This window comes from Hibiscus syriacus, unplaced genomic scaffold (genome assembly GCF_006381635.1).
Source record: "Hibiscus syriacus cultivar Baekdansim isolate YM2019G1 unplaced genomic scaffold, ASM638163v2 tig00110556_pilon, whole genome shotgun sequence".
NCBI lineage: Eukaryota > Viridiplantae > Streptophyta > Magnoliopsida > Malvales > Malvaceae > Hibiscus > Hibiscus syriacus.
The window spans coordinates 417,557-544,827 of NW_024062779.1; the positions used below are offsets into that span (position 1 = coordinate 417,557).

At 35.2% G+C, this 127,271-nt stretch overlaps 8 protein-coding genes and 6 pseudogenes across 12 annotated transcripts; 6 read left to right on the forward strand and 8 right to left on the reverse strand.

Annotated features, from left to right (window-relative positions):
* Positions 1–9,640: 9,640 nt before the first annotated feature.
* Positions 9,641–13,277, reverse strand: LOC120131500 (tobamovirus multiplication protein 1-like). Of its 2 annotated transcripts, XM_039148482.1 has the most exons (11): positions 13,058–13,275; positions 12,578–12,668; positions 12,417–12,469; positions 11,813–11,905; positions 11,588–11,659; positions 11,368–11,440; positions 11,187–11,232; positions 11,035–11,098; positions 10,803–10,856; positions 9,978–10,055; positions 9,641–9,888 (listed from the first exon to the last, which is right to left on the reverse strand). In XM_039148482.1, the coding sequence occupies exons 1-8, from the start codon at positions 13,208–13,210 to the stop codon at positions 11,047–11,049; spliced, it is 633 nt and encodes a 210-aa protein (XP_039004413.1). In that variant the 5' UTR covers positions 13,211–13,275; the 3' UTR covers positions 9,641–9,888; positions 9,978–10,055; positions 10,803–10,856; positions 11,035–11,046. The 2 variants fall into 2 exon arrangements, with proteins under 2 accessions (XP_039004413.1, XP_039004412.1); XM_039148481.1 differs by having other exon boundaries at positions 11,187–11,440; positions 13,058–13,277.
* A 2,096-nt stretch (positions 13,278–15,373) lies between these two features.
* Positions 15,374–17,687, reverse strand: LOC120131501 (CRIB domain-containing protein RIC10-like). 4 transcript variants are annotated; one of them, XM_039148484.1, is made up of 5 exons: positions 17,165–17,687; positions 16,745–16,866; positions 16,473–16,570; positions 16,311–16,395; positions 15,374–15,839 (listed from the first exon to the last, which is right to left on the reverse strand). In XM_039148484.1, the coding sequence occupies exons 2-5, from the start codon at positions 16,800–16,802 to the stop codon at positions 15,715–15,717; spliced, it is 366 nt and encodes a 121-aa protein (XP_039004415.1). In that variant the 5' UTR covers positions 16,803–16,866; positions 17,165–17,687; the 3' UTR covers positions 15,374–15,714. The 4 variants fall into 4 exon arrangements, with proteins under 4 accessions (XP_039004415.1, XP_039004414.1, XP_039004417.1 ...); XM_039148483.1 differs by having other exon boundaries at positions 16,745–16,986; XM_039148486.1 differs by lacking the exon at positions 16,745–16,866.
* Positions 17,688–23,424: 5,737 nt separating this feature from the next.
* LOC120131783 lies at positions 23,425–23,868 on the forward strand. Its single transcript, XM_039148697.1, has one exon. The coding sequence runs from the start codon at positions 23,425–23,427 to the stop codon at positions 23,866–23,868; it is 444 nt and encodes a 147-aa protein (XP_039004628.1).
* A 555-nt stretch (positions 23,869–24,423) lies between these two features.
* LOC120131784 lies at positions 24,424–26,377 on the reverse strand (annotated as a pseudogene).
* A 603-nt stretch (positions 26,378–26,980) lies between these two features.
* LOC120131483 (nuclear transport factor 2B-like) lies at positions 26,981–27,516 on the reverse strand. The gene is made up of 2 exons (XM_039148470.1): positions 27,168–27,516; positions 26,981–27,071 (listed from the first exon to the last, which is right to left on the reverse strand). Exons 1-2 carry the CDS (start codon positions 27,468–27,470, stop codon positions 26,997–26,999), a joined length of 378 nt encoding a protein of 125 aa, XP_039004401.1. The 5' UTR covers positions 27,471–27,516; the 3' UTR covers positions 26,981–26,996.
* A 1,539-nt stretch (positions 27,517–29,055) lies between these two features.
* Positions 29,056–31,106, reverse strand: LOC120131603 (pentatricopeptide repeat-containing protein At4g21170-like). Its single transcript, XM_039148558.1, has one exon. The coding sequence runs from the start codon at positions 31,051–31,053 to the stop codon at positions 29,320–29,322; it is 1,734 nt and encodes a 577-aa protein (XP_039004489.1). The 5' UTR covers positions 31,054–31,106; the 3' UTR covers positions 29,056–29,319.
* A 5,659-nt stretch (positions 31,107–36,765) lies between these two features.
* On the forward strand, positions 36,766–51,160 carry LOC120131785 (gibberellin 2-beta-dioxygenase 8-like). The gene is made up of 3 exons (XM_039148698.1): positions 36,766–37,197; positions 50,535–50,856; positions 50,930–51,160. Exons 1-3 carry the CDS (start codon positions 36,785–36,787, stop codon positions 51,158–51,160), a joined length of 966 nt encoding a protein of 321 aa, XP_039004629.1. The 5' UTR covers positions 36,766–36,784.
* A 197-nt stretch (positions 51,161–51,357) lies between these two features.
* LOC120131564 lies at positions 51,358–56,618 on the reverse strand (annotated as a pseudogene).
* A 4,073-nt stretch (positions 56,619–60,691) lies between these two features.
* On the forward strand, positions 60,692–63,606 carry LOC120131635 (annotated as a pseudogene).
* Positions 63,607–64,572: 966 nt separating this feature from the next.
* Positions 64,573–65,109, forward strand: LOC120131787 (annotated as a pseudogene).
* Positions 65,110–74,379: 9,270 nt separating this feature from the next.
* Positions 74,380–100,483, reverse strand: LOC120131396 (annotated as a pseudogene).
* Positions 100,484–102,183: 1,700 nt separating this feature from the next.
* Positions 102,184–104,028, forward strand: LOC120131627 (anthocyanidin reductase ((2S)-flavan-3-ol-forming)-like). The gene is made up of 6 exons (XM_039148577.1): positions 102,184–102,365; positions 102,643–102,809; positions 102,885–103,085; positions 103,166–103,325; positions 103,429–103,642; positions 103,734–104,028. Exons 1-6 carry the CDS (start codon positions 102,239–102,241, stop codon positions 103,873–103,875), a joined length of 1,011 nt encoding a protein of 336 aa, XP_039004508.1. The 5' UTR covers positions 102,184–102,238; the 3' UTR covers positions 103,876–104,028.
* Positions 104,029–109,350: 5,322 nt separating this feature from the next.
* LOC120131685 lies at positions 109,351–112,063 on the forward strand (annotated as a pseudogene).
* Positions 112,064–115,742: 3,679 nt separating this feature from the next.
* LOC120131788 (secreted RxLR effector protein 161-like) lies at positions 115,743–116,234 on the reverse strand. Its single transcript, XM_039148699.1, has one exon. The coding sequence runs from the start codon at positions 116,232–116,234 to the stop codon at positions 115,743–115,745; it is 492 nt and encodes a 163-aa protein (XP_039004630.1).
* Positions 116,235–127,271: the final 11,037 nt, after the last annotated feature.

The following is a 127,271-nucleotide window of genomic DNA, read 5'->3' on the forward strand; positions in this document are numbered from 1 at the left end:
TGATTCTGACTGTCGCAACACTGAATTTCAAATTCGCAATAGGTTTTAGTTTCGCAACACAAATGTTTTGGGTATATAACTACGCAGCAGAAGCAACTCATAACCTAAATCCCTAAATCGCAACTCGTTCCATCTCCATCTGTCACTCTCTCCGGTGACATCCGTTCCTATATCCAACGACATCCTTCCCCATCCGGCAACAGGTTTTAGTTTCGCAGCTCGTTTTAGTAAATTAATTTACAATAATGAAATCATCTAATTTTGATCATGTTTGGATAGATTTGTGTTTTGGAGGGTCATGAGAGAATGTTCATGGTGTTTTACAATATATGCCTTTACCCATGAATCTTCAACTAAAACTGTCATTAAAAAAGTTAACTTATGAAACTCTAATGTTACGTGTTGCAAATAAATTGAATTTAGAGCCCTTAAGTGGATTTAGGCTATCTTATCAGAGAAAATGTAAAGTTTATTTGTTAACCGACAATGAAGATGTTGAACGATTCATTGATTACATTAGTGTTTCGCAAGATGATGTTACATTGTATGTTGTTGAACCTAGAAGTAGTGAAGTTGGGTCAGTAGCGGGTAGTAATGAACTAAGTTTTTCAACCCCAGTTTATGGTGCTCAAAATTTAATGGTTCCACCAAAATTTCATCACCAAGCAAATTTTGTTTCACCACATTTCCAATACCAAACACAATCTCAAAACCCACAACCTTTCCCTAATTCAAATCCCAATCAACTTTCAGCACCAAATTCCAGTTTTCGTATTAACCAGTTAGACGATGATGAGCCAACAGAAAAATTGTGAGTACTAGTCGGTATTCGAAATTTGATCTTGGTCAATACCCGGACTTTGATCTTGGTCAATACTCGGATTTTGATGATGTTTCAGAATAAGAAACAGACCCTGCGTGTAATGATTTCGATATTGATCAATACCCGAATTTTGATGATGAAACAACCGCTGCCGAGGAAGATGTTGTTGATGATAATGAGGAGGAAGTTACGACTGTGAATGAACATGTTGAACATACATTCTGTAATTCATATAACCCTGAAGAAGAAAAAGAAGAAGAAGAAATCCCCGAAGAAAAGTCCCCGAAGAAAATACCACGGGAGTATAACTGGAATATGCCAGAATTACTTCAGATACCGGAAGAAGAGTTGGTAAAAATAGCAGTTGATTGTTACACAAAAATTATTAGTATCAAGAAAGATGATTGTTTTGATACAAAGGAAGACTTGAAGATAGCTTTGTATACGAAATGTGTGGAAGATGGCTATCAACTAAAAGTTAACAAATCAAGCAAATATTGTTTCGAAACAAGGTGTATGATTGACAAAAACTGTACGTGGCGTATGATTGCAAAGAGGATAAAAGATTGCGAAATGTTTCAAGTTAGGACTTTTATTGATAAACATACATGTTCAAGAACCCAAGCTTTTCCTCACCATAGACAGGCAAAAAAAAAAGGTGTTGGGTGGTTTTCTGGCTGAGTTAATGTTTTTGAATGGCATGGTATATCGGGGACATGAAATTATGACTGACATGAATACTCGGTTCAAGATTAGTATCTCATATTCTCAAGCTTGGAGAGCCAAATGTTATGCCTTGGAATTGTTGAGGGGGTCGCCAGAAGCATCGTTTGTCCAACTGCCGGCTTATTGTCACAATTTAAAGCTGAAAAATCCTGGGTCGGTAACTCATATCAAAACAGATAGAGATGAACGCTTTGAGTTGTTGTTTATCGCCATTGGTGCTGCGGTTAGTAAATCAATTTAATTTTGTTGACTCATTTTTGTTAGTTACATGCATTTCACATTTAAATGTTTATATTTCTTGTGTATATGATTTTGTAGATTCGTTCGTTTATTACTTGCATGCGCCCAGTTATTATAGTTGACGGAGCATATTTAAAAGGTCGATACCTTGGAGTAAACTTATAAGCAGTAGCCATGGATGCTAATAATTGGATACTGCCAATAGCTTACGGGGTTGGCAAATCTGAAACCTCTGATTCATGGACATGGTTTATGGGGTATCTTAGGGATTGCATAGGTCCTATTAGCAATCTGACAATCATATCCGATAGGGAAAACTCAATTGACAACGCTGTTAGAAGGTGTTTTTCATATGCTTTTCATGGACTTTGTGGTGTTCATTTATATAGAAATCTAAAATCAAGGTCTGCTGGTATAAAAAATCACAAATGGACATACTGGAAGGCTGTAAAACTTATCGGGAAGTTGATTTTAATAAGCATATAAATTGTTTAAGACGTGTTTTGCCTCAATGTGCTCAAACACTAGAAGATGTCGGGTTTGAAAGATGGTCAAGAGTACATCAACTTGGAGCAAGATGTGGTTTTATGACGTCTAATAGTGCAGAATCAATCAACGCTCTAAGTCGTCATTCCCAGAAATTACCCATTACTATGTTAATGGAGTTTTTTCGAGCCTCTATTCAACAGTGGTACTACAAGAAAAGAAACCATGCAGGTATTATTTCTTTAAATTCGTAACTTATCATATATTTTACTAAGTATTGTTTATTTAAATTTACAGGAACATTGGAACATCGTGTTACACCATGGACTGAAAAAAAGATAACGAAACGTGTTGTGAAGTCAACGTCATGGAGAGCTGAACCATGTTCAAACACTTATTTTGAAGTACTGGATAATAACTTAAATGGGCTTGTCGATCTAAATGCAAAGACGTGTAGTTGTATGAAATGGCAAACATTTGGTTATCCGTGTGGGCATGTTATAAAAGTTGCTCTTCATCTAAACCAAGATGATTCAAGCGCATACGCTATGGATTGCTACACTACAGAAGTATATCGACAGACTTATGCCGAGATTATCTACCCTATTCCACATCCTTCTGAGTGGGACATACCAGATGACTTACAAACAGTTTTGCCACCAGCCATGGACAGAAGGCTACCTGGCCGACCAAAAAGTCACGATCGTATACCGTCTAAGGGTGAAGAGAAGAAGAGATCGACATGTAGTCGGTGCAAGGAATGTGGTCATACAAGGTTGACATGTGGATCACCAGTGCCAACACAATCATCTTTTCCTCTACCAAAATATGGATCCTCATCAAAATCCAAAGCTCATATGGTGTCAAGAAAAAGGCAATCAAAATCGCAATCAAAATCAAAATCGCAATCACAACCGGCTTCACCTTTTGGGACTATTAACTTAGGTGATTTTTAAATGCAAACGTTGTATTATGTGTAAATTTTTAACATTTTCAGTTAGGCATGTATTAGTAACTTGAGTTTGAACATTGATATGATCTATTCAGTTGTTATCACTTATTACACATTCATTTGAATATCGCAACGCGAATTTGACTATTATGTGTATTTTATGTGTAAACTTTTAACATTTTCAGTTAGGCATGTATTAGTAACTTGAGTTTGAACATTGCTATGATATGTTCAGTTGTTATCACTTATTACACATTCATTTGAATATCGCAACGCGAATTTGACTATCGCAACGCGAATTTGAATATCGCAACTCAAAAATCGCAACGCGAATTTGACTATCGCAACACGAATATGACTATCACAACGCAAAAATCGTAACGCGAATTTGACTATCACAACGGCTATTTGACTATCGCAATGAGAAAATCGCAACGCGAATTTGAGTATCGCAACGCGAATTTGATTATCGCAACGAGAAAATCGCAAAGCGTATTAGACTATCGCAACGCGAATTGACTTTCGCGTTGCGATTTTGTATTTCGCATTGCGAAAGTGTACCTCCAACAGATCTTTTGCCTTCAATATGATGCAGATTGAAATCAACAAATCAACTTTTACATTTCAATCAATTAAACAAGCACAAATAAGAATTATTTACACATCAATATTAAACAAATCAACTTTTACAAATCAGTTTTTATAAATCAATTAAACAAGCAAAAAATGATAATAATTCTTATTTTCCTCATCAATTAAACAAATCAGACTTTTAAGAATCAATTAAACAATCAAAAAAAGTGTACCCCATACAGTTGTTTATGCACCCATACATCAATTTCACGCAGCTCACTTCAGGATTAACCTGCAGAAACCAAACATTTGCTCAAATAACACTTTCTACACATCTAAAACCAACAAACAACAAATTATTATTGAATTCTAGGTACTTAACAACACTTGCATTTGACTTACAAATTGTTTATGGACACTTTCATAACGCGGATGCATGTAGGCAGCGTCTAAAATATATCGCTCTAGCCATAAAATGCCGAAACCACAAGCCTACTGCAGCTCTATCTCTATCGGTGGGAGGTAGAAACTGTATACTTCCTGTCGTCAAACGCTCCAAGCACATGCATACGAGAGGACCACAATCCCCTCTGGCTTCCGGCGTTTGTTGTGGCGCGGTCTCATCTCTTATAACTGTAACATTGAACTTCTTTGGCTTCTTGTTTCCAGAATAAGTCCAATAATTAATCGCATCCAAGAATTTAGCCAAATGAGAGCTCTATCCCTTAATAATATCTCTCAAATCAGACAATGATATGTAATTTATCATACTGTCATATACTATTGTCTTCAGGGATGGGAGCTGAAGCTCGACGAGAAGCCAATGAGTACGTTCCAAAACAGGGATAAACACCTGCAATCATAAGTAATAATTCAAATTGCAAACTTATTTATGAACACCTTTAAAATATTTAAAAAAAATAAATACTAACCTTATCGACCTCCCACCATGCATGATAAAGTTTAGCTTGTCCATTAGCCAACACATATGATTCCTGTCGTTGATTCTTCAAGTGAACTACGTGAAAAGACGTCGGAATAATTGTATATCGCGTATTTTTTTATTTTTATTTTTCTTCAAAGCCCTTACTATTAGAAGACGTGACACCCATGCATCAATATGCTATTTTACAAAAAAAAGACATATTAGTGAATTACATAAATTTTAAAAAAAATTAATCAAAATGAAATATAAGAAGAAATATAAGACTTACCCCCCCATCGAAATAGCCATTGTCTTCAACCCCTAATAACACACCCCACCAAGACCGTTCAATCAACAAATGCATATCATCGTTGAGTTTGTATATGTCAGCGTAACACCCTTGGCTCCGCTCATGTAGATAAAAATCAATTGCGGTCTTAGCCCAAAGGGTATTATCCAGAATTGTTTCCGGTAGTTGTTTCCTCTCCACTTCATCTGCCGCAATGGTACTGGCCGGTAACTTATACGAAAGCCAACAGTCATCCATCATGTCCGGCATGTGAGGGGGTTTCTCAATAATTTGATATATTATGACGTGTGAATCGGGCTCTAGAATGTTGGGAGGGACCTCTTCAACGATGACAGTGGCCTCTTGAACGGTGGGAGGGGACTCTTGAGGGATGATAGGGGCCTCTTGAACGATAGGGGAGGCCTCTTGAATGATGACAGGTGAGTCGGGCTTTTTCTTATGGATTCTTCGCACTATTGGGGTGAACGGAGACTTAATGGCACGTGCACACCGTCTAATGCGTGAACTCTGTCTTGCAAGAAAAACCCGACGTAGAGCATCCTCCTTAGCGGGCCGCTAAAAATAAATTAATACATAAATTAGTAAATAAACAGACATGATATTAAATAGTGAAAACAAAGACAAATATATTTCAAACTTGCACGGTATTCACCCAAGTCATTATTCTATCATTGTTCACAAAATGCATCAGATAACATTCCAGAAGTAATCACTTATATAAACATTTAAAAGTACAACATATAGGTTTAGTGCAGGTTCAATGACAACATAAAGAGTAGTAGTTTATTTTTGAAACTTAAATTTTCAACACTGTGAAGTTAGTATTTGTCTTTGTCTTTTGGTTGAAGTAATGCAATTCATTCAAGTTTCAATTTACAGAAGAAGAATAGAATCTGAAACTTAAAATCGCAACATGAATGACTATCGCAACGCGAAAATGACTATCGCAACGAGAGAATCGCAATGTGAAATGAAAATCGCATTGCGATTCTTTCGTTGCAATAGTCAAATTCACGTTGCGATAGTTATTTTCGTGTTGCGATAGTCATTTTCGCGTTGCGAAAGTAAACTATTCTTCTTCTGCAAATTGAAACTTGAATGGATTGCATTACTTCAACCAAAAGACAACCAAAAACAAATACTAACTTCACAGGGTTAAAGAATAAACAGTTTAGCAGTATTGGCAGCAACCGAATGAATTTACTAAGCAATCTAAGTGAAATGATTAATCTAAGTGAAATTACGAGTAAATTTATCATCAAGTTAAATATGAAAAATATTAAACTTATCTCGTTGCGTAGAGTATAAACCTCATTCTGTAACGATACTACCATCTCACGTAGAGCGGCTACCTCACCACGTAAAGTAGATACCTCAACACACCATGCACCATTGTCATCGCGTAAAGTACCGACCTCCTCACGCAATGCATTGACCTCATCACGTAACTCCCCTAACTCATCCCGTGGAGGTGGATAACAGGGAGATAAACGTCGTGTCATCTTTGTCGGTCGCCTATCATGAGGTGATGGTGGAGAAGAGGCTCGATGATGTGACAAAATAGGTGATGGCTCTCGTTGTGGAGGTGTATAGTCGGGTCGATCAGGTGATGGCTCTGGGTGAGGTGATGACTCTCGAAGTGGAGGCTGCTCATCATCCGTGCCATCAAAAAAACGCTTACTAGCTTGCCACCAATCAGTGGCAAGCTCAGCTTCCATGGGTGTCATCCTCTGTAATGGAGTGTTGGACTCCTAACAATATAAAAACTCAAACAAAGTTAAACGTGTACTAGTAATAACTTGTTCATAAACATATAGTAGTATTTGTGTTAACTTACATTATTTATTGTCGTATACGGTAGTAAATCTTCCCATTGCTGCAAGGTCCGTTTCCTCTTCCAGGAAATAGCCCTAGGAATATCATTAGAAGTTTTTAATGCATATGTCTGCATGGCGGGAAAGGCCTCAAATATCCAAATCTACAAACAATATAATAACAAACATTAGTAATTGTTAAATAATAATTAATTATAATTTTAGAAACATTATATAAAAATTCTTACCTTAAAAGCCCAAATAAAGCCTGACAAAGTGTATTTGGAACCATCGCCACGCAAACTTTTTCGATCATTAAAGGCAGACGACAACTTATTCTATGTAGCTTTCCATAGATACGAATCCCACGGAAACATGTTCCATGCATTTAGGTCCTCTACCAATTTAATTAGATCATTAGGAATAGGTTGTCTGGCCTCTCTGCCTAAAAAGCCGGCATGCAAAAGTATTAGAAGGCATTCTCGGACAACATCGACGTCATCCATCCGAGTAAAATCATATTTCTTATTCAATAATCTCTTCAAGTCTTCCACGTGTAAATTTGACTTCTCCATTGACAGCTCAGGAAAAACCTGGGATAACCATGATAGGCGGGTAATATGTCTAGTGTACCGATCTACATCATCGTGTCCGAAGCGTAGACCGGTGATTAAGCAAAACTCCTCCCGCCCAAAACACGTATATGCCGGTGGAAAATCAAACCATATCTCTTCATCACGATGTTGTATAGTCTCTAGTAGATCGCTAGTCATGGTTTGAAGAAACAGATGGGTCAACATAGCATCTCCACCCGGATGTTGTACTTTCAGCCATGGCCTGAAGCAAGTATCCTCAAATATTTTTCTTTGTGCAGGTGAAAGCTTCGACGCAATTGTTTTGGCCATGCTTAATTTATTTCTTAAGGTCAATTGAGCCGAATAAAAGTTCTACAAAAACAATAAACATACCAAGTTAGATATACCAAAAACTACACTGCGAAGATATACCAAGAACAATAAACATAAAGAGTAGTAGTTTATTCTTCTAACTTAAATTTGCAACACTGTGAATTTAGTATTTGTCTTTTTTTTTGTTGAAGTAATGCAATTCATTCAAGTTTCAATTTGCAGAAAAAGAATGGTTTCTAAAACTTAAAATCGCAACACGAAAATGAAAACCGCAACACGAAAATGACTATCGCAACACGAAATGAAAATCGCAACGCGAAACTAAATCGCATTGCGATTCTGTCGTTGCAATTTTCATTTCGCGTTGCGATTCTCGGTTTCAAATACTAAAATTGAAACTTGAATAGATTGCATTACTTCAACCAAAAGACAAAACAAAGACAAATACTAAATTCACAGGGTTTAATGACTAAACAATTTAGCAGTATTGGCAGCAATCGAATAAATTTAATAAGCAATCTGAATGAAATGGTTAATCTATTATTGAAATTACCAGTAAACTTATTATTAATTTCAATATGAAAAACTTAATAATAATGCAAAAATTTCAAAATAAAAATAATTAAAAAAACTAACCCTCGGTGGTTGATTTGGTTGATTTTCCATTTCTGACCGTGAATGATTGTGAGGGTGGCTCTGAGAGATGGAGATAGACGGATTTCGTCGGAGATGGAGACAGATGTCGCCTTAGAGAGTGAGAGATGAAGATGAGACTGAGTTGTGATTTAGGGTTTTAGGTTATGAGTTGCGATTACGGGATATACTGTGGACGGTTCAGTGTTCCGATATATTAATATTCGTGTTTGGAATTTAAAAAAAAATACGCGTTGCGATAATAATGGCGCTTTGAAAATCGCATTGCGATAGTCAGCATCGCGTTGCGATAGTCAGAATCGCGTTGCGATAGTCAGAATCGCGTTGCGATAGTCATACTCGCATTGTAATTTACATATTCGCATTGCGATAGTCGGAAAATCGCAATGCGATAGTCGGAAAATCGCAATGCGTTAGTCAGAATCGCGTTGCGAATCTGGAAACTGATTTGCGATACCGGAGATCGCGTTGTGAATTATCGATCGCATTGCGATTTAGTTGGTCATTTTGGCAAATCAAAAAAAATTTGATTAAAATCGTATATTATAAGACATTTTTAATCACTGATGTTATTTTCTCTTCATAATATCCAAGTAAAAAAGATTGACTCCTATAAAAACATCACTGGTCAACTAATTAGACAAAATTTCAGTTAGTATAATCTATTAAAAAGAAATGTACTACTGCCTTTTAATATTTATTTTGATGCTTAATTATCTTAAGAAAGATAAATTTAACCATATTTAAAATATTATATACAAATTAATAATATTATTAAAAATCATGTTATATAAATTTTAGACTTCAATATAAATAGACGTCTAATGTATAAAATATAATATTCATTAGAATATAATATTTTTTGTCGTAAAACTAAAAGGAGTATGAAAATAATAATAAATATATATATACACACACAGAGACCTCATATTTGAACAGAAGAAACCAAGAATTATTCAGTTCTTTTGAGACTTCAAGTCATCAAATAGGATGCCAACACACATATACCACAAAGAAAGAGCTGTAGTTTCACAGATTGTAACAGAGAATGAAAATTTAGATTTTCAACTCTCCCTTAAACAAAGGCATGCATGTCCAAGACAAATCTTGACCGTGTTCATTTTCTAGTAAACAAACTGATGAAATAACTACTAAACGCGCAAAGCGTCAGATAAACCAACTCTTCCAATACATAATGAATGAAGAAATCAACAATGATCTCCCAAAAAGAAAGCTGCAAACAGCCATGTCACATACAAACTTTTTTTTTTGCATGCATCATGAACCATTCCAGTTCTACTTCTCGTTCTGCTTCCATCACTCAACTGGAAAAAGTAACTGACCCTCTGAAACATTCCAGAACCATCTGTGTACAGCATTTCACTTAACGGATTGGGTGATATTGAGCGGATACCCTCTTCGGAGGCAACTTACGCAAGATGTACAGCACTAGAGCTGAAGGTAGGATCTCAACCACCTGTAGTTTTACCAATAAAAATGCATGTTAAGGGGAATACAAGTGAGAGAAATAGTACAACACAAGTAAAATGGATTCGTTAAATATACCATGTAATAGATCAAGTTCAAAACTGGATGGTACAAAACATCAAGTGACACGGCCTCATCGAAGGCAGATAAAACCACCTGCATGCAGAGAAAGTATTTAAACAAAAGCATATAAAGCACAAGAAAAATGTTTTGCAACAAAATCAAGAAATCAGCAACTTAATGTTTCTAAAGGTTGATGGAAAGAATTTTATCGTTCAACAGTTGTCAAGCTGAAACAGTCTTGGTCAAAGACCGGCATCTGATGTAACTTGTTTTATGAGAACCACAAATTACTCGTAGCATTCAACTTGATCAATTTCTATTTCTCTATTGCTAGGAAAATCTATGTCAAAGGCTAGGAGGAGATTCAGCTATTCAGCCTGGATTATTTAGTGAAATGGGAACTATCTATATGTGTCTCGTATACTCGTCATTAGCAAGAAAGTAAAAGCTCCAGGAAAGCTTCAAGCTTCCTTTCAACTCAAAAGACAAATAAGTGGAATAAACTCATGGTGAAGTATGGAATTTTTCCTTGGAAAATATTGTTTAAAGTTTTTTACTTTTTTTTAAAAGGCCAAAAACTAAATCTATCAGAGGTTCCCTCTCAGGTGAAGGATGTAGCATGTCTAAATGCATGAATACTTGAGAGTTCATATTATTAGTTTGCCCCAATACATAAAATCAAATGGACTGTCATCCGTTGACAAAAGAGACTTCTGTATGAGTTACATGCAAGAGACATATCAAACAAGTAAGGGTTTAAAAAGCTACATTCTCCGCCAAGCAATAAATAATGTAGTTTGAAAACGTACCATCAAGTTTGGTCAAGAAAGAAAAACTTACCACGAAGCACCTAATAAGGAAGCACGTGAAACAAATGGCTGTAACAGATCCAACCTACAAACAGAAAAGACATCAAATAAACAATAGCAATGTTGAGAATATCCTATAAAAATGATGCCATCTTAAAGACCAAGTGACTAAAACAAAGAAATGTGGGTTAAACTTAACTTATGTCAGACTTTTACCAAAAATGAATTGTTACTTAACAGAAACAATATAGGAACGAAAATACCTCGTGAAGCTTCTACCTTCTTCCTTTTGATTCAATAGGGAATCGTGTTGGCATGAAAAACAATCTGGAAGGAGTTGGGTAGTAGGATTTGGTCATAATAGAAATTCAAACTCCAATTATCCATAAATATTGTGTTAACAAAACATAATTACCTTCCTCCATATAACAAGAATCCTAATGAAGCTACAAATGACACCACTGGAGAAAAGAATAGCGAAATAAGTGGCAGAGTAAAAAAAGACTTAAAATGCAAAAGATTTCCTTTAAGAAAAATGAGCAATACCCAGAGATAAACCTTGTGAACTTGTTTTGATGATTCACCGTAACACTTACCTGCAATAAATATTTTTCCAATAAATTCCACCACACTGTTGTCATCAATCCAGAGGTATACCCAGAGACAGACCTGAACTCAAAACTTCATTTTTAACTTTACTTGCAAATTCAAGTATGTGTTAGAGCTATGGTAGCAGGAAACTTTGAGAAAAGGATTGATATTAATGATTGCAATTTGCAAAGTAAACAGCACAAGAGAATGCAAGTTGGAGCGCACCTGTATAACGTAAATAACAGCATTGATTGACACATAAAAAATTCGTAGTTTATCCGTTAGTAAGCTTCTTGCCTGCTCATAATGGCGAGGTAAAATGTCACAGCCCCTCACAAGTACAAGAAAGAACCAAGTATACGAGTTTGTAACCCATTCTATTGATCAAGGAAAAACTAAATTTGGCACGTCATTTCACAAAATAAAAAACAATTAAGAATGTGTTCTTGCCTGATGGTAAATCTCTGCCCAAAACAAGACAAGTAATGTGTACGTGGAGAAAAATAGAAGGCCAGGAAGATCCAACAGTATAAGTGTAAGTACCTAGTTCAAGAAGTTACAGCTCACATTAGTATAAAACCCTTGTCTCAACTGGATCACAACAACTTGTTAGTTACTTACTCGTTCTCTCAAAATAGCATCCTCCTTTATTTCCTTTATGCAACCCAATAAACCTTAGTTTTATGAGAAACTCAAATAACAAAGACCTAGATTGTGAACATAAAGTGTGGAATGAATTTGCTATCATATCCAAATATGAAATGTAATCTTATATATCACATTTCAAACGTAATGTAAGCTTGGTTTCAGACAAGGAAATAGCATCCTCCTTTATTTCCTTTATGCAACCCAATAAACCTTAGTTTTATGAGAAACTCAAATAACAAAGACCTAGATTGTGAACATAAAGTGTGGAATGAATTTGTTATCATATCCAAATATGAAATGTAATCTTATATATCACATTTCAAACGTAATGTAAGCTTGGTTTCAGACAAGGAAAACTTTAGTATATGTACCATAAAACTAACCTTAAATCTTACAGCAAACTAACCTTGGGATGCAATACAAATACTTGTTTGTGAAATCCAAACACAATTGCACGCACTGCAGAAATAGCAGAGTTCCCAATCAAATAATCAAACTAAAACCCTAAATCCTAACAATAATATAATAGAAAACACTACAGAAGTTTTGACTACTTTGAAATATCACCTCCGTTAACAATGAAGTTCATGAGATGGAAAACTTTCTGTATCGTCCAACCATATTCGGGCACTCTCAGTTCAATCCTTATCAATTGTATCTGCACATTAGAAACACCTAATATTACAAACAAACTAATCCCGAATCCTAACATTGTGAACAAATTTCTTGAAACTGGAATCATTAACAATAAATCCTGGGGTGAATACAAATTAAAAGTTTTGATTGTATATAAGTATTTACTCCAGTCATTTAAGTAAAACAAACTAATAAAGAACTGTAGGAGCAAACAGAGAGTGCCTACTACTAATCACTAGGTAAACTAACTTAATCAGTTTGAATCCTAAAATATTGGAAAGTGTTAACATAAAATTAAAATAACAAATCTTCTACTCAGCACTGATTCAAGCAGAAAAAATCGAACAGTTCAGTGAACAACATAAAAGGTCATAAAAATTGTAAAAAGAAAAGGAGGAAGAGAGAGAGAACCAGAGCAACAGAGGAAACTAGGGCATAAGCGGCGCAGAGAGTATAGAAGATGCCATCCTGCCACTTAGTGGACTCATTGATCTCGTCCCACCAATCGGACTGCAGAGCTGGAAGCTCCATAGGCATCAGTGTCATTTTCGTCATTCTAACCATTTTCCTTTATTTCCCCGAGCTTTCTCGGGAAAGTCAAAATCCCCTCAGACAAACAGAAATGGAAGAAAAGCAAAAAGACAAAAAGAGATGAAACTTTTTGGAAAGCCGGGGACGCCAAAGAAAACAATACAACTTTATGCGACAAACACGAAGAGGGAGAAAATCTTTTTTCTCTTTTACATTTCTTACCACACGGTCCAAAACGACGGAGCTATTATCTAATTCGGTAAAGTATAAAAAATGATCTCTAAATTATAAGTACTGTTTTATTATTATGTTCATTTAATATTAAACGTTATAAAATGGTACTTCAATTATAGAGTGTTGCGTGGTTGAATAATCTGACTATTAAAAGTTACAGAATGGCCACTCGTTATCCGACTATTTATTGTGTTTCAAACTCATCTTTTTTCGTTAGAAAAATTACCGATATTATGAGCTAAACATTAACATATTGATTATCATATGATAAAATCTGATATCATAATCTCAAATGGTTATTTTATTTAAGTCATTATATTAACGTCTACCATAGATAACTTCTAATTTTTTAACGAAAATTGATGAGTTTGGAATATACTGAATAATTAGATGACTATTTGATAACTTTTAACGGTGAAGTAACTTAACAAAACAACATTTTATAACTAGATAATCATTTTATGATTTGTGATATTCAATGAACTGAATAAAATAATATTTTATAATCAAATAACCATTTATATATTTTACCTTACCTAATTTCAGCATTAAGAAACCCCTTTTATGCTTTTGTTTTCTTTTATGGGCCGCTCTCATCTCGTCTCTTCCCCTCTCGACTCTCACCTAAACATCCACGAGCCCGTGGTAGTTGAAATTTATAAATTTGCTTTTTCTTTTTACATTTTTGTTTGGGAAGAAAAGGGTATTGTACTAAACAAATGAAACTCATAAATATCTCCATAGTATATTCACCCATGTTTCAACGTTTCTGTTTTTTTGTTTGTTTGTTGATAAATCAACATATGTATTTGCCAATCCATACTAAACTATACATATTACTCGTTGAAACACTACATGCACCTGTCAAGGAGAGTAGTTCCATGAACCCTTTTGTTTCTTTCCTGCGATACCAAATATATAGGGACACCCCCAATCAATTCTCAAATAGCGGAAACTAGTTTTTCCCAATTTCATTTTTTTATCATCCATCCAAATGGTTCTGCGATTCAACTAATTCATCCAGAATACCACAGGCCTGAAACACTTGACACCACATTTGCTTGGAATAAGAACAAGTCCAAAAGTAAATGATCCGTTGACTCTTTCTCTGCCTTACGCAATCAACGAAAAGAATCAACCTGAATTCCTCATTCCAACAGTCTGCCCTTAATCTAGACTGTTGGGGTATTAGTCAGGTGGCTCATATACCTAGAACACCCTAAAAACATAGAACAAATTATCACCCTCCATCATTATACCAATAATATTCTTATACCTCTCCGCCACTTGAAGTTTACTACACCAAAGAGCTAGTCCACCACGTAAGTCTTCTGGTTCTACATAGCAACAACCAGATCGTCTCATCCTAATCTCTGTCCTTCCCCAAAAACACTCTTTATTCTTCGTTTCCATCAGAAAAACCATCTGTGGGCCATACCTCATCACCATTTCCTTTAGCATTTATTTTAACTCCGTTCCAAGATATGGACTGGATCTCTCTTTAGGGGGTGTTATAGCGTTTAATTACTGCATTTGCTAAAGTGTGTGATTATTCTACACCCTTTAGCTTAATTATTGTTCTTGAGAAAGTGCATTAATAAAGTTTATAAGAATGTTATTCTCCCAGTCTTCGGTAAGAATTCCCAACAACCAATAAAGTATTGTCTTTACGGAGTGCCGCGATTTTAGTTCCAGGATTTTGTCTCCCAACCCTTAAGAGGGTTCCGGGAGCATCTTGTCAAAATAGAATACAATCCCTGGATCGTTTATGATCAATGCTCACAAGATGCAGTTGGTATCAGAATTTCACTGCATCATCTTCCCAGGCCAAGAAGAAAATGCTCCTGCCCGAAGGTAATTACTTCCACACACAAGAAAACCTGTATTAAAATACATGCATGTGAAATAAACTAGGAAGTCGGCACATAAAATAAATAGTCATTTCATCCATAACATGAAGAAGTTAGATTCCTTTACAAACTTGTCGGAGCCAATAATCTGAATTACCAAAACTTTCCACTGACAACTCAATACAACTAAATTTAGCAGCACCATTACTCGCAGTAAACCAGAAACTTTCTTCTGCCATTAGGTAAGTCAGGTCTTTCGTTCCTTTTCGTTCAACACCTAATTTAATTTAACCTTTTGTAAATTAAATAGGATTTTCAAATTTACACTAGCTTTTGGTTCAAATTCTGGCACTTCTTTCTAATCTTCATGAATATCTTGAATACTAAACGGGACTTCTACATTGATCACCGATGAGTGGAAATCAAAAACCACAATCTTATTACATAAATGTATCACTTGGGAGAGCAAGTTGTCTTCTTTTTTCTCTTATGTTTCCTAGGAATATTTGGGATATCCTTGCCAGACAGGTTCCTCATCATCTCTGTTGCAGGTTGGCATCCCATTGATTGCTCTAAATCTGTAATTGAACAATGAAAGACCTCATCAGAAGACATATCTCTACAGAATCGAGGCCATTAAAATTATTGCAAGGGACCACCAGAATGATTTTTTAGTAGCATATAAGTTTCCCTTGATATGGCAGTTTTTGTCCCGTGACAGAAGAGCCAAAGGGGCAAATAAACTAAAAGGCTTTCTCCGTGTCTTGGAAACTTGGCTTAAATAAAACTGAGATATATAATGCATTTCCCCTTGTCAATGAGACCCGTGAAATGGCCCTATTTTCGTTTGTCTTACTCTTATTTAAGAATTGTCCATATGCTAACTGAGACTGCTTAAGGGATACATGATTTTGTAGTATATGTAAATAAATAAATAAATCCTGCTTTTGCCTACTATTCTCTATATTGCTCATTCTATCTTATTTCATGTAAATCATGCATCAGAATATTCACCATATCAAGAAAAGGTAAATTGAGAGAAAACATGCCTTGAGAGGACCATGTAGGATTAGAATCTCTGGAGTTAGCAATTGATGTAGCTGTGAAATCAGGGTCTGTCTTTAATTCATTCATCTGCATAAGTTCAACAAGTAAGAGATGAACACAAGGGACTTCAATCAAAATATTGAATGGAGATAACAATAACATACCCAACTGGGTGCAGAGCCAGAAGAGCCATCCCAACCAATGTGAGCCACATGTTTGACATCTGTTGGATACCCAATTTCCATCTCTCGCTCCTTCACAACTACAACAACAATAATACCCTTTCCCACCTCAGTTCCACAGCAATCAAAATCCATAAAACAAGCACAAAAGTAACCCAGGAAACATGCTCAAATACATACATACATACGTACATACATACGTTATTCATACATTTATGGGATGTTATAAAGGAAGAGACAGAGAATGGCCTCACCAAAGATTTGAGAAATGAATTTGAAACCTTTGTATATCCCTTTCATCTTGGAAACCATGATGGTAGACTAGGAGCCCAATCGGGCAGCCGGTTCAAAGAATGATTGAATGTTGAAGGAACCTCTAGATAAAGGAGAAGAGATTGTACTTTTGGCCCCTGGAAAGTAATTGTACTTAAGAAGAGGTTTGTCGCTTTAACCTCCCCCTCCCCCCCTTTTTTTATATGTATAATCACCAAGAACTCTAAAAACATACAAAATGGCAAAAAGTTGCAGCGTATCAGAGGAGTAATTACATGTGATTGAGGAACTATATTACCCGTGAAACAAGGTTGGTATCTATCTTTGGAACTAAAGCAAATTATGATGATAAATAGATGAAAGCTAGATCTTTTAGGTGTAAAAAATAAACTTTATTGTACCTACAAAATTCCCGTCATCTCCTCCAAGCATTGATGCAAGGTTCGATGCTTCATCTTGTTTGCTATCACTTTTTCACAAATGGAGAAACATGGAAAATAAGAGTTTAAAAAGGAAAAACTCAACAGAGATTCAGCAACCCTTTTTAAAAGAAGTAAACAAGGAAGAGAAAAGGCAAAGAAAATGCAGATGGAGAAGAGAGAATGAAGATAAGAGGGTTCTAAAGGGAATGGAAGAGATGGTGGAGGAGAGCCCTGAAATGGAACTAATAAGAACCTCCCAAAGCCCAAGGGCGAGAAAACAACAAAGAATCGAGTCAGGACTCAGGACTCGGGACTCAGGACATAAGAAAAATGTTGGGTGGTGGCTTTGTTAGTTTGGTTGAGAAGCACAAGATTGAGACTAGAGACAATATTTGTTGTCGGGTGGTGTTGGCTTCTTTGTTGTTGAGAGTGAGTAAAGTGTGGAACTAAGGTACTTCATATGTATGTTTTTAAGGCTGCCCCGTGAAAGGAAATATACAGCACTCTTTCTTAAGTCGAGGTGGAAAAACTAGAAGAGGCCGGAGAAGGACAAAGATATATGCTTTTACTGTACATAATTTTTTTAATCTTCCCTTAAAAAAATTAAACTTGTCCCATGGTTTTCTACCTTATTACAACCATTCTAATTCTTCAAGGCTGGTTCACCGGGGGGGGGGGTGTAAATTAAATGTCAAACACCGAAGAATCATTCATTTTATTTGGTTCATAAACAGAAACGTATCTTTTCATAACTGCCAAGCAATTCTGATGGATATTTCGTGACGCCCACATGGATAGTCATATCTTAAAAATATTTCTGGCATTCAATCTGATTTTCAACGATGTCTTCCTCTCAATCTGCTAACAAATTTTCTTTTTCTGGGGGTGCCTATTATAATATTCAAACTGCTTGTGACCAACATCATCTTGGAATCTGATACAGCTAAATTTTCTAAGCGTGTCTTTGGAAATCACAATATCATTATAAATTTAATTGATTGTTGCAGCCACGTTAGGAGCAGTTCTCTTCGAATGAAACACGGCCTTTCTTCATGGTAAATGGTTTTCTGCATTTTTTGTACAGAAATTTTGCCCAGATGACTAGTACTCAGCAAATCTCTGAAGTTCAACGAAACTATAAGTGAAAGGTTACCATCCAGATTAGTTTAATGGACGAGTAAGACAGCAGCAATTTCTTATTACCCTTGCTTCAAAGCAATCGATTAATTAATGAACCAGGCCTTCATTGAACCTTAAACACGTGTTAATACATTGCCAGAATTATTACTGTCAAAGAGCTGATGCATAAATTTCATTTATTCAAAACAAAAAATGGCACCGTAAATTTTTACAGCCATTCTTTAAAAGCCACCCCTGTAGATTTCAACCAAGATCCTCCTTGAATAAGCTTAGCCACAGTGAATTTTTTGGCCTCTTCGGCACTAGTAATGACATGAAAACCTGGCCATTTCACTCGGTTGCTAGTGTCGGCCCTTGGTCCCTTGTTCATGTACTCCCCATAGTACAATGTCTTCAAGGCTAAATCCCCACTTCAAACTGACCACCCCGAAGGGTCAATATGGTTACCAATGTAGGATTGTATCACGACAGTTCATGAATACTCTTTCCAGGGCCGGACTAAATATGTCTTGATGGAGGCTTTAACGGGCTCAAGACCAGCACTTGCTATTATATTACAGTTTTGGATCGAAGTCCCAGTGTTTTGGTTTGGGCTATTCTGCCTTGACCAGTGATCTGTCACGATCGGGAGAGAAGAGAGAAGAAAACGAAGGACGCGAAGAAATTGGGGGAAATGAGAATCAAGGGTTAGGGATTGATAGTGAATTGGGGGAAAGAGTTACATGATTAATGAGCATGTGAGGAGCACGAGGAGATAATTCCATCAGGAGAGCTGAGTCCACGAGTAAAGCAGCAAGCCCAGTTGGTGGCCCAATATCTGAGATAACAACAAACGGTTATTTTAGAATCTACAACTGGCATTTAGTTAGAATTGAGGGTACCCTGCAAACAAATAAAACAAGTACTGTGTAAAGAACAATCAAGCATAATTTTGAATGAAATCTTATTTCTGTATCTCTATTCTACTCTTTTCTCTGCGCCTTCTTCTTCTCTAATTCCCTAAACTATCTCAATTCATCACAAATTGGTATCGAGAGCCTCGGTTTCTGGCAAGTTGGTGGCATACCCAAGAAAAAATCAGAATATGGCAGAAGACTTAGCTGGGTTGCAGAAACAGATGGAAGAATTGACAGCACTGGTGAAACAAGGAAAAGACGAGTCTAATCCTCCTAAATGGTGGAAGACTCAGGACAACAGGAATTTTGTACTGGAGTCTAGGATGGCTACGAATCACGGATATGTTGAGGAAATCTTGAAGATTCTGACAGGTAGGAAGGAGGACCAAGAACAATCTGCTGAGGATCAGGTACAGACCCTTGATTCATCTAATATGAGTAACAAACAACCTGTTAAGGTGACAGTAATTAATGACAAGACTCGGTTTACTTATAAACCGGATGAACCCGGTATTCTTAAGTCTAAACCAGATGATTTGCTTGTTCATCTATCTAGCTTCAAAAATGATAACCAAATGGGGGAGAACAGTGCTGCTAGAAATCAGTTAATTACTTTAGAGGTGGATAAAATAGGTACAAGGGGGTCTAGTATGGCAGGAATTAGACCTAAAATTGAGCTACCTTTTTTTAGGGAAGTAATCTAAGAGGTTGGCTACAAAAATGTCTAAAATATTTTTCCTTATGTAATATTGCTGATGAGCAACGAGTGGAAGTAGCTACAATGTATTTAACTGGTAAAGCAGAGATTTGGTTTAATGGTTATATTATGCAAAAACATCATGTGACATGGCATGAGTTTGAGGCAGATTTATCTCGTAGGTTCTGTGATAAAGCCTTTGTTGATATAGTGGAAGAGTTTACAAAATTGGTCCAGAAAGGGTCTGTAGAGGAGTATCTAGACAGATTTGAAGAACTACAACCTTACATGATTTTACAAAATCCTACTTTAGGTGAGGAATTTTTTGTCTCTTTGTTCATTAGTGGATTAAGGGAAGACATTAAATATAGAGTCAAAGCTCTAGACCCTAAAACATTGTCTGAGGCAAACAAGCAAGCTAAAATATATGAGTTATCTGTTGAATTTGAAAGCAAAAGATTGAGACCTTTTGCTAAAAATCCAGTTTATTTCAACCATCTACCTGGTTCTAAACCTAACCAGCTACCATTACCACAGAAGAATACAACCAATAATCCACAAAAACAGACCCTGATAGACTACAGAAGACAGGACAATTTTTGTTTTAAATGTGGTGAAAAATTTGTTCCAGGCCATCAGTGTAAAGTTAAACAGTTGAATATGATGATTGAAGATGACAATGCTATACCCTCAGAAATTTTACCTACTGATTTGGAACAGCAGAATCTACAGGAGGAGGAGAGCCTAGAAATATCAATGAATGTTATCACTGGGTGTATTGGTCATAACACATTAAGAATTTAGGGTACTATTCAAGGGAGACCATTGAATATTTTGATTGACAGTGGTAGTACCCACAGTTTCCTAACACCTCAGTGGGCTGATGCTGGTATTTTAGTGAATACACCTTATTCTTTGGCTATTACAGTGGCTAGTGGACAGCAACTTTATAGTTCAGCAAGGTGTAATAAGGTTGAATGGCAGATGCAAGGATATTCTTTTGTTCATGAATTTAGACTCCTAAAATTGGGTGGCAGTGATATGGTGTTGGGGGTGGATTGGATGAAGTTATTCAGTCCAATTTTGATGGAATTCAACAAATTGACTCTCAGTTTTGTCCACCAAGATGAAAATATTATTATACATGGCCAGCAGCCCTCAAATTGTTTATAATAAATTTTAGGGGCTACCCTGTTAAAAATGACAGCCTCTGATTATGCTATTTTGGGCCATGTGGTATTGTTCTCTATGACTGAAGATTCTAAGGATGTTCCTGCAGCTTTACAGCCTCTATTAGACAAATTTTAGTCTGTTTTTGCTGAACCTACAAGGAATCATGATCATGCAATTCCTCTAAAGCCTGAGACTGTTCCTATAAATTTAAGACCTTACAGATTTCCACATAATCAGAAAGAAGAAGTGGAAAAATAGATAGCTACCATGCTCTCCTCTTCTATTATTCAACCTAGCAAAGTCATTTTGCTTCTCCTTGTCTTCTTATAAAGAAGAATGATGAGACTTGGAGATTCTGTGTTGATTACAGAAAGTTAAATAGTATGATTGTGAAGGACAAGTTCCCTATTCCTGTGGTGGAGGATCTCTTAGATGAATTACATGGGGCAGTTTACTTTTCAAAAATTGATCTCAGGTCTGGTTATTGGCAAATCAGAATTAAGGCTGAGGATATTTACAAGACATCATTTCGAACTCATCAGGGTCATTATGAATTCAAGGTAATGCCTTTTGGGCTTACTAATGCCCCTGCTACATTTCAAGCTCTAATGAATGACTTGTTTAATGCATTTCTTAGAAAATTTGTCTTGGCATTTTTTGGTGATATCCTAGTCTACATCACCTCTATGAAGGATCATATTACTCATTTGGAACTGGTTTTAGAGATATTGCAAACTAACCAGTTATTTGCCAAGATGTCCAATTGTTTTTTTGGACAGACTCATGTAGAGTATTTGAGTCATATTATATCAGCTGTTGGAGTTTCAACTGATCCTACTAAGGTGGAGGCTATGAGTAATTGGCTTATTCCTAAATCTTTAAAGTCTTTGTGTGGATTTTTGGGATTGACAGGATATTACAGACGATTTATAAGGAATTATGGAACACTCAGTAAACCCTTGACACAAATGCTTAAGAAGGATAGTTTTAAATGGAACAGTGAAGCTTTACAAGCTTTTGAAGACTTGAAGCAAGCTATGTGTGTTGCTCCAGTTCTAGCTTTACTAGATTTTGGTAAGCATTTTTATTTGGAAATAGATGCCAGTTCAGGGGGTATTGGGGCAGTTTTAACTCAGGATGGCAGACCTATTGCTTACCTTAGTAAGGCTCTTAGCCCTAGACATGCTGCTCTCTCCATATATGAAAGAGAATACTTGGCTATTTTACTAGCAGTTTCTAAATGGAGGCATTATCTAGAGAGCACTCCTTTTATAATTAAAACAGATCATGAACCTCTTAAATATCTGTTGGAACAGAAGTTAACAAATGCTATTCAAAAGAGGGGGCTGACAAAATTATTGTGCTTGGATTATTCTATTCAATATAGAAAAGGTAAGTCCAACATAGTAGCTGATGCACTCTCTAGACAATGGGAAGATCAAGCTCACTGTTTTGCACTGGGTACTACCTTGGTTATTCCTAGTTGGGTTCAGCAGGTTGAGGAAAGCTATAAGGAGGATTCAGTAGCTACTGAATGGATTTCTATCTTAACTGTCAATCCTACTGCGGATTCTAGATGGAAATACTCTAGAGGTATCGTTCGATTTAAGGATAGAGTTTATATTGGAGCTGCTGGAGCTCTAAGATTACATATTCTTCAAACCCTACATGGTTCACCTCATGGGGTCATTCTGGAATTCAGGCTACTTATCAGAGGATTAGAGCTTGTTTCTACTGGCCCAAGTTGAAATCTATGGTGGCAACTTACATCAGGTCTTGTTCTATATGTCAACAGACTAAAGTAGAGAATATTCCTAAACCAGGACTTTTACAGCCACTACCTATTCATCAGCAGGCTTGGGAGGTAATCACTATGGACTTTATAGAGGGTTTACCTATATCCTTGAGAAAAAAATTGCATTCTGGTGGTAGTTGATAAATTTACCAAATATAGTCATTTTTTAGCATTATCACATCCTTATTCTGCATCTAATGTGGTTAAACTATATTTGGATAATGTCTACAAGCTTCATAGGCAGCCTAAATTAGCCATTTTTGACAGACACAAAACATTCAATAGTATCTTTTGGAGAGAACCAATGAAATAATTGGGGTCTAAAACCCCATTTAGTACTGCTTACCATCCAGAGACTGATGGTCAGATAGAACGTGTTAACCAATGCCTCGAGCAATACCTAAGGAGCATATGTTTTTTTCAACCAAAGCACTAGGCTAAATGGTTGCCTCATGCAAAATGGTGGTATAATACTACCTACCATTCTACCCTAAAGATTACACCCTTTCAAGCACTTTATGGGTACAAACCACCTACTATGGTTTGGTACACTGAAACTACAGTCCAGTTACTCAATGAACTAATGCGTAGCAGGGAAGATATCCTAATGTTAGTTAAAGAACAATTGGAGATTGCAAGTAACAGAATGAAACAAAAAGCAGACAAGCACAGATCTGAAAGAGTTTTTGAAGTTGGGGATTCTGTTTACCTAAAGCTGCAACCTTATCGCCAGACGACACTAGCACTGAGAAAGAATTTAAAATTAGCAACAAAATACTATGGGCCATACAAGATTACAGAGAGAATCGGGGAAGTTGCTTATCGTTTGAGCTTACCTGAGACATCGAGATTGCATCCTGTCTTTCATGTCAGTCTTTTGAAGAAACATGTTGGAGACTCTGTCGTTTCCTCTACGGATCCTCCTGCCATGGATATAGATGATCAGTTTCGAATAGAACCATACAAAGTTTTGGGAAGATGAATCATTAATCGCCAAAATAGACTTGTCACTCAGTTGTTGGTGCGATGGACAAATCTGGACGAGACACACGATACCTGGGAGGATTATACTGTCCTTCGAGGCCAGTTTCCAGAATTTGATCCTTGGGGACAAGGATCGTCTCCAGCGGCGGGTATTGTCACGATCAGGAGAGAAAAGAGAAGAAACGAAGGACGTGAAGAAATTGGGGGAAATGAGAATCAAGGGTTAGGGATATATAGTGAATTGGGGGAAAGAGTTACCTGATTAATGAGCATGTAAGGAGCACGAGGAGATAATTCCATCAGGAGAGCTGAGTCCACGAGTAAAGCAGCAAGCCCAGTTGGTGGCCCAATATCTGAGATAACAACAAACGGTTATTTTAGAATCTATAACTGGCATTTAGTTAGAATTGAGGGTACCCTGTAACCAAATAAAACAAGTATTGTGTAAAGAACAATCAAGCATATTTTTGAATGAAATCTTATTTCTGTATCTCTATTCTACTCTTTTCTCTACGCCTTCTTCTTCTCTAATTCCCTAAACTATCTCAATTCATCACATGATCATATTTGATTGAGAGTTCATCGGTTTTCGCACCAGGAGTTTGTAGTTCTGGAACACCATAGATGCGTTACCAAATATGAAGTCCACTGTGCCAGTGATGTAGGAATCTCTGTAGATTTGGCTGTTCGAGTGGGCATAAAGTGTGTCTTGGTAAGCATCGATCTTACAACGGTTTATAATTGATCAAACGGTCTCGACTCGGAAAGCCACTGCTTGGTGCTTTTGTGGCCCAGCTGTGTTTTGGAGCCATATGTCTTGTGCCATAAATCCATCACCAACGGCCGCTGCATTGTAGAAAGCAAAAACTGCCTTAGCTGCTCGGTATCAATGAAGGATAATAATTGTAATGTATATTCAAGTAGGAACAAATCTTTACCAATGGTGGCTGAATTAAAGGTTGTGGATCCATCGATGACATTTAAGCTACCGGTGATTATAGTCAAATTCAACCCGTCACCAACAATCATCAAATTCTTCTTGCGTTTTCTAATCTCAACGTGTTCTTTATAAGTACCCTTTTCACATAAATTATGTACCTGGTCTCGCTTTTATCTGGTGCAGGTGCCACGGCTTCTCCTAACGTCTTGTAGTTGCCACTTCCATCCTTGACCACCACAACATTGACCTTGATTTCATTAGGCAAAGCCTGTAAAAGCTTTCTATCGTTGCTTCCAACCCATGATGGAAATCAATCGACCAACGGGCCATCATTAAATTTTGTGTTCATAGGGGAAAATGAAACCAGAATGGCTAGGGAATTTCTTGCTCTCGATATAAGGTCATCGAGCACTGGTTCCATAAGGCTCTTCACTGACCCTTGTAGCCCATCCAAGCATGTGACATGGTTAGTCAACACGCTACCTAGCCATGCCTAGCCATGCCTGACCATTTGTATGCCAATTAACGTCTCTTCTTTCAACTTCAACGATAGAGTCCATGATCCTATCTCTGGATAACTCCATCAACTCCAGGCAATCGTCGAGACTCGCTTGCTCTCCGTGATTACTGATCCCATCGTTGAAGCTGTGGGCGAGGTTGATAGCACTTTGCATATCAGCAGCCGATCGCTCTAAGAAGGCATGTAGCAGATCGACATCCTTCATTCTCATGCTTTTGCTTGAGGCTACTTCGGAGAGCAATGATATACATGATCTCTGGTCAACAACTCTCTCGCAATAGTCATATGGTGGGTGATAATTAGTAACAAAGGAGCTAAATCTAACTAAACGAATGGCAACCAGAGCAGCTAAGCATATTAGAAGTACCAATGTGAAAATTAGGGGGAGAATCCTACTATAAGAAGCTCTTGATCTGCTTAACTGCGCTCGTAGGCTCTTTTGTCCTTCATAATCCTTAAATAAGCAAGGGGCTCTATAATGGGATTTTCCTTAATCAAATCATTAATAAGCAAATTAAGGGATAATTTATGAAATTATGACACGTAGATCGAAAGAAGGGTTATTTAATCAACGCCTTGAACGAAGATGGAAGTTATCATTAGCCCTGGATTTGAGATGATCTGATCTTTCCAGTGGATTTTGTCGACTTTGGAAAAGTGGGACATTGTCACATTAGTAAATATGTTTTGGCTTTTCCTTTTTCTTTGAATCCCGCAATGGCTAGGAGGCAATATTCAATCAAAGGCCAGCTCAGCTCAGGAACATGCCGGAACCTTTTGTTTCTTGGAATAAAGCTAAAACGTTCAAACCTCTTTCCTCACTAGCTTTAATTATTGACAAATTTGTTATAATTTAATCATGAATGATGGAATTTCTAGAGCCTCAGGGAAATCAAGGAATCACCATATGACAATGCCAGCCACTGTAGAAATCAAGTGGGGGATTTTATTTCCACTTAGAACGTGAGCCATCATGGAATTGCTGAAATTCACCATTAAAACAACAAACCCAATAGTAGCTTCGTTGATCTTCAGCATTATAGCCATAGATTCAATTTGTCTTCCATTCTTTCTTTTTGTTAGTATTTATTTTTTGTGTCGTGTTACATTTTTTCATATTTACCCTACAACTACAACTTTGTCTAGTTAACCTTTGAAAAAGAAATTTGGTCAGTAGGTAACCCGACATGGTTAATTGAAAAAACAACAGGATAGTAAGGCCAACTATTTTAAATTGTAGTGGTAAAAATGCTCTGTGTTGTACGTCAACTTGCACTAGTTTATGATCGTTCAACTTAAAAAGGACACGAGTCTCGCTTTACTTGAAAGGTACACAAAACTACAGTCAATTATTTTTTCTTTTTGGTGGGCTCTTGCTAGGTTACACGCATGTAAACTGAGAAAGTGAGAATAGAGAGAATTTTAGGGCTTTTTACTCTTAACACAGACGAACACAATCCAAATAGCCCAACCAGTTTTGAAAAGCCTTTTTAGTATCGTATAAGATCCACCAAGAAAGATCATAAAGCAATGACACGAGGAACAATTTGATCAGTGATTACAGAGTGATAGCATCCAATAATAGAATGAAGAAAAGATGAAAGATAAAGAGGAATGTGTTTCCTTCAAGTAAATGTATATCGCACCACACATGGGGAAAAACCATTCATCCATAGTTGAGGAGGAACATGTCATTCTGCACGAAGAAATTTCCTTCAAGTACTGGAACTAGATGAAACATCTGCAACACCATTAAAAATTGGACTAAAAAAATGAGAAATGGAAATGCTTATTAATTAAGAATGAGAACCAAGCTCTTGAGTACGAAATGACTAACCTGGCTGAACCGTAAATGGTGCTCCTCTCCGGGCAACTGCAGGCTGCCGCTGACAAAGACGACAATGCCACCAGCGAAAGTAGAAGGTTGTGAATCAATGGTGCTGATCACATGTTGGCATTGATCAAACGGCAAACTGGTAAGCTTAGCAGTGATGTCCTCAACACCAAGTATCTTTTGGCCCTCAAACGTCAACATGGAGGAAGGCCTGTAGAGAGAAGACAGAGCCGGCCGATCATTATCTAAAAGATGGTAGTAATGATCTATAAATGCCTTCCCGACCAAATCAATTTGTTCTTCCATTGGTTATTATCTCTCGAAAGGTTTCCCCCCTTCTCAAGTGTTACGATGCCATGGGAATATAAGGATAAATGAATATGCCATGAAGAGAATAACATGTGGGCTAAGCTAAGTAACCAAAAAGGGATTGTCTCCCTGGGTTGCCATCCAGATGATCATAGTGATTCATTTGCTTTTAGCTTAAAGGGCATGGATTTTTTATAGCAAAAATGAAGGGTGCAATTGTAATTGGAGGGCGAGGAATCGACACCGCTGCCTGCAGGTGTACGCAAAGTTGGATTGGATTGGAGGAAAATAGTAGGGATCAGATTTCAGAGCCTTTTTGCAGCCGTCCAAATGACTCATCGCCTACCTTTTTGTGCTATTTAAAATCCCTATGTGGTCGCGAGTGACTCGTCAGCAATCACATCCTAAAAGTGAAAATGAAGGAGGTGGACCGAAAGTCGGGAATATATCCTCTCTTTTCTTTTCCTTGACAAGGAATACTCTTTTAGATGGATTCCAATTTCCTAATGCTTGGAGAAGGTTTTATTAGATACTAAGGGCTTGTTTGTTTACTTCAGAATGATTAAGTGCTGAATGATTTAAATGATGAATGATTCAGAGACTCTAGATGAATTAGATCTGAATATGACATGTTGTTTGTTTACTGGCTCTGAATCATTCAGAATGTACTTTTGTACTGAGTCATTCAGCACTGTTTTACTGAATCAATCAACATTGAATTATTCAGAGGTACGAAACAAACGCGTTGAATGTTGAACGGTTCAACATTCAGCGTTAAATGATTCAGGTAAACAAACAACCCCTAAGTCTAAACTTAGCTAGTGGAACAAATCTCCATAATCAAGTAATGCCGTGAGATTTAGATCCCTATTGTAGGAGTGATACTACAATCTTAAGCAAATGGGACGGCTATACCGTTGTTACTACTTTTCTGCTTTTTGGTATGAAAAATATACAATGGTCACAGCGGGAGCAAGTTCCAGCAACAAAAACCCCATGGGCCAAACTTATTTTTCTTCTTACACTTATTTTGATGGCAGAATGGCTAACATAGTGTTCTTAGAGAAAAATAATTTCCAAAATTATCCACTGAGCATTATTTTCTGGATAAGGACGGTTGCTACGGTGCAAAGGAGAAAACCAATGAGAAGTTGAAATACATGGAAAGGTTGAAGACGCGTGACAATCTTGGAATCTTCAACTGAATACTCGTTGCACTCCTCGAGTCTTTTGAAGGCGAATGGAACACAACAAGTTTTCTCCTTTGCACTGTGATTATGGTGCTATTCTGGAAAATAATCCTCGAGCTGGATAATTTTGGTAATATTTTTTTCAAAGAAATTATTTCAACCATTTTACCTATTTTGATTGCTATTTTTTTTTAAAAATTAATTACCCGACTTTTGAATTGCTCCCACCTTAGTTACTTTGCCATTGATTAATAAATGGTGTTAGAATATGACAATTTATACCAGAATAATTTTTTTTTGAATCCCTAAATAGTGGCAACATAATTTCGAAAGGCAGCCTTAATAATCAGCATTTTCACATCGTATATCATTCTTCCATAATCCAGATAATAACAAAATGGATTGAGATGCATCGGTCATGTCACAACCTGCTTTCAATCTCATGTCGTAAAAGGGGGAAATGAAAATGTAAGCGTTGTACATCCTATTAATCTAGTTGTGCGAGAAATGCACAACAATGCCGTGACAGTATCTAAGCCAAATCTTAATTATCGTACTCCCATGTCGAATGACGCAAGCTAGAGACTGCCGCATTACCCAAAAAGTCGGTTATGCAAAGTGTAATTGCCATGTGATAAATGCATTAGCTATATCGATTACTTGAATCCAGAAATCAGCCGCTTATACGTACGCTTGTCAGGTTTAAGCCCCATTTTCAACATTTCATCATGAATTTTCATGGCTTTTCTCAGTTCCTTAGAGTGGCTGAGCTCACGGATCATGATAATAAAACTTGCACTATCAATCAAGTTCAACCCTATCATATAATCAAAAACCCGGGCCACTTCTTCTGCTTTCCTTCCCCCCCATAGCCCTTTAAGAATCATGTTGTATGTTGTTACATCTAAACTTCCCTTCACTTTCTCCATCTTATTATGCAATGCGACAACTTTATCCATCTCCCTGTTAAAGCAATAATACTCCATCACCAAACAACAAGGAACTGAATCAGGCAATAACCCTTTCTCTAGCATCACATCCAACAGTTCTTCAGCCTTTCTCCAATTGTTTCTTCTACACTGTGATGTTATATATTTGGACAATTGAGATGGACAAGGATTATGTCCTTGCTTCATGATATTCACCAACAATCCATATCCATCATCGAACCGATCTTCCTGGAAAAGAATATTTAAAAATGCACTATAGCAACTTTCTTTTACCTTAATTCCCCTTTTCAGCATCATTCGATACATGTTTGTCGCTTCATCTATTCTCCCAACCTGGGACATTGCCTTTAATAAAGATCCATAAGTATCATCCTGTAATCTAATGTTATTACCACAAGCCTTCTTAAACATCATTTCAGCTGCATGGGTCCTTTTCAAATCACAAAGCTTTTGGATGATCGAATCATTTCCTGAAACTTGGCGTCTCGGAAGCAGTTGCTTCTCTATCATCATACTCATTATCCTCTCAATCACATCTCTATTATCATATTTACAAGCCCCATCAAGTACTGAGCTATAGGTACAAAAACTAGTCTCAAGTTTTCTATCCTTCATCTCATTTAATTGATGAAATGCAGCTTCAAAATCCCCAGTTTTGCTATAAAAATCAACTACAAGATCATAAATTTCAGAATTATAAATGCCCTTATCTATCAATCTAACAACTTTATCAAATTTCCCACTTTTACAAAGAATCTGAGCAACCAATGACCACGAAGATGAATCAGGGTCAGCACCTCGAATCATGGCACCTAAAAAACACCAAGCTAGTTTCACCTCATTTCCTCTCTGTAAAGCATCAAGCAGCTCATTATAAGCACATATTGAAGGAGCAAATCCGCAGCTAGTCGTTTTTCTAAACACCACTAGTACTTCCATAAAAAGACCCTTTTTCGAATAACATTTGATCAACGAACTTAAAGCACTAGGATCAAAATTTTTACCTTTACAAGCCTGAATCATAGAATCTGCAACTACCGGTGCAGGGTGCGACTGAATCAGAGGGTCTAAAATTTGGTCCACGGGTGGGGAAAACTCCGAGCCGAGTGAAATTCGGATGATACGGCATTGGGAGCTGAGGTCTGGCTTAAAACCCAAATGGGTTTTGACCCAGTTGAAGAAAGCTAGAGAGATTTGAGGGTGATGTTGGGTTTTGCAGAGGATTTGGAGGAAGAGAGCCGGGGTTAGTTCGGAGGAGAGATTAAGAGTTTGAAGAAGTGGTGCCCAGTTACGTCTTTGTAAGAGAATGGACGAGACTTGCGAAACCAGCTGAGCTTGTTTGATTTGAGTTCTCCAATTAGAAGAAGAAGGGTGATTTGTTGCCGGGGTCAGATTTGAAAATGGTTTGATAAAACGGTGAGAGTAGCAGCGAAAGTTCATCTGAGTTCAGGTTAGAGTGTCTGTTGTCGATTGAGAAATTACTTTTTGTTAGGCAGATGTCTCAAGGCCGGCAAGAAAACTGTACATCTTTAAGGGACCAACGGGGTTCAAATAAATGGTCCAAGTCCAACTAGTTACCTATGTCAGCACTCGCGTCATCCCATTCATTATTTTTAATCAACATTTTGATCTAAACCAGTGTTTTTCTTATCATTTCCCTAAAACCAAACATCACTGAGAAACTATCAACCAAACCAATTAAATAAAAATGAAGAATAAGTCGGACGGCATTTGCCTGAAGATTAGGATCATCGGCTCTTTTTTCGATGACATGAAAATCGTTCCGGAGAAATTGGAAGAGAAGATGAAAATTTTCTTTCTTTTTCATTCGTTTACGTTTAATATATAGGATTAAATTTTCGGTATGATATGTATTTTATCAATGGTGAATAAAAAAAATTGAATAAATATTACTATTATAATCCCTCTAGATTATTCAAAATCAAATTAAAGATGATTTTGATTAAATTTTTTATGTAGTTTCTTTTGTACTGATTCCAACGATTATTGTTTGGGTACCCACGGGAAAGTATTGTTTGTTGTATTTTTTTATTAATATGAAATAAGTATAATACAATATTTGTTTATAGATAATTATTTATTATTTGATATTGAATTTACATATTTGGTATTTTCGATGCTTGAATTTAAAATCTTAAAAAATCTTTATTATTATTTTATTATCGATATCGTTTAGTTCGGGTTGGAGACTATTTTCATTTTACTCTGTTCTAGATGTATCAAATTTTTTATGATATAGCTCATGGACATTTGATTGGTACTTCATGATATATTCTGATTAGCTTCGCCATTTTTTACTGGAAAACAAATTGACATCCATGTGTGGATGTGCTTAGCAATTGCTTTACCGTTAGACCTTAGTGGACAGCTATCCATAAATCATGTAAACTCATCCAGATTATGCACGTGGAGCTCTAAAGAACCGCAAATCGACAGGACCATAATTGGAAAAAGTAAAAAAAAAATCACGGCTTTATGTGAAGGGGGATTCAATTTATTTTTATAAATGCTTTTATTTATCCTGAAAACGAATACAAACCACAAAACCAACCCCTTACAGCCAAACAAAAGAAACCCCCAACCCTCCTTCAAAAACAAAAAAAAAACCCAACCCTATACCAGATTCAACGCATTACAAAGTAAACTATTAGTATGCTTCATCCTATTTATAGGCAGCCCTATCAATTTACACTTAACAGTATCCACAATAAATCGAACTATAGTATCAGCCTATACACTCTTCTGAAATATACGAAATTTCCTTTCCCTCTACGCATAATAAATCAAAGAATTCCAAACAATTTCCATAACAGCTGTAAGAAGCGACTTTCCCTCGAGGTACCTTGCAGCCCACCTAAACTCCCAATTCCGATCTCGCACCACGCGCTGCAAGCGACAAACCTGCAGCACACCCTCCCACACTGACCAAAAAAGATCTGATCCTTTGACTCCAACTCATTCCCACAAAGAATGCAACCAGCATCCATAACCAGACTAAAAGAAATCAACCAGCATCAGTAACCAGACTAAAAGAAATCAACCTATCCCTTGTAAGCAGCTTCTTTAGAATGGTCATCCAAGAGATAACTGAATGCCTCGGAATATGAAACCGATGCCACACAATCTTCTCATTCCCGCAAAGAACGCAACCAGCATCCATAACCAAACCAAAAGAAATCAATCTATCCCTTGAGGCTTTCAACTTTTTCCCCCTTCTAATCAATGACAGTTTCAAACCTCAAACCACCTTGTAGAATGAATGACTCTCAGTTCAATACAATCGGAGTGAACCATCACGATCCACTAGATTCTGATCATTGCATCAACAATTGTATATGTCTTAACGTTAAGACAAACAATTATATATTTTTAATAAAAATGTGGTACAAATGTTGAATTTATACATAGACTTTGATATAACGTGTAATTTGATTCTTACATTTAATGCAATTATATACATAAAATTTTAATTGTGGTTTAAATATATACATAAAATTTTGATGTTGATTTAACTATACTCATTTTAAAAAATCTATTTACTTTTATATAAATATAATTATTTATGTACATAATATGTAAAAGTCAAATGGTGCTACGTCAACAACTATATTAATTTTGTGCAAAGATTTAATCAAATCGAAAGTTCATATACAACATTGTACTTTTATCAATGTTCATGTATAGTTTTTATTCCTAAAATAATTGACATATGATAAATATTTTTTGATTTCGTAAAAAAAATAAAAGCTTATATATATAATTATTCTCATTTAAAATAAAAAATTGATATATGATATCACACAATAATACTATATGGTGTTAATATGTGATGTCATATATAAGGACATAACCAGAATCAAATATTGAGGGGTAAAAAAATTACGTCAAAAGAATAAGTATCTATTAGGTATTTAAATCTAAAAATTGAGAGGAACAAATATCTTATTTAATTAATATTTAAACTAAAAAGTAAATAAAATATCATTATACCAAAAATTTTGGGTCCTAATATCTATGGACCTTGGTCTCACATTTCAATTTTGGTATTAGATGAAAGAATAATATTTTGACGCGTGAATTACTCTGTTGTTTTGACGTGTGATATTACTGTGTGATATTAATTATTTTTCGTTAAAAATTAATTAATTTAATATATTTTATCATTATATAATGTCATATCAATGTAATTGGAGAGACGTTACTTCTCAATATAAGTGTAGTTATTGAAATTCATATTTATAAAATTAGATATCAAATCAGAAAATCTATTATTATTAAGGACCATCCCAAACGAAAATTCACTGCAGTAGAAGAGGTAGACCATGAGAATCGCAGGTCGGCAAGGACTGCAACTGTGCTAAAAGGCTATGTCAACGTACCCACTGAATGCGAAATGGTTGGAACCAATAACTTGTACATATTAAAAATGAAAAGAGCGAATCTCTGGGGAGTCTTAATCATTGGATGGCCATCTAATGAATGCAATACAATTATCAATCAATATGAATAATGAGATTGGGACAAAAAAAGAGAAATTATATGGTCGGAAAAGGGGAGGGAAGCGACCAACAAACGACATGACCCACCATCATCACAGTCTTGACAGATTATTGATCCATTTCCTTCTTCTTTTTAACCACAATGACCACAATCGAGAATATTTCCATTTTGCTCCCACACTAATCGTCAAAGTGGGTGGATTGCTTGGCAATAATATAGGCAAATAACTGTTCAATTTTCTATCACATCTGTTTAATCATCTCGCGGATATTTGCATGTGTTGGTCCCTCAAAACACGAGAAGATAGAAGGAACCAAGGGACGACCCAAAGTTAATAAGAAATCGTCAAAAACAACTGCTGCAGTGATGCTTCCGCAACTGAACATGATGCACATGCGTTCTTAATTTGAATTTTGGACAATATCACACACATACATACACATCCCCACTTGATAGAAAAGGTATATATGTATTGACACAAGAAAAGTGAGCAACACTACAGGTAAGGTTCCAGAAGGGTAGCAGATGATCACTCACAGCCTCATCCTCCTATCCTCTCCCACTCCTGTCATCCATGTGACACTCTGCATGGCAGGATCATCCGTGCTTCCACACATGCCTTGTTTAGCTACATATTATAAACCTCTTCTCCACGCTCCTGAAATGAAACTCTAATGCTGCATGAACGCACCAGTATAAAGAACAAAGTGATGGCATTTCTTTCTTAAGTTTCGTAACTTCAAATAATAAAAATGCATATAAAATGAAATACACCTAAAGACATATCACGCAGACAGCTGATTAGTTTGATTGATTTATGGTAATAAAAATGGGGTAAAATCAAGAGTCCATAGCTGTTTTGTTGGAGACTGTTTTATAAACATGGCGTCTTGTAAATTTTGGTGGCCCTATGCCATAACAGTAAAATAGACATTTTAAAACTAAAATATTATATATATAAAGTTCACTAATATTTCAAAATTTATTATAACTATAAGAAAAAGTTAAATGGTGGTAAAAAATCTTCATATAATAAAGTGAAATACAAAGTAAACTATTCTCTAAATAATGTGGGCCTTGGACTTGAAAATTCTTGAGCCAAACATCCTAAATATATGTATATACGAAAGACTTAAAAAATTTAGAGGTCCTTACAAAAATTGGGCCCTGTGCGGTTGGGCAGCCCGCACAGGCCCAAAACCAGCCCTGTTTATAAATGATTTTGAATATGATCCAGGAATAGCTTAGCCGACATAGAAAATGGAAATAAACATTGAATGGGTCCATTTATTCCAATGGCCACCTGCTTTCATCGGCATTTACTATTTCTTTACTTTCCATTTTCAGATATTCGTACATGCTAAAATCCAATATATATTCAGATTTATTTCAAAAATTAAAATAATCATGTCAATTATATTTTTAATTATTAATAGCAGTTAATGTTACTAAATAAATAAAAGTTAATAAAATTATAATGCAAATAGGTTAAGGGGCAGTATTATTTATCGACGAAAACACGTATAAGTAAAATAGGTTAAGGGGCATGGATAGGGATAAGAATAAGAATAAGAGGCATGCAATTTCTATTCATGAGTTGCATCATAATTTCTTTTAAACAATATCAAATAGAAGTCGGGTCACCAAAAATCTAACATAAACATTATTATAAATAAAAAAATTGAACTTTTAATATTTATGACATTTTTAAACAAAACAACTAAAACACTAGTTAAAATCAAGTCTAATATCAATAACAATATTAATCAATCTATATGCAAATTATTTTCTACTTTTTTTAGAAAAAAAAGGAGGCAAAGACCGAAGTTTATTTATTACAAAGCGAGAGTAAGGGGGACCAACGGAGTCTCAATTGTGGAGAATAGAAGGAACATCAATGAAGGTAGATGTGGTGAAGTCAGGGTTACAAGGGAGCTTGGCCATAGCGTTGGCGAGGGCATTGCTTTCGCCGGGAATCCATATAAATTTAGTAGACTGGATTCGGTGGTAGGGAGTGGAGATGGCCTGAACTAAGAGAGGCGACATTTTACCAGCATCCACTTATCTTTTTTTCTAGTCCCGTGGACCAGGCTGGTTGTAATAGTCATTATTAAATTTATTATCACAAGTTAAATAACGTTGTAACATAACTAAGGTTGTTTGTGTTTTTCCTATTTAAAATAACTAAAATTTTGTAACTTTTCACTTCGAATATATCATTTGTCAAAAAAAAAATCACCCACCCTTTTTTCTGGTTCGCTCAAAATCTAATTTTACTGATATTTTCGACATATCTTTCAAGAATATGTGAATTGCTAATTTGTTTCTTAAAATTTAAAAATTGTATTGATTATAAATAAAATGTTTTTTCAATAGCAAAAAGGTGTGAGCTAACTTTCAAAGCCTATTATCTCAATGTGATATTGGATTGGGATATACATTTTGAAGGGTTGAAGGAAGAGAGTGAGACAAAAAGTGTAATAATTATTTAAAAAAAGTTTTAATAGTAAAAAAGAGAAAAATGTGTAGACAAAAAGACATGCAATGGAACTTAGTCTCCAAAGTCCAAAGTGAGAGGAAAAAGGAAAGGAAACCCCATTTTTAAAGTTTTCATCGAACCCAAACAACGAAAATCTTGTCTCCTCTCCACATGGATCCAGACCCCCCACTTCACGAGACCTACAAGCCCCTCTTCGCCAACACCAAATCAAACAACGACCGCCCCCATGTCACGGTGGAGGAACGCGACCTTCCATCGATTGATCTCAGCCGTTTAAGCCAGAACGAGGCGGAGAAAGAAAAGTGCAAAGAAGAGATTATTAGGGCAGCACATGAATGGGGCTTTTTCCAAGTCATAAACCATGGGATCTCGATGGAGTTATTGGAGAAGTTGAGAGAGGAGCAGGTGAGAGTGTTCAACCAACCTTTCCAAAACAAGTGCAGAGAAGACAAGTTCCTTAATTTCTCCGCTGGCAGTTACCGTTGGGGCACTCCAACTGCTACTTCGCTAAGCCAATTATCATGGTCTGAAGCTTTCCACATCCCGGTTACCGATATCTCAAGGTAGGTTTTTCAATTATTTTATGAAATATTTTTCCCTTCTTTTTTTTCTTTTTTTAAAAGATCTCTCTTTCTCTCCATCTCCTCTCTTCGTTTTGGCAAATTCGGTATAACAAATACTAGTAACCAAGAGCTGACGAGTTTACAAAATCAGTTGTTCGTATTATGCCTTCTCTCAGTTAAGACAGTTAAACCCTTTGTTTTTTCTATTAGTATAATTTGTATTGTGTATAACTGCTGATATTTCATGTCGGCATGTAATTTAAGCTTAGCTACACACATATTATGTTTTTTCTGGTTGGAAAGGAACCAACTAGTATAATGACGAGATAAGACAACAACAAACTCTTTTTCTGGTATTAACCTAATTGTGTCTAAGCTTAAGATTGTATTAAACCTAAGAAATGTTATTATTTTTTTCAAAATTTTCAGGTATAAAGATATAAAAAGAAGTTTTATACAGCTTTAGTATTAACAGAGATATAAAAGTTTAATTTTTAAGATTATAATGGAATTTTTTTCCTTTTTCTCAATAGTCATGGAACATATGAAGTACAAATATCATTTTAGTGATAAATTAATAATAAAGATATGATCTATTTATATAATATAAAATCAATAAACTTTATAATAATTGAATTAATAGGATTTATAATTGAAACATTATTTAATATTTTTCTTCTTTTTAATCCTTTGATTATATATACGTTTATGTTTTACTATAAATATAAGATAAAAGAGTAACTTTTGTCCCTATAGTAGACACAATTTATCATTTTCACCTCTATCGTATTTTTACATCAATTTAACCCTCGAAGTTACTCAATTGTATCATTTTATACTCTATCCCTAATTTAAATCCCTAAATTATAAACACTAAACCATAATCATATTACCTTAAACCATAAACACTAACTTAGAATTTATAGTTTAGGGTTTTAAGTTAGTAGAAGGGTATAAAGTGATGCAATTAAAAATTTGAGGGCTAAATTGATGTGAAAATATGATATAGACGAAAATAATAAATTGAGCTACTACATAGACAAAGGTGACCCTTAAACCTAAATATAATCTCAATTAGGGATGAACGCATAATTTTATGTTAGGGTAAATTTATAAATTTTATGAAGGGAAAAACTTATATTATTTTAGGGAGAAAAATATATTTTCGATGAAAAATAAAAAAATAACTAAAATATATAAGAATTTGAAATTTTAAGAGGGCAACTACCCCACCCGCCTCCTTCTAATCAATCTCTGTTTTTATGAAGATAAATTTTGATTAGAGCTAATATTTAAAAAATATTATGTAAATAAAAAATTCACTATAAGTTTCTTCATAGGGTTTATTTTTGCCCTCGAATAAATTGGTAGGAATTTGAAACTATAAAAGAAAGTTAAGAATCTAAAAATATGACTGCTATAAACTTTAAATTTTCGTGAATATATAAGAGGGGTTACAAAAATTTTGGTTATTCTCCAAAAGATTTTAGTTTCATATTTTTTTAAATATTAAATATAAAATTGTCGAAGTCGTCTTTCGGTTGGACCCCAGAATTGGGCTTCGACTTGAATTAATGTGGTTAGAGTCGCCACCGACCATTTTAAAAACGAATTTAGGTGGGCGACACCATCTTACCTGATATGCGTTTTACCAGAAACGTGTTGAGTTTGAGAGTCGGTTACGGTCAAGAAGGATTAGCACCCTTGAACCTCCCTTTCGGTACCAATTAATTTGTCGGTTGTCTTAGTTGCGTAAAGTTAAAATTTAAATTAAAATTTAAAACGTTCGATTTGAATTACTTACCTTTAATCGATTGAGTTCTTCTAAAAAAATAAAAAATGTTAGATAACAAATAGTAAATAAAAAAAAAAAACTAAACAAAAAAAGGAAGATGAATAAATAAAAATAGAAATAGAAGAAAAAATATTAAATAAAAAGGAAAAAGAAAAAGAAAAAAATAGATAAAAAAAAGTGAAGCTAGTAAAAAATATGATAAAAATAAAAAAATAAAAACATAAAAAATGAAGAAAATGAAGAAATAATAATAAATAAAAAAGTTAAATTTTGAAAGAAAAAAATAATTTAATAAAATAAAAAAATTAAATCACGTTAGTGACTAAAATATAAATATTGAAATATGCATGCTCCAAAATGAAAAAATTGGAACTTAATGAAGTGATTAAAATAAAAGGTTACAAACGGCCGGGGACTAGAACGTCATTTCCCCTAAAGTCTCAAAAACACAGGTGTATACAGGGCAAAACTGCGTCGTTTTGATTTCGTTATTTAAGGCCAAAATATGGCCTTCCTCCGCCTGTTTCCCCTCATTTGTTTCCTTGCACTCTCTCTCTAAGAGAGAGAGATCTCTGAACTCTCTCTAGAGAGTCCCCACCAGGGAGACGTCGTTCCACGGCCGACTACCGTTAGTCGTCACTGCCAAAAACACCCCCAAACTCTCTCTCAACATCCTCAACCCAAAACCGAAGTCCAAACACCCAAAAAATGCCCCCACCAGCGTAGATCTAAACCAAAAGTCTCGGCCTTTTACCTTTCGCTTCTGTTCTCGTCGTTTGGTCTTTGTGTTTCGTTGTTTTGCTTGTTCTCTCGGTTTTATTGTAGTGTTTAGTTGCTGGTATTTTTGTGTGTGTGGTTTCGATACTTTTGTAGTCTCTCGGTTATGTTTACTGCATATTGTTGATGGTTGTGTTTCGGTGACGTTGGCTCCTTATTTACTGTGGGTTCTGTTTATTGTGTTGGTGATGTCCTCGGTCTTACTGTTGGTCTATGTTGTTGTGTTGATGGTGTTTTGGGTACTGTGTGGTTTTGGATCTTGGTTCTCGATGATGGTTTTGGTCGTTGATGGTTTCTAGTATCGATTTTGGGTACCCCCGTTCTCGGTATTTATAGGTCTTCACCGCCGTTTGTCTATTCCAAAATATGGGGTTCTCGTGACCGTTTAGGTCGAACACCCCGGGATGGGTCAGTCCCGGGGATCTCGGCCGGCCGTTGACACTGTTGTGATATCGATGATTCTGTGTGGTTCTGGTTTACTGAATTGCGATGCTTGATTGAGATGAATTAGGGTTTCCAAACCCCAAACCTAACCAGGCTGGTTCAGGCCCAATCTGGACTATTACTGGACCTAATCTATGGACCTAAAACGAGATAAAAAATAATAAATAAATAAATAAATAACAAATAATAATAAATAAATAAAATATTTTTTAAAATTATATTTTATATATGATTTAAAAATGATTTTCAAAACCATATAATATAATATTTTCAAAAATATTTTAAAACTATATATTTTCAAACATGTTTTTTTAAAACTATATATATATAATTGTTTTCAAAATGTTTTTTAAACTATATATTATATAATTTTTAAAAATGTTTTAAAAACTATATATTATATAATTTTCAAAAAAATGTTTTAAAAACTATAATATATATATATATATATATATATATATATATATATATATATATGTATGTATGTATGTATGTATGTGTATGTATGTATGTATAAAAAAGTATAGACGAAAATTAGTATCTACAGCTGCCCCTCTTAGTCCTTTTTCGTAGAACGAAAAATAGGACAAAGATAAAAAGACACAAATTTTCATTCGGTGAAGTTGAAGGATAACTCCCTGTCAAATTGGGTTGTGGATGGCTCCTCCGTCGCGAAGTTGAGTCCATCTTGAAATGACATGAAGCCGTAGTCCGGAATTTGAATCGAAATGTGGCTTCTCGTTGTAGTCTGCCTCGGTCTTTTCCTCGGTTTAAAGACCTTGATTTGAAAATTCGACTGGAAAATATTTATTTGACTCCACCATGTGGTTAATAGGCCCTCGAGCTGAATGAAACCGAACTCGAAAGATCTTCGCTGACAGATAGCTTTTCTCGAACTAAGCCATGCTACCAAAAATGACTTATTGCCACTAAGGCACGGTTAACCCATGTCTTTTTCTCGACTTGAAAACCTCGATTGTAGCCGAACAGTAGTGTGATTGAGGTGTCATCGAGCTTAATGGAACCGAACTCGACGATTTTATTGACAGATAGCCCTTCTTGCCTTGAGTTATGCTGTAAATTTGGTTTGCCTCTGAGTTGAATGTAATTGAACTCGGAGGTCTTCGGTTGGCAGATATCCCTTCTCGACTGAAGCTATACTGCAAATAATGTGCCTTGGAGCTGAGCGTAGTCGAACTCGAAGATCTTTGGTAACATATAACCCTTCTAGCCTTGAGTTATGCTGTAAATGATGTGCCCTCGACGCTGAGTGTAATCGAACTCGAGGTCCTTTGGCAGATAGCCCTTCTCGACTTAAGCTATACTGTAGATGATGTGTCGTTGAGCTGAGCGTATTCGAACTCAAAGGTCTTTTGTTGGCAGACAACCCTTCTAGACTTAAGTTGTACTGCAAATGATATGCCTTGGAGCTGAGCGTAGTCGAATTCAAAGGTCTTTGGTGACAGATAACCCTTCTAGCCTTGAGTTATGCTGTAAATGATATGCCCTCGAAGCTGAGTGTGATCGAACTTGAGGGTCTTTGGCAGATATCCCTTCTCGACTTAAGCTATGCTACAAATGATGTGTCGTTGAGCTGAGCGTAGTAGAACTCAAAAGTCTTTTGTTGGCAGACAACCCTTCTAGACTTAAGTTGTGCTACAAATGATATGCCTTGGAGCAGAGCGTAGTCAAACTTGAAGGTCTTTTGGTGACAGATAACCCTTCTAGCCTTGAGTTATGCTATAAATGATGTGCCCTCGAAGCTGAGTGTAATAGAACTTGAGTGTCTTTGGCAGATAGCCCTTCTCGACTTAAGCTATTCTGCAAATGATATACCTTAGAGCTGAGCGTAGTCAAACTCGAAGGTCTTTGGTGACAGATAACCCTTCTAGCCTTGAGTTATGCTGTAAATAATTTCCCTCGAAGATGAGTGTAATCGAACTTAAGGGTCTTTGGCAGATAGCCCTTCTCGACTTAAGCTATTCTGCAAATGATATGCCTTGGAGCTGAGCGTAGTCGAACTCAAAGGTCTTTGTTGGCAGATAACCCTTCTAGCCTTGAGTTATGCTGCAAATGTTGTCTTTTAAAAAAATGGCTTCCCTTCACAGGTCTAAGTCGGTAATAGTTCTTCAGGTAGTTCCTCTGAGCGGGTCTAAACCAAGTGAGATGATCTTTGAATGATTCCCTTTTACAAGAAAGTCCAGTGATAACTTTTGATAGCCGGATATCTTCCGTTGTGGAATTGAAATCTGACTTGAAGACATTAACTGGAAATATACTGCTCATTGTTGAGTTAAGCTGACCTGAATTTGTTCTGAATTGGTTCTCGAACTTATCTGAAATTGACTTTGAGATCTCTAGATACGTCAAGTCAGTTGAGGTGTAGTTTCTCACTATTGAGTTAAGCAACCACCATCGTTCTTTAAAGGCGCTTGCGAATCAAGTATCCTTCATCCTGAAGTCGAAACTTGACTCTAAAAACTGCAAAAATCATGTATACTAAAATGATGAATGTGATCCACCTAAGTATGTCTAAGATGCATGTAACATGAATGAATTATGTGTTATTTCCTGGATTGAGTCTCGTGCTTTGTCTGCCATTCTGGTTCTTGGAATCGATCGTGCCCCATTATCTTTTTGAGTTTTAGCTTTACGGACCTTTCATATCTGAGACTGTTCTGTTTGAAAATATTTTTCTCTTTCTTCTTGTTTTAGGAGGGGAAAGGATAAAAATTATGTAAAATATTATTTGAAATTGAATCAAATTGTAAACATGAGTTCAAAGTATATCAAATGAATCAATCGCTCTTTTTAATGCTTTCAGAGTTATAGCTCTTTGACAAATGTTCAAATGGATGAGTTGACTTCAGGTTGACTTCCTTTCTAAGGTTTCGGTAACCCAAAATGTCATTTTTTGAAATACTGCAACATGCTTTTTCTTTGGTTTGGCATTTTAATTGGGTGCGGACAAAATGACGCAACTAGGATGATCAATTACTAGACCTTTTATTTCAGTCATCTGAAATATTCCATTTGTTAAAGTCTTGTAAGCTCTTCTAACAAAGGTAGTGCTGAAATATCGTCTAAAAATGAAATTCTTGAGTGCTCGTGTGAAATTGACTATAACAGGTGTTCCTTAACTCCCTTAGTCCATTTTACCGAAACTTCTTGCTTAGATAAATTTGATTTAATTTGATGTTATCTGGCTAGCTGAATCCATAAAGCTGGGGCGTTTAACCAATTGCTTTAGAGGGAAAGCTTAATATTATAATCACTTTTATCAGGTTAACTGAATGGTTCATCTCATCACAAAGTCTTCAGCCTGACAATAGCTGTGGAGCAAACACCGAGTTGCCAAGTGTCGAGCAATGTCATGGTTTGAACATAATCTATTCATAAAGCCAGGGCTTTCGAGTTTCCTCTATAATCAATTGCCTTAGCGGAATAACTCAGTTTTTACGGATTTAATTTCTTAAGATTTTCAAGAAGAACCTGTTATAGCCTAGGTGTTGTTAAAAGTCAAGAAATTTCATCTTTAGATTTCAATTTCCAAGCAACTGACCTAAACTAGATTTGCTTACTCGACTATTCCATCTGTGAAGATCATTATCATCACTGAACATCTTAAATAAAAAGTATAGTAATGTCATATACAAAATGATGCCCCATGTTGTTAGCACCTTATGAAAGGAAAAGGTTACAATAGTTAATTGTAAGAGCAGGGTACGGTGTTTAAGGGTATATTCTGGATAAGGTCAAAGTCTTGTTTTAAATCATGTTACTTCGTCAAAGATCTGTAACTTTGAACCATTTACAGAGTTTCTTAATTCAAATGATATTCAAAGAATTGCAAATTTGCAAATGTGATTCAATGCTTAACATCTTTAAAGTAACAAAAACTTATTCTTGAGAAAAAGTGAAAAAAAAAACAAGTTCAAACAAAATGCCTCAAATGATGAAATGATCTTCCTCACTTGGATGCCCCCTAGTTATTGAAGTCAATCCAGTTCTGGTTACGCATCTTCTGTATGACTTTTTTGAATACGTAACAGTTCTCAATTGTGTGCCCTGGGATACTGCCGTGATATTCAAAATGCGCATTCTCATCATACCACTTAGGGTATGGGGGCTTCATGGGTTCTATCGGGTATGGTGACACTACATGAGTGTCAAGAAGTTGATGGTAAAGCACTTTGTATGTCATGGGAAGAGGGTCGAAATGTTCCCTTTCCCTCATTGGTTCTCTGGAATCTTGTTTAGAAGTACCTGACGGTACAGCTGTAGTTGATTTCAGTTTGGAGATTGTAACACCTTTACTGACATGGTTGATGTTGTTAATCTCTCCATCCCGCTCTCGCATAGGAGGTTTTCTAATGGCCTCCCCATCCTTAATCTTGCCTTGCTTTATGGCCGACTCGATTATTTCTCCGGCCATCACCAAGTCTGAAAAGCTTCCTGATGTGATCGCAACCAGGTGTCTAAAGTATGGAGTCTTCAGGGTCTGTAAGAAAAGTTTTTGGGTTTCCTTTTTGTCCAACGGTGGATGAACTTGCACAGCCAAGTCCCTCCATTTTTGTGCGTATTACCTGAAACTCTCGTTATGCTTCTTTTCCATGCTTTGTATCATAACTCGATCTGGCCTTATGTCATTGACATGCTTGTATTGTTCCAGAAATGACTTGGCCAGGTCCTTTCAGGTCTTGATATTTGGTCGGCTTAACTGGTTGTACCACCGAATGGCTGAGCCCGACAGACTCTCCTGGAAACAGTGGATCAGGAGTGGTCGTTTCCTCCATATTCTGTCATCTTTCGGCAGAACGTGGTGATGTGAGCGGATGGAAAATTGTTCCCGTCAAACTTCTCGAATTCTGGGGACTTAAATTTCGGAGGAATAACCAAGCCCGGGACTAGACTGAGTTCTGCGACATCGATTTCATGGTAGTCATGGTCTCTTTTGACTACCTTAATTTTGGTCCTCCAATTGTTTAATTTTTTCCTCCATCTTCCTCGCTTTGTCCTCTTCGTCCAAATCTGGTACATAGTAATAACCCGAATTGTTCTCAGAGTTAAACATAGAGGCCGAGGGCTTCGCTTTTGCAGCAGATGAGTCCGCTCGAAGTTCTGGTAAGATTTCAGGTGAGATAACCACTTGCGGGGTAGGTTGTATAGTTACCCCTTCTGGTGAATCTGCCCCAGGCGCACTGGTCTGTTGTATGCCAACTAACTTGGCAATGTTCTGATCAACCAAGGACTCTTGGTTCTTTGTGATTGCTTCCAGAGTATTTCGACTGCTCTGGTTTATCTTGTCTTCTAGCTCTTTCTGTAGTTTCAACATATTCTCCTCGATTTGTGTAATTCTGGCTTTCATCCTCTTCTTTTTCAAATAGGTGTTATGTGGATGGGGTATGTCCAACGCTTGAGACGGTGTATCCAGTATTTTCTTCTTCGATGAGACATGTATATGTTAGTTAATGTGAATGCAAAGAAAATAACAAAATGCCAAAATGCATGATGTATGATGCATGAAATGTCCGAGGCATTGATCCAAAAAATGTGCCTGTTATTATGAGTAACCCTTATTGGTGGCAAAAGTGTTACGTCTGAAGAGACAGAAAACTTTTTGATGGTATAGATCCCACACAGCTTCTGACAAGTTGATTCGTCTTCCGCCTTTTTTTTCCCGGTTGAATATCCTGTCGAACCCTTCGGTTCCTTTGGCTAAACTTGTGCAGGTGATGAGCTGCTTGCCCCAAAAAAGGTCTCGAAGGACTGCATCTCCGGCTTTCACTCTATGTCGAGCTTGTTCCAAACGAAAGTGCCATCGGAGCCCTCCATCCGAAGCTTATCGACTCGTTTCTAGAATTTATCAATAATGGTCGCCAGCTTAGCTAGGGTTTCGCCATCTTGTTCTCGCAGTTTTCGAAATGACTCTCCGGGTCAGTAACATTTTCCTCGTCTTGCCCCTGCAACCTTTGCCTCTGAGTATTCTTTAACCACGGCTTCTGAGCTTTTTATCTCTTTGTATTATAACCTTTTGTCCATTAATGCAGATTATTCATGTTTAACAAACATGCTTTTGGTGGATCAACACCTCTTTTAAATGATGCAAGTAATGAAAATAAAATGAAAGAGAAAAAATAAAGAGAGTTAGTGAGGTAAAATAATAAAAAATAATCATGAAAAATAAAAGTCATGCCCCACATGATATCTACCCGAACATGCTTAGTATTCCTACCCGAACATGATTTCTATCCCGCATGCTAATTTCAAACAAATCCTAATCGCATATTTGTCTAGTTCGCATACTTTGAACAGAAAATAAAATAGGAAACAAAGCAGCCTAGGGTTTGGAATGAGGTCTTGGGGTGGGCTCTAATTCCTTATACTCTCCCGGTTTAGGTTCTAAAAAGATACTCGAGTTCTCTTTGCTGGTGCCCCCTTGGGCTTGCCAGACCCTTAGTCCTAAGCCCATTACAAGCTTGTGTGGACTAAGTTAAACTCGAGAGGAAACATTCCCTTATGCTCGCACGGTGAATAAATTCACACGAAGACATAAGGTATATGAATCCCGAAGGCTACTTGCTAGGCCCGCACGGTGAATAAATTCACACGAAGTTGTCACTTTCACCCCACTTAAATAGGGTTCAGAGCTCGGGTATAGAGCTAGAGATGGAAATTTTGAAAATTCTGAAATCATAAAAAAACGTTAGTACAACTATTTACTTGAAAAATAATCAAAGGTAAATAATTAGAATCGAATAAATAAATTAAAATTAAAATTTATAACTTTCGCTAAAAAAGAGAACTGAAAATTAATTTCGGCCTGACTCACTTACCTGTCCCCAGCAGAGTCGTCAAACTGTCGGAGCCGTCTTTCAGTTGGGCCCCGAAATTGGGTTTCAACTTGAATTAATGTGGTTAGAGTCACCACCGACCATTTTAAAAACGAATTTAGGTGGGTTGAACACCATCTTACCTGATCTGCGTTTAACCAGAAACGTGTCTAGTACGAGAGTCGGTTACGGTCAAGGAAGGATTAGCACCCTTGAACCGCCCTTTCGATACCAATTAATTTATCGGTTGTCTTAGTTGCGTAAAGTTAAAAATTAAAATTAAAATTTAAAACGTTCGATTGAATTACTTACCTTTGATCGATTGGAGTTCTTCTAAAAAAGTAAAAAATGTTATATAACAAATATTAAATAAAAATAAATAAAGTAAACAAAAAAAGAAGATGAATAAATAAAAATAGAAATAGAAGAAAAAATATTAAATAAAAAGGAAAAAGAAAAAGATAAAAAATAGATAAAAAAGTGAAGCTAGTAAAAAATATGATAAAAATAAAAACATAAAACATAAAAAATGAAGAAAAAAATAATAAATAAAAAAGTTAAATTTTGAAAGAAAAATAATAATTTAATAAAATAAAAAAAAATTAATTCACATTAGTGACTAAAATATAAATATTGAAATATGCATACTCCAAAATGAAATAAACTGGAACTTAATGAAGTGATTAAAATAAAAGGTTACAAACGGTCGGGGACTAGAACGCCATTTCCCCTAAAGTCTCAAAAACACGGGTGTATATGGGGCAAAAATGCGTCGTTTTGATTTCACTATTTAAGGCCAAAATATGGCATTCCTCCACCTGTTTCCCCTCATTTGTTTCCTTGCACTCTCTCTCTAAGAGAGAGATCTCTCTGAACTATCTAGACCAAAACTCCCTCTCAACGTCCTCAACCCAAAACCGAAGTCCAAACACACAAAAAATGCCCCCATTGGTGTAGATCTAAACCAAAAGTCTCGACCTTTTACCTTTCTGCTTATGTTCTCGCAGTTTGGTCTTTATGTTTCGTTGTTTTGCTTGTTCTCTCGGTTTTATTGTAGTGTTTGGTTGTTGGTATTTTTGTGTGTGTGGTTTCGATGCTTTTGTAGTCTCTCGGTTCTGTTTACTGCATATTGTTGATGGTTGTGTTTCGGTGACGTTGACTCCTTGTTTTACTGTGGGTTCTGTTTACTGTGATGGTGATGTCCTCGGTCTTACTGTTGGTCGATGTTGTTATGTTGATGGTGTTTTGGGTACTGTGTGGTTTTGGATCTTGGTTCTCGATGATGGTGTTGGTTGTTGATGGTTTCTAGTATCGATTTTGGGTACCCCGTTCTCGGTATTTATAGGTCTTAATCGGTCGTTTGTCTATTCCGAAATACGAGGCTCTCGTGGCCGTTAAGGCCGGACACCCCGGGATGGGTCAGTCCCGGGGATCTCGGTCGGCCGTTGACATTGTTGTGATATCGATGATTCCATGTGGTTCTGGTTTACTAACTTGCAGCGCTTGACTGAGATGAATTAGGGTTTTCAAACCCCAAACCTAACCGAGCTGGTTCAGCTCAATCTGGACTGTTACTGGACCTAATCTATGGACCTGAAACGAGATAAAAAATAATAAATAAATAACAAATAATAATAATAATAAATAAATAATATTTTTTAAAATTATATTTTATATATGATTTAAAAATGATTTTCAAAACCATATAATATAATATATTTTCAAAAAGTATTTTAAAACTATATATATTTTCAAACATGTTTTTTTTAAACTATATAATATATAATTGTTTTCAAAATGTTTTTAAAACTATATATTATATAATTTTTAAAATTGTTTTCAAAAACTATATATTATATAATTTTCTAAAATGTTTTAAAAACTATATATTATATAATTTTCAAAAAATGTTTTAAAAACTATATATTATATAATTTTCTAAAATGTTTTAAAAACTATATATTATATAATTTTCAAAAAATGTTTTAAAAACTATATATTATATAATTTCCAAAAACTATATATATATATATATATATATATATATATATATATATATATATATATATATATATAAGTATGGACGAAAATTAGTGTCTACAAAAATAAAATCAAAAGTCCTATATATGATTTGATTAATAATAACATATGTAATACTAAAATTAAAAACGTAGGGAAAGACTAAATTTTTATACATGTTTCATATGATATTTCATTAATATCTTATCAATGTTTTATCATATTGGATTTTAGCATGTGGGAAAAGTTAATTTTTTTAAAGAAAAAATAAGTTTAAATTTATATATTTGTGACTTATGTTTATGATCATTTAAGTTCAATTTATAAATTTATATTTAAATCATTTAATTCACAAATATATATATATATATATATATATATTAATAAAAAATTAAATTTTTAGAGAATTAGTGATTTTTAAAATATTTTGAAAGGACCAATTTAAAAAAAATCAAGAAGTCTATTGACAAATTTTTAAAATCTTGAAGGGATAAGGCCCCTCTAGCACTCCTTTAATTCCGCTATCGTATACCTTGTAGATAAGAAGTGTTATCCCTCCAAACACAGTAAAATTTAAAATTTTCATTGATAGTAAAACAATATAGATTTCCTCCATGTTATCCATATAGTTTTCTAGTTTGAAAAAATAAATCTAGATCCATATAGTTACACATACTATAGTGATCAACTGAAGACTGAAAGACAGACATTTCTTTTATATCCATCTTATTTTGATTTGATAACTTTCCCTTTTATGTCCTGATAATTAACAAATATGAGGTTGATATTAAACGCCCAATATGTAGTCACCAGATTTGGGAAATTGAATGTTTCATTTTGTTACAAGTGGTGAAAGGGTTAAACACACCGCCTTCTGAATTGCCTGGGTTGTGTACTTGGTTATCAAAAAAGTCTCGAGCTCTATATTTTTAAGTTTTCCATGGCCAAAGTCGGTGGTCCTGCTTATCTCTCTGCCAACTCGTACTGGGGACTAAGCTTCAGACTGAGTTATTATCACATGTAAACATCAGGAGCCACAGCTCCATGGTCAAATGTGTGAGGTGTCAGCCACCCTCTTTGTGGAATTAGCTGCTCAACGTTTCAGTAGCTTTTTCTGGCGGTCATAAGTGTCTGTAATCAACTTACACCACAGATACATTTTGCACCCTAAAGGGTATGAAAAATCAGAATCATCCATGTTCTCTTTTTTATCCATGGCCACGTACCTTCCAGACTTGAAGGTCACAACTTTATTTAGACGAGCTGGAAACTCATTCCAGTCTGACAACCTTGATGTGGCCTCAACAATACATGTATCACTGCAACCTTCAGAAAAAGAAATTTATAACGCTGCTACTCCCTACTGTGTGATTGGACCCACCTCCTCATAGTTGGGAGATTCTTTTTTTTTTTCTTTATTTCTTCAAACTATATGTATATAATGTTAACCATGTCATTGTGTTAACCAGCTCATCAATGGAAGCGTTTGCAACAAAAGTTGCCAGTCTTGCTCAGAAACTAGCTGGAATTTTGGCAGAGAAGTTAGGTCACAAATCGAGCTTTTTCCAGGAAAGTTGTTTGCCAAGCACTTGCTATCTCCGACTGAACAGATACCCACCCTGCCCCATTCCTTTAGGCATTTATGGTATCATGCCACACACCGACAGCGACTTCATCACCATACTGCACCAAGATCAGGTTGGGGGTTTACGATTAGCGAAAGATGGGAAATGGGTTTCTGTTAAACCCAACCCCGATGCTTTCTTCATCAACATTGGGGATTTATTTCAGGTTTCGCATAAAACTTGTTTATGGTTTCCACAGTGGTAAAGGAGCCGCTGAGTTGGATGTCTTGTTTGTGCAGGCTTGGAGCAATGGTTTTTATACAAGTGTTGAACATTGTGTGGTCACGCATCCAACAAAAGAGAGGCTTTCGGCTGCATACTTCCTTTGCCCATCTAATGAAACGGTGATAGAGAGTTGCAGCAAGCCCTCGGTTTACACCAAGTTTAGCTTTAGGGAATATAGGCAGAAAGTCCAGGAGGATGTTCGACTATATGGTTATAAAGTAGGGCTCCCCAGGTTTCTTCCATGAACATTATCACCAACCAAGTAAAACAAGTATCAGTTGCAATTTGCATCTTTTACCTAAGGTCATTGCTGTACAAATGTTAACGTTCTCTCCACTTTAAAGTTTAAATAGGGATATAAACAAGTTAGTGGAGTTGGACTCCATTTGAAAGTTAGTAAGTTTAAAATTATCAATTTCGACTTTAAACATTCTCATACTTAACTCAATTGAAGCTCGAATTTAAACATTGAGTACATAAAATCCTTACATTATATTTTTCTATAAAAACAATATAAATTTTTTCTCGGCAAAAGTATGATTTTATTAAAATTTAAAGACCGAGACAGGAGCCTCGTTAAAAACCTTTCTAACCCTAAGTGAAAGAAAAGAGTGCATCCTATGCAAGAGAACAACACAACTCGAGACAAATATCCCCACAACTCGAGATACGATAAACCTGCAACGAAGACCAACTGCAAACACTATCAGAATCTGTTAAACATCCTCAAGGCAAACACGCGAGCACGAGAACACCACCACAACTCCTAACAAAACATCCCTCGTTTATAAATGCTAGTAATATTATTAATAATTTAATTTTAAAATTAAAAATTAATATATTATTTTTTCAATCTACTACCTCATTTCGGCTCATCAAGAATTCAAGTAGAGTTCAAGCTCGAATCGACTCTATTCAAATCGAGTGTTGACTGAATCAAACTTAAGTAGTTCACAATCTGTCTCGTCTCATTTACACCCTATCCATGACGTTACCATCATTTTGACCGGATCAAATTTGCTTGATTTTAATAAAAGAAAAAACATGTCAAGTCCTATAGATTTTAGTTTAATCCCTAAAATTTTATTTAATCATAAACTAATTTATGTTTATCCCTAGATTTTATACTTCAATTTTGTATTTATTATTATTGATAATGATATATATTTAACTTTTAATATTAAATAAAAATAAAATAAAGATTGATGCCACTTACAGTAACTGAGAGCACACGAAAAAAAAAAGTGATGACCGAGGCAGCAATAGGAAAAACAATGATGTAATTGGAAAGTTTATAAAAAGGGAGAAGAAAATGGTGTCACCAGAACGTCAGGGAAATCCAAGTCCAAGACACGTATCTTAGTTCCAATATCACAAAAAACCTAAGCTCCACACGGTTACTAAGTGATGCATCTCTTATTAAATCAGTTGCATCATGTAAGCTCCATCCTTCACGTTTGTGGGAGGGATTTTGTTTTTACTCTCTAATTTTCGTAACGCCCTCCATCACTAACTCTCTGCTTTCCTGGGATTTGTTGGAGCTAAAGTTGCTTATTTGCTTAGAGAAAAGAGATGAATTCTACGGTCATACCAAAATGAGTTCTAAAACAAAAACAAAAAAGTTGCTTATTTGTGACATTAAGAACAAGTTGATCATGCCAAAATGAAGTCTACGACAAAAACAAAAAAGAAATACAAAATACCTCAAATAAGTTTGACCTAACCAACGGCAATTCTACGGTAATGGGTGCTCAGCATTATCAGGGAGTGGACTAGTGTTTAGAAGATCTGCTTTGGAAGTCTCATCCGCCCTCCCATTATTATCATCAACATCCAACACATCATCCATCATATCATCCTCCCCAACATTGATATCTTCCACATCTTCCTCATCTTCATTGTTGTTTCCACCAGGTATCTTTCTCTTCTTTGGACCATGCTCCAATCTGTGGCTATCCAATTCCTTGTCCATAGTTTCTTGTAGGTTCATTTCATTGTTTGCTTTCCAAGCTTTCCGGGCATTTTGCCACCTCTCCAACTCCTTCTCCACGTTTCCAACATACTCTTCTCCTATCTGTTTCTGATATTTAGATAATTCCTCCCTCCTACCTGCCTTCCACTCTAGAAACTCCTGTTATGCAAATGCAAATATATACATATCATTAACATTAGCATCACATATTAATAAAAGACTAACTAGCACAAGGAAAAAATGACACCCCTAGCTTCTGGAAGAAAATAAAACAAGGGAAGAAAGTTGGTTTTTCTTTATATGCTATAACTTTTCTCAGTATGCCTAAAGAAATAGGGGAGAGAACCTACTTGTTCCTTTTGCTGCTCACGTATGGCCGCATCTTCATTCAATGGTTTAGTTGGCAAATAATATATTGCAGGCTTGGTTTTGGTCCTGAAACACATTCCAAAAGCAATAAAATTAGTCCAAATTTATCCAAGAATTACTGCAATCTACCCAAATCCCAGAAAGCAGGAATTTGTTTTTGGATGCTTCAACACAAATATGCACTTGATCAGAAACTTATCTGTCTCAATAAAATTGTGAATATGGATACTACTGGACCAAAGTTAAAATTAACCTGCAACAGATGGGTATGCAGAGAGGATGTTAATGCTACTCATTCATTGCCAAAGCAATGTTAAAGCAGAAAAGATTTTATGCCCCAAAGGAGGTGAGACCATATATCACTAAAATTGATAATACATAAATACCTTATAAAATTGCTAAGCTTTTTGTGGTGCTCACTCCACTGAAGAAACAACAACTCCAGCTTCTTTTCTTCAGCCTTCGCAGCCACACGAGCCCTGAGAGTCTGAAAACAGAAGCAAAAAGCAATAAGAACCATTTACTTCCTTCTACATTGAACACTAACATCAATAATGGTCAATAACAACCAGATCTCTCCTCCTCTTTTCTGCAATCTGTTCACGCTCTTGTTGCCTCAGCTTCTCACTTTCTTCACGAGCTCTTTGCTCGGCCTACAAAGAGATCCAAAGATGTAGTGATCAGCAAATCCCCAAACTGTTCAATGATTATTTATTTGTACTTGAGAGACATAAAATTAGGAGTCTCATGGAAACCCCAATGTTTTTCCTAGCCAATTGATAATTGTTTTGTATTCCCTAAGAATCACTGATCTCATCATAAGAAATCAGAAATCACAGTGTGAAAAAGGCCAAGCTTACTCTTTGCAAAGAATTTGATCGTCTCATATATGCCTCTGTCCCCGAAAGTTGCTTATCTTCTCTCCTGAATCTCTGCAAAAATGCAAACAAAAGGAAGATATTATTATGAATCTACAAAAGCCAGCACATAGAAACAGGTTACACTAGAGTTAAGTACAAGGAAATGATAGGTTTTCCAAGTTGCAGTTCAAGAATCTATTGACATAAAAGCACCCAAACAGAAATGGGAGGCTGAAATTGATTATCTACAAAAAAGAACTCTATATTGCAATTGTTGTGCAACTTTGCAGCTCACAGCTTCTTGTTAAGCCATTTCTTTAGATCTTTGCTTTACTTAATAAAGTTTAGGCAGTCTGGTTTCAATCCAGAGAAGGAATTTCAACCATTATCAATTCCCTAAGACAGCAATTACAACTTAAATACCTCCAAAGTCCCTAAAAGTTGCCCCAACATCCTTCTATTCCTATTAATTAAGCCTGGGTCTTCATCCTTGGGAAGAATCCTTGGAACATGATCTGCAATTGGAACTTCAGAATCCTAACAAAAAAAAAGACAACAAAAAATATCATGCATTCATGGACCTAAATAATGTCACGGCTCTAAAAAATTTAAATTTAGAGTGCAGAAAAACCTTCTTCTGTCTTTGGTTTCCATCCCTAGACCAACCATCTTGCTGCAGAGTTGAATGTTTTTTCTCACTCTCATCTACTGGACCAGATCCTTCAACAGCCATGTCACTGACATCCTTTGCCACTTCGTCGTCAACAATCTCTCCATCTTCCACCTTCAATCCGAAATTAAGAAAGCCGTAATAGAATGTTTCAACCCCATAGAAAAAATGGTATAAAGGAAGGGCAAAGAAAATGTACGTAAATCCACAGTCTTGCTCAATCCAGCAAGAAAAGGTTTACCTTTACAACAGCTGACGACAATCGCTTCTTAGCCGGAGGTTGATGTTCTACATCTGTCCTATCCGCCTACAAGCATTAAGAAAAGAAAATGAAAAAAAAAATTACATAAGCCCTAGAAGGTGAAAAGGAGCATAAACAAGACTTAAAGAGAAATATAAACATACAGGTCGAAGAAAGCCATGTTGACGAGAACCATTGGATGCGAAGTTACGAGGACTGATGTCGACAACCCTCCCCTTCGGAGCCCTCTAGGATCCCTCAGCCTCTCCGTAATCTATATATATCATACACAGATTAATTAAAAATATGCATCTTAACAGTATACTGTAGAGTCACATTTAAGAGAAAAAAAACAAAGAGAAAAGAAACAGAAACCTCTCGTTGTTGGCGATGAAGCTCCTCGATCTCTTGCTGAAGCTCATCTGCTGTCTTCTCAACTGCGGTGGTACCCATTTGAATTTTTACTTCGATAATCTGTTAGAAAAGACAACCAATGTTAACTCGAGAACCCTTGAAAGAGGTTTTTTCTTTCTTTTTAAATAATAAAATATAAAGAGTTTGATTTTTTTATTAGCGAAAATAAAATGGTCGATAATTGGGCAGTTTCTGTTCAGGTTGAAATCCAAAACCCCACTTATATCACAACCCATTTATAAGCTTTTTTCATTTCCTAATGATTATCTTTTTTTTATCAAATCATATCCTACCATATAATATAATAAGGTATATCGTAAAAATATAAAGTTGAATTAATTTAAAATTCAAAGATAATAAGTAGGTTTCGCCAAATCCAATTTAGTCTTCTCAACAACTCTAGTATATATTTCTTATGGCTTTGAAGCATCAAGTCTCCAAATTTCTGAGCTTCAATACCAAGGAAATAACGGAGTTCACCCAAATCCTTTATTGAAAAGCTTTGCGCCCAAACAAGCCATCACTTCTTCTATTTCTTGTTTGATTGTCTAATGATAATAATATCATCAACCCAGACAAGTATATATGTGAAAACACCCTTGTTATTCCTTGCAAACAAGGACACGTATAAAGCCCATCTCAACTAGATATTCTGAGTTTGTATACCAATTTGAAAATTTTGGAACTAACAAATAATAAAACTTTCCTTGAAATCTGTAGAACAAGTAGATTCAAAGACATCTCAGTAGACATACAGAATATAGTTCATATTTCAAGCATACTGACACTTAGAAAGGTTGGCCTGCCTACGGTAAAGAATTGCAATATTTCCATAGGAGTAACTACCAACAAGCTCAGGGACGGCGGCGGCAGAAGGCACATCGACGTGCGACGGTGAGGGAAATATAAAATAACAAGAAAATAAAAGTCAGAGGCTTACCAGAGTATTTCACGGGACCACGGGAGCCTTTAAAAATCCCGAGAGGTTTTCTCTCGTTTCACCCAGTCAGCGGACGAAGGGAGAGTAAGGTTATCTGGGTTCTACTCGCGATCAAATGTTCAAGTAGTTGATAGCATCCGATGATGCTTAAGACGACGGGATGAAAATGGCCGAAACTTCGCCTGGAAATGGTCAAGGGAGAGAACAGAACGAAAAGTATAGAAAGGGCTAGATGAAATGACGGTTCCTCCTCCCAAACCCCAATAAAGAAAAGTTATATAACATAGGAAATGCGTAAATTTCAAGTCGTGACCTTGTAAGCACTAGGGTTTATAGAGAAAGTATCCTTTTTAAATATAATTCACTTTAGTACCTCTGTTCTAATTAGGCCACTAGGGAGTATCATTTATATAAATCTATAATTAAATTTAAATAAAAAATTTTTATTATTAAATATGAATTTAAGACTAATTAAATTCATAAAAATTATTTAAAATTTAACCATAGAAATTTTTGGTCGGATCTTACGTTTCTGTCTATATGCAGATATTTTTATGCAGGGATTACTTCCCATTACAGACGTGCATATGAGGACTGCATATGAAGATTGTTCAACTACGTATTTTATTTATTTATTTAAGCGTGCATTACATTTTATCTTTATTATTAATTTTTTGACTGGCCGGAGGTCTTCACGGAAGCTGCTCTCAACCTGGCGTTGGTGACAACCTACTACTCTACCTCCCCTTACCCCATTGCATATGGGAATAGGGTTTTGTTGTTGTTATTGTAGAAGAAGTTAAGACATTAGACTAATGCGCTATAGTTGCTTCCTTTATACAACTAAAACATATCCCATTATGTTGAAATGATCAGGCGAGGTGAACTTGATAAGACTATAAGCAATTTTATTCTAAGACCTTGAAGTCCATCGAAATTAAACCTCCCACGCACAACATTGGAGATTGATAATAGCTCTAACATGAGAGAGATGACTACATGTTCGGTTATTAGCCGTCACTAGATTGACAGTTTGAGAGCTATTGGATTGCGTAATGAATCTTCTTAGATCAGTGTTCCATGCGATAATGAGACCTTCGTATATACCCCAAAGTTCAGTACGAAGAATCGTACTCGCAACAATATTTTTGATAAAATCAAAAATTCAATCACCTTCAAGTTCCGAATAACTCTTCCAATCGAGTCATTCCCATTGGGAAGCCAGTAGAGACTTGAAAAGAATGTTGATTTTGTTTTGTCATAATTAGGGGAGTACATTTTTGGATATTGATTATTATTCGATCTGAAATTTCAGATATCAAAAATTTAAATCATTAATATCATGTCCAATTTTTGAAAAAAAAATTGAAACAAATATTCAAATTTAAATATAAATTTTAATTTAATATTTTATAACTTTATATAATATATTATATACTCGATTATATTATATTTATCAAAATATGATTTGAACAAAATCAAAACAAATCCTTAATATGTGATTTCAAAGCTTAAAAAGACATATAATTTAAAAGGTTAAAAAGGAAGAATACAGAACTCACTAGATTCATTATTTAATTTGCTAGCATGAAGGCAAGGTTGACGCCTGGCTAGGGCGTTGAACATTTTAATTTTCAGGTTGACTGAGTACTGGCTGAGGCTTCGGCCATTTTAAGTTTTAGGTTAGGGACGGACTGGTTGGCTATAATTACTGGGCCTGGGTAAATTTTTTAAAGGTCAATTTTATCGAGTTAATTACGTCTCTAAACAATAACATTCATTTTAAAAAAGGTTCTTAATTTTTTTAATATTCTAATTTTACCCCCAAACCATGACTCCCATTCTAGATTAATCCTTAAACTTTTGAATATTCTAATCCCTAACGAAACTGAGACCCTCTTTTTAATTTAGTCCCCAAACTTTTGAATATTTTTATTTCATCCCTAAATTCATCCAGATATGTAATTAGTTTCCAACCATAGTTTACCTAAATTGTTTTTCAAACATATAATATAACTTAGCCTTACGATTTTATTAACAAGAAATGTGATTAGTATATATGTATAGTTTGAGATGAAATTGGAACGTTTAAAAAGTTTGAGGACCATTATAGATTGAAGGTCATAGTTTGGGGATGAAATTCAAATGTTCAAAAGTTTGAGAACTAATTTAGTATGATAGTCATAGTTTAGGGGTGAAATTAGAATATTTAAACGTTTAGGGACCAATTTAAAATGAGAGTCATACTTTGAGTACATGTGATGCAATTAACTCTTTTATCTATATTTAGATAATCCGAAATTAAATTTTAGCCGATTAGTATCCGATCCGATTATCCAAATTTAGATATCCAATCCGAGCTATTCATAATAGCTAAATTTCTCATGCCTTCAAATGTTAATAACTAAAATTGATGTCTTTCAATAAGCACCCTTCTTTTCATTGTAGTTTATTAAAAACCCATCTTCATAATAATATTTTTAAAAAGGAAAAAGAGAGGAGAGAATACAATAAGAGTAGGGATAAATTAACAGCAGGAAACAAATGGTTGTTGAATAATATGCAGGAAAACACTAATAATCTGTTTTGTTTTTTACGAGATTGTATACAGAAATATTAATATAGTTAAACGCAATCATGATGCTTATATTAATTACAACATCAAGCTACGTGTTGGAAATAAAAAAGATATCATCCGGTACAGAGTAAAGGATCCAATTTTAAAACCTATTGTATGTAGTGTATCTAAAGTGAAAGATTAATAAAATAGCCAAAATAAATGAAATATTATGCCATTAAAATATCAAAGATAGCAAATATATTTGTTCTAAATACTCTCGATCATTTGATAATGAAAGTTCAATGCCCTATTACCGTCGTTGGTGTTCGAATCCGTGCTCTCCATTGTTCTTAAGCTTGCTTGGAATGCACATATTTATGTTATTTGGGAATAACGGAATCGAAGATTGTTTAAAGGTAAGTCTAGGGGCTGATGATATTCTTTTTGTAGTTAAAGAGGCGGTGTGTATTAAGCTGAAGGGTAAGAGTATTGTTATAGTTGACAGGGACCTTTTTAGTAGTTGGTGACTTGGTGTATTTCTTGTTGAGATAGTTTTGGTGTATTGAGTTTGTTGTAGCAGCTCTGTTGCTTTTTTTTCGGTAATAGAAAAGCAATTATCCAAAAAAAAAAATCAAAGACAAAGAAATCAAGATCCTTTAGAAGCATTGATGATTAAGTTTAACTGCATCTGTTTTGTTTGAACAATTAGACCACGGACATACATACTTTATGATCAATTAGTGAACATCAATCATACATACTATAAAAATATAAAAGGAACTTTTTTTAAAAAAAAAACAGCTCCCTCCTAGGTTCATTCATTACTAGGGTCATAAATGAATTGAGTGAGTTTGAATATTGAGGAATTTGACTCGAATCAAAAAGTTTGAAGTTGAGCTTCACTCGACTCAAAACCTCGCAAGCTTAAAATTATCAAATCCAACCTGAAATCGAAATAAAAAATTGAAGCTCAACTCGAGCTTCAAAAAAATAAATTCAAAACATTCTTAAACTTAACACGATTAAAACTCGAATCTAAACCTTTAGTGCATAAAAAAAAAAACCTTATATTGCATTTTCTTTCTCATCCTCCTCCTGTCCCTCGGTCCCTTTCAACTTTCCGTATAGGTTGCTGACAAAAGAAAATTTAAGTAAAAGATTGAATGACTATTTGTTGAAAGAAATCTGCATTGTACAATTCGTCTAAATAATCAAATGCTAGTCATTCACCCTATTTGTTTATTTTTAATGCCATTTAGAAGAGGAGGATATTGCCGGCTGCTGAATGTTATTTTTTATATGAATTTGAACCTCATTCCAGACGGAGAAGGTGAATTTGTTTGTAGGCTACCTTTGGACTTAGTTTACGAATTATGATGCATGCTATCATAAATAGTACTTATAAAAAATCAATTGCATCGCTGTACACGTTTTGCCTCTGTGAACTTTCCATATGGGTGGATTAAAAAGGTTGTCACCATTGCAGGCCTTGAAGAGATCAATTAACAACTCTCCCGCTGAAGTGAACCACCGGTCACTGTTATCAGCAGCGACAGACAATTATTCATTATGTATAATTTTTAAACCATTATTTGCACAAGGTGCCCTGGAAGCTGAACAAACAGAGACAATGTGTTTACCTAAACCAATCTACTTCTTTTGAAACATCACTTTCCTGTAATGGCTACCAGCGCCTAGAATCATACCAGTTATCTCATCCCACTTTTCCCATTACAAGCATGAAAAGACAATGGTTTTCCTTCACAAACCCAGATCCCTGCTTTTGTGCTTCATCACAATCTTCAAGCTTATTAGCTCCATCGCCTGCCAGTCGGCAACGTATAACAATCATGCTTGTCTAGGTCCAGGTAATGAATCGGCCACCACCGGTTATATATCTAACCTTACGGTTCTCCTGGATTCCATGTCCTCTAAAGCTTCCGACAACAGCTTCTACAACGACAGCTTGAACGGAATTTACAGTCTCTTCCTTTGCCGAGGTGATGTTTCTAGCGATGTTTGTCGGTTTGCGTATACAATGCTACTCAAAACACTTACACAGGTGTGCCCTTCTGATAAAAGTGCAATCATTTGGTACGATCAATGCTTGTTACAATATTCAGACATCGACTTCCTTGGCCAGCCATGGTTTTTTCCAAGGTTGTTAATGTGGAATACTCTGAATAGTACTTCACCTGAAGAGGGAAATATCGGTACCCTAGGTTTGTTTTATTCTCTAGTTGATCAGGCACCGTATGCGGAGAACATGTTCGGAACAAATGAAATGGTGGTCGGGAACGGACCGGGGCGTAGATATGGTCTGGTTCAGTGCAGCAGAGATCTTGATGTTAGCGGCTGTTCTTCTTGCTTGGGGCAATTGTTGAACCGGACGGAGGAATGCTGCATAAGGAGAAGAGGGTGGCGAATTTTATCTCCAAGTTGCTTTATAAGGTATGAAATGTACCCTTTCTACAATCAAACATCGTCGGACTCAACAGGACCACCACTGGAGGATGAAGGTGAGCAAAAAACAGGCTTGTTTAGTTATTTTATCATCCCCCGTCTTTGAAATCTTCGGGGTGCTTATTGATTCCCATGATCAAGTGATCTCATTATTTTGTGTCACTAGCAATGAAGAATGATCTTCTCCACTTACAGACTGTTGATGAAATTGTGATTTGTTTAAATAACACTACTATTTGGTGCAATGTAACTACTTCGAACAGGTAAGGTAGGGAAAAGCACAAGGAAGATCGTAGTAATCGACGTGTCATCAATAGCAGGCGTTTTTGCATCCGCTCTGGGGGCCGGTTTCTGGTATTATTCATCCTCAGTCAAGAAGAGAAAACAAACAGGTGTTTTAGAAATTTAATTTTTTCAGGCCATATGACAAATCTTATCATTTTTTCTTTGGCACGAAGTTTGACATTATCACTCAATGCTCGGTTGAAGGAACAAGTGAACGAATTTTATTAAGAGGTTCTCAAGGCTCAACGTCCGATCATTTGGTGGAGGAAGATACTTATCTATATCTATCAGACGAGGATCACAACAGGGAGATGTATCACTTAAATTTAGCTACCATACAGGCAGCAACAAACAACTTTTCCATAGAAAATAAGCTTGGAGAAGGTGGTTTTAGCCCTGTTTACAAGGTTGAAAGTAGTCCTTTCATCTACTGAGAATGCACATATTGCAACAAAAGATTGGATCATATTCATGTTAACATGCTTTGAACGTTTCACTCAATGATAGAAGTAACAGCTTCCGTTGGAGGACTAACTTTAAAATGCTTTCAGGGGAAAATGCCCAATGGGAAGGAAATAGCAGTCAAAAGGGTTTCGATGAATTCGAAACAGGGTCTGGAAGAATTCAAGAATGAAGTGAAGTTAATTTTCCAGCTTCAACACAAAAATCTTGAAAGGCTATTGGGAATTGGGATATTGCTTAGAGGAAGACGAAAAGCTTCTTGTCTATGAGTACATGGCTAACACCAGCTTGGATGCTTTTCTGCTCGGTTTGCTTTCACTCTTAATGTAGATGCTTCATGTTTGTTTCATGTCAGTTATGTATGAGATAAACTGCATATGCACAAGTTCGGTGCTTGCCGGTGTGTATGACATTTTAATAGCGTAGAACATCAGTTTACTCTTATGCTTTTCTGAAGGCAGATCCCAAAAAATTCAAAGTACTGGACTGGGAAAAACGTTTGAACATCATTACCGGAACAGAAAAAGGCCTTCAATATCTACACGAGGATTCCCGGCTTAAAATAATTCATAGAGATTTGAAGGCAATCAATGTGTTGTTAGATGATGATATGAACCCCAAGATATCAGACTTTGGCACGGCAAGAATATTTGAAGGCAATCAGGTTGAAGCCAACACTGTGAGAGTTATTGGCACATAGTAAGTACAACATTTAGTTCCTTCACACTATCATTGTAACTAAGCATCTGTTCCATGCCTCTCTAACTATATTTAATCAAATGTCAAATATGAGATGTGAAAAAAGGGCAAATAGATTTGAAATTCATAAGATAAACAATCACGAGAACATATGTAGGCATCCGGAGTTTACAGTGTTTTATTTGGTGTCTTACTTTAATTTGCAGTGGCTACATGGCACCGGAATACGCACTCGAAGGTTTGTTTTCAAACAAGTCCGATGTTTACAGTTTCGGAGTCCTGATGCTAGAAATATTAAGTGGTAAAAAGAACAGGGGTTTCTACCATCCAAGTGTGGTCAAAGCCTTCTAACATATGTAGGCATCCTCTCTTTGTTATCTCTTCCTCGTACCTAACCTTAAGGCTTCTTGTACCTAAACATATGGCCATGAGCAGGCATGGCTACTGTGGAATGAAGGCAAAAGACAGGAGTTGATTGATCCAAACATCGCTCGAAATCATCCGATTGATGAGATTCTGAAATACATACACGTTGCATTCTTGTGTGTTCAGGATAACCCTGCACTTAGGCCTGCAATGTCATCAGTTATTCTCATGCTTGGGAGCAAATCAGTTAATCTCCCCCAGCCTTCAACCTCTCCATGTTCTGCAGCAAGATTTTTACATACGATCAATCCTCAACCATCGGATCTTCCTAGTTCATTCTCCAGCAAGACTTCTACATATAATCAATCTTCAACCACCGGATCTTCCTAGCTCAGAGATTTAAGAATTTAAAGAGATAGACTTCATTGGGGACCTTACAGTTCTGGTTTATAATTGTTTTTTCAGAATCTGTTTGCTTTGAAAAATTAAAGAATTCATGAATAAAATGGAACTGTTGTGAAAATGTAAGCCAATAATCAATCCAAAACTCAGGAACATATTTGATTAGTCTAAGACAAATATGAATTGTCTTTGATTTCCCCAACCATTTGACATAAATCTTTGAGTTTCACATGATAAAAACAATGTTTATTTTCCCGTATGGACGTTAGCATTGAGATCAACTTGACAAAAGGAAATGGATATAACACTGCAAAACCCAACCCTAATTGGCCTAAAATGAAAGTAACCATTTTCTTGTTCCTTGTCATCCATATCCAAATCAACATCTATGCTTTGCTTTCGTTTTTTATGATACCTTTTCAACTATAATTCTACCTTTTATAACATTCAAGATTCCATGGCATGGATTCCATATCCAGCCTTAATAAATTAAACGACAAGCGGATAATCCTGCCACAGCAAAAACTGTTTCCCCCTTGTCTTGTTTCAGTTTCAGTTAAAAGTACATCAGAAGTTTCTGCCATTAAATTGTGTCCCACTCTTAATGGTAAGGGAAACTTCCTGTGCTTTTCTCTTGTTCTCCATGTAACCTGCATCGAACTTGCCTGTGGATAGACAAACAAAAATAAGATATTGAAGTTAATTTTTACATGATTAATTAATCATGTAATTCTTAATTAATTTACTTAATTAAATCCATGGAAAAGGAAGCCATTGGGACGGAGCTGACATCAATAAAGCTAACATTAAGTCATTAAATAATATTGTTTATTTCAAATCGACTGCCTTTTCGTTCTTTTCCCCACGAGCTGCCATGCAAATTCAATTCAGAATTATCATCCTTATATAAGGTTTCGTAGAACTATTCCACACCAACAGTCATCGGTAGAAAAAATGAAGAACCGAAGTTTGCTAAGATGGGTTTCTCTCACCCTGGCGATTTTCATCATCCTCATCAGCCAAAGCCAGTCCCATGCAGCAACACAAACGCTACCCATTTTAGATTATCTCACAATCGAGAGCTTCATCAACAGAACTCTCCAGTGGAGAGGAAGTTCTGATCATCCGTTAAAATCACATGGAAACTTGAAGCTATCAACCTCTTCAGTGGTAGCAGGCGTGTTGAGCTTCGTAGCTGCCTCCATATCCAGCGCTGGAGGTGTTGGAGGCGGGGGGTTGTTCATTCCCATTCTCACGATTGTGGGCTCCTTGGACGTCAAAACCGCCACGAGTTTCTAGGCTTTCATGGTCACAGGAGGGTCCATTGCGAATGTTATGTATAACTTGCAAGCCAAAAGTGCCAAGTTCGGAGGAATGACAATGATTGACTATGATATAGCACTTTTATCCGAGCCATGCATGCTGTTAGGCGTAAGCGTGGGAGTAGTTTGCAACCTTGTGTTACCAGAGTGGTTGATCACCATCATGTAGAAACAGTGTCGGGTTTTGGAAAATGGAATCAGATCGAAATCTAGGAGCTAGAAACGGGTATGAAAACTTGGAAACCGGTGGAAGTGGCGAGGTTAAGAGTGTAGAAGAACCGTTGGTGAGCATGGAAGGAAAAGGAACTCCAGGGCCGGTCCAATGAGTTTTGATGTCCTGGGCAAGATAATAATTTTATGCCCCTATATTTGTACCGTATAATAAACAAAACATAAATATTTTTTTTAAACAAAAATGTAATAGAAATTATAGTAAAACAATATCAATACTAATACAAACCAAAACCTACAAGGTTAGAAATATCACCTAAAACGATACCTTCGTGTATTTTTTAAAGCAAAAACTTCTATTATTTTACGATAATCAAGACTTTGTTAAAATTGACTTTCGATGCTTAGAATTGCTAATCCATTCAATCTATCTTGAGTCATCGTGCTTCGTAGATAGGATTTCAAGAGCTTCAATTTTGAAAAACTTCTTTCCGTGGAAGCAACCATAACCGGTACTGTAAACAAAATTTTATATGTTATTAAAACATTAGGGAGCATATTCATTCTTTTTGCAAACTCCATTATTTGAATAGATGTCCATAGACTTTCACCTTTGTGTGCTTCATTCGGCAATATTTTCTGCAAAATTTGTAACTCCATAAATAAATATTTTCCATCAATATCAAATTCTTCACCATTTGTCAAATTGGACTCAAGATTTAAACAACATTTTTTTAGTTCTTCATCAAGTAATGAAATTAACTTTGAACCATCAAACAAAAAACCAAATATAGACTCGAAATGTTGCATTTGTTCAAATCTATTTTTCAATTGAACAAGAGTCATATCTACAAGAATAATAAAGTAATCCTTTCGAAATGCTTCTTGACAAGATTTTTTTTATCTTTCGGTATTTGGAATTTCATCAAATTGTTTTTTTATAAGAAATACGTTTTTTTAGGAAATTGAGGTTCAACCCCAATATTATATGTTATTTCTTTAGCTTCATTAATAGCATTGTCAAACCCAATTTCCCTATATTCTTCAAAGTAATTAATTAACCCCTCTAAATTTTTAATCGCAACATCAAAAAGCATATATTTGGATTGTAATTTCTTACTGACCAAATTTCATGCCATATAACTAAACTTAAATAAATTAAAAACTAGAAAGTTCACTATTTACTAGTGATTTGGCATTTCTACACACTTTTTCATCATCACTAATTTCAGCTAATCTTATTAAAGCTTCTCTTATTTGAGAAAATTGAATTTTTATTGCTTTAACACTTTCAATATGACTTTCCCAACAAGTAGCGGATAATAATTTAAGTGTTAGTTCATTTATAAATTCAAGTAAAACACTCAATTTTTTTGTGGAAGTAGAAAAAATATTATAAATTGTTTGACATATACCAAAAAACGTTTTTACCTTGTGGCAAGAATTTGCCATATAACTAAATTTAAACTATGACACCCACAAGGCATATAAAAAGCTCTACGATTTATATTAAGCAACCTTTTTTGTACACCATTTTATTTTCCTTTCATATTAGCTCCATTATCATATCCTTGACCATGAACATAATTAATATCCAAATCAAGAGATTTTAGAACATCTTGTAAAATATTAAAAAGTTTTAGACCAGATGTTTCTTCTACAATTAAAAACTCTAGAACAAATCTTCTACTTTTATTGGAACACTTGTCACATCCACACATCTTATAATTAAAGTCATTTGAGTTTTCATAAAATTTTTCATTTGTGCCACGAAAAGACCCATGTAAAGACTTAGTCATTTTTTGTTCTTGTTTTTTTCGTTTTCTATTTTAGGCACCGCTGGTTGTTTTCGAGGTAACATATTTAAAAGTAATCAATAAAACAAATATAGTAGCAAGTAAACATTAAAACATATATATTAGCAAGGAAAGATACAACCTGACCGATGACCGAAGTTTATGTTATTGACGACTTGTTCTTTCTCACAATCAACTAATCTGGAAAATTAATAATGAAATCAAAATAATCAGAAGGAATCACTCTAAAAAATGTCTTGAACGAAAATATTTAGTCACTGTTTTTTTTTCATCAAACTAAATTTGCCACTACACAATCAAAATTCAAACAAGCCCATAAACTCAATATTTGGCCACTGTTTTTTTTTCATTAAACTAAGTTTGCCACTACACAATGAAAATTCAAACAAGCACATAAACTCAATATTTAACCACTGCTTTCATCAAACTAAGTTTGCCACTACACAATCAAACAAGTCCAGAAACTCAATATTTAGCCACTGTTTTTTTTCATGAAACTAAGTTTGCCACTACACAATCAAAATGCAAACAAGCCAATAAACTCAATATTTAGCCACTATTTTTCATCAAACTAAGTTTGTCACAGTGTGACAGTGAACGAAAATATTTCAATTAAAAATGATCCTAATCAAATGCTAAACATCAATATTTCAATTAAACTCGAAAAAACATAATTCCCAATCAGAATATGATTCAAACATTTGTTAGAATATGATTAAAATTGATCCTAATCAAAAGCTAATTCACAGAAACATTTTGTCAAACAGTTGGTGTGCGTACAGAAACATCAATATTTCAATTAAAACTGATCCTAATCATAGGCTAAATCAATGAATTTGATTCATTAAACTCGAAAAAAACATAATTCCCAATCAGAATATAAAGTAAAATAGATCAAACACTCAAATTTTGAACAAAATATTCAAGAACAGTAAACACATCAAGTGAAGTCATTTTCACTAAAAGAACACACATGAAAGTCAACATACCAGAGATAGATTGATGATTATCGATGAAGTCCTTTTCACGAAATAGATTGATGATTATCGCTGACCTAAAACTCCAATACCAATCAAGCACAAGGGATTAAGGCCGAAGTAGAGAGATGTCTTGAAGGTTAAGAACAAACAGGAAAATATGGTTCTTGTTATTGTCTCGTTGAAGGGAGAAGCTTGGATTTTCGAAGGGAGAAGCAGAAGACCATCGATTTCCATCAATCTATTTCCTGTTCGTTCTTGACCGTTAGGTTTTATTTGGATTTTCGAAGGGATAAGCAGAAGACCATCGATGATTATGCACCATCAGCACCGAGAAGACCATCCAACTTTCATTAATTTTTTTTGGATTTTCGAAGGGAAAATTGATTAAGCACCGTCTGGCGTCTTCATTTCCAAGGGAGAATTAATTTTTTTGGATCTTCGTCGCCTACCCTAAGCCTTCCATCGACTGATCAGTTGTTTTGGGCCAAATATAAATATATACACACTATAAGCACTAGAAAACTGATACCCCCTCAAACATGTTGCCCTGGGCTAAGGCCTGTCGAAAACCCTTATGTTTGTCAACGTATCCCCAAACCCGTCTTTCGTGGGTGAGTCTCTATGCTCCCTCCGTTTTGTTGCTAGAGTTAATGCTTGTGAAATTGAAGTTCCCCGTCGTCAGATGACATTGAGGGCAACTGATTATCGGTTGAGTTGTGGTTGAACTGAACTTATAATTATTATCACATTATTTTATAGTAGTGTTAACTACATTTTTGTAAGTGAAGGGTTTATGTATCATCTGTAGAGGGTTTCTTCTTGAGCTACTACTAATCATGTGTTCTTGGATTTATGATGCGTCTGATAAGGACTATTAACTGGAAAAAAAAAACCAATTTATTGCCCTGCTACAAAAGTAACTTTTTCATTGTTGTAAGGTGAGAGTTCATCATTTGATGAATACAGAAAGAAACAAATGAATGTTTTTATTAGAGTTCAGTTTTTGGCTTTTAGCCTTACTCCAGTAGAAAGATTTTCGAACACTGCCCCCGTAAAAAAGTGAGAAAACCAGAGTAGGGTATATTATATTTGTAAATGAAGCATATGTGTCTTTGGCTAGTAAAAGAACAAGTCGAGATTTGTTTTTGTTTTCTTCTAATGGAAAGGAGATATTTATTGAAGCATATTCAAAAGAGGATAGAAAGAATCATATATAAAAACAGAAATGGAATGATTGGTGTTAGGACAAAAGTAAATGATAAAAATACTACATTCATTTCAAGTTGAAGTTATAAAGAAAAAATGGTTTACCAGCGAAAAGTCTGTCTTTTCGTTCAGATTATTCTTACAAATTTTATTAAGATAATGTGGGCCTAGTTTTTCAGTTTTTATATCTTGTCATAGTCTAAAGGACATTTCTCTTGTTGCAACAAGCAAAACGTCAAAGAAAAGGAAGGAAAAGATTGAGAGAGAAGAAGAGCAACAAAACAAGTCTAGAGTTGTGAAGATAGACTTGGTTCAATCCTGGGACTTGTATTTTAACCAAGCTACAAATCAAGGCTACTCGGTAAGCTATTCAATTCTTCATGTTTAAAATTGTATAGTGGGTAACCTTTTGGCTTTTTCCTAGAAACGATCTCGACCAAGGATTTTATTGTGATTATTTCTCTCCATAATTGTCTGGAAGGAAAACCAGACCATAATCAAGATCACCAATTTATTCCATAGGAACCTGGGAGTTCCTCTGGCTCGGTCCAATACATGTGCCATATGGGCCTTAGCCCAGGGCAGTATGTTTGAGGGAGACATCAGTTTTCTAGCGCTTATAGTGTGTATATATATATATTTGGCCCAAAAAATAGCTCAAAACACCTTATCGGTCGATGGAAGGCTTAGGGTAGGCGACGAAGATCCAAAAAAAAAATCTCCCTTGGAAGTGCAGACGCCAGTCGGCATAATCAATTCTCCCTTCGAAAATCCAAAACAATTAATGGAAGTTAAATTGTCTTCTCTGTGCAGACGGTGCATAATCATCGATGGAAGATCGATGGTCTTCTGCTTCTCCCTTCGAAAACCCAAACAACACCCAACGGTCAAGAACAAACAGGAAATAAATTGATGAAAGATCGATGGTATTCTGCTTCTCCCTTTGAAAATCCAAACAACACCCAACAATCACTCAATCTTAACCTTCAAGATATCTCTTTGCTTCTCTCTTCAACGAGAAAACGACAAGACCAAGAACCACGTTTTCCTGTTCATTCTTAACCTTCAAGACATCTCTCTGTTTCGGCCTTAGTGCCTTGTGATTGATTGGTATTGGAATTTTAGGTAACCGATAATCATCAATATATTTCGTGAAAAGGACTTCACCGATAATCATCAATATATCTATGTTATGTTGGCTTTCCTATGTGTTTTTTAGTGAAAATGACTTCACTTGATGTGTTTACTGTTCTTTAATCTTTAGTTCAAAATTTGAGTGTTTGATCTATTTTGCTTCATATTATGATTGGGAATTATGTTTTTTCGAGTTTAATGAATCAAATTCATGGATTTAGCCTTTGATTGGGATTAGTTTTAATTGAAATATTGATGTTTATGTACGCATACCAACTGTTTGACAAAATGTTTCTATGAATTAGCTTTTGATTAGGATTAGTTTTAATCATATTCTAACAACTATTTGAATCATATTCTGATTGAAAATTTTGTTTTTTCGAGTTTAATTGAAAGATTGATGTTTAGCCTTTGATTAGGATCAGTTTTAATTGAAATCTTTTCGTTCACTGTCATAATGTGGCAAACTTAGTTTGATGAAAAAAAACAATGGCTAAATATTGAGTTTATGGGCTTGTTTGATTGTTTGAATTTTGATTGTGTAGTCGAAAACTTAGTTTGATGAAAAAAAAACAGTGGCTAAATATTGAGTTTTGAAATATTGATGTTTATGTACGCATACCAACTGTTTGACAAAATGTTTCTATGAATTAGCTTTTGATTAGGATTAGTTTTAATCATATTCTAACAACTATTTGAATCATATTCTGATTGAAAATTTTGTATTTTCGAGTTTAATTGAAAGATTGATGTTTAGCCTTTGATTAGGATCAGTTTTAATTGAAATCTTTTCGTTCACTGTCATACTGTGGCAAACTTAGTTTGATGAAAAAAACAATGGCTAAATATTGAGTTTATGGGCTTGTTTGAATTTTGATTGTGTAGTGGCAAACTTAGTTTGATGGGGAAAAACAGTGGCTAAATATTGAGTTTATGGGCTTGTTTGATTGTTTGAATTTTGATTGTGTAGTCGAAAACTTAGTTTGATGAAAAAAAACAGTGGTTAAATATTGAGTTTATGGGCTTGTTTGATTGTTTGAATTTTGATTGTGTACTGGCAAACTTAGTTTGATAGAGAAAAAACAGTGGTTAAATATTTTCGTTCAAGACATTTTTAGAGTGATTCCTTCTGATTATTTTGATTCCATCATTAATTTTCCAAATCAGTTGATTGTGAGAAAGAACAAGTCAACAACATAAACTTCAGTCACCGGTCAGGTTGTATCTTTCCTTGCCAATATATATGTTTTATTGTTTATTTGCTACTATATTTGTTTTATTGATTACTATATTTGTTTTGTTGATTACTTTTAAATATGTTACCTCGAAAACAACCATCGGGTATAGAAAACGAAAAAAACAAGAACAAGAAATGGCTAATTCTTTACATGGGTCTTTAGATAGATTTATTGTTAGACCGGTTAAACCTTCCAATAATCCGTTTGGAAATTCCAATGATTCACCTAATGATTCGGTTGATAATTCTAAAGATTGTGAGGATAATGAATATGTTGATAAAGATAAATCAAGTGATTTTAATATTTTTGATCCTAGAGTGTAGGATGATTTAGATTCAAAAATGAAAGATTTACTTATAGAAAAAGGGCATAATAGAGAAATTGAACCTAATACAATTTTCCCAAAAGATGCACATGGTAGACATTTTTCTTGTGATTTTTTTATTCGTAAATTAAGAAATGGTGATTCTTGTGATAGAAAATGGTTAGTGTATTCAAAAGAACTTGATAAAGTTTTTTTGTTTTTGTTGTAAGTTATTTAAAACATCTCGGACTAAAAGTAATTTGGCAATTGAAGGACTAAATGATTGAAGACATTTAGGTGAAACATTAAAACAACATGAAAATAGTTATGATCATATGATTAATTTAAGAACTTGGACCGAAACACGAATTAGGTTAAATAAACATGAAAACTCAAATGATAATTTTTTAGGTATACTTGAAATGATTGTTGAGTTTGATCATATGATGAAAGAACATTTTTGATTAATTCAATACAAAGAAACACATAATCATTATCTTAGTCATAAAATTCAAAATGAATTAATCAAAATGTTGGCATTGGATGTAAAAAGTGCAATTATTAAAAAAATTAAAGATGCAAAATATTTTTCTATAATTCTTGATTGTACTTCGAATACAAGTCAAAAAGAACAAATGACTTTAATTATAAGATGTATGAATGTGACAAGTGTTCCAATAAAAGTAGAAGGTTTTTTTGAAGTTTTTAATTGTAGAAGAAACATCTGGTTTAAAACTTTTTAATATTTTACAAGATGTTCTAAAATCTCTTGATTTGGATATTAATTATGTTCGTGGTCAAGGATATGATAATGGAGCTAATATGAAAGGAAAATAAAATGGTGTACAAAAAAGGTTGCTTAATATAAATCGTAGAGTTTTTTATATACCTTGTGGGTGTCATAGTTTAAATTTAGTTTTGTGTGATATGGCAAATTCTTGTCACAAGGCAAAAACTTTTTTTGGTATAGTCAAACAATTTATAATGTTTTTTATACTTCCACAAAATGATGGAGTATTTTACTTGAATTTATAAATGAACTAACACTTAAATCATTATCCGCTACTCGTTGGGAAAGTCATATTGAAAGTGTTAAAGCAATAAAAACTCAATTTTCTCAAACAAGAGAAGCTTTAATAAGATTAGCCGAAATTAGTGATGATGAAAAAGTGTGTCGAGATGCTAAATCACTAGTAAATGGTGAACTTTCTAGTTTTGAATTTATTTTAAGTTTAGTTATATGGCATGAAATTTTGTTTAGAATTAATTTGGTTAGTAAGAAATTACAATCCAAATATATGTTTCTTGTTGTTGCGGTTAAAAACTTATAGGGGTTAATTAATTACTTTGAAGAATATAGGAAAATTGGGTTTGACAACACTATTAATGAAGCTAAAGAAATAGCATATAATATTGGGGTTGAATCTCAATTTCCTAAAAAACGTATTTCTTATAGAAAAAAACAATTTGACGAAATTCCAAATACCGAAAGAGAACAAAAATCTTCTCAAGAAGCAGTTCGAAAGATTTACTTTATTATTCTTGTAGATATGACTCTTGTTCAATTGAAAAATAGATTTAAACAAATACAACATTTCGAGTCTATATTTGGTTTTTTGTTTGATGGTTCAAAGTTAATTTCATTACTTGATGACGAACTAAAAATATGTTGTTTAAATCTTGAGTCCAATTTGACAAATGGTTAAGAATTTGATATTGATGGAAAAGATTTATTTATGGAGTTACAAATTTTGCAAAAAATGTTGCCAGATGAAGCACACAAAGATGAAAGTCCATGGACATCTATTCAAATAATGGAGTTTGCAAGAAGAATGGATATGCTCCATAATGTTTTGATAGCATATAAAATTTTGTTGATGGTACCGATTACGGTTGCTTCTGCGGAAAGAAGTTTTTCAAAATTAAAGCTCTTGAAATCCTATCTTCGAAGCACGATGACTCAAGATAGATTGAACGGATTAGCAATTCTAAGCATCAAAAGTCAATTTTTACAGAGTTTTGATAATCATAAAATAATAGAGGTTTTTGCTTTTAAAAAATGCACGAAGAAATCGTTTTAGGTAATATTTATAGCCTTGTAGGTTTTGGTTTGTATTAGTATTAATATTGTTTGACTATAATTTCTAGTACATTTTTGTTTTAAAAAAATAATTTATGTTTTGTCTATTATACGGGACAAGTATAGGGGCATAAAATTATTATCTCGCCCAAGGCATTAAAACTCATTGGACCGGCCCTGGTTTTCGAATTTCCACCAAGACATGGCTATAATTATGATGGAATTAAATTTAAAAGGTAATCCATGGATATTCATTCATAACAAAATTTGATATCAACCACACAACACATGAAAGAGGATAAGTTATTCTAGAGCACTTTCCTGGAGAAGATATGTCAGCTTGGAATTCCTAAAAGGCACATGTTCCTCTTTTTTGACCAATGTAAATATCACATCACTCAAACACTATAAGCTATTGTTAATGGCCTAGTTTGCACGGTAAGAAAACAATACAATAACGTTAAGAACAAGTTATGGAACAAACAAAATCCAATAGGGCATTCAATATATGAGTCTCCTTCAACCTATCCCCAATTGCACCACTCTTTGACAGTCGTTCACTTCCTGAAATCAATGAGGTTCAAGAAACCCTATACTTGTTGCTCAGTTACCTAACAAATTAAAGTAAAGAAATGTCAGTATGAAAGAGGGTTATCAAGTGACTCAACACAAAACAAAAGCACTCAAAAGTTTATTTACCTCATTCATGCCCGAGATCCTTAATGTCAAAACCATGTGACTTCTAGACGATTGCTCATTCATTTGCGTCCTGCCCTCAGACCTGGAAAATAGAATACAACCCCCTTTGAATATCCGTAAATTGTACTATAACATCATCATTGAGAAGAAAACTCATGAGACTCAAAGACGAGCTGTTTTTTAAGTTTTGTTATACCTAGGCAAGACAACTACCTCATCATTCATAAAACATTTTATAGTTTGTAATATTAACTAATTTAACACTTGAAAATTTCCGCACTTTGGCAGATGCATGTCATGGTAAGGGGAGAAGGACGAGGAGAAGGAATAGAAGACGATCGGGGAAATGAAGAAGTAATTGGGGGAAATGCATAACAAGGGTTAGGGATTGCTGAAGGATTGGGAATTATTACCTGAGGAAGTAAAGGCCACGTGAGGAGCACGAGTGCAGTAATCCATCAGCTATGTGAAAACCCAGTAGCAGAGAAGCCCAATTGAGAAGCCCAAAGTCAATATGCTGCAACAGAAATTAGTTAGAATATAGGCCAGCTAGCTTATTAGATTCTGTAGTACAAATGATATAAAAATAAATGTACCTGAATGATGATGATTATGCATGTTTTCTGAATGAATTTCTGAATTTCTTCAATCTTTACTACTTCTCTTCTAAAACCTTCATTTTCTCGACTTCATCATCTTGCGTTCATCACAAATTGATATCTCAGAGCCAAATTTCTTGACAAATTGTTACTGGAATAACAAAGAAAAATCAGAATATGACTGAAACACCATAATTTTCAACATTGCAGAAACAAATAGAGGAGTTATCAGCGCTGGTTAAGCAATCTCAAGATGACTCGAAGATTCCTAAGTGGTGGGAGAATCAAGAAAATCGACTTTCTTCATTGGAAGCCAAGATGGCCACTAATCAAGGGTATGTGGAGGAATTATTGAAGATTTTAACTGGTAGAAATGGGGAGCAGAACCAGTCTGATAATTAGCAGGTACAGTCTCCTAACGTTTCTAAAACAAAGGGAAACTACCTGTAAAAGTTACAGTGCTTAATGATAAAACTAGGTTTACTTATAAACCTGATGAACCTGGAATTCTGAGATCTAAACCAGGGGATTTACCTAGTTTTAAAAATGATATTCAAGTATGGGAGAATAGTGCAATTAAAAACAATATTGTCAGTGTGAAAGTGGATAGAAGAGGCACTGGAGGTTTCTCTAATAGTGTAGGGTTAATATGGCATAGACCCAAGATTGAGTTGCCCTTTTTTGAAGGAAATAATCTTAGAGGGTGGATACAAAAAATGCCTCAAGTATTTTTCCTTATGTAATATTGCAAATGAACAAAAGGTAGAGGTGACTACAATGTATTTAATGGGGAAGTCAGAAATCTGGTTCGACGGTTATATTATGCAGAAGCATCATGTGACATGGCATGAATTTGAGGCAGATCTTTGCCATAGATTCTGTGATAGGTCCTTTGCTGACATAGTTGAGTAATTATCAAAGTTAGTGCAGAGGGGATCAGTAGAGGAGTACTAGGACAAGTTTGAGGAATTACAGCCTCATATGCTGTTACAAAATCCTACTTTGGGTGAAGAGTTTTTTGTCTCTATTTTATTAGTGGGCTAAGAGAAGATATCAAACATAGAGTTAAGGCTTTGGAGCCAAAGACACTCTCTGAAGCTTGCAGACAAGCTAAACTGTATGAGTTTTCTGTGGAATATGAGAATAAAAGAGAGAGAGCATTCTTTAAAAACCCACCCTACCCAAACCCAGTAACTACTACTAAACCTACTTTTCCACCCCCACCACAGAAGGGTTCCACTAGTCTGCCTCCAAACAGAATCTATTGGATTACATGAGACAAAACAACCTATGTTTTAAATGTGACGAGAAGTTCTCTCCAGGGCATCAATGTAAGACAAAGCAATTGAATATGATGATTGAAGAAGAACCTGTTCTATCCTCAGACACTATATCAAATGAGACAAATCAGCAAGTGTTACAAGAAAGGAAAGCCTAGAAATTTCTATGAATGTTATCACTGGGTGTATTGGTCATAATACACTAAGAATTCAAGGCACTATTCTAGGCAGACCACTGAACATCTTAATTGACAGTGGTAGTACCCACAGTTTCTTAACACCTCAGTGGGCTGATGCAGGGATTCAGGTGACTACACCATATCCTTTAGCTATTACAGTGGCTAATGGACAGCAGCTTTACAGTACAGCCAGGTGTAACAGGGTGGAATGGAAAATGCAGGGACATTCTTTTATTTATGATTTCAACTTCTTCAATTGGGGGGAAGTGATATGGTCTTAGGTGTTGATTGGATGAAGTTATTTAATCCTATCTTGATGGACTTTAACAAACTGACACTCAGTTTTGTACATTAAGATGAACAGATTGTTATACATGGCCAACAACCCTCAAGTTTTTTGCAACAGATTTCAGGAGCTACACTATTAAAGATGACAGTTTCAAATTATGCTATATTGGGATATACTGTTTTGATGACTATAGTAGAATGCTCAAGGCCTACTCCTACAGCTATTCAGCCATTATTGGAGACATACAGTTCTATTTTTGATGAGCCTACAGGTCTTCCACCTACAAGAACCCATGATCATGCTATCACCTTAAAGTCTGATTCTATTCCTGTTAATTTAAGGCCTTACAGATTCCCTCATAACCAAAAAGCTAAAGTGGAAAAACAGATTGTTTCTATGTTATCTTCTTCTATTATTCAACCTAGCAAAATTCCTTTTGCTTCTCCATGCCTTCTCATTAAAAATAAGGATGGTACATGGAGGTTTTGTGTTGATTATAGACAGTTGAATAGTATGACAATTAAGGACAAGTTTCCTATTCCTGTTGTTGAAGATTTATTGGATGAGCTACATGGGGCTGTCTACTTTTCAAAGATTGATCTAAGGTCAGGGTATTGGCAGATCAGAATCAAAAAGTAAGACATTTATAAAACAACATTCAGAACTCATCAGGGTCATTATGAGTTTAAGGTAATGCCCTTTGGTCTAACTAATGCTCCTGCAACATTTCAAGCTTTGATGAATGAATTATTTAGTTCATTCATTAGGAAGTTTGTTTTGGTGTTTTTTGATGACATATTAGTTTACAGCAGCTCTATGACAAATCATATTCTGCATCTACAATTGGTTTTGGATATTTTGCAAAATAATCAATTATTTGCAAAAATGTCTAAGTGTTTCTTTGGCCAGACCCAAGTAGAATACTTGGGCCATATTATTTCAGCTGCTGGTGTTGCTACTGATCCTAGTAAGGTAGAAGCAATGAGAAATTGGCCTTTGCCTAAATCCTTAAAATCTTTGAGAGGATTTTTGGGTTTGACAGGTTATTATAGAAGATTTTTTAAGGATTATGGTACTATTAATAAACCCTTGACTCAGATGCTGAAAAATGATTGTTTTAAATGGACCAGTGCAGCTTTGACTGCTTTTGAAGAACTTAAGAAAACTATGTGTCTTGCACCTGTTTTAGCTCTACCAGACTTTGCTAAAACTTTTTATTTTGAGACTGATGCCAACTCTGGAGGCATAGGGGTTGTTTTATCTCAAGAGGGCAGACCTATAGCATTTTTAAGTAAAGCTCTCAGTCCTAAAAATGCTACTCTATCTATTTATGAGAGGGAATACCTTGCTATTTTTTAGCAGTATCCAAATGGATACACTATTTAGAGAGCAAGCCTTTTATCATCAAAACTGATCATAAGCCTCTGAAATATTTATTGGAGCAAATATTAACGACTGCTATTCAAAAAAGAGGACTCACAAAATTATTGGGATTGGATTATACTATCCAATACAGGAAAGGTAAATCTAATATTGTGGCAGATGCCTTATCCAAGCAGTGGGAAGATCAGGGTCAGTGTCTTGCCATGGGAACTACCCTAATAATTCTCACTTGGGTTTAGGATGTGGAAGGGAGTTACAAGGAGGACTTATTGGCTGCTGAGTGGATTTCCATTTTAACTGTAAATCCTAATGCTAATCCTAAGTGGAAATTTTCAAAAGGAATTCTCATATTTCAAGACAGAGTTTATATTGGCACTAAGGGCTCTCTTAGGCTACAGATTCTTCAAACTCTACATGACTCACCTCAGGGAGGTCATTCAGGAGCTCAGGCCACTTATCAGAGAATTAGAAGTTATTTTTATTAGCCAAGACTTAAGGCAATGGTAACTACTTATGTAAGGGCTTGTACAGTATGTCAACAAACTAAAGTGGAGCATGTGGCTAAACCTGGTCTACTGCAGCCATTACCTATTCCTCAACAGGCTTGGGAGGTAATAACTATGGATTTTATAGAAGGATTGCCTACTTCTTTCAAGAAGAATTGTATCTTGGTTGTGGTTGACAAGTTCACCAAGTACAGTCATTTTTTGGCATTATCACACCCTTATACTGCTACTGAAGTTGCTAAACTCTATTTGGAAAACATTTATAAGCTTCATGGCCAATCTAAAGTGGCCATTTCAGACAGGGATAAAACCTTCACTAGTCTTTTTGGAGAGAACTAATGAAGAACTTGGGTACTAAGACACTATTCAGTACTGCTTATCACCCAGAGACTGATGGATAAACTGAAAGGGTAAATCAGTGTCTTGAGTAATATCTAAGGGGTTTGTGTCTTTCAACCAAAACAGTGGGCTAAATGGTTGTCTCATGCAAAGTGGTGGTATAATACCACCTATCATACAACCCTAAAACTAACACCATTTCAAGCCCTATATGGTTATCCACCCCTTACAATGGTATGGCAAACAGATTCACCAGTACAATCTGTCAATGACCTAATGCAGACTAGAGATGATATTCGAAGGCTAGTCAAGTTACAATTAGAAAATGCAGCCAATCGAATGAAACAGAAAGCAGATAAGAAACGATCTGAGAGAATTTTTGCAGTGGGAGAAGCAGTGTACCTGAAATTACAGCCCTATCGCCAAACATCTTTGGCTCTGCAAAAGAATCTAAAGTTAGCAGCACGATACTATGGCCCTTACAAAATTACAGAAAAAATTGGTGAGGTTGCTTATCGTTTGGAATTACCTGAGACATCACGGTTACATCCAGTTTTTCACATGAGCCTTTTAAAGAAGCGCATCGGAGATTTAGCAATTTCTTCTACGAATCCTCCTGAAATGAACGAGGAAGATCAAATTAAGATTGAGCATTCTCAGATCATGGGTAGAAGAATTGTAAACAGAAACCACAAACATGTTACTCAATTGCTGGTGCGTTGGACAAATCTGGACGAATCGTGTGATACTTGGGAAGACTTTACTGCTCTTCGGGGCCAATTTCCCCACTTTGATCCTTGGGGACAAGGATCTGCTCCAGCGGCGGGTATTGTCATGGTAGGGGGAGAAGGACGAGGAGAAGGAAGAGAAGACGATCGGGGAAGTGAAGAAGTAATTGGGGGAAATGAATAACAAGGGTTAGGGATTGCTGAAGGATTGTGAATTATTACCTGAGGAAGTAAAGGCCACGTGAGGAGCACAAGTGCAGTAATCCATCAGCTATGTGAAGACCCAGTAGCAGAGAAGCCCAATTGAGAAGCCCAAAGTCAATATGCTGCAACAGAAATTAGTTAGAATATAGGCCAGTTGGCTTATTAGATTTTGTAGTACAAATGATATAAAAATAAATGTACCTAAACGATGATGATTATGCATGTTTTCTGAATGAATTTCTGAATTTCTTCAATCTTTACTGCTTCTCTTCTGAAACCTTCCTTTTCTCGACTTCATCATCTTGCGTTCATCACAATGCATAACCCAAGAATACTCTGCAAACTTTGGAAAAAATCTCAAGACTTTTAAACAATTTTACCTGCTTTGAGCAGCCATCCTTAAAAGTGAGGAAATCTCTGTTATGGTGCTAACATCGTTAATGGTCAGATCACTAACATATGTATTACCATTTAAGTCACGTTTAATTGTGTACTGCTTTCCAGAAACTGCACTTTCTGCACGTGTTGGATCTGAACCAATTGATCGGTTGGTTGATAACAAATCACGGATGGTCTCGTTGTATATCTCCAACATTGAAGCCTAAAATTTTTAGACGGGATGATTAAAAGAATGATTTGCCAACAAAATAAGTAGAAATCAGAATCAAATCAAAGAACCTGCATTTTGTATTTCCATCCTTGTGCTTGCAATGACTGGCTAATTTGAAATATCTGTTCCAATGAACGAGATATCAACCCTTTTTGTTCTGGAGCTTCTGGCCTTCCCATCATGGTGTAAGTCTTACCTGAGCCTCTCTGTCCATAAGCAAATATGCAAACCTGAAACAGACCAACAACCTATTAATCCATGTTTACTTCAAAGGAAAAATCATGTGAATCAGATAGCAACCATACATAATCACTAGTGATTTTATAATTCAAATATCAAAATAGATACAGCACGACTCAACTTCTAAGAACAAAGGATTTTCTTAGTTTACAAAAAAAAAAAGAGTATAAAGTAGCTACATACCTTGTACCCATCAAGGGCACTCTGAACCAACTGGGATATCTCCACAAAGACATCTTGTTGTGAAGCCTCAGGATTGAAAACCTTATCAAATGTGAAAGGATACTTTTGCCCTGTTGACAATGAGATTAAACTGAATGAGGGTGTTGCTTTTCGTATGGAACAGATATTGAGTTGTATTGTGCAGATTTTTCCTCAAATTCTCTCCCTCAATTAATTTATGTTTCATGTCGGTCAATCGATCTTGTAGTTCTTGGATGATTCTTTTTTGTTCTAAATAATCCACCCTTGTTTCTGAAGCTGATAAATCAGCCATCTAGAGATAGGAAAAGAAAGAACAAGCTATGACATCAACAAATAGATTGATAATATTTTTAGCAGAACACTATAAGAGAAAATAAAGAGTCTTGAATTTAAGCATTGTTGGTACCTTCAGTTTTTCATTTGCAGCTGCAAGCTGAAGCTCCAGTATTCTTATTCGCTCCCGCTGAGAAGAGCATGTATCCTGCAAAAGAAACCTAGCATGTAGTAAGGCTTGCCAAAATGGAATTACTAATTGGAAGAAAAAAAATTAAAACCAACCTCCAAGAATTTTGATTTTATAGTCAAGTCATCTAATTCTTCAAACGATTTTCCAGCACTTTCTTTAAACTTCTCTATTTCAGTCAATAAGGCTGGCACTTTTGACACTTGGCATTCATGATCACCCCTAACTTGTTGTAGTTCCCCTCGTAGGCATTTGACTTCATTAACTAATGTTTCCCTCTGATTAATATCATCGTCTTGTGAAGCCTGAAAATAATAACAACCAAAGGATTCAAAACTACTGAAACAGTACTTTTGTCTCCATGCAAATCTGAGTGCTACAAAATCAGGATGTGTGAAGACATGTATATGGAAAACCAGCTACTATATATAAACCGAAGGTTACATCACCTGAGTTCAGAAATAAAACAGAAAGGTGCATAAAAGACCTAAAAATAGTTGAGGGAGTACAGAAGTAGTAGTCATCATGAAAAATCTGACATAACCATACAATGGCAAGTTTAAAATAAGACTCAACAACCCGAATTAAGAAGTTATCGAACTCATTTAAACACTTGAAAAGGTGCATAAAAGACCTAAAAATAGTTGAGGGAGTACAGAAGTAGTAGTCATCATGAAAAATCTGACATAACCATACAATGGCAAGTTTAAAATAAGACTCAACAACCCGAATTAAGAAGTTGTCGAACTCATTTAAACACTTGAAGCTTTTTTTTTTTGGGGGGGAGCGAAAGAAATAACTGAATAAGCTTAGAAAAATTATACAACATGCTGAAACCAAAACCATACCCTTGACAAGGTTAATTGCTCTTGCAATGAACTACAGTGGCCCCTTAAAGTGCTAAGGTTCTCCACTATTGTCAATTTCTCTTTTTCTACACGTTTGAGGGACTCACGGACTGTATCAAGGTCAGTGATTAATTTGGAATTGTACTATTGCAGACTCAAGATATACTCTTTTAATCGCTTGTGTGTGTTGTCAAGTGAGGTAGCCTGCAAAATGCAATAAAAATCAGCCTGCAATATAAACTGATTTAATAATACCAACAAATTTAATCTATGCATTACCTTCTCATTGGCATCTGCTATATCTTACTGAGCTTTTTGAAACTCTTCTGTCAAAGAAGCATTTGTTTTTTCAGCAGTAAGCCTGTCGTAACCAGTTTTCGCCCGGGCACGAAAATTTTTACTTGGAGGGAAAAGTGATGTGAATAAATGGTTTTTAAAATAATTTGGGAGTCGCCATCGGCCTTTTGGGTCAGGTAGGTCGAATACCTAAAAATTATCTTTTAACAGAATTTTTAAGAAAACATCAGTTAAAAGATGAACTGATCTGCGTTTATAACCAAAAATTCTTTCTTTTTAATAATAAAAAAGGATTCGTGGTCGGTTACGTTTAGGGAAGGATTAGCACCCTACAACGCCAAATTGGTACTTTTTAATTATAAATTGTCTCTATTATTTAAAAATTCAAATATATTTAATTTATAATCCTATTATTTCAAAATTATAATTATGAGAAAAAAATAATTTATATATATTTATAAATAAATATTTATTTATTTAGAAATATCAGAAAAAGACTTCTAGGTGCCTTAAGACAGCTCTTTTCTTCGATATTAATAAATATTAATATAATAATTTAAATAAAATTAAATTATTATTTTTATAATATTTAATTTTAAAATACCAGAATAGGACATCCGTTGTATTAAGACTGCCCTTTTCTTCGATATTGAAAATAAATATTAAAATAATTTATGTAAAAAAATATATTATTTTTTATATATATTATATAACTACATAATAATAATAAAAATAACATTTAAATATATAAACAAGTAAAATTAAAAACAATAAAAATACAATTAGAACTATATATTTAAAAGCAGTAAAATAAAAGAAAATATTTAAAATTAGTGACTAGATTATAATAAAATTAAAATTCAATACCTAATTCATAACTAATTATTTAAAATTATAAGGATTAAACATGCTATTTTCCTTATTATTAATTAGTGACTAAAATAAAATTATAAAATAAAGAGCAATAACTTAAAGGACTAACTTTAAAGAATTAAAATTAAAGGCAAATTAAAAATAATTATTGAATATAAAAAGGCTAAATTAAAATAAATAAAATACAAAGTTAAAATTAAAGCATTCAGTAAAGGACTAAATTGAAAGAAATAAATAAAAATAGCACCAAATTGTATTAGAAATAAATAACAAAAACATGAATGACCAAAATATAATCAACAAAAAATAGCATCCAAAATTAAAATATGAAAAAATGCAAATATGATTGGAATGTAAACAAATAAATCTGCATGTCCGAAATTAAAATAAAATAAAGTGCAAGAGTAACCAAAATGTAGTTTGTGCTAAAGTATGGGGACCTAAGTGATGGTTAGACCAAAAGTAGTTATCAGAACGCGAAAGGAGACTAAACAAGGAGGACTAACTTGCGAGTTCCCCAAAATTTATATTAAACCCCCATTTCATTCTGTTTCACTTTCAAACCCCTAAACAATTCATGGGTCTTCCTCACGCAGCAGCCGCTCCCAACACAGCTCACCAACGTCGGCAGCAAACGCTCTCCGACCACCATCACCGGTGGTCGGTCTACTTAGACAAACCCCCAATGACCCTCGAATTTTCTCTCATTCAACTCTAAACTCAAAAATAAGACCTCTAATCCACATGCAAAACCTCATAACCACTAACCCGAATCCATATAGATCTCTATGACACCAACTCCGGCGAAGATATGACTCGAGCTAAGGTAAACGCATTCTTCTATTTCTTATATTTTTTTATTCGACATGCTAAAAATAAGTATATAGAAAGTAAAAAAATGCTCACTGTTATATTTGGTATATTGCTTCGAAAAGGAAAAAAAGGAGGAGGATCCCTCTTTTACATATTTGTTCTCTTCAAAAAATGGTGGCCAAGAGAAGAAGAGCCTCCTTTTTACATTGTGATTGGGGTTTTTATAACCCTTTACAATTATGAAAATAAAAATCTAAATTAGTTGTTGTTGTTTTCTGATTTTTTGATGAGGATGCTATGACGTGGACGGTGCTCAGGAGTCCACGGGTGGAGCTGCCAGAAATTACTGGAATGTGGAGGGATAGATGGGTTGCTTGCTGGAAGTTACTGGATGGAGGGGGAACAACTGGTTTGGGAACTGCTGGTGTTTGTTAAAACGTAGAGGGGGCAGCTGTTCTTACTGGAAGCTGCTGAAACGTGGAAAAAGGGTAACCATGGGTTGCTGTCGGCGTGGAGTGGAAGCTGCTAAAATGCTAAGGTAAAAACAAAAATGGTGATTACAGCTGCCCCTCTTTGCTTGTTACTGTGGAACAGGAATGGAGCAAAGACATAAAGCACCATTTTTGTTTGAACTATTCAAACTTCTGAGCTAGAAGTTATTCTTCTTATACGAACTTTTTCTAGAAATATTGATCCTCAAAAGAGGTGTTGATTCAACTTCATATGTGATTAATTAAGGCAATGTTGAACAAGTTCTTCTCATTATGAACTCCCTCTCCTTTTCAGATGAGTTCTTCTCATTATGAACTCTTTCTGGAAATGTTGATGCTGATATATCTCTTTCTGTGATAGAATCACGCAAAATGTTGAACAAGTTCTTCTCTTCAGATGAATTCTTCTCATTATGAACACTTCTGGAAATGTTGATGATCTATCTCCTTATGTGATAGCGTCGAGCAAAAGGTTAAACAAGTTCTTCTCTTCTTCAGATGAGTTCTTTCATTATGAACTCCTTCTGGAAATGTTGATCTTCAAAAGAGGGATTATTGATTCAGCTTCATATGTGATGAATTAAAGCAAGGTTGAACAAATTCTTCTTATTATGAACTTCTTCTCCTTCTTCAGATGAGTTCTTCTTATTATGAACACTTCTGGAAATATTTGATGATGATCCATCTTTTTCTGTGATAGAGTCATGCAAAAGGCTGAACAAGTTCTTCTCATTATGAACTTCTTCTTCCTCTTCAGATAAGTTCTTCTCATTATGAACTTTCTTCGAAAAAGTTAATTCATCAAGTGATGAATTCAGGCAAAAGGTTGAACAAATTCTTCTCATTATGAATTTCTTCTTCCTCTTCAGATAAGTTCTTGTCGTTATGAACTTTCTCTGGAAATGTTGATCTATCAAGTGATGAATTAGAGCAAAAAGTTGAACAAGCTCTTCTCATTATGAACCTCTTCTTCTTTCTTCAGATGAGTTCTTCTTATTATGAACTCGCCCTGGCAATGCTGGTCCATCGAATGATAAATTCAAGCGAAAAAGTTGAACAAGTTCTTCTCATTATGAACTTATTCTTCCTTCTTCAGATGAGTTCTTCTCATTATGAACTCTTCTAGAAATGTTGATCCATTGAATGATGGATTTGAACTTTGCTAAAATCTTTGAAATTCCTGTCAAATATTCAACATGTATAAAATGAATGAAAATGCTCCTATTTGCAAATGTCTAATATGATGCATGAATGTTGATGCAATCTTCATTTGACTCAAAATGGTGAACTCGGTTTCCTCCACTTCATCATTATTGCCAGGGTCACCTCTGGATATCAGTGTAGCAACTTATGCTATCAAGCTTGCATTTTGAAGAACCATCTGATCAACTGTTCTTTATGTCTTCTTGCTTCATGAAGTCTCAGAAGAATGTTTCATTTGTGGAACTCTTATCGTAGTCAGAACTATGACCTGATGCCCATTTTGTCTTGGATATAACCAACTTTCTTTGCTTGGAGTTGTGCAGAAATCCGATAAAGCTTTCATCTTTGAAAAGAGAATCTGTCATCTTTAAAAGGGAATCTATCATCTTTGAAGAGTTGATGTAGATATGCCTGACTCAGCAAGGATTAATTGGGAGAGTAGAGTATGTTTTTAACCTTGAAACACATCACAAGGAAGATTATTCCAATTCCTTTCATGTTTCCATAATAATCAGATCTCGAATAAGGCAAATTGGATCATATCATATTGAGATGCTTAACAACAACATGTCATTCAACCTTAGTTGGTACTACTAGTTTCTTGTTTAAAATTCATTCTCCTTCTGTGGAAAGAAATCTTCATCTTGTATCAATAAAGGAAAACCTATGATAACAACATTGATTTAACACCATAATCTGGTTCATAAAATATTTGACAACAAATTCTTCATCTCTGAGGCTTCTACTCGAATTGCTGGTCAATAAAGCTCTTTGATGGTTTTCAAAGTTTTTGTATGATGTCACAAAACCACTTGAGAATAAAACTCAGTGGGAATACAGAAATACTGGTATGACCAAAAATAGTTGGTCAAATTCACAAAATGTGCTGGTGTCGATTGAATAGAAGACACTAATTGATCTCGATATCATGGGTAAGGGCAAATGTAATACTGATCACGTTTTCTTCTGTAATGCATTGTAGAAAGTAGAAAACTTCAGCTATAGGATCCATGTACAGAAAGATATCTGTGGAATTCTTGCTACTGGGAAAAACACATGATAAAACCAAAATAGATAAAAATTCAGTTCAGTCCTGCCTGGCAATGAAAAAACCCCAGTAACAACGGGAAAACTAATATAAGGAATCGAGTCTCCCTTTCCAATATCATCGATTAAGCGAAAAACTATTATGAAAAACAGCTTCGTATTCCAACAGTATGGTATGAAACTAACTGCCAGGAAATCTCAAGAAATATTTCAATTGTCACCGACACAGAGAATACAAATTCAAAGCTGAGATCTCGAGGAACTGACCTGGATCGAATAGTCTGCATGGGGACCATCTTTATTCATGCAACCATGATGTAGCTTAACAAAGAACACACTGTCATGTGATACATGGTTAAGAAGATTGGGTACTTGAAACCATACTGCTGAGTAGATATTTGTTCAACAACATGATCATAAATATAAACTGCTTGATGAACGAAATTATGTATAGTCAGCTCGACTATCACTGTTTCACCATTTCATTCTCACACACTTTCTGTCTCATTGGAAATTTGTTCAAGTCAATGATCTTGACACAAGATGTTGTGGGCCTTCAGATGCCCCAACATGGCTAATACTAGTGTTCAAAATGCATCAACAGTTCTGATTCTGATTGAAAAGGGCTTTCAGCATGCCCAGCATTTGCTGATTCAACTCTCAAGTATGTTTTACTGGATATCATGATCCTCATGAGGTCCAATTTTGACATATGTGTCTTCTGAATGAGGTGATCATTTTCTGTATCTGGAGAGATTTAGTCAGACAGAGCAGTGAAAATAGCTTGGTAATCCGTTCCAGGCTGACACAGTGGCTTATCATCTTTCAGTGAAAGCCATCTCTGAAATATACTTTTCTGTGGGAGAGAAACCAATTTATGCAAAACATAATCTGATGCAATAACAAGACTACATATACAGTGGTACAGGCTTTTGAAAAATACACCCATGCAACATGTTGATTATGATAATAACTCATCTGATTATGAAGCGATCTTTCAGGATAATTTCACAGATATTGATAGTTCTTTCTGATACCGAGAAAATCCTGAATTATGATTCTGATGAGGAGAATAAACTATTATATTTGACGAAAATGGGATTCTCAGAGGCTGAGGTTTCAATAGACATGAAGAGATGTGGTTCAGATTCATCAATTGCAGAATTGACAGATTTTATATGTGCTGATCAAATGGCTAAGGCTACTGACACACTTCTTCCGGTAGAAGATAGGAAGCCATTATGCAATGATCCCAATTACAGGAAAAGGTGAAACTCGGGCAATGATTTGTGGAAAAGGAGGAAGCAGAGGAAGCTTGAAAAAAATGCTTCTTAATGAAGACGATCATGCAGTTCATCTTTCAACTTCAATGATTGGTTCTGAGGTTCCTACCGAACCAGATCAGATAACTCAAAGAACACTTCCAGAAGATGCTATTGAGTCTCCTTATTTCTACTATGAGCAAATTCATCTTTCAAATCTAATGATTGGTTTTAGGGTTCATACCAAACCAGATCAGATAACTCAAAGAACACCTCCAGAAGATGCTATTGGGCCTCCTTATTTCTACCATGAGCACATGGATCTTTCAAATCCAATGATTGATTTTGGGGTTCATACCAAATCAGATCAGATAACTCAAAGAACACCTCCAGAAGATACTATTGGGCCTCCTTATTTCTACCATGAGCACATGGATCTTTCAAATCCAATGATTGATTTTGGGGTTCATACCAAATCAGATCAGATAACTCAAAGAACACTTCCAGAAGATGCTATTGGGTCTTCTTATTTCTACTATGAGCACATGGATCTTTCAAATCCAATGATTGGTTTTTGGGGTTCATACCAAACCAGATCAGATAACTCAAAGAACACTTCAGAAGATGCTATTGGGTCTTCTACTATGAGCACATGACACTTGCTCCAATTAATGTTTGGACTGGAATATCATAGTACTTATTTGATGTAGAGCCAGAATTTGTATATTCGAAGCATTTTCATGCTACTACACTGAAAAGGGCTATATTCATAATTCTGCCAATTGAGAACAGATTTTCTCTTATTCTGCTTCCTCCATGTGCTGATGTTTTTCCATTGACAAAGAAATGATGACCTTCCTTCGAGTGTCCAGAAGTATGTTCTTGATGAGTGCTGAAAATGGAATCTGGTATGGGTTGGAAGGAATAAAATTGTTCCACTTGAATCTGATGAGGTGGAAATGCTTCTAGTTTTCCCTAAAAACCATACACAAAGATCTGTATAGAGACATGTTCCATGGTGGTATCAATGTCCTGTCTCTTTTCTCTGGAATCAGTGATACAGAGATTGCCTTCTATTGTCCTGGCATATCTTTGAAAACAGATGTGTAAGAACTGAATGATGATCGGTTGGAGCAATTGATGAGTAGTTTTGTCGAATTCGACCTTGTTGTCAATGGCATCCAGCATAACAACCTTACTGGAAGAAATAAACATCATCAGGATGAGCTAGACGTTTTTTGTTGGTGTATTTCCTTGCAATGACTGCTACGACAATTGTCTCTTCTGCTGCTCCAATATATCCCACTCTTTTCGAATCATGGAATGGTTTAGTTGACAGTAAAACTTGTCATCTTCAACTTTTGGAATCCTGTAACCAATGTTACCCTATATAAAGGCCTATAAGGGTAGATTCTGTTCCAATGTCTATTTTGTGCCATAAGTCCTCAAATTCAAATTAGCAATCTTTGAAGGACTAATGGATATCATTTTGACAAAGAAAATGATCGGATAGAAGAAGTAGCAATAAGACTTGAGCCAGCATCACGGTATAACCAGAGTGCAGGTAGTGACTTTGTCATGGCTCTATGATGTAATCTTCTAGAGAACTGAATTGATGGTTGGGAAAATAATATGTCTGGTGATGCTTATCTCCCTCAGCATGAGATAAACGATAATCTTTCTTGATGAGCTACTAATAATGCATAGGAGAGTGTCACAATTTCAATTCTCCAGACTTTCTGGCTTCTTGGACCACTTGCCTTCAAAAATGTGAAGTGCTTCATTATTCTGGCCTCGTTCATTCTTTTTCTACAACAGAGGTAGAATAAGCAACAATTGCTTCAAGGACCTTCCTCATTTGAGACTGTCTGTTGAAAATGTTTTTTTTTCTCCTTTCTTATTGAAGAATGAAAGAATTTGTAAAGTATTATCCCTTTCAGGTTCACAATATAATCATAAACAATGAATTTAATGAATATCAAATAAATCAACTACATTTTTAAATCATTTAAAAATCATAGTCATATGGCAAGTGTTAAAATTATTAACTGATTTGAGGTATAGGTTGATTTTGGTAAAGTAGGTTCTTTCAAGTTGGTTCAGTATGTCACTTCGGGCTTCCACTAACTTGAAGAAAGGTTGTTATGCTCATCTGTAGAGATGCTTCTCGTTTCCAAAATGTCAGAAACGTCTTTGGGATGTGCGCGGTGTCTTTTAAGAGCTTAAAAATTGTCTCTTAGTCGTTGTTGCACCATTCAATATTCAAGCCGCCTTTTCAAGGTTTTCAACTCGAATCCTCCTTTGGTTCTAAGATGTTATTTAAAAATTTATATCTTGAACCCACTTTATCATTTTTATATCATGCATTAAAGATTTTAAAACCAATTTTTGTAAATAAAAATTAATCTGAGAGGCGGAAGAAGAATATTCTCTTTTACTTAGAAATCCACGTATGATTAAAATGGACTTTTCAGGTACGTAACGTAGGCCATGGCTTATGGTTACGAAAGAAAGGGATTAAAAAGGCCCAATAAGTGTTTTAAGGGTAATCAAACCAAGGATCAATCATTCTGATGCCATCAATCTTGCCTTGCTTAACTTGGATCTGCTTTGTTGGGGATTTTTCCATCATCTGGATCCCTAGACTGCCAAATTTTGGATTCATTTCCATTTTCTCATATCTCCAGCATTTCTTGCTCTTCTGTTCGTACTTTATCAACCTTGTAACTTGAGGCTTCTTGTTCGTACTTTATCAACCTTGTAACTTGAGGCTCAATAAGTCATCCATCTTGATTCAATTTTCCTTTTTTTTTATTTCTTTGCTGGATGAGTATAATACTTCAATTGCTTTGAGCACCTCCTTTTCCTTTTTCATTTTGGAGGTTTTCCATTATTCTTGATTAGATTGATCTTCAAGCACTCTGTATTTGACATACTTGTAGTTCAAACTTTCATGACTTCATGGAAACTTGTCTTCGTAATAAAAATGTATTGACAATCTTTATTCTTGTGAGTAAATATCTTTCACCTTGCCCTCTAATGTGGAGGTGATCCTTGGTTAGGGTTGAATTAGAAGAAAAATTATTCAGGCTCAAATGGGGACACAAAGGATATATATATATATTAAAGGATAAATGAAACAATGCCGTTCATCATCTCATACAGAAACCTTGTAAAAAGAGGTATCCACAGGGATGAATATTCAAGATTAACTTTATTTACATGAAAAATGTAATTAATGCATGATATATTTATTTCAATCAATCACTTTCCCCTTCTTCTTGAGTATGCCCTAATCACTCGAAATTATCATCAATGAGTTGTCCATGATGCCTCATCTTGTCTCTTCTTGCAGTAAAATTCATGGATAATTGAAAGTTTGTTTCTTTTGAGATCTTTGGTTTATGATGGTTTTTGTTTGGAAGGATAATGTGTGACTCTTAAAGTCATGTATATGGTGGAGGGATAATATCATAAACCAACCAACTCTATCGAGAAGGTAAACATCTAGAGTTGATGTCTCAAAACAAAAGTAGAGACATTTCTTCAGAATCTCAGATAAATGTAGTGTCAGGATTTGGTTTTGGTAAGGGTCTAGTAATTGGTATTGGATGAGATATTGAAGATATAATTTTACCACTTGCCAATAGATCTATAACTCTTGAAAAATTAAAAGAATATCTAATCTACTTGATACTCAATAATCTCAAGATTAAAATTGACTCCTTGCTCATAACCATAAAAGAACACATATTTATTTATTGCACAAAAGGCGGAGAAAGGAACAAAAAACATATTCAAACAAGATGTTGAAATAGAAAGTACTACAGTGGTAGATAACACTTCCACTGTTTATGCATCATTACTCATCTATTATTGGGTGTGTACTTGGCCCAGGATTTCCTTATTTGTCCCCATTCCTTGATCGTTTCTTGTGTCAAGACTCCCTTGTCGACGAGCGTCTCTATTTCCTTTAATGACCAACAATTCCCTGTTGAATGTCCAGATATTCCCAAGTGAAAATTACAGAAGCTATTTGATCATAGCAATGGGCATAAGGCTTTGGTGACATCTTCACCAATCTTGGTGTAATGTATTAAACTTTTAACCAAATGAGGGTACAGGTCTGAGATAGATTCTTGAAACACTTCAGAGTTTTCTCGCTCGCGAGGCTATCTTCTTTGATCGTTCTGAATGAATGCTCTCATGTTATCGAGGGGGTTCTGAATGCTCATTTCAGCTATAACTGGGGTAATATTAACCAGATTTCTTAGTTGTCCTTTGCCTTACTGGTTTTCGGAAAATCTGATACATGTATCTGAGGTGTCTTCTGGGTATATCTGCCTCATTCTTTCTTAGACCTATAGGCCAATCTCGAATTATATCCATGGGAGCCTTTTGATTTTTTTCCCATTTTCTTTGCAGGATTTGGTCACATTAGCCTCTGTTGAAGCACAATTTTGAACATTGAACCTTCACCCCTTTATATTTTTGAATTGTTGCTCTAAAGGGATCTTGGAAATTTCCCTCAAGGTTACCAGGAACCTTAGCTGAACAATTTGAAATTCCAATCTGATTTATCCAAGGAACCTCCTTATAGGTCCAATTCTCATTTGGAGGCCCCTGTGGTGGAACAAGTCATGGAGTAGTTATCTGGCTGAGAGCATTTTTGAATGCAGTTTTTCACTCGAACAATGGAAGGGAGGAAATTGAAAACCTGCACATTCTTTTCTTCTTGACCACTTTATAAGGTTTGACACCATGTTTACTGAATAAGACCTCATTATTAACCTTCTTTCTCGACGTTAGTCGTCAGAGCCGCTATCTTGCCATTCTTGATAGGTATTTCGATCATTTCTCCAATCATGTCGATGTCAGAGAAATTATTAGTGGCAGCCCCTATCATGTGAAATTGTTCGATCAGGGGCTATATCAGCCATGTGATTGTATTGACCAAAAAGGCTTGAGATAAGTCCCTCCAAGAACGTATAGTACGTTTTAGCTGATTACCATTGGATGCGACCCGGATAAACTCTTGGAAACAGTGGATCAACTTTTTATTCTCTACATAGCCAGTCATACGACGACAATACATGATATTCAGGATATGTGGTCCATTATACTTCTCAAAATCTGGAATTTTAAAATTGGTGGGAGAATTAAGTCGGGGATCAGTTCTTTGGCGTCAAACTCATAAAATGACTCAACCGTCTCTCTAGAAGTAGTAAGAATTCATTTGGCTTTAACCCAGAAGCAGTAAGACAGTGGGGAACGAAATCCAGCCTGATATTGTTGTTTCTAACAGTGAAGTGAACTGGTGATTGGATTTCCTGACGTACAGGTGTGCTCAGGAATATGAGCAGGCGTAATACCCAGAGGATTTGTGGAGTTTTCAACAAGATTCTTCTAGAGTCAAATGCTTCTCATCATTCTTTCATATTTTCAGTAGATCGATATGAGTTAGCTTCGATTTGTGCCACTTGCTCCTCAATCTTCTGATCTCTTTTGCTCTATCTTTTTTGGATAGCCTATCCTCAGTTTCTTTAGACATTTTCTTGTGTCGTGCTAAGCGTTCTTGCTTCAAGGAAAAACCAAGATCACTTCATTTGAAATCCTTATTTTAATGAATGTTTTAATGTATTATGACATAAAAAAATGCAAAGATGCCAAAGGCAAATGTAAATATGAATGTAATAATAAGAATACAATTGTGCAATACAAAAGCAAACATAAAAATACAAATGCAAAGATGCCAAATGTAAATATGCAATTGTAAAAATATAATGTAAATTATTTAAAATACCAGAATAGGACATCCAGTTATATAAGACTGCCCTTCTTTGATATTGAAAAAATAAACATTATTATTTAATTAAATATGTTTTAATGCATGAGTAAATTTAAAAATGTAATGTAAAAAAACGTAAAAATGTAAATGCAAAATACAAATGCATGTATGAAAAGGTGTACTCAAGAGTGATCATCTTAGAACAGATTTCATTGAATGCAAAAATTTCGGTACATCAAACAAAACTTTACATATAGGATATTTTACTCCTAACTTTTCCAAAGCCTAATTTCCATTCATGCTCAAAAAGTTGAGTCTTCAGTCTGCTTCATCTCCATGTAAAATCAGCTAAATCTATCATTTAAGAACCATATTACTTGTCTGGACTGCAACTTCTTCTATGACATTCTCTTTCATCTTCTGTGTCACTTCTCGAAGTTGCTCATTTTCCCTTGTAAGAGATCCTTTGTCTAAGAAGTTCTTGAACAAGATCTCATATGTTGTAGTTCTTTTTCAGCTTGGTGACCCCTGTGATCCACTCTTCTGGGTACTTCCTAAGCCAGTATTTTGAAAGGCTTGACTGATTTTCTGAAAATCTTCATGCATAGTTTCATTTCTGTGTTCAATTTCTTGTTTTGGTCGTTCAAGTCCTTCAAATAACATGCTTGAGCTTCATAAAAATCTCCACTACTATGAATGTCCTGACTGATACTTTTACCATAGACTGCTTTTGGTATCAATCTGGCAGAATCTTTGTGGAGTATTAATATAACCGGTTCTCTGTGTGCAGAACTTCTCTCGATCCTCGTAGTTTCTTCAGGATGTCTTTCCTTGGTCGTATCATATTTTGTTTGATCATAAAACTTTTTGTCCATTTACGATTTATTTCCAATATGATGAACAGTCTTTCAAGCCAACACCTTTTGGTTATGCCATGATCATGTAATGCAAACAAAAGAAATCAATATGAACATATTAGAGCAATGTAATATGCATGAAAAAAAAATAGAATAGTTAGTACCAACTAAAAAAATCTATTTATCAATGTATAAATCTTAACCTCATGTTTTCTAGTTCCATGCTTTGTTTGGAAAATTTAACTTAACCGCACGATTTCTAGTTCGCATGCATTTATTCAGGAAAAAGAAAAGGAAATAAAATAAATTAAAAGCTAGAGCTTATTTCTCCTTTGTGTATACCTACTGACAAAATTTTGGCATGATTTCAGATCGGGAGAGTTTCTAAGTTTTATTATATGCAGGTTTTCAGTTCTAGGAGTAAAGGTACTCGAACTGTCCTTGTTGATGCCCCCTTGGGCTGTCAAACCCTCAATCCTAGTCCATTACAGACTTAAGCGGATCGAGTTCAATTCGAGGGGACACATTTCTCTATGACTGACACGGAGAATAATTCTCACGAAGACATAGAGCATATGAACCCCGAAGTTACTTGCTAGGTCTGACACGGAGAATAAATTCTCACGAAGACGTCGCTTTCACTCCCACTTAAAAGGGACAAACTCAATTATAGAGCTTTATGTTATGCAATGCAAGTGTTGTGTGTGAGGAGAACTGTTCAAACCTCTAACAAATAAATAATAAATTTAATATTTGAAATAAAGCATTAAATAACATATAAATTATGAAAATAATAAGTATATATAAAATTTTGAAAAGAAAGAATTAAAATTAAATATATGAATTTTTAATTTTCTAATTGATAGAGACAGTTAATAATTGGTTTTAAAGTTTGACCGTATCCCCAGCGGAGTCGCCAAGCTGTCGTAACCGATTTTCGCCCGGGCACGAAATTTTTTACTTGGAGGGAAAAGTGATGTGAATAAATGATTTTTAAAATAATTTGGGAGTCGCCATCGGCCTTTTGGGTCAGGTAGGTCGAATACCTAAAAATTATCTTTTAACAGAATTTTTAAGAAAACATCAGTTAAAAGATGAACTGATCTGCGTTTATAACCAAAAATTCTTTCTTTTTAATAATAAAAAATGATTCGTGGTCGGTTACGTTTAGGGAAGGATTAGCACCCCTACAACGCCCAAAATTGGTACTTTTTAATTATAAATTGACTCTATTATTTAAAAATTTAAAATATATTTAATTTATAATCCTATTATTTCAAAATTATAATTATGAGAAAAAAATAATTTATATATATTTATAAATAAATATTTATTTATTTAGAAATATCAGAAAAAGACTTCTAGGTGTCTTAAGACAGCTCTTTTCTTCAACAACAACAACAACAACAACAAAACCCAATTCCCATATGTATGGGGTAAGGGGGAGGTAGGGTAGTAGGCTACCCCCAACGCCAGGTTGAGAGTAACTTCCGTGGAAGACCTCCGGCAGTCAGAAAATTAAAATTTAGATAAAATGCAATGCATGTATAAATAATACATAAATACATAGCTAAACAGTATTCATATGCGTCATTAAAATCATATGTGCGTCTGTAACGGGAATTAATCCCTGCATAATAATCCCTGCGAAAGAATCTCTGCATATAGACATAAACATAAGATAAGATCCGGCTAAATTTAAAAGAGGAAACATGAAGAGAATGACACACAGAAGGCAACGTTAGCAAGCCCAGTTCTAATCCTTCATAAATACCAATAACAGAAACGTATAAAAAGTATAAGTCATGGAAAATACTACAAAGACATTAAAAGAAGACAGAGATGATACACCCTAGATGTGACCCACACTACTCGACTACCCTAGTCTTTAGCCTCCATATTTTCCTATCAGAGGTCATGTCGGTAAGGGCTAAATCCCTCAAATCAGATCTCAAGCAGTCTTCCCACTTTCGCCTTGGTCGTCCTTTCCTTCTGGCACCGTCGACTGTAATCGACTCTACCCTCCTTACCGCATCCGACGGTAGTGCCTAAGGACATGCCCAAACCACCGTAGTCTTCCTCCCTCAATTTTTCGGAAACAGACACCACCCCCAAGGACATCCTAATAGCAGAGTTTGTCGTCATCCCTCAAGTCTTACCACATGTCCATCGAAGCATTCTCATTTCTGCGGCCTCAATCCTCCTTACGTGATCCTTCTTGGTTGCCCAACATTCTGATCCATACAACAGCGCTGGTCTTATTGCCATTCTATAAAATTTTCCCTTAAGTTTTAGAGGGACCTTCTTGTCACACAGAACTCCAGTAGCGGCCCTCCACTTTAGCCATCCCGCCTTTACGGTGTGTAACGTCATCATCTACACCCCCATCTTTATGTATCATAGACCCTAGGTACTTGAAACAATCCTTTGAGGGGACATGTCCTTCTATGCATACTCTACACTTCATCGTTTTGGTTCCCATTGAAGTTTGAACATAAATACTCTGTCTTTTCAATATTGATCCTTAAACCTTTTCTTCCAAAGCAGTCTTCCAGGTAGCCAGTCTACTATTCAACGCAGATTTTGTTTCAGCAACTAAGACAATGTCGTCAGCGAAAAGCATACACCATGGTACACCGTCTGGTCGCACAATAGATGTCGTCCATGATCAAGGCGAAGATGTAAGGGCTAAGAGCCGACCCCTGGTGGAGTCCGATTTCCACCGGGAATGCCTCGGTGTCGCCAACTGTAGTCCTGACGTAAGTAGTAGATCTACAGTACATATCACGAATCGCCCGGATATAAGCAGTTGGGATCCGAATTAAGACAGCTCTTTTCTTCGATATTAATAAATATTAATATAATTAAATAAAATAAAATTATTATTTTTTATAATATTTAATTTTAAAATACCAGAATAGGACATCCAGTTGTATTAAGACTGCCCTTTTCTTCGATATTGAAATAAATAAAATATTTATGTAAAAAAATATAAATTATATTATTATATATATTTATATAACTACTAATATAATAAAAATAACATTAAATATAAACAAGTAAAATTAAAAACAATAAAATACAATTAGAACTATATATTTAAAAGCAGTAAAATAAAAGAAAATATTTAAAATTAGTGACTAGAAAATAAAATTAAAATTCAATACCTAATTCATAACTATTATTTAAAATTATAAGGATTAAACATGCTATTTTCCTTATTATTAATTTAGTGACTAAAATAAAATTATAAAAATAAAGAGCATAACTTAAAGGACTAACTTTAAGAAATTAAAATTAAAGACAAATTAAAAATATTGAATATAAAAAGGCTAAATTAAAATAAATAAAATATACAAAGTTAAAATTAAGCATTCAGTAAAGGACTAAATTGAAAGAAATAATAAAAGTAGCACCAAATTGTATTAGAAATAAATAACAAAAACATGAATGACCAAAAATAATCAACAAAAATAGCATCCAAAATTAAATATGAAAAATGAAAATAGATTGGAATGTAAACAATAAATCTACATGTCCGAAATTAAATAAAATAAAGTGCAAGAGTAACCAAAATGTAGTTTGGGCTAAGTATGGGGACCTAAGTGAGGTTAGAGTAGTTATAACGCGAAAGGAGACTAAACAAGGAGGACTAACTTGCGAGTTTCCCCAAATTTATATTAAACCCCATTCATTCTGTTTCACTTTCAAACCCACCTAAACAATTCATGGGTCTTCCTCACGCAGCAGCCGCTCCCAACACAGCTCACCAACGTCGACAGCAAACGCTCTCCGACCACCATCACCGGTGATCGGTCTACTTAGACAAACCCCCTATGACCCTCGAACTTTCTCTCCTTCAACTCTAAACTCAAAAATAAGACCTCTAATCCACATGCAAAACCTCATAACCACTAACCCGAATCCATATAGATCTCTATGACACCAACTCCGGCGAAGATATGACTCGCTAAGGTAAACGCATTCTTCTATTTTTTATATTTTTTATTCGAACATTGCTAAAAATAAGCATACAGAAAGTAAAAAAAAAATGCTCACTGTTATATTTGGTATATTGCTTCGAAAAGGAAAAAAAGGAGGAGGATCCCTCTTTTACATATTTGTTCTCTTCGAAAAATGGTGGCCGAGAGAAGAAGAGCCTCCTTTTTACATTGTGATTGGGGTTTTATAACCCTTTACATTATGAAAATAAAATCTAAATTAGTTGTTATTGTTTTCTGATTTGTTGATGAGGATGCTAGGACGTGGACGGTGCTCAGGAGTCCACGGGTGGAGCTGCCAGAAATTACTGGAATGTGGAGGGATAGATGGGTTGCTTGCTGGAAGTTACTGGATGGAGGGGGAACAACTGGTTTGGGAACTGCTGGTGTTTGTTAAAACGTGGAGGGGGCAGCTGTTCTTACTGGAAGCTGCTGAAACGTGGAAAAAGGGCAACCATGGGTTGCTGTCGGCGTGGAGTGGAAGCTGCTAAAATGCTAAGGTAAAAACAAAAATGGTGATTACAAAGCCTAGCTTCAATTTCACTTCTATGGAGGTTAATAGCGTCCTAGATATCAAAAACAAACAACTATATAAAAGAACCATCAACGAAGAGTATATATGCAAAGCATATTTTAAGGTTGATATCATACCTGCTTTTCAGACACTTCCTTGGAAAGCATCTCCTGTAAAGAGGCATTATTGTCCCTAAACTCAGAAATAACTGCATTCAGTTCTTCCTCCTTTTTTTTCTTCTCTAACTCTGCAGAATCAAATTTTAATTAACAAAAATCACAGCGACGACAAATTAACTTTTGGAACAAATGAAGTTACCTGTATCAATGCATTTTTTCTCAGCAGATTCTAAAGAATTCTTAAGCTTCTCATTATCAAGTACGTGATTCTCATCACACTGTTCAAACCATTTGACACAAAGCTTAAGCCTTTTATTATGTTCAGCCGCGTGTTCGTATTTAGCCTACACCAAAAGCACAAATAAATGATAAAATTGGAATTTATAAAAAAAAATTATTACAATAATAGTTTTACCTTGAGATCAAACTTTTTAGCTTTTGGCCTCTCATTCAGTACCGCTTCTACTTCTTCTTTAGTGAATTCATTGCATTCCCGGCATCGGCATTAGCTGTGGTTGTGGCTTCTTGGAGATATTTAACGGCAGAAAAAGCTCGTCGAGTTTGTCCAGTTGCTGTGGGTACCGTTCCTCTCCCTACTGCTCCAATCCTTCTCCGTTTGTCTAAGGTATTTTCATCTCCAAGTCCCCTACTCTGAAATTAATAACTAAAACTAACAGATTGAAAATTTCAAAATCAAATTGACGAGCTATAGAAGGGAAGAAATTCACTTACAGTGGCGGGGCAGCGAGGCGGTTGGCTCTGGTTGCGAGAAGCCATGTTTGTAACTAAAAAGAGAACTCGGTTGAAGCGGTTGCTGAGAGTTGCTTAGTTTTACTTAATGTTGAACGGGCCGTTGATACCAGATAAAATGAAGTAGACGATATGGATTTTGATTTGATTGTCTTGAAGAGTTTGGGTTTGTGGAAACAAATTGGAACGTTAGGGTTTGGAGAACGAAAAGGAGAGAGCGCTGTAAGGCGGGGGAGTGGACTTTTTAATAGATTTGAACTTTGATCTGGCGGTATATCTTACGATAAGGAAATAAAATTGCTAACGTTAACGCCTATTGGAGTTGGACTTTTTGGGTCGGGTAGTTCAGCCCATTGATCTCAATCGTCTCGCCCAGGTGTGGACTGAATGACCGATGTTGTTGACTCAAACATGGAGCCTTTAAAAATAGAGTCCACAACTGCTGACCTCTGTTAGAAGTCGATCGAGCCGAGTCAAAATATTTTGATTTATTCAAGTTGATGAGTTGTGTTTTACAACACGAACTTAACTTAAAAAAAATTCTAGTCCAATTATTCGAGTTTCTATACTAATTTTATTAGAATTATTTGTAGTTTTAAGACAATGATTTGTTCTAGTTTATATATATATATTATTCTTTTCATATTATAATGTTATTTAATATATCAAATACAATCTAAAATTATAAAATATATTCATAATATTATATTTTAAAGAAATTATTTTGAGGGTAAAATATTGATGAGAGTATAAAGGAGTCAATGAATTGATGGAAAGAAAGAATTTGCAAACAATTGTATTCAAAAAACCAAATTGAGTAAAATGCAAAGTTAAGGGATTAAATAAAAAAGAGAGTACAATTTTAGTAAAAAGTAAGAATTGGAGTTACATAGGTATTATATTTTAGTATATGAGCATGTGGTTCAAATTTAGTAAAAGACGAACTTAAAATAAATGATGAATTGAAGACATAAGGAAAATATGAAATATTAAGGGACTAAATTGAAAAAAATTTGTTATAAAAAGAGGAATTGAAAGTACATATGTATTCTACGATGGTTTATGAGTATGTGGTTCAAATTTGATAGAAGCGGACTTAAAATAAAGGATAAATTGAAGAAAAAAGGAAAATATGAAAAATTAAGGAACTAAATTGAAAAGTAAAAAAATTGTTATCAAAAAGAGAAATTGAAAGTACATATGTATTCTAAGATGGTTATGAGCATTTGGTTCAAATTTGGTAAAAAAATGAACTTAAAATGAAAGAGGAATTGAAACCAGGGACTAAATTGTAAAACTATCAAAATACTTATTCAAATTTTCAGTTTTTCGAGTAACTCGAAATTTTAAAAATTTAATTCGACTCGAACACGAAAACTGAATTTATAATTTGGTTTGACTCGAATAACTCGAAATTGAATTATTATTATTTTTCAATTTTACGATTTGAGTACTACTTTGCTCACCTCTAACGTCAGTATCATAATCTTTGCAGAGTGGTCGTGCAAAACACAAGCAAGTGGTTGAGAGTGTTCTTTGAACGGTTACAGTCTTATACTTATTACATGTTAATAAAAAAAAACTGCAAAGGGTTTTTTTTTTTTTTTTTTTGAGTAGTTGGTATGGACAATATCACATGCCCACCTAATATCTAATCTCACTTAAACAAAGACCAACGTGTATATAAACAGAAGCTCATTCCAACGTGGTAAACTGAAGAAAAACAACTGATAGGAGAGTTCAGAGAAGTAGAAACCCAGTAAACAAAACACAAACTAAGACATGGCCAGCCAGATGGTAGGAACAAAGAAAGCTTGTGTCGTGGGTGGCACGGGATTTGTTGCATCCTTGCTGATCAAGTTGTTGCTTGAGAAGGGTTATGCGGTTAACACTACAGTTAGGGATCCTGGTTAGATCTTCTTCATTTGTTTTTTTGTTTTTATTTTCTGATCGATGTCTTGTTTCATTTGGCTTGCTTACGGGTGTAAATGTTGCCCTGTCCCCCTTACAAGGAAGGTTTTTGTACCAATGAACAAAAAAAAAGTTTTAGTACTACGTCACAAGTACATATTACGAGATTATAACAACCTAAGTCCCTTGTTTTTTATCACTTCAATTTGGTGGATCCAAGCTTCCAACCAAAGGAAGCAAAACATATAAATGGGGTTAATCTTAATCTAATGCAGACAACCAGAAGAAGATCCCTCACCTTGTAACGTTGCAAAAGTTGGGAGACTTGAAAATTTTTCAGGCAGATTTAATTGATGAAAGGAGCTTTGATTACCCCTTTGCCGGTTGTAAACTTGTCTTCCAAGTTGCAACACCAGTTAATTTTGCTTCTCAAGATCCAGAGGTATAACATTAACACGATTAAACTGCTTTTTCATTGATGATCCAATTTCAAGGTTGCTTTATGTTTTTTTTAAAGAATGACATGATAAAACCGGCAATCCAAGGAGTGCTGAACGTTTTGAAAGCTTGTGCCAAAGCAAAAACCATTAAACGTGTCGTCTTGACATCATCACCTGCGGCTGTGTCAATCAACACATTAAACAGGACGGATCTGGTCATGACCGAGAGAGACTGGACCGATACCGAGTTCTTATCATCTGCAAAGCCACCAACTTGGGTAAAAATTTAATGCTACTTACACAATTATCTTCATGAACAAGCAAAAGATGGTTGTTATAAAATGTATCCATATTGCAGGGGTACCCTGCATCCAAGACGTTGGCTGAAAAGACAGCTTGGAGATATGCTGAAGAAAACAACATCGATCTCGTTACAGTTATCCCTTCTCTCATGACTGGTCCTTCTCTTACCCCAGATGTGCCCAGCAGCATCGAACTTGCAACAGCTTTGATTTCAGGCATTAAATCAGAACCTAATGCTATGGCTTTGTAAAACTGCTTAAACAAAGAAGTGAATCGGAGCATCATAAACTATATCTGATGGAATTTCAAATTTTTCAGGCAATGACTTCCTCGTAAATGCTTTGAAAGCTATGCAGATGTTGTCAGGCTCGATCTCCATCACGCATGTGGAAGACGTATGTCGAGCGCATGTTTTTCTGGCCGAACAAGAATCTGCATCGGGTCGATATATATGTTGTGCTGTCAATTCCAGTGTGCCGGAACTCGCTAAGTTCCTCCACAAAAGAAACCCGGAGTTCCAAGTCCCTACCGAGTAAGAACCAATATGCATGCACTGACAAAGTTTATTTCTTTTATGGGAGAAATGTTGTTAACATAGTTTGTTGCGTTGAAAACGACTGCAGTTTTGGAGATTGCCCCTCCAAAGCCAAGTTGATCATTTCCTCAGAGAAGCTTATCAATGAAGGGTTCAGCTTTAAGTTTGGGATTGAGGAAATCTTCGACCAAACCGTGGAATATTTGAAGGACAAGGGGCTGCTCAAGTGAAGAGTTCTGACGCGAATCTTCCCTAATGATTGTGGTGTTTGGTAGCTCAAGGTCTATGCTGTGTGTTTTCTGATGAATTGAGAATAACTTCGTGTTCCACAAATTAAGTTAAAATCGTATGACCAATGTCAACTATTTTTATCATGATTGTCACTACCGCTTCTCTATTATAGCTTTTTTCTAAACCTTTAGTTCACGGAGAAAAAATTATTATTAAGATGATAATTTTTTAAATTACATTTAAATTATTATGATGATTCTCCTAAACGATAATAAATTATTACCAATATCAACCTTTTCACTTAAATGTGGGAATATAATTCGTATAATTTTATTAAGTATTATACAATTACTAAATCTGATAGATTCATTTTAGACTAAAATACTCGTGAAATAATATCTTTTAACTTATATAACCATACTCTTATGAAACCAGGTACAGCACTACCAGATTCTTCATAAACTAATTTAGATTATTAAAAATGAAATCTCATTAATTATCAATTATTTTGTGAAAACAACATTGAGCAGTCTCTTATTCTCCGATCAGTTAATTTATTAAAGGACAAACATAACTTGAGGAAGACATGAATTTCATGTGGCTAAATTTCTTTCATTTAAAACGTTAATAGGCATTCTGAACTTTTAAATCTTGATATTAACTACTAAGAGACAAAAAATATTAAAATAAAACTGAATAATGAACGGATTGTGAAAGGTTGTGTAAATAATTTTGAAGTTGATCAAATATCATGAAGGTTGAATTTATTTTTAAATTGACTTAATATAAAAAAATGCCTAAATTATATTTTAAATTAACTTTTGGTGTTTAAATATTTTTTTGCTAAAAATATGTGCTTAAAGTTTTCTCCGTTACACTTTTAGGTATCTACCGTTAAGTGACACATGTCATGTCCAGATTTTAAAAAAATTTATTTTTAAAAAATTGACGTGATATGTGTCACTTAACGGTTTTTTAACAGTGTGCATCTATAAATGTAACGGATAAAACTTTATGCACCTATTTTTAGCGAAAAATTTTTTAGGCACTAAAATATTTTTCGAGACATTCTTTATACACTTATTTTTGCATCAAGCCTTTTAAATGTATACATCTAAAAATAACACATCTAGCTTAATATTATGTTGTCTCATGGCACCCGAACCACCACATAAGCTATAGGAAGTGTTACCAATCGTCTAGTAACATATCCATAAATAATTTTGAAGGTGGGTACATATGCATTAATAATAAAAGTTTTTTTTATATGGAATAATCATAAAAAAAATCAAATATCAAGGTGAGCACCATGTCTAAAATCAAGAACTAACACAAAGAGATTTAGATTTCAGAATATACACGTGCTCATCGTAACTTACACATATAAATATGTCATTTTGGTCAGTTATTGTATATTATAAACTAGGGAGGGTGTCTACATCTTGATCTAACCGTTACGATTTTATTTAGATGAATAATTAAAGTTTTTTTTAGATTTTTTTATTTAAATCCATACATGTTTATATAGTTTTAAAGGGTTTTAAAATTATATGTTATTTTAATAGGATTTCAAATTTTCGTATTTATTTTAACTCGAGTATACGATTTTTTTAAATAAAAAGGTGTCATTAAAAATCACTTATATCAACACAAAATTGAGGTCCTGTAAGAGAAAAATACTTCTCAAAATTCATTAATTACGGAAACGTATCGTTTTTTGCCTCGTGAATATGAAACTCAGTAGACTCTAAGCCGAAGAGAAAAGGAAACATTAGAGTGTAACGCTTTTGTAGTCAGGTTGTGATCTGCTATATTTGCAGCTCTACACATAAGATGTTATTTGTCTACTGTGATAGTGGACATCCTGGATCCTTTGATGGCTGGTTAACGCAGCCATTGGAGCCTCCATGTGCACTTTTTGTCCACCATCCGCAGTGGGAGAAGACTGATCGACCTCCTTATGTGCATCGTGTCCTGCATAAGTACTCCCGGAGATGATCGATTAATTGATTTTCAACCTAATTTCAGTTTATAATTTCTCTGGGATACTGCGTCTCATTTGGGTCAATTTCACCCCACGATTTTAGTGTTTGGGTGCAATTAAACCCCATTTAAATCTATTTTGTGCCAATTTCTGTCTACTTGTTACTCGTTTGAGCCTATTGTTGTTATTGAGGTTGCTCGTGTTTCTCTTTTGGGCAACTGGAGCCTGCCTGCTTAATAAAACCAATTTACTTCTTTTTTAAAAGAAATTATGATGTCTTTGATTTTATGCATAATAAAAAATCTTGGGCTGGGTCAACTTCTCTATCCCTTTTTTAAGTGGGATACAGAAACAACAGATCCAGCCCCCACTTCGGCTTCTTTTTCTCCACTCTCGGGTTCCATGGAAACGGGCGCCACCACTGATTTTGGTCAACAAGAATTATCCCATAAAAATGAAAAAGGGAAAGCCCTCGAAAAGCGTGCTGCATAGGAAAATACTATACATACGGTCTTATACACATTGTTGTCAAGCTCAAGTTTTACATATATGTTTTTCCAATGACTTTTGCAGTATACTTTTAAGGGACCGTTCGGTGGAATGTTACGTTAGGTTTTTTTTTTCTTTTCGGAATGTAATACCTATGTTTAGATTGCAACGGTTACCAGTAGGTAATAAATAATTTCTAACGATACGTTTAGTTCACGGAATATAAGATTACTAGTGTAAATAAAATATTACCAGATAATAGGATTACTGAGAATGTTGAATTTTGTGTTTGGTTGGTTTAGCAGGAATGTAAGATTACCGTGTTTGGTTAAAGGAATAAAATATTATTAGAATATATATTTGACCAAATTGTCTTTATTATATATTTGTATAATATTACAAATTGTAAAATATTTATATATTTTCTTTAAAAAATTAAATTCATAATATTTATATAATTTTTTTACAAATTAAAAATATAAAAAAGTTTAATGAAAGGGTAAAAAAAATTTTAACCCCTAAACTTCATATAAAATTTTAATTATAAACTTTTTTTTGTAAATCTAAAATAATTTAAGGATAAATTTGTAATTTAACATTCGTAGAATTTTTATTATTCAATGACAGAAAAATGATATTTTTGAAAAAAAAATAAAAATTTAAGGGCATTTTAGTCAAAACGCCGGTAGTGTTACAATACCTAAGGGAAGGAGGTAATGACATTCCCGGTAATATGCCTAAAAATCTACTATTGGTAATAAAACATTACCGGGAATGAGATTCCCGACCAACCAAACATGGGAATGTGGTATTCCCACAATCCTTGAACCAAACACCCCTAACATTAATATTTTGGACTTAATACCGAAAATATCATTCTCTCATTCTTTAGGTACTAATCTTTTCTTATGGCTTTCGATTAAAATGTACTTAAAATAAATTTTTTTTTAAATATCATTTTCTTAACATTAAATAAAAAAAATTTATGAAGGGTAAATTATAAATTTATCCTTAATCTATTTTAGATTTAAAAAAAGGTCCACAATTAAAATTTTATATGAAGTTCAGATGTTAAAATAAAATTAAACTCTTTCATTAAACTCATTTATCTTTTAAATTTTGTAAAAAAATCTATAAATTTTATAAAGAAAATATATAAATTAAAAATAATAAAATTATATATTTTTATGATCTTTTATACAAATATTTTTATTTGAATATTTAGAATTCAACTTGTTTTAAAAAATAAATATATAATAAGGACAATTTGATAAAATATACATTCTAATAATTTTTTATCCATTTAACCAAACCCTATAATATTGCATTATTGCTAAATAAATCAAACAAAAAATGCAACATTTCTAATATTGTATTAAATAATATTAAATTTGATAATCCTATTCCAGATAAATCTACCTTCTATAAATCAAACGCACAGAGGTGTACACATTGCAGCTATTAGTTTGACAGTCATCGGAGGAAGTTCTTAGCTCTTTCATGGTTTCAACTTCTTTTTATACCCAATCTCAATGCAACTACGTACAAACAACATATACCATCATATACCAAATTACCACTTTCAAAAAGATTTTAACTGTTTTTTAGCGCCACAATTAACGGAATTTGGATTGGTTGTTTGACATGGAATCTTATTTCCATATACACAAATGATAACGATGTGATCAAGAGATAAGACTAAAAAAATTTAAACTTTTTAAGACATCTTAAGATTTAAACATGAAAAAAAAGTAAATTGCATGCTTACTCACATAATTTTACTATTTTTTATATTTCACTCATTATACTTTTAATTTTTTTAATTTACTCACTAAACTTTATACATTGAATTTTTTTATCACAGTATTAATTTTTTATCAACTATGTGATGATGCAACATTTTTATTATTTTTTTTAAAAAAATTATTACTATTTTTTTATTATCTCGTACCTATTTTACCCATCATCTTCCCCACTCTCACTGTCATCATCTTCACCACTTAATATCTCTTCAGTCTCCATCATCTTCTCTTTTTTCTTTTAATACTTGCATCCTCCATTGCTTTCCTCATGCCGTCACAAAGGATCAAACTCCCTCATTCCGCTTTCATCCCCATCATTGACGTTTCTGCTTTTATCGTCGCTACTTTCATCATCTTCTTCTATTTCTGATGCAAGTAGAAAGGTGGGTCTGTCAACGATAAAATCTTTCGATAGTCGAGATAGTCCTGAAAAAAAAAACAGATATGGATCAAGAAGAGCATTTGCAGCAATTGTTTTTTTTTCATCCTGTTATAAAATCTCAAGCCTCCTCAAAATCCTCATTTTCAAATCCTCATTAATCAAAACATTATAAATAAAAAAAGGCCTCCCATCGATAATTTCTTCATGGTTTCAAAAGCAAAAGTATTTGCAAAGCACATTGATAACAGAACGAATTCCATATGAGGTTTTAGGAGTAAAAGAAAAAAGAAAACGAAGCAGAGAAAAATGATGGGAGGAAGCTAAAGAGAAACGGTGTTGGAGTTTGGATTTGAAAAAATGAAAGGTTTTGGATCAAGGGTATCTTACTTTTTAATTATTTTCTTTTTTTAATTATTTTATTTTTATTTGTATTTCAATGATTAAAAAATGTTTATTTAATTCACGTCTAACGCAATTAAAAAATTAAGGTAAAGCGAGTAAAAAAAGTTTAATATATAAACTTTAGTAAGTAAATTAAAAAATTGAAAATATGATGAGTAAAATAGGAAAGTAAGTAAAGTTTAATGAGTAACCGTGTAATTTACCCAAACAAATTATCATAGTTGTCGGACTTGATACCCTTTTACAAGGGCGTTGAATTCTCAAAAGCCAAGCGTGTATTCGGTAATAAGAGGGAAAACTGAGGTGGTCACCACAGCAACAGCAACTATAAGAACTTGTCGTTTGCTTCCAATTCCCTCCCTCTTCTCTGTCTACTCTCTACTAACAAACCTTGTCTCTTATTCTAAGTTGTCCATTTCACCAACTAACACCGCACCATCTTCTTCTTACGACCAACTTTCCCACGTCCTTTATTCTCCGTTGTTGGCTCAATCTCAAGGGAAAAAGTGTATCCTTTTTTGTTCCAAGTTACATAAACCTCTTTCACTGGCTTCCAGTTTTCCACTTCAGTTTATCTGAACAATGCGAGCCTGCTGTGATCTTGAAGTGGATGTCAACGGTGAAGAAGGCTTCCTAGTAGACAAGGTAATACATAATCTCTATGTTTACAGTCGAACCCTTTATTTTCATTGCGGGGATTGAATGATATTTACTTCTGTAGTTTGTTCACATCAACTTCCAAGTTTTTTGTCGGCAGAGAAAATAGAAAATATCGATTCCTTTCGGCATGCTTAACTCGTTCCCATTTCAGCTTCTATGATTGATTGCGTTCACTCGAAGTCAATAACGCAATCAATCATGTTGCTGCTTTGTGCACTCTCTTCCACGCGTCTTTATTTCTTCTGGTTTTTGATAAGTTATTAATTTCACCATGGATTTTGGTCCCTCTTCTAGATTACAGATGAAACAGGACCACTCTTTAATTAATTGTTGATGGCAACTTCTTATCACAATTTCCAGGCACTTTTGGGTTCATTTATAGCTTTTGTTTTAGTTAGTTACCGCTTGGCATTTTTGGGTTAAAAGTGAACTTAAATGTCACAAAATGTTTCTCCTGTTCTTTACATACCATCCTATTGTGTGCTATTAATTCCCCTTGAACTTGTTTCTTAATGCAGAAAACACTTGCATCTTTCTCTAAAAGATTCGCCAAATTGTTTGGTCATTTTATGGATAATACAGGGAACCTGAAAATTGTGTTTCATGACTTTCCTGGGGGAGCTGAGGGATTCGAGCTCATAGCAAGGTTTTGCTATAACAATGGGAGAGCTGAGGTAACTCCTGCGAATATAGTCTTACTAAATTGTGCAGCACAATATATGGAGATGGATAGTGATGGCCCCAGGCCTAGCTTGTTCAACCAAACCAAAAAGTCTCTAGATGGCATCAGCTTTTGGTCCTGGTCTGAGCTCCTTGTAGCTTTGAAAGAGTGCCAAGATTTTCTTTCTCCATCGAAACCTTCGCTAATACTCAATAAAGTCCTGGATTGTGCTATAGGAAGGCTTGCCTCTCCTATTGTTGCAAGCCCATACACATCTTCTTCAGAGAATTCAAGTTTCCAGTGTTCATCTGATTCAAGAAGCAGCTATAGTATCAGAAACAATTCCTATCATGTATCTTGGTGGTTTGAGGATCTTCTGTTTTTGAATATTGATTTGATTGATAAGGTAATAAAAAAGATGATATCCCAACATTTTGATCATGCCACAATAATCAAGTTCCTCTTCTGTTATCAAAGATCGAGATTTCTTACTGCCACCCCTACTGAGAAGTGCAGAATCATGGAGGTCATAATTAATTTGATTTCTTTGCTTGATAGGAGCTTCCTTTCTTGCAAGCTCTTATTCGACATCTATCGAGTGGCTTCGAGATTGAAAATGAGCAAACATTACAAATCCATTTTGGAAAATCTTATTGGTCTACAACTGGATCAAGCAACCATAGATTTTTTGCTTGTCCCATCACCACAAAAGAAACTTTACATGTATGATGTGAATCTGGTACTGAGGCTGACAAATGCATTTCAGAATGAACTAAGTCATTGCCGATCCCCAGTTCGATTTCGAAAAGTTGCAAGCTTACTCGATTCTTACCTTGTGGAAGTTTCAGCAGATTACTACTTGAACCCTTCAAAATTCGCAGCATTAGTCCTCCTGCTACCAGCTTCTGCAAGAGAATCCCATGATAGGCTTTTTCAAGCCATAGACATTTATCTACAGGTATTGCTATCAACTTATAAATGTTTACCTTTCTTATAAATGCAATTAATTGCTTTGCACAAAATTTATAGCAAAGCTGATTCTCTATTTTTTTTTTACAATTTAAGTAATGATGTTGACATAGTATATTCCTTAAAAGTTTGCAGGCCCTTCCCTGGGGCTCAATCAATTCGGTCTTGTAAAATTTAAGATAATTCATTTCATATACAAAATGATTAGGGCAAAACTGATATTGTAGCTGGTTAAGCGTACATGCTAATTCTAATTTGATTGCTCATACCTGAATGAGATCACTTATTAGTTAGTATTGGGATCAATGCTAATCCAATATCTCAAGTTTGCTGACTGATGAAATTTCTGAACAGGTTCATGGAGGAATATGTGAAGCACAGAAAATGAGAATTTGCAGTGCACTTGACTATGCAAATCTCTCGACGGATGCATTGAGACACTTGGCTCGGAACTCGAAATTTCCGTCAAGAATAGCTATACAAGGTTTCCTTAATCACAGTCGAAGCTAGAAAACTTACTTGATATCGACACATTTAGCAGATCCATCTCTACCGAGGAAAGTATCAAAGAGAGAGAGAACAACGATCAAATCGTTGTGGATGCAAAACGAGTCGGCATTCGGGGGAAGGCCGAGCAACTTGATGAACAGCTGCAAGGAATGCAATGCAGAGCAACAGAACTGGAGAATATCTGTGGAATAATGCATGCTCAAATAGGAAATATTCCGAGAACAAGATTATCCAGCCTAGGTAATAATGCTAGATTCTTACCAAAACTCTGCTCTTGAAACATACCCTTGACTCCATAGTCTTTTATAGTTTAGCCCTGCATTGTTTTTGAAAAAATATATTTGTACATTCTGTGCCAATTAATGTAAATATAGATTACTTTTCTTACAAATGTTGTAAAAGAGTGACCCGTGGATTGCAAATATTGTCACTTTTTATGACTCAATTAGATTTGTATTTGATGATTTTCTGTTAGTTTCATTTCCAGATTAAGTTTTTCCATTCTGTTTCATATGAGTGAAATACAGAAGCCAAAAAGAAAGTTCTAAGTTTTGCTAGGTTTTACCAACTGACTACTAACAACAGTTTGTTGAATGTCAACAAAATGTAGTTATCAAAGCAGTCATTATTGAACATCTCTAAATCTCCTCCTCACATCACTTTTTATCATATTCATATTTCTGCAAGAAAACCAACTGCAGTAGATAAAAAATAAAAATCGCTTTTGTAGTAATTCAAAACGGTATTGTTTTGGTATAAATTTAATTTTTGTAGCGAGTCAAAATGACATCATTTTGGTATGTTATCACACCGCCTGCAATGTCAAATCACTATTAATCAATAGTGTGTCCAAAACAAGAGTAATTCAAAAATTCAATAATTAGAATAAAAATTTTAAATTTTAATGATCAAAATGAGAGAGAAAAGAAAGTTGAGTGAAAATTTGTAATTTAACCTAAGAGAAATAATGGATGTTTCCAAAGGAATATCCGTATTAAGAGCCACTCCCTGCCAAGGCAGCCTGCGAACAATGCGGCGAAGTGCACGCGTGGTTACGGGGCTCACAACAGTAATGCTAATTTAGGCGCCCCATGGCCATGATGTTTGCAAATACATCACATTTTTTAAGTATTTTAACCAACACCCCAACACTAAAGTGAAAATAACTCGGGTCAGCCGAGTTGGTTTTGCAAAGCTATGACGTATAATAGATATCTCAATATCTACACGTATTTCTTCATTAATCTCTCAAAAGAAAAGGAACAAAAGCACTGGCGGACGCAAAGCATTCTCGGGGTGGGTTCTTGAAACCCGAATTTCTTAATATTACATGTTCGTTTTACCATGGATATTAAATCTAAAAATTTCGTAAAATTTTAATTATGTCTACGTCATAAGAAAAAATTTAATAATTAATATGTGTGTACACCTTCAAAAATATTTTAACCAACACCCCACTACTAAAGTGAAAATAACTCGGGTCAGCCGAGTTGGTTTTGTAACCTATGACATATAATAGATATCTCAATTTCTACACGTTTTTCTTCACTAATCTTTCAAAAGAAGAGGAACTAAAGTGGAAAACGTCTGCAACGTGGTCTTGTAAGCTCAAGTTTCAATGACATGGTCGTGTCTTTACCCGCAGAATGAGAATTAAAAAAAATGAAATAATGCTCTACCAAAAAATAATGAAGTAATGATTAACGATGAACGAGGACATCGAAGTAGAACAAAATGCATGACACTTCCAATGTAATGTTTTCTTTGGAAAGTGCCCCCAATTTAATGAACCATGGTTTGTGTGATCCATAAATGCAAGGGTTGGTTGAACCAGCATCCTCGAAAGGGGCAGTGCCATTACTCTCTTAGATAGAATCGCCAACAACTTCGATATTAGGTGGTTTCTTTTTTACCGATTTGTGGGAAGCAAAGATCATTAATGAATGCCAAGTCAAGAACAATGACTTCTATCGAGGCGTTAAATTTCTTATATTTATTTATACATCATAGTCAAAGCCCGAAGTGTATTTAATTTTTGCATGTAAACCCACATACTCATGTAACATATGTAACATGAGGGCTAGGTGAACATCTGCTGGCCACTAGGCCATTTAGTGATTTTGGCGGCGACATTGTGTATGAAATGCGGGCTTGATTGGGCTCGTGGTTAACCTTGAACATGCCAAGGGTTTAATAGGCTTATGATCATTTCAATAATTCGTACTAGTGTCGACTGGGTTCGGTGAGCCCGGATCAATATGTTTTTGTGTTTAAAATTTTTTAACTTCGGTTCTTATCAATGGTGTAAGATAATGAAATGATTAAAATATGTTTGGTAAACATTAGTGGTGAGTACAGTTGTAAGAATGACTAAGGGATAATGTTTAATATTAAATTAAACATAATTTATCTTAGACTCATATTTCCAAATTTTAATTATCTTGATCTCAAATATTTTCTCTCCGACTTTTTGAATTTCAACTCTTCCTAGTATATTTAAAACCAACGATTACCTGCAAAATTAATTTTGGGTATCAAACGCTTATGTTCATACTCCACCATATCAAACGTACACAGTTCAAGAAAACCCCAAGTAGAAATGTGAAAAATGCATAATAGTCTCCCTAAGTGAAATTATTTAATGAAGATAAACCCCCAATAAACAAAACCAAATCACTCCATTATTTAGGTATAATTATTTGACCAAATCTTGCATCATTCAGCACTTCAACAAATCTGTTTGTTTTCATAGGCAAAAGCACATAAAAAACAAGGAGAGCAATTAACCAACACTAGTTTACACGCGTTTTCTTATTAAAAACATGTATATTGCAAGGGATAATCAATATGGCTTAGGCAAACCGAACTTAATTTAATAGTTTGTATGTGGACTAGTTGATTATTGTGTTGTTAATAATATATTATTTGACTTTTGTTGATGAAACCAAATTAAAAGGACATCGGGATTTTGGGTTTCTGTATACTTGTTAAAGATCTGGTAGGATATTATGTGTATTAGGTTAATGTGGGAGACGTTTAATATAAGCTTGTTTTGTGGGTGATTTGGAATGTTGTGGTTGGAGGAAAGCTGTATTGACCCCTTAAAAAGGATAAGCAGTTTATGTCAGGTGCTATTTGACCTAAGCTGGAAATAATACATGTTGCATCTCACGCACTACTCTAATATTGTTTCCCGATCTTAATTGTCTCTAATCTCAGCATACCACAAAAAGAATAAGGTAAATATTGAAGCAGGAGGTAAAGTAGCAGAAAAGAATTAAAAATAGAAAATCAAGAGTAATAGACGGCGATAACAGCAACAAAGATGAGGGTAAAGTGAATGAATCATCAGATCTCATATAGGTAACTAAGCCAATAACCACAGCCTCATTATGCATTAAAGCTGTACACAACTAAGAAACAGATGCATTCTAGAAACAATCTGAGAAAATAAAACGGGAAAAACATAAAAATTTTGGTCAACAATATATTCAATCCAGACCCTTACTCCTCTTCATTAATATAGCCCACTTCCTTCTTTGGATCAACACTGATAGTTTACCCCACCAATAAAGGAACGGGCTTAACCACCTTTAACTGAACCAACAACTTGAATCACCTCAACCAACTGTTAACATTCATCCCGCTTCTTGAACCTTTAACCTAAAAAAAATAGAGCACACCAACTTCTAAGCACACAAAAAACAAAGGAGAAACTTGAAAAAAAAAACAACTTTAACCACTAGGATTGTTGCTACAACACCACATTCAAAGCATTTCTCAAAGTTTGGAAACGAGTAGTAGACAGTGGTTTAATGAAACGTCTGCCACCTGAAACTGAGTTGGAACGTAGTTAACCTCTAATCGTTGATCCATTACTTTTTTCCAAACAAAGTGAACGTCCAGATCTACATGTTTGACTTTAGCATATAGAACTGGGTTGGCTGACATTGCCACAGTACTAGTATTGTCACACCAAATGAGAGGTAATTGAGATGTCTTTACACTCATATCCTCAAGAACTCCTTAACCCAAAGTATCTTTGAGGTAGCATCGACCAGACTATGGTATTCATCCTCCGCAGTCAACCAAGAGACATCAAGTTGTTTCTTTGAACTCCAAGTAACCAAGTGCTTGTCAAGAAAAACACAGTGGCTTGACACTGATCGACGATCATCAGGAACACTTCCCCAGTCAGCATCTATAAAGCCACAAAGATTAGCAATATCAGACTGTGTTCTTATCCACAAACCATAATCCAAAGTACCCTTTAAGTAGTGAAATATCCTTTTAACAGTTGACCAGTGAGCTTGACATGGTTGTTGCGTGTACTGGGAAACCTTATGCACAACAAAAGCAATGCCAGTGCGAGTATGACACACATACAACAAGGATCCAATAGCACTTCGATACTCCTGTGAATCCATATGATCACCACCAGTGCAACTCAACTTTGGTGCCACAAACATTGGTGTATCAACATGCCTAGCTTGCTCCATGCCATACTTATTAGAAGTTCTTCAATGTATTTTTTTTTTACTTAAAAACATCTCATTCTTTCCATGTGTAGCTTCAATGCCAAGAAAATAACTCACCAAACCCAAATACTTTAAAGAAAAGTTGGCATTTAATTCAACAATTATACATTTAATATGTTCTTCGGAAGAACCTGTCACAAGTATATCATCCACATAAACGATAACATAAGTAATCAAGGTTAATGACTTAAAAATAAACAAAGTATTATTTGACCTAGAAGATATAAACCCCATTGAAAAAATATGATCACAAACCCTTGTAAACCAGTTTCGTGGTGTCTGTCTGAGCCCATAGAGAGCTTTGTGTAACCTACACACCAACTGCTCTCCCTTAGACCCTATCTGCTCATACCCATCTAGATGCCTCATATATACTTCCTCAGCCAGATCCCCTTTAAGGAAGGTGTTGTTGACATCCATCTAATGCACCTGCTAACCACATGAAACAACAATTGACAAAAAAAAATTAAGAGTGAAAATTTTCACTACTGGACTGAAAGTCTCCACAAAATCACATCCGGGTACTTGAGAGTACCCTTTCTCAACCAAACATGATTTATAGTAGCTGACTGACCCATCGACATTATATTTAACTTGAAATAACCACTTACACCTGATAGTCTTTCTAACAGGAGGAAGAGGAACTAAACTCCAAGTGTGTTTGTCAATGAGAGCATTATACTATACTTTAATTGCCTCACGCCACAGAGAATGTTGAAGAGTATCCTGCACATGAGAGAAAACACTAACACGAACAATATTATAAACTTTGGGTTTGAAGATACCCAACTCACTTCGTGTAACCATGTGATACTAATTATAGGGAGCGACTGGCTGAACTTGAACACCTCAACATCAGTCAGATTATTATGATCACTCGTGGAATCATGTTGAAGAGGACTAGCTACAAGGCCATCAATAGACAAATTATGATCAACATCGGACTCCCTTGAAATAGAAGCCTGTAAAGTAGACTCTGTTTGTGCCACTGCAGTGGATTCTATAGAGCTAAGCACAACACCAAGTTCAACACCGTCCACTGGACTATTGCAAGCTTCTCGAGGAAAAGGGTCAATCAGATATCCTTGAGAGTTAGAGTCAACCTTGTAACACCCTAGACTAGTATGACACACAGTAGACATATTAGGATGCTACACAGAACCACCAGAGTGGCTGACCAAATTTTCTTACTTTCTTTGACTTCAAAGTAATCATTTTAATAAAATAAAATATAATAATATAATAAAAATTTACACTGAGGAGTTAAAAAATAAACATATTTACATTTCAAAATAATATAGACATACTTTAAATTGAATATAAAACTCAACTGGAAAACAATTTTTACAAATATACATGACATTCGAAACGTTGAGATGTACTATGATCTGCTCTGGTCTGGACCTCGGTCACTCTAAATCTTCTCGGATGCTCCCCCTAATCTACGTAAGGAAACAAATTCCAAACGTTGAGCTAACTAGCTTAGTGTCACACTAACATCTAAATCATACTAATTGTATAACACTGAAAGGCTCAAGCTATCAAGTCTACTGCTTTTCGTTAGTGAGTATACTTGCGTACTCACTCTCTACTCTATGGTAGACATCATGGTGCGGCTGAGGGTTCTGCATCTCGGAGCTCACACACCCCTCTAGTCTACAGAGAATGTGGCCCTCAGAATATTTGTTCGGGCACCATACTCTCGACTAACCCACCCCTTGTGAGTGTCAGGCCTTGGCCTTAGTTAGTCAGCTTAAAGTGCGTCACGCACTCCTTAAGGATATATCCGGACTGAAACTATACTTTCGAATCCACTAGATTTTCTAAAGAAACTCGGTTGTCCTAATCATTTCCCGAACATGTAAACAAGGCTAGTCTTATTTGATCCTATTTTATCTCAGTTCTATGTTAGATTAATCATTATTATTGTTCTCACTTGTGATCTTATTCGAGAGTAATTATACGCTTTTTGGAAAAACCTCATCTCATATTAACTCCCCTGATATTAAAACCATCAAAACCTGACTGTTGGTACCGATACTCCTTCTCAGGTATCGATATTCAAGGCAAAACTTTACTAAGGACAAAATGATAATATCTATACTCTCATTCCAGTATCGATACTTACATGCTATAGTATTGGTACTGACTAGGGTACCGATATAAAAAATGGCATTCTGGAATTTGAAAAGTAATCTTGGTATCAATACAACCCTTTTGAATATCGACGCCAACCTTGTAGTATCGATACTCTTATGGGGATTATCGATACAACCCTTTAGATTTAAACCCATTTTTGCTCTGCTGAAGAACAATATTAGTACTGACTCATACAATACAGATACCCATTTTTGCCCTATTAGAGGTTTCCCATTTATTATTAAATCCTATTTGCTTTTTAGGGGTCATAAATAAGGCTTTGAAGCATACTAAAACATCTTTATAAAAAATATACCATGAAAACTTGCTATACATGTTTCAAACTCAATTTCTAGTTATAACACATTTCTAATTATCTAACTCTAGTATAAGGAAGATGTGAATGTGTTATATAATCCCACTTGCTGCTAAAGCCTTCCAACACAACTAGGAGATATTTTTTCTTTACCTCTTGCGTTTGAGCTTTCCCCAATTTCTTTAGCTAATTAAAGGTAAGAAAAGGGGTTTACTAACTTATCTAAAGCTTAAAACAAAGTTAAGAACACTCTAATTAACTCAAACTTGCTAGAACAAGCTTAAATCTCTTAAAAACCCATTTTCTAAAACCTTATCCAAAACTTAAGATTTGGGGCTTGAAAAGAAGCTTAAGGGTTAGAAGTTAAGATTCTTACCTTAGTTGACTAAATCTAGGCTTGGAACTTGGAAAAACTTCTACCTTTCTGCTTGTTATTGGGGAGGAAAAAGAAGAGAAAGAGAATAGTGTTTTTAGGTGGCTTGGTTCACGTGAAATCCCTTATTTAAAAGGGGATTCTATCCATTAAAACAAAAAATAGGTAAATACACTTTTGGTCCCTCACCTTTAAAACCCAACTAAAAACCACCAACTTAGCTTTAACTCTTGGGCCTACTTTAGGCTCAATGCTATTAAGAAATGATCTAAACTGGCTTGGGAGATCTAATGGGCTCGACTTATGGATTTCGGGTTTACCCAAACTACTGACCTGGATTTAGGGTATTACAACTCTCCCATCCTAATAGGAAATTTTGTCATAGAATTTTCGATAAGGCATCTACATCTTTTCTAACCCACTAGGACACCTAATTCTAAGGGCTGAAGACTGGCTCAACTAAGGTGATACTGAATAGAAAATAGGGTAAGATTACCTGAGATCACATCATTTGCATCATCCTCCACCTCCTGAGCTCTGATCGCAAACTAAACTGTACCCCTACAGGCCTGACCAGAAGAACTCTTTCCCCTCTAAAATCCTCCGCCCCTCTAAACAATTAAAGCTTACTGTTGGTTTAAAGTTGTGGCTACATTTGAGCTTCTAGGAAATCTCGGAGAAAATGTTTCAAATATCTACAACGGTAATACCCTGAGTCCCAAACCGAAAAACTCCTAAATCTCTCATACCACAGATAGAGCAAGTAGGTTGAGAATGCGTTCTCGACGATCCTCCAACACTAACTACTGGTGTGGTAAACAGTGGTCACCTGTGATGATTGATCCTACTCCACCCCCACTAGAACTCTATACTAATTTGCTAGACTGACCTACTGGGGTTTTCCCATGCTCATGAGATTCTCTCGCCCTCTTGGAATGTGAGAATGGTTCTTCTGACTCACTCACTCCTCTACCCTACCAGAGGTGGCACCTTCTTCCATGACTTTTCTTCTAAAACTCTCTCTACTGCCTTCGCCTGACGAACTAACTCGACAAAGACTCGCAGTGGATTGGCAGCTAACTGAGTCAAGGAGTCTACTTGAGACTCTATTTGAACTTTCTACAGCGATGATACTATGATGAAACCAACTCTGGGGCATACCTACTCAACCGAATGAACTCTACCTCATACTCGAATATTGATATGTCCCCCTACATCAACTAAGCTAATTGATCCCTCATTGCATCCATATGAGCCTCTCTGACATACTTATGACAGAACTCCTCTAAGAACCAGGCCCAGGTGGGTCGCTCGAGTTCTAACAATATATCCACAGTCTCCAACCAGTCTATCGCATCAAAATTTAGAAGGGAGATTATGCACTCTAGCATTCCCTTGGGAGTGAGATACAACTGACGAAGAGTCCTAAGGGTTTCTCTTAACCTTTGGTCGGCTACGACTGGAACATCGTCTCCTGACCCAAAGAAATCGGTGGTTCGGGACCTCCAAAACCTCTCTACTAGGTTTTCTAAGGTATTATAATAGGATGATCTAACTGGGTTGGCTAAACAAGTGGGGGTACAGGTGTCTTAGGAAGGGTTGTAGCTATACGTTCCAAGGTAGAAGTAGGATTTCTAAAAAATTTGCCTTATCTACCCCTGCGCCCTCGGGCTCTTCAACCTCTATGTATGGGACAAACTCATCTCCCAAATCACTGGCTAAGGAAGTTCTACTCTCATCTCTACCCTCTCTACTACGATTTATCATCTCATCCATATCTAAGGTTTTAGATTAAGAGAAAAATGAAGGATTACTACTACTATTACAGATACAAGAGTACGACATAACTCTTTAGGCATGTATACTCATAAAATCTCTACTGAAACTAACACGCGGGTCCTAAAAACACCTAAACCTTTGTTTTGATACCCCTAAATATATCCTAGACGAGTACGACATATTGTCGACCAATTAGGATGCTACACGGAACCACCGAAGTGGCTGACCAAATTTTCTTACTTTCTTTGACTTTAAAGTAATCATTTTAATAAAATAAAATATAATAATATAATAAAACTTTACACGGAGAAGTTCCAAAATAAACATATTTACATTTCAAAATAATATAGACACACTTTAAACTGAATCTACGACTTAACTAGACAAAAAATGTTTACAAATATACATGCCCTTCAAAACGCTAAGACGTACTCTGATCTACTTTGGTATGGACTTTTGTCACTCTAAAGCTCCTCGCTACTCCATCTAATCTGCGTAAGGAAAAAAATTCCAAACGCTGAGGTAACTAGCTCAGTTCCACACTAGCATCTAAATCATACTAATTATATAACACTGAAAGGCTCAAGCTATCAAGTCTACTCATTTTCTTTAGTGGGTATACTTGTATACTCACTCTATACTCTATGGTAGACATCATGGTGCGGCTGAGGGTTTTGCATCTCGGAGCTTACACGCCCTTCTAGTCTACTGAGAATGTGGCTCTCATAATCTCTGCATCGGACACCACACTCTCGACTAACCCACCCTTTGCGAGTGTCAGAACTTGGCCTTATTTAGTCAGCTTAAAGTGTCTCGCGCACTCTCTAAGGATATATCCAAACTAAAACTATACTTTAAACTCCACTAGTTTTTCTAGAGGAACTCAGATGTCCTGATTGTTTTCGAGTAGACAAACAGCTAGTCTTATTTAATGCTACTCTATCTCATTTCTACGTTGGATTAATCATTATTATTATTCTCACTTGTGATCTTATTCGGGAGTAATTATAAGCTTTTGGGAAAAAACCTCATCTTATCTTAACTCTCATGATACTAAAACCATCAAAACATGATTGCTGGTATCGATACTAAATCTAGAGTATCGATACTCATTCCCGCGTATCAATACTCAATGCAAAACTTTACTAAGGACAGAATGGTAATATTCATACGCCCATACCAATATCAATACTTTCATGCTATAGTATCGGTACTGACTAGGGTACTGATACCAAAATGATATTCTAGAATTTAAAAAGTAATCTCGGTATCGATACCACCCCTGAGTATCAATACCAACCCTGTAGTATCGATACTCTTATGTGGAGTATCGATACTGCTATTTAGATTTAAACGCGTTCTTGCTCTGCTGAAGAAAAATATCGGTACTGACACATACAATACCGATACCCTACTCAAAATTGCCTTTCAAACTCTCTAAAATTTTAACTTAGAGGTTTCCCATTGATTATTAAGTCTTATTTTCTCTTTAGGGGTCATAAATAAGGCTTTGAAACATATTGAAACATCTTTATAAAGAATCTACCATGAAAACTTGCTATACATGCTTCAAACTCATTTTCTAGCTATAATACATTTCTAATGATCTACAACTGGTATAAGGAAATTGTGAATGTGTTATTTGATCCCACTTGGTGCTAAAGCCTCTCCAACTCAACTAGGAGGCATTTTCTCTTTACCTCTTGCCTTTGAGTTTTCCCCCACTTCCTTAGCTAATCAAAGGTAAGACAAGAGGTTTACTAACTTATCTAAAGTTTAAAACAAGGTTAAGAACACTCTAATTAACTTAACCTTGCCAGAACAAGCTTAAATCTCTTAATCTATTAAAAACCCATTTTCTAAAACCATATCCAAAACTTAAGATTTGGAGCTTGAAAAGAAGTTTGAGGGTTAGAGGTTAAGATTCTTACCTTGGTTGACTAAATCTAGGCTTGGAACTTGAAAAAGTTTTCACCTTTCTACTTGCTATTGGGGAGAAAAAGAAGAGAAAAGAGAAGAGTGCTTTTTAGTGGCTTGATTCACGTGAAATCCATTATTTAAAAGGGGTTTCTATCCCTTAAAACAAGAAATGGGTAGACTACAATTTTGGTCTCTCATATTTAAAACCCAACTTAAAACCACCCCTTAACTTTAAATCTTAGCCCTACCTTAGGCCCAATACTTTTAAGAATTGGTCTAAACTGGATTGGGAGATCTAATGGGCTCGACTTACGGTTTCAAGTTGACCCAAACTACTAACCTGGGATTCGATGTATGTCAAGCCTATTGAGCACATGAATCAACAGTGGAAAAGGAAAATTAGTTTCATCAAATTTAACGTGTATAGATATATATTATTAGCTTTATTCGATCAACCGAAAATCGAAAAGAGGTGGTGAATTGGCCTTTGAAAAATTGTTGTGGATGCAATTGAAAAATAAAACTTTGCACAATGATTTAGAGTTCAACTTCTAAACCAAGTCTACATTCATTACCTTAGCTATCCACACTAAGGATTTATCAAATCCACTAGATTTGTAAACCTTTAAGGATAAGGTGTAACCTTACAAAGACACAAGGTTTATATCCCAAAACCTTGCTTACACACTCTCCCAAAGAGAAATTACAAACTTAGCTAACAAAAGAAACCTCACAAAGGCAAATGAGTTTGCAACTAATTAAGCACAAATACCAATTACACTTGAGCAAGAATAAACAAGAAGCTCACAAGTGTATTTACAAAGAATTTAACAATTTAGCACTAAAAACTCTTTTGATGTTGAAATGATTTTACAAGTAACTTTCTTTTTTTTCTCTATTTGAATTTTTTCCATTTTGTCTTCTAACATCAATCTAGTCGTTTGGAGCTATTGCGGATTGAATAGAGCAGTTGGATTCATTAATTTTGAACATTTAATGCTCACCTGCACATTTGGTATGGTCTCGATACCGAGCCTTCCAACAGTCAAATTTATAACCGTTAAGCCTTCAATATCGATATTGTTTGAATTAGTATCGATACCCACCATTCGATCTCGAGAATGAGGCCTTGGCATTGATGCCAAAAACCATTATGGAATATTGGTATCGAGACTGGCCGTTCAATTGGCTAAAAAATAAGTGTTTTGAGCTTTAAAAATAATGTTTATTAAATGCAGATTAACTCAAAAACACTTAGGATTATTTTCACACTTAAAAATGTTTTATAACAAATTATTTATAAAATCGTTAGCTACAAATTTTAAGAACTTAAAACATTTAAAAATGATGTTATATCAAAATCAAATGTTGGTTCAACGTATATACTCGACCAGTGTTATCCACACACTAATAACCATGATGCTGGGAGAGTAACCAAGAAAAACACAAGGTTTTGATCTGTAATCAAAGTTATGTTGATTGTAGGGCCTTAAAAATTGTAATAAAGCTTTTTTTCATACACTTTTTGAAATGGAGAGAGACCACCAAGCACTTCAGATGGAAGCCTATTAATAAGAAAAACTGCAGTTAGGATTGCATAAGACCAAAACCGAAAACAAACAGAAGCTTGAGCAAGTAAGGTTAAACCTGTCTATGATTTGGCGATGCTATCGCTCAACAACGCTATTTTATTGAGAGGTGTGAGGACACATTTTCCTGTGTTGAACTCCTACAGATTCCAACTGAGCTCCCAAGGCACGAAATTCACCACCACCATTAGTCTGCAAAGCTAACAAACTACATTGAAACTGATTTTTAACTATCGCATGAAACATTACGAAAGCCTGTGAAACATCTGATTTATTTTTTAAAAGGTAAACCCAGCCGTGTCTGCTGTACATATCAACTAATACTGCCACACAGCCATTTTCTGGTACAGGACCCCACACAGTAACCTCAACCAACTCAAACATTCTAGAGTAAACAGTAGTAGAACTAGAAAAAGGTAGGCTATGACTTTTGCCAAGTTGGCAAGCAACACAAACACCAGACTTATTTTTACTAACAATATTTTTAGAGATGCTATGAACAACTTTTGATGCAAGATGACCCAATCTCTTATGCCACAACCAGTAATTATTGGAACCATAATTATTGGAACCATCAATGTGAATGTCAGATGATATAGATAATGAAGATGATGCAACAGTAACATTTTAGGTTTCAATAACCCCAGCCGTTGAGCTAAGCTCAATCTATACTAATAAAACATTACTTATTACAATGACAATGATGAGTGTTCAGAATCGTTAATATCTGTTCGTTATTTCTTCGATTTTATGAAGTTATTGCTGCTGATTTGGTTGTGTTATGTCTATTTTCGTGCAGGTCCTTACTTTCCAGAATTGGTGATAAAACGGGCGAATTCTGCAATTTTTTTATTATTTGGTCACGGCTGGAGACATGGGCACGACTCTGGGCACGACGCGGTCTGACGTGGCAGTTTCTAGAAGGTCTAGTCAGTGGCAGTTTCTAGAAGACTTCGGCTGCACGCCTCCTGGATGATTGACGAGCAGAGTTGCATTAGGAGACTAGTTTAAGTTTGAATTTAAATTTAAAAACAATTATCTTTTGTATTATTTTATTATTTTCTTTGTTTATTCTTTAGGGTTTGAGAGGCTATAAATACCCACTTGGGGTAAGCCTAAACTCATCATTCGGAATACATTCTTCTTTTCTCTCTAGTTTTTATAAAAGTTTTCTCTTTTCCTTTTCAAGTTCTTTTTACTTTTATTTATTTTCAAGTTTTATTTTTATGATAAGTATGACTTTTGTCATGCTTAGCTAAACTTTTCATAAGCCGAGAGCTGTCGCGATGATTCAATTCCAACGGGAGAATTGAAACAGTCCCTTAATATCTTCGAAATATCTCTCTCAATCTCTGCGCTTATTTTTCAAAATCAAAACAGTTTTCAAAATCAAAGATTGACTTTGGTCAAGAGGTTGTTGCGATTAAACGTGTGGGAGGAAGATTCGGCTTATAGAAAGCAATTCGACTTCCTGGGAACACACTTGGCGAGATAGCTTCGCCAAGAGGGATTTGAGATCGGAATTGACAGTTATAGAAGCAATAATCCGAGTCGGACGCCACGAACTTAAACGGTAATTGATCTACAACAATTGATGTTGTTAGAATCAATTACCGAAGCCGAAATCAAAGATTGCCTTGGGTATTCGGTATACAAGATAGAGTCACAAGGATAGCCCTTGTAGACAAAGTAACCGACGTGAATCCCGAAGAGAAAATCTTATTCGATGATCTACGGAAATTGAGTCAAAGCGAAGCTTGAGGCTACTTTTACCGTATTTATTCACAATCTTCATCTTCTTATTTTTACTTTAATTACTTTTATTTAATCACTTTATTATCTTTTACTAAAATCCCCCCAATTTTACTGTTTCACGCCTGGCATAAATAATTCAGACAGAAATTTATAATTTTCTAAGTCCCTGTGGAATCGACCCTTACTTCTCCTTGCTATGCATTTCCTTAATTTATTGATTGAGAATAAGGAATTATTTTGACATCCAAAACGACAGTTGTCAAATTGGCGCCGTTGCCGGGGACTTCGCCAAAGTTACTAATTTTTGTTTGTTTTTTATTTATGACCAGGACTAATCCGGGCACATTAGTGGAGTACAACCCGGAGATCGAAGCTGAAGCTAGGAGACTCCACGCACAGACACTTCGGGAAAGAAGGAGACAACAATTAGATCCAGAAGAAATATCAAATTCAGGTAATACAAACCGATGGCCGAACCTACTATTCGGGAGTTAGCCGCGGCACCCACTGAACAAGGACCTATGTGCATTAATTTTCCCCAAGGCGAAACTCCATACCAGTTGAAAACTGGCCTTATTCATCTCCTCCCTACAATCCGCGGATTGCCAAACGAGAATCCACACAAACATCTCAAAGAATTTCACATGGTCTGCTCTAGCCGACACCACAGGGAGTAACCGAGGACCAAATAAAACTTAGAGCTTTCCCTTTTTCCTTAGCCGACTCGGCTAAAGAGTGGTTATTTTATCTTCCTCCTAATTCTGTTACTACATGGGCTAATATGACTCGTCTTTTTCTTACAGGTTTTTCCTTGCGGCAAAAGTAAGTGAACTACGAAGAAGAATACTTGGAATCAAGCAGCTTGATGGAGAGTCACTTTACGACTACTGGGAGCGTTTTAAGAAGTTATGTTCTAGTTGCCCACAACATGGGTTAACCGAACAAACACTCATTCAATACTTTTATGAAGAATTATCTCCCCTGGAAATGAAGATGATCGATGCTGCTAGCGGTGGAGCCTTGGTGAATATGACTCCTACCGAGGCTAGAGACTTAATATCGACGATGGCCGCAAATTCCCAACAATTTCGCACAAATAATGAACCTTCTCGAAGGGTTCATGAGAT

Bases quoted from the DNA above. Each gene is read 5' to 3' on its own strand.
- LOC120131500 (XM_039148481.1), bottom strand. From the start codon at position 13,210: ATGGTTAGAATGACGAAAATGACACTGATGCCTATGGAGCTTCCAGCT. The intron at 12,470-12,577 runs GTGATATTTCAA...CTATTTCTGCAG, and splicing joins GAACTTCATTGTTAACGGAG to TGCGTGCAATTGTGTTTGGA. The intron at 11,906-12,416 runs GTTAGTTTGCTG...TTCTTGAACTAG, and splicing joins TATTTGTATTGCATCCCAAG to GTACTTACACTTATACTGTT.
- LOC120131501 (XM_039148484.1), bottom strand. From the start codon at position 16,802: ATGGTTTCCAAGATGAAAGGGATATACAAAGGTTTCAAATTCATTTCT. The intron at 16,571-16,744 runs GTGAGGCCATTC...TTGTTGTTGTAG, and splicing joins ATTCATTTCTCAAATCTTTG to TTGTGAAGGAGCGAGAGATG. The intron at 16,396-16,472 runs GTATGTTATTGT...GAACTTATGCAG, and splicing joins CTGGCTCTGCACCCAGTTGG to ATGAATGAATTAAAGACAGA.
- LOC120131783 (XM_039148697.1), top strand. From the start codon at position 23,425: ATGGTTTGGTACACTGAAACTACAGTCCAGTTACTCAATGAACTAATG.
- LOC120131483 (XM_039148470.1), bottom strand. From the start codon at position 27,470: ATGGAAGAACAAATTGATTTGGTCGGGAAGGCATTTATAGATCATTAC. The intron at 27,072-27,167 runs GTTAGTCATTTC...ATGGTGTTGCAG, and splicing joins ACCATTTACGGTTCAGCCAG to ATGTTTCATCTAGTTCCAGT.
- LOC120131603 (XM_039148558.1), bottom strand. From the start codon at position 31,053: ATGAACTTTCGCTGCTACTCTCACCGTTTTATCAAACCATTTTCAAAT.
- LOC120131785 (XM_039148698.1), top strand. From the start codon at position 36,785: ATGGATCCAGACCCCCCACTTCACGAGACCTACAAGCCCCTCTTCGCC. The intron at 37,198-50,534 runs GTAGGTTTTTCA...TGTGTTAACCAG, and splicing joins CCGGTTACCGATATCTCAAG to CTCATCAATGGAAGCGTTTG. The intron at 50,857-50,929 runs GTTTCGCATAAA...TTGTTTGTGCAG, and splicing joins ACATTGGGGATTTATTTCAG to GCTTGGAGCAATGGTTTTTA.
- LOC120131627 (XM_039148577.1), top strand. From the start codon at position 102,239: ATGGCCAGCCAGATGGTAGGAACAAAGAAAGCTTGTGTCGTGGGTGGC. The intron at 102,366-102,642 runs GTTAGATCTTCT...AATCTAATGCAG, and splicing joins CACTACAGTTAGGGATCCTG to ACAACCAGAAGAAGATCCCT. The intron at 103,086-103,165 runs GTAAAAATTTAA...TCCATATTGCAG, and splicing joins CTGCAAAGCCACCAACTTGG to GGGTACCCTGCATCCAAGAC.
- LOC120131788 (XM_039148699.1), bottom strand. From the start codon at position 116,234: ATGGAGCAAGCTAGGCATGTTGATACACCAATGTTTGTGGCACCAAAG.